The sequence below is a fragment of the Nicotiana tabacum genome, chromosome 19 (assembly GCF_000715075.1).
Source record: "Nicotiana tabacum cultivar K326 chromosome 19, ASM71507v2, whole genome shotgun sequence".
Lineage (NCBI taxonomy): Eukaryota > Viridiplantae > Streptophyta > Magnoliopsida > Solanales > Solanaceae > Nicotiana > Nicotiana tabacum.
The window spans coordinates 65,114,209-65,258,387 of record NC_134098.1 but is presented as its reverse complement, the minus strand read 5'-3'; the positions used below and the strand labels follow the sequence as shown (position 1 = coordinate 65,258,387).

Sequence of the window (144,179 nt, the reverse complement as noted above, 5' to 3'; positions counted from 1 at the left end):
TCGCCAGCACCATCTGTAAGTTAAATCTCTGTTTTGAAGTGAACTGGATACCTCAAAATCAAACATGTCGGGATCATCCGTCTTGTCTTACTATGTCGTTGTTTTTGGCATACCTGGCCTTTTTAAATTGGAATCTCTTTTCTTTGGCTACATTTCTTTGTTTTTTCTCAACTGGTTAATTGCAGCGCCCAAAACGTTTGAGTAAAAGTCCAAAAAGACGCAGTCCCAGCCAAAGCCAGAGCAGGAGCCGGAGTCGTAGTCGGAGCAGAGGTTTATCCAGGTCTTACTTCTGATCCTTGTGATATGTTATGTTTGATCATTTTAGTGATTGGATGGATATTTTATTGGAAGTTTTGCTATTTGACAGTTAAGATTGTTGGAGTCATCTCTTGACTTGGGTTGCTGTGATTGCGAGTTCCATCATGCCCGGAAGATTAGCTGCATAGTCGGGGAGTCCAAGTGCCCGAAAGAGTGTTGTTCTGCTTACATTAAAGGATTTCTGTATTATTGAACGCCAGACGATAATAATTGTTATACTGAACTTGGTATCTCTTAAGACTTGGTAAAGACTGCAATATTATAGTAGAACTTAATAGGCTTTCTAGCTGCGTGATGGTAAGAGATGGAACTAATTTCCTTTTTCACATTCACATTATGAATTTCCTTGATTTGCAGATTGTCCTTGTTCGTCAAATTGGGTCCGTGGTGTTCATTTTTAGAAGCACTTGTACTATTTATATGTGGCCAACAATTTTTTTTATCACAATTCTTCAAATATGCATTGGGATAACATTTGAGTTGGAAGTTTAAAAATGATTTGAAAATGAAGTTACAAAATACTATTTAAAGTAGCTTTGAGTAATTCTTCCTTATGATCAGGCTTGAATTTTGACAAAGAAAAACTTGATTTCATCTCGATACTTTTCTATTCAAGTGAAGTACTATTACTGGCCTGATCAGCCACGTTTGGTTAGAAAATTTTTCGACAGCAACGATGGATTGAAACACATATTTTGGTTTTCAAAATCAAATAAAAAATGTTACTCCATTTGAAAACAATAGGAAATCCTATTTCTTGGTTTATGAAAGAAAGTAAAGCTGATTTTCACACAACCTTTTCCCAAAACTAAGATTTCCAAGAACTGAAATTTCAAGAATTAAAAGAGCTTACTCAAATGATACAGGGGAGGCAAACTATATGATCTTGTGTTGGCAAATGGGAATATATAAAGATACGTTTGTCCCTAAAACAGTTGTTTCATCTAAAACAGCGAAGAGAATATAATATATGTGTGGCCATTTCTTGAGGGGCCTCATCTTTGTGTGGACGAGAATTAGTGAGATGTTGGCCCAATTGGGAACCATACAAGTGCAATGTTGAATACTGGAGAAAGTAGGTCCTCCCCATGTCAGTATGTGGCTTAGTTTTCTTTTCCTCTTTTTCTAATAGCAGTGTTATCTGCACTTTTTCGGCTAATCCACCATATAATTCTATCCACCATTATTTAGAACGATGGGAAATTTGAAAGATCTGCAGTTGTTTGTGTATGTCTGAAGCGATTTTTCATTTAATGTCAGTCTCATATGGATCCTGGCAAATAGTAGTAGTAGGCTAGTACTCCAGCATATATTGAAGGAAAGGGTAAAATTAGAAACAAGGTCCCCTTCAAATTGGTTAAATTTCCTTCTCCACTTTTAACTTACTATTAAGACTACTATTATGAGCAAAGTTGAAACATGGTTTATTTGATACTCCATTTGTTAGTAAAAAGCAACATACTTTTATTTTTATGTCGCCAAACCAATATAAAATAAATTTCTTTGAAAACCTATAAAATAATATTTAGTAGACTTGTAATTTGGATCAAAATAAAGTGAAAAAAGAATGGGATTCATACACGTAATTCAAAACCGACCAAGTATATAATATATATCTAAAATTTTCATATAAGGAATCTTGATAAACAACTAACAAACCAGGCACTGAAAGTCATCCTCCACTGCTCCACAAACTGCCAAAAAGCCTTCACCGCTGCACACCAAAACTACCCCTTTGCCTTTTTCTACAACCACCGCCACATATACAAAACCATTTCCTCTCAACTCTCTTCCCAATCACAATTACAATTCCTCCTTCTGGATAAAATTTCCCCTCTTAAATATATGAACAAGTGATAATAAATTCTATCTTTAATCATTATATACGACTCAGATCTTGGTTTAAACACCTTCAAATGTCTAACACGAGTATGTACTCTGATGGGTTTTTCTCAAAACTCTCAGATGATCTTGTTCTCAACATATTTTACAAGCTAGAAGATGACCCAAGAAACTGGGCTCGTTTATCTTGCGTTTCTACAAAATTTTCTTCTATGATTCACAATATCTGCTACAAATCCAAATGCTCTTTGACCATTTCTTCAGTTGTTTCCGATCTCCTTAGCACACCATCTTCTACTTCAACCACCCCACCTGTGGTCTGGGCTTCACTTTACAAGCTAGCCGTATGCTGCCCTGGTCTTCACCAAGCTGGTGTTCTTTTGGAGAATTCCGATTTTGGGCTCGAACGTGAGCTCGGCCCAGATGAGAGTTACCTAGATCGGGCCTTGGCCCAATCCGGTAGTAGTTTACAGTCTCAGCCAATGCCTTCGTCGAGTAATAACCAAATTGATTCTGGTGAAGTAGTAACTGATTGTGGTTGGTCTTTGTTTGACGATCTTATGTTTGATACTGTTTATGATGCTTCTGAATCAACCCCAAATCAGCCTGAGGTCGTGGAGCCGCCCCAAAACGTAGTTGTGACCCCCTCAAGGTAAAAATTTTACTCAGTCTTTACATCAAATTATTGGTTAGATATGCAATTTAGTTACTGGATGCAATTTGTTACTCCCTCAATATGTGACATAGTTTGATTTGCTTGTAGTTTAAGAAAAACAGTGAAGGCTTTTGAAATTTGCGATGTTAAACATTACATAATTGTGTGACAATAGATGTTTGAATATGATTTGGTTGAGATTCGGGAAAAAAAGTAGTATTTGAAGTTGAAGTAGAAAGATGCATTTGAAAGTTGAAGTTGTGTTTGCACATGAATATAAAGTTAAAGTTCCGTGACTAGGGACGAAGCTAGAGTATTAGGTACAGATTCAGACTAACTTAGTAGCTTTTGCTTAGATCATGTATTTATATTAGGAAATCCATTAAATGTGTATAAATATTTAATTGTGAATCCAATAACTAAGACGAGTTATGAGTTCGATGGTAAGTTCAGATTCTATAAATTTCAAATCTTGATTTCGCCTATATCATGATTCATGAGCGAAAAGTCGAAAACTTGAAAAGCTCCTAAAACTTGTTTTTTCAAACTTCAATCTATGTTTCAAGTTTGAAGTTGAAATAATGGGACAATTTGAATCTAGTTTTGAAGCCAAAATTTATGATTTGGTGTTAGCATTGCGTGCAGGTAAAGTTTTACCATAAAAAAATAGTATCATATAAACTAGAACAAATTGCGTATATACGTATTGATTCTATGTGTAAATAATTGTTAATTTCCTTTGGCTGAATTCAGGGTTTCTAAGAGGCGGAAAATATATAGATCGCTTTGTTCTCATTTGGCATCCGGGGTATGGAACTTGAGCCGTGAGCAGGGGAATAAGCTACTAGCAAGTAGATTTAAAGGGGATTGCTTGTACATATGTGATTGGCCTGGTTGTATTCACATTGAGGAGAAGAGGAATTACATGCTATTTCGGGGGATTTTCAAGAATTTCAAGCAGTCGAGGGTTTGGAGGACGATAAACGATGGTAACAGGAAGAAGATTGATCTGAATTGCGCGTTTTGCTCGTCGAACCAGACGTGGGATCTGCATTCGGCGTTCTGTTTGAGGAGGTATTTTGGGTTCCATGATGATGGGGAACCAGTTGTTCGAGCTTATGTCTGTGAGAATGGCCATGTTTCTGGAGCATGGACTGACTGGCCATTGTATACCTGACTCAATTACGGGCTAATCTGTGTTAACATGAATTTGATAGTTTCTTGTTTTTGTGAGTGGCATTTGATTATTCTTTTGCCATTTTAGGCTGGTTGATTTATTTGGATTTTATGTATGTTGTGATTGCTTTCAATAGTAATTTGCCATATTTTCAATAGAAAGTTTGTAGGTGGACCAGACCCCTGTCGTGGGAATTTAGTGGGTTTGTTGTTGTAGAGTTTGTAGGTGGAGTATTTATATTTGTATGAGTTTCTCTTCATTTGATTCTTCTACTTATAGTGAAGGCGTGAATCCTAGTATTGAATAGCTGTGGCCTGTGGTTCTGAGACATTCAGTAAACCTCTCTCAACTTGACCTGGTCGGTCGCGCTTTGGAATTATTTTCAGATTTGATTTAAAGATCACATTGCTATCGTCAGTTATTCTCATTACACAAAATGCTATTCTTAGGAAACTTAATAGGCAGAATGGCCTAAATGTCACTTACTTGTGCCGCTTACTTGCGCCGCTTTGCCATTCCTCAAACTTAACAATTTATCAATTGAACACTTACACTCCTTCAAACCGTGTATAATAAATGCTTATGACAGAAGGCTGCCAGTGCGTGTAATACAATCTCCATTGCGTGTAATACAATCTCCTCCACGTTGGTTGCCACGTAAAAAAATAACAATAAGTAGATATCATGTCACATGGTAGATTAAAAATAATTAAAATCAAAAATTAAAAATTAAAAATAAAAATAAAATTCAAACATTAATCTCCTAATCACCTCCCTCATTGATTTTTCTCTCTCCCCTCATGTTCTTACTCCTGCCCATCTCGCTTCTCTCTCTTCATGTTCTTCCTCCTCTCCCCTTCCAATTCTTCCCATTTTATATTATCGAAATAAAATTAAAATGAATAAAGAAAAGAAATCGAGTAAATTTTTTTTCCAGATCGAAAAGTGGGAGAAGAATTTCGGTGGTCCATTTCCATGGCTGAAGGCATTAGGTGGCGGAGAAGAAGTTCGGTGGTCCATTTTTTGTCCAGCTCGAAAATGGGGGAATAATTTGTTATTATTATTATTATTATTATTATTATTATTATTATTATTATTATTATTATTATTATTATTATTATTATTATTTTTATTATTATTATTATTATTATTATTATTATTATTATTATTATTATTATTATTATTAATAAAAAAATCTTGCCTTGTTTGATTTTTAAAATTGGGGGTTAAATTTTCTTAAAAAGCTCTAATCTTTTAAAGTATTAATTGGTAAAAGATGTATAATTTGTGCTTCAAAATCCTTTATGGGTTAATTTTGAGGTGTGGTGATTTTTGAGAATTTTTCGGTTGACCCTTTTTTTGGTTTGTTGGTATTTTTAATAGTTTGATGAGTTTTCCTTCTACAAAAAGGGCATATAATTGAATTTTAAAAGAGAACTGAATTATTGGCCAGAGGATTTTAAATTCATGATAAAGTTTCAGATTCGAGGGAAGAAACGAACAAAGAAGATATGGGAGGGGAGAAAGAATTGGACAGAAAATATTGAAGAGAGAGAAAAAAATTGGACAGAAAATGTTGGAGAGAGAGAGAGAGATAGAGAGAGAAGCAAAGAAGAAAAGCTCACCTCCTTTGTTCAACAATGGAGGTTGAACAATCGGGAAGAAGATGACAACCAAAAAATGGCTATTGGTACCTTTTTAATAGGCCTCACGCTCCTTAAACGAGTGTAGAATACGCACTTCAGTAAAAAATACCACATAGGATGAGCGAGAATTAAAATGCTCAGATTTTAAGGGTAGATGGGTTTGGTTGGCAAACTTGTAAGTACGAACATTGGCATGACAAAACTGGACAAATACAGGGGCCTCCCAGGCTATTCTGCCAACTTAATAAGGCCAAATCCATTTAAGATATTTTCGAAAAGCACACTTGCTTATAAATTGATCCTACTTGAGATTCTTTCATGTAGTGGCCTTGGGGTCGTTTGGTAGAGTGCATAAGAATAATGCGGAATAGGGTGACTTGCATTAGTTATACTGACATTAGTTATGCTGACATATTTCTTATCTATTGTTTGGTTTGATGTATTAAAACATTGCACAATTTCTTAAAGAATTATTTGTTTACAAATATACCCTCATAACCAGTCCATCACTTTATATTTTAAAAGAAACATATGTTGATGAATGTTTTTATATGAATTTTTTTTTTAAAAAATTAATTGTAATATAAAACTAAATATTTATTTATAAAAAAGAAAATATGCAAAGTATTTATTTATCTACTAGGGATATAATTTTATTTTCCACTTTCTTGGATTATTAGGCAAAGAAAGTTTGAATTAAAAAATAAAAGAAAAATGAGATGATTACAAGTGCATTCCAGTACATAGTAGTAGAGTACAGATTTATAAATTTACAATGAACAAATTGGCGAAGTATAAATATAAATAGCAGAAGCAATTTCATGTTTTGCCATTCTTGTGGTGCTTGTAAGAAACTCCATCTAATGCTGTTCAAGTTTTTTCTTTAGTCTTGGTAGTGTGTTCACACAAGTTTGTATACATCTTGACTATTCTGTTGGTTACCAGTTATTAGGGGTGTCAGTAGATATTTAAAAATCGACTAAACCGACCGAACTGTACCGTATCGAAACGATTTTTAGGTTTCTTTTAATAAAACCGTAGATTTTTATATAAATCTATAACCGTACCGATAATTAGGGTTGATTTTTTATTTTATAAAAATAAATCGAAAAATACTGAACCGTACCGAATAAATTTACATAAAAAATATAGATTTATATATTAAAGTTTAAAAATAATAAATCATTAAATTTTTTCTTGGGCCTTGAAATTATGAAAACGGTTACAAGCCAATAAGTAACTGATTCAAAATCCTAATTCTCAAACCTATTATACTACTTTTATTAAAATTAAACTATTTTCAGCATATTCACTAGCAATACACAACGTATTCTAGCGAGAGTAGCAAACTATAATATATTGAATATGTTTCCTTTCGTATGATTTAAATTTATATTTTTAAATATTTAATCTTCTATAGACTTTATTTTTGAGTCCCAACTTGCTTAATATTTTTTCAGTCGTGTGATTTATATTTTCTTTTCTTAGTTTCTTTTGCATTGCTGTAGAATAGTTGATGGATCTATACTCTGACCATCTTTCATGTTTTCTTAATTCATCACTCTTTAAATAGTAAAAATGTCTAGAGAGTTTAGCTAAGTCATATAAAAGTACGTATTTTATTTCATTATGCTTCTCTTAGTGACTTTTAAATGAAATTTAAAAAAATACCTGTCACGACCCAAAATTTGACCTGTCGTGATGGCGCCTATCTCAAAACTAGGCAAGCCGATAACATCAATAATCCCCGATTTTCTTTAAGTTTGAAAAACATAATATTTAAATACAATACAAAATCCCACAAATACTGATACGAATACTCCCCAAAACCTGGTGTCACTGAGTACATGAGCATCTAATATGAATACAAGTTTGAAAAATACGGTCTATGATAGTATGCGACCAAATACAGTAACAAGGAGATAGGGAAGGAGAGACAAGGTTTGCGAAACACGACATCTACCTCTAAATCTCCAAAAAATCAACCGTGTGAGAGAATCAACACCCGTTATATCCGGAAATACCTGGATCTGCACACGAAGTGCAGGATGTAGTATGAGTACAACCAACTCAGCAAGTAACAATAATAAATAAGGAACTAAAGATAATGACGAGCTACACAGTTATAGTTCATTTTCAGTAATTCCAGCAGAGAGTAGACATGCTTTCAATTCCAAAAGTTTAAGTCAAATCAGTTTTATACAGTTCAAGTTCATGTAATCCGGATATAAAATCTTTTAGATAATTTCACATCAATGACAGATAGCAACTAAGTGCAACAACAAATGAAAAACAAGTACAGCCTCTCAGGGCAACAGATACTCAACTCGTCACAACAGCTCAACCACTCGGCTCTCAGCCCTCAGCATTCACACTTACTGGGTACCCGCGCTCACTGGGGGTATACAGACTCCGGAGGGGCTCCTACAACCCAAGCACTATAATCTGCATGGATAACTCACGTGCTGCACGGACAACTCACGTGCCATAGTATAAATATCTGGATCCGCATAGACAACTCACATGCTGCACGGACAACTCACATGCCATAGTATAAATATCTGGATCCGCACAGACAACTCACGTGCTATAGTATAATACAAGGATCCACACGGACAACTCATGCGCTGTACGGACAACTCACGTGCTATAATATCCCGCACGGACAACTCACGTGCTATAATATCCCGCACGAATAACTCACTGCACGGACAACTCACGTGCTATAATATAATATCTCACAATCAGGCCCTCGGCCTCACTCAGTCACAAATCTCTCCAGTCTCTCGGGCTCTCAATAATCATGAAATCAGCCCAAACAACAATGATATGATACATCAATAATGAACAATAGAGACTGAGATAAAATAAACAAGTAAATTGTGACTGAGTACAAAATAACCATTACGCAGGTAGTTCAACATGTACACGACCAACATATAACTTAAACATGGTTTATAACATAATTTGCAGTCAAATATCTATAACACATGGAGATCATATAGCTAGCAACAAGTTATACAACTCTACAGTTTTGCGGAATGGACCAAGTCCCAATTCCTATGGTGCACGCCCTCACGCCCGTCACCTAGCATGTGCGTCACCTCCAGAATACTCACATAATACAATAATTCGGGGTTTCATACCCTTAGGATCAGATTTAAAACTGTTACTTACCTCAACCTGTGTAATTTCCTATTCTGCTATGCTTTTGCCTCGTAAATTGGCCTCCAAACGCCTCGAATCTAGCCACAAATAATTCGATTCAGTCAATAAAAATTGTAGGAATTAGTTCCATATGAAAATATAATTTTTTCATAAAAACCCAAAATTTCATCCAAAAATCGCCTGTGGGGAACACGTCTCGGAACTTGACAAAAGTTACAAAATATGAACGCCCATCCAACCACGAGTCCAACCATACAAATTTTACCAAATTCCGACATCAACTCGACCCTCAAATCTTCAATTAAAGTCTTCAACAAGCCCAATTCACCCATGCATATCCCTTTTATCCGTAATAGATTTCATCCTTAGCCTTTAAGCCCCAATCTAGGTTATATGATTCAATAGTTAATCATTATTAAGCCATTGAAGCACTAGAATCACCAACCATCCTAACAAGATTCAAAAATTCACTATTCATCTTCTTCTCCATTCAAGAACCCTAACTCACAATACCCATTTCAAGGATTATCATAATTCTTCAACCAATTGGTACTTTCTACTTCACAATACATCCCAAATACTTAATCCATAGTTGTATTTAAGTGTAGGGTGGAGAATTTGCCTCTTGTAGCTCAAACCCTAACTTGAACCCTTTTGACTTTTGAATGATTCTTGAAGATTAGAGAAATCCCTATGAATTTCAATCCATGTAGATGTTAATACTACCATTAACTAGTGTTAATCCATTATAAAAATATCATAAAACTTACCTTTGATGTGTATTCGGGTTGAGGATGCTCCACCTTTTCTCTAGAACCCAAAACTTAGCCAAAATTGTTATGTTTTTCTCTCTCCCCGAACCTCCCCTGTTTATAAGAAAATGAACTGCGTAGGCTGGCTGCGTAGCCTACGCAGATTGTCTTAGAATACTTAAAAATTTTTTCGGGGTGTTACAATTCAGAAAATTAACCGAATCGTACCGATATCGAAGAGAAACCGACATGATTGGTACTGTTTCTAAAAGTCTAATTTTGGTTATACATAAAAAAAATAACCGAAAAATTAACATAATACAAATTTTATAAAATAATCGGTCGGGCCGAATCATTGACACCCCTACCAGTTATCCTTCACCAGTATATGTATTTATCAAGGTTTAGACAAATGAGAAGAAAATACTCGAATAAAAAAAATAAAATATATATATATATATATATATATATATATATATATATATATATATAATTTTTTTTTGTTGTGACTGAACCCCAAAAAGAATTTTGGGAACGGATCAGAAGTGGAGCAAACTTCGTCCTTAATGGCCCAACTTTTGGCGATGGTACTGATGCGTTTCATTGATACCATCGCATCAACCTTGTGCTTTTCGACATTGATTTGTGTTAAATAGTTTATTGATTAAAGCAAGAACCGTGCAATTATGAAATATTACATGTTTTCTCTAGAAAATAAATAAAATAACAAATACTGGTTGCTTATACTGGTTGCTTTGGTTTATGTGCTCTCCGTTTTAAAAAGATTGTCTTAATTTGACTTAAAATAAACTTTAATAATAAAAGAGAGACTTTAGAGATATGTAGTATTAAATAAGCCATAACATTTGTGGAGCTGTAAAACGTTTGAAACTTATGATCTGAAACCTGCCATAATATTTGTGTGGATATAAATTCGTTATCAATCTTGATAATTTTTCGACTTTGCCTTGTAGTATTCTGGAAAAAGCAAATACGTAAATAAAAAATTAATTAACAGTGAAGTATTTAAAATCTTCGAATCGAATAAACTTTAACAGAAACAGATTAAATAATACGGTGAAGACGTTATATCTTCAAACCGAATACAAAACAAGTAGAAAATTACAAAGATTTTAATCTCGTAATTGAGTAGAAAGTCACAAAGACTTTAATCTCAACCAAAAAGTAGAAAATCCGAAGATTTTAGTTTCCAAAATGAGAGTAAAAATCACTAGGATTTAGTCTCCCACAAATAGAATATAAGATGAATACAGAAAAAAATTAAGTTCCTTAAGCTTGTTAATAATATGTACTCGAAAATATATTCAAAGAACCAGAAGCAAAGTAAAAGCAGAAATGTAGAAGAAACAGAAAATTAATCCGAGACCACTGAATTCACAGTGTTTTCTTAAAGAACTTAATCCCCTTCTAGTACCCGAGGTTTTGAATTATTTTCTCTCAGGATAGAACGGATTACCCTCACTGGTGTAGCGGTACTTCAAACTCCAGTGACCAACGAACTCAAAGATCGGTAGCAAATCTCACTTACTGCTTTCTTTCTGTTAAAAACAATGCAGCAAGAAGAAGGAGAAATCAGAATTTTAGTAAGAAAAATCTTTGGGAAAGATCATATATTTATAGCCAAAAAGCTGGGTAATACCGAAGAGTTGCAACTCTTCATTTAAAGGCTGCAACTCAAAATGGATATTTTATAAAACGACCATTTACGCAAACTGTCAAATTTAAATTCTATTACAAAAAAGGCTAATTTAGATTAAAATAATATTACGTTAATCTTAATATTAACAAATAAATTTGGTCCAAAAAAATAATCAATCAAATCATTTGACCGAAGCCGAAACTGAAGCCGAGCCGAGCGACGACGACGACGACAACGCGATGTTTGCCTTCTTCTCAATTCTTTAAGAGTTTAAAGAAGTACAATTATATATATACCCATCGAAACTCTTTTCCTCCTCCAATACAATGTCTCTTTGTTAAAGAGGAAAATTTAAATTTTTTATTTTTTCCTCCATTTTTCATTCACTCTATTTTAAGCTATAACAAGCTTAAACCCAACAATCCCCCACATGAATGGGGAATTTCTATCTCACGGAAATATGCATGAAACACTGTGTGATTTACAGGCAAGGATTAATCGCATCTGGATAAGTAGGTTTCCCTTTGAACTTTTCGTAGTTAATTTATGTCGGATATAATCGGTCAATTGGTAGATTTGATATCTTTGAACTGTCGAACTTTGGTATATACCTAGACAACTATAAGTCACACAATCAACTCTTAACCGTCGTTTCAGCCATGAACACCGTCTGGTTCCATAAGTGCATAGAGAACTGGCCTTGCAAAATTTTCCTTGAAGCGGCTAACACTTCACACTTACATAGGTGATTCCTAAACGTGTCATCCCGTAGATACACTATTTGTTATACCCCGTATCAAATTTAGAAACCATTAATAATCCTTAATACTTTATCTTTGGTACTGAATATTCTCTCATCACGAGAATATACCAAAATTTTAGTTGCCCATGTTGAACCGTCATTAATGACTTTGTTTGATCTCCTTGAACCTAGATCTTGGGATTTCCGGTATTCTAGGTAGAGTTACTGCCACAATGACTTGTCCTCGGCCATAGTCCAATTTCCCTCGATGATCTTTCAATTACCTCTCTAGTTAGGCCTTTTGTAAGTGGATCCGAAACATTATCACTTGACTTTAATAGTCAATTGTGATAATCCCGCTAGAGAGTAGCTGCCTAACGGTTTTATGCCTTCGTCGTATATGACGAGATTTACCGTTATACATAACGCTCCCAACCCTTCCAATTGCCGCTTAACTATCGCAGTGTATGTATATTGGTACCAACAGTTTGGGTCATAATGGAATATCTTCCAAGAAATTTCGGAGCCATTCATCTTCTTCACCAACTTTATCTAAGGCTATGAACTCAACCTCCATTGTAGAGCGGGCAATACAAGTTTGTTTGGACGACTTTCAAGATACCGTCCCTCCATCAATAATAAATACATATCTACTTGTGGACTTAGAATTAGTTGAATTGGTGATCCAATTTGCATTACAATATCCCTCAATCACCGCAAGATATTTACTGTATTGCAAAGCAAAGTCTTGAGTATGTTTTGAATATCCCAAAACTCGTTTCATCGCCATCTAATGAGATTGACCTGGATTACTCGCGTATAGACTTAATTTACTTATAGCACAAGCTATATTTGGTCGAGTACAATTCATGATATACATTAAACCTCCCAACACACGAGTATAATCCAATTATGATATGCAAGGCCTTTGTTCTTTGCAAGTGCAAGATTTACTTCAATTGGAGTCTTTGCAATTTTAACATCTAAGTGCTTGAATTTTTCAAGTACTGTTTTAATGTAATGAGATTGAGACAGTGCCAGACCTTGAGGACTCTTATGGATCTTAATATCCAGAATTAAATCGGCAACTCCCAAGTCTTTCATATCAAATTTGCTAGTTAGCATACACTTAGTCGCATTTATGTGGGCAATGTCATTACTCATTATCAGCATATCATCCACATATAAGCAAATAATGACTATGTGATTTGGAACATTTTTAATGTATACATATTTATCACATTCATTTATCGCAAAACCATTTGACAATATGGTCAAATTTTGTATGCCATTGTTTGGGTGTTTGTTTTAGTCCGTAAAGTGACTTAAGAAGTCTACATACCTTTTTTTCTTTACATGGAACCACAAACCCTTCAGTTTGTTCCATATAAATTTCTTTCTCCAAATCTCCATTTTAGAAGGTCGTTTTAACATCCATTTGATGAATTTCATGACCATATACCACCACTAATGGTACTAATGTCCGTATGGACGTAATTCTTGTAACTGGAGTGTGTGTATCAAAATAGTCAAGACCTTCTTGTTGTCTATACCCTTTGAGCACAAGTCTTGCCTTATATTTATCAATAGTGCCATCATCTTTTTTTTTCTCATACAAATCTATTTTGAACCCAACGGTTTATTGCCGGGAGGAAGTTCAACCAATTCCCATGTATAGTTATTCAGTATGGATTCTATTTTACTATTGACCGCCTCTTTCCAAAATAATAATTCGGAAGAAGACATAACTTCTTTAAAGGTTCAAGACTCATTTTTCAATAAGAAAGTCACAAAATCTGGTCCATATGAAGTTGACGTTCTTTAACGTTTACTACGTTTTGGATCCTCCTGATTAGACATACTTTCTTTTGTTTCTCCCCGAGGTCGTTTAGATATTTCACCAATCGACTTACATTCCTTTTTATACGGATATTTGTTTTTGAAGAATTCAATATTATCTGATTCTATAACCGTATTATTATGAATGTCGGAATTTTCTGATTTATGAACCAGAAATCGATATGCTTTACTATTGATTGTATATCCTATGAAAATTCAATCAATGGTTTTCGGTCCTATCTTTACCCTTTTGGATTTAGGAACTTGTACTTTTGTCAAACACTCCCACACTTTAAAATAATTCAAGTTGGGCTTCCTTCCTTTACATTTTTCATATGGAATGGATTACATTTTGTTATGGGGTACCCGGTTTAGTATCCGATTAGCCATAATAATGGCTTCCCCCCTCAAGTTCTATGACAAACCAGAACTTATCAACAAAATATTCATCATCTTCTTTAATGATTGATTCTTTCTTTCCATAATCCAATTGGATTGGGGCGTGTATGGGGCCGTTGTTTGATAAATAATTCTATATTCTAAATCTTCGAAAGGAGATTCGTATTCACCACCCCTATCACTTCTTATCATTTTGATTTTCTTGTTAAGTTGCTTTTCAACTTCATTTTTGTATTATTTGAATGCATCTATTGCTTCAACTTTACTATTAAGTAAGTAAATATAGCAATATCTAGTACTGTCGTCAATAAAAGTTATGAAATATTTCTTACCACCGCGAGATGGTATTGAATTCATGTCGTAAATATCTGTGTGAAATAAAGTCTAAAGGATTTGAATTCCTTTCAACTGACTTATAATGATGTTTAACATACTTATATTCCACACATATTTGACATTTTAATTTGTTGCACTCAAACTTAGGCAATACTTCCAAATTGATCATTTTTCGTAAGGTTTTATAATTGACATGTCCCAAACGTATATGCTATAAATCATTTGACTCAAGTAAGTAAGAAGAAGCTGAAATTTTATTATTGTCAACAACCATTACATTATGTTTGAAAAGGCCCTTAGTAAGGTGACCTTTTCCTAAGTATATCTTGTTCTTACTTAATACAACTTTGTCTGAAACAAAAACACACATAAACCGGTTCTTGACGTGAAGTGAAATAGAAACTACGTTCTTCCTTATTTCAGGAACATGAAAAACATTGTTCAGAGTCACCATCTTGCTAGATGTCATCTTCAGGAATATCTTTCCATAACCTTCAATTTTGGCCGTTGCAGAATTTCCCATAAAAATGGTCTCTCAGGTCCAACATGAGCATATGAAGCAAATGCTTCTCTAACAACACAAATATGGCGGGTGGCTCTAGAATCAATCCACCACTCATTAGGATTTCCCATTAAGTTGCGTTCAGACAACATAGCGCACAAGTCATCAATATCATCATTTGTTTCAACCATATTTGCTTGACCCTTTTTCTTCTCTTTCTTTGGAGTTCGACATTCTACAGCCTTGTGTACAGGCTTTCCACAGTTGTGGCAGTTTTTCTTGAATATCTTCTTGCTGCGATAGTTCTTTGGTCCAGAAGACTTCTTCCTCTTTTTCGGATTAGTTGGCGCAGTCTCAACAATATTTGCTCCCATAATTGTTGAGTTTCCACGTGTCTTCTTTTCTGCAGCTTTATTGTCCTCTTCGATCCTCAATTGATCGATGAGATCTTTGAGTTTCATCTCCTTTATCTTGTGTTTCAAGTAGTTCTTAAAGTCCCTCCATAAAGAAGGCAACTTCTCAATCATTGCTGCAACTTGAAATGCCTCATTGATGACCAAACTTTCAATGAAAAATTCATAATTAGTAACAAAATTAATACTTTCAACAAAAAACATTAATTCGGATTATACCTTCAGCAAGGAGATCATGAATTATAACTTGCAACTCTTGAACTTGGGTAATGACAGGCTTGCTGTCTACTATCTTATAATCTAAAAATTTGGCTGCAACAAACTTCTTCAATCCGGTATCCTCAGTTTTATACTTCTTTTCCAATGCATCCCATAGTTCTTTCAAAGTTTGTACATTACTATAGACGTTGTAAAGATCATCCTCCAGTCCGCTAAGAATATAATTCTTGCATAAGAAATCTGAGTGCTTCCATGCCTCAGTCACAATAAAACGTTCATTCTCAGGAGTTGATTCTGGCAGAACCGGAACGTCTTCCTTGATGAACTTCTGTAGATTCAAAGTAGTCAAATAAAATAACATCTTTTGTTGACAACGTTTGAAATCAATCCCGGAAAATTTTATAGGCTTTTTCGCCGGAGCCGGTGCTGGCACAGAACGACTGGAAGAAGCAACATTGCTCGTTGAGCCAACCACGGGGGTTACTATTTCTGTCATTTCTCTTAGTCACAAAACATAAACAAAAGATTAATTAACGGTGAAATATTTAAAATCTTCGAACCGAATAAACTTTAACAGAAACAGATTAAATACCATGGTGAAGATTTTATATCTTCTGTGATGACCCAAAATGTCATCTTATGTTTTGGAACTCGATTCTGCGCTCTTAAGCCTTAAAAATCTCATTTTTACCCTCCTAGATTTGCGTGCCCAGTCCGGGAGTGTTTTCGGAAAGCTTTTATGTTGAAAATTGATGAAAATAAGAATTTTTGCCTTAAAAGTTAATTTTAGTTGACTTCAGTCAACATTTTTGGTAAACGGACCCCTATCCGTGTTTTGACGGTCTCGGTGGGTCCGTATCAAAATATGAGACCTGAGCGTATGCCCGGAATCGAATTCGGAGGTCCCTAGCTCGAGTTATAAATTTTTAATTAAAATTAAAAGTCTGAAATTTAATGGTCTTTAAGAATTGATTGATGTTTGGCATTGTTAGTACCAGGACCGTATTTTGGTTTCGGAGCCCGTTACTGGTTCATTATAATATTTAAGATTTGTCTGTGAAATTTTGTGAGAAACAGAGTTGGTTTGACGTGATTCAGACGTCCAGTTGAGAAAATATAAATTTTAAAGTGTTCTTGAGAATTTCATTCGATTTGGTGCTAAATTCATAGTTCTAGGTGTTATTTTGGTGATTTGATCACGCAAGCAAGTTCGTATGATGTATTTGGACTTGTGTGCATGTTTGGTTTGGAGCCCCGTGGGCTCGGGTGAGTTTCGGATAGGCTACGGAGTGAAATTTGGACTTAGAAATGTTGCTAGTGTTCCAGCTCTAGTGTTGGCCTCGGATCTCGCAATTGCGAGACCAGAGTTCGCAATTGCGAAGCCTGACAGTGTTGCAATTGCGAGCTACTCATCACAATTGCGAAGAGTAGCTGGGCCATACAGTCTTCGCAATTGCGAAGACTCCTTCGTATTTGCGAAGTTGGTCTGGGGAAGGGGTTCTTCGCATTTGCGAAGAAAGGGGTCGCAATTGCGATCCCAGTTCTGCTTTTGCGAACAAGATATTTGCATTTGCTACAGAAGCAGAAATGTGACAGGTTCGCATTTGCGATACCTTTCTCGCATTTGCGAGCTTCGCAATTGCGAAGCTCAGGTCACAAATGCGACATCTACAACTGATCAAAATGACTTTTGGACGGGATTTTTGATTCATTTCCCAAATCTTCAAAACCTAAAACACAAGAGGCGATTTTTCAAAGACCATTTCTTCCCCAAATCATAGGTAAGTGATTCTAAACTAGTTTCTTTCAATCTTTCACTACATTTTTCAAGATTTCAACCTAAAATCTATGATTTTTGTGGTGGAATTAGGGGTTTTGGGTAGAAACTAGGGATTTTGGAAATTTGGGGATTTAGACCTCAAATTGAGGTCGGATTCCAAAACCAATTATATATTTGGGCTCGGGGGTGAATGGGTAAATAGATTTTGGTTTGAACCTCGGGTTTTGACCAAGCGGGCTCCGGGGTCAATTTTTGACTTTTTGGAGAAAAATTTGGAAAATTTAATTTATGCAATATAATTGATTCCTTTAGCAATATTTGATATTATTGAGTCATATTTGAATAGATGCGAGTGGTTTGGAGGTGAATTCTAGAGGAAAAGCTGTGATTGAGAATTAAGTGACCTTCGGAGCAAGGTAAGTGTTGTGTCAAACTTTGACTTGAGGGAATTAGGAACTTTAGACTATTTGTTATGTGAAATTCATGTGAGCAGCGTATATATGAGGTGACGAGTACTTATGCGTCGCCAATTTACATATTTTCCCAGTTTCTCCCATTTTTCTTATATTGTCTTTTTCCTATGCCTAATTACTATGTGTTTATACTAGTGTTATTTAATTGATCGTTCTTATCATGTTTACGGATTTTCTGGTGATAATCGAGTATTTATTTCAAAGTTGAGATTGATATTGTGGAACCAAATGTTGAAATAAGGCTTGTACTTGTTATTCTATCTCCCTGTTGTTATTTATGCATTGCATTATGGTAAGGGAGAGTGTTAATGCACGTAGGGTTATGCCGTGCCATATTGTGAGTGTTAATGTACGAAGGGTGATGCCGTGCCATATTGTGAGTGTTAATGCACAAAGGGTGATGCCGTGCCATATTATGAGTGTTAATGCACGAAGGGTGATACCGTGCCATATTGTGAGTGTTAATGCACGAAGGGTGATGCCGTGCCATGATATGAGAGTTAATGCACGAAGGGTGATGCCGTGCCGTTTCTATTGTTTTTATGGTGAGATTGAGAGTAAAAGCACGAAGGGTGATGTCGTGCATTTTTCCTTTACTGTACTCACTATTCTTGTTGATTCATAGTGTATTGACTGTTCCAGTTATCATTCTGCTATAGTTCTTTATCTCGTATTTTCCTTAGCATGTTTCCCCCTCCCGATGTGTCCTGTTTAACTCTTCATTACTGTTATTTGTATATACACTGTTAAATTGCACATGTTGATTTGTAGGTGCCTTGCTTTAGCCTCGTCACTACTTCTTCGAGGTTAGGCTCGACACTTACCAGTACATGGGGTCGGTTGTACTAATATTGCACTCTGCACTTTCTGTGCAGATTTTGGTACCGGCTCGGGTTAATCGAGACTTTAACTGTTGGACCCGCTATCCGAAGACTCAAGGTAGATCTGTCGGCGTTCATAGACCTTGAAGTCCCCATCCATCTTTTATGTTTTAGTATTTCTTTTATTCAAACAGATGTATTTCTTTCAGACTATTTCTTGTAGTAAATTCTAGAATGCTCGTGAATTGTGACTCCAGATCCGGGTGGTAGTAATTAATGCAGTTTCTTTATATTATTCCGCACTCACTATAATTTATCTTAGCTAATTGATGTTATTTACTGAATGGAATAAGGATTGGTTTAAATGATTCTCTAACGTTGGCTTGCTCCTCAAGTGAAATGTTAGGCGCCATCACGGTCCCGATGGTGAGAATTTCGGGTCGTGACATCTTCAAACCGAATACTAAACAAGTAGAAAATCACTAAGATTTTTATCTCGTAATTGAGTATAAAGTCACAAAGACTTTAATCTCAACCAAGGAGTGGAAATTCGAAGATTTTAGTCTCCAAAATGAGAGTAAATATCACTAGGATCCACTCGTGTATGACATTGCGCATTCGGTATCAGTTGTGCGTCAACGGTTCATGATGCCGCAGATAGACTATGAGAAAGCCATAGATGCTCAAATATTGCCTCAACGTGTGGTTCCCACTGAAGATGCGGGCGCATTGAGAGACCACCCAGTGAATCATGTGGGGGGGGGGGGTGCAACGGACCTTAGCATTTGGTTGATTTATACGAGCTGTGAAGGTTAATATTATGGATCATCGGGCATGGTGAACTATGACTTCGCGTCGAGTGGGGGAGTCCACTATCAATGGATGGATTGCGGGGTCATGTGTTATATCAGTTTTGGCCTGAAATCTATATATGTGGTACTGAAAGGTTCCCCAAAATTTACACATGTTTAAGGCCTGAGATTTTGTATAGGATAAGGTTGGTACTTGCGGTATGTCCGCTTACTTAATAATCCTATACTTCAGTACCAAAGTAGTTAGAGAAACAACTTTAAATTTACAGAAGGTCTACTCAGCGTGGACGTCATGGTTACGAATTTTGGGGTGCTTCGAAGAAAGTACAGTGGTTGACGAGATTCTGGACTATGTGGTTCGTGCCAAGATTTGTCTGTATGGAGCTCTACTTTTGTGATTGTTGTGTATAAATAGGGGTAAGGGTTACCTCTGAGAAAGATCGAAGAGTATGTTAAGAAATGGGTGAGCTCAATAGTGTTGAGTCAGCATAACAAAAGAAGAAATTGGCCTTGGGAGAGATAATTCTCCACAGGTGTCCGTCGCTAGCCTATGAAGAGGGAAGACCAGCCAATGCAACACCGCCCACTTGGCTCAGTTCTCAGAAACACTTTTGAAAGAGTTTGTTATCGGACTCTCCGTAATGCGTGGCACATAGTGTTTGAACGGTTGCGTCAGATCACCATGACGGTGGCATAATATGCCATCAGGTTGAATAAGTTAGCTCTTCATATTCCTACTTTGCTTCCTACAGCCAGAGAGCGAGTCCACAGACTCATTTTAGGACCCAATTATAATCGTAAACTTTTGTACGACTCGGGAGCTACATGCTAATACTTCATTTCTGCTAGTGGTAGAAATTGCCAAGATTTTAGAACGTGTTCGGTGTGAAAAAAAAGGAAACTAAGGAGACCAAGACGTCTCGAGGTTCTGGGGGATTCAATGGATTCTACTATGCAGGTATAAATTATTATGGTGGGGTGGTGGGGGGGGGGGGGGTGGGGGCTCGGGCAGTCGGCCAGCCCAGTCCGCACATCGAATTACCCGGGGTGCTCTAGTAAGTTCTTTTACTTGCACCACCGACATGAGTTCCTACAAATGGTTATTCCAGTTATCTGGCACATACTTAATATGAACAGCCAAACCTACAAAGGGGTTGTTTTGAATACGGCGATACCAGGCACATCATGAGAAAATTGTCCTAAACTTGGGAGAGATATATTTTATTAAAGCACTTAGGCTACGTGCCCTATTGAAGTTACTACACCACCCACACGATCAGTTAGGGGTGGAGGATAGGCGGGTAGAAGGCGTCTTAGAGGTGGAGACCCAACCATTGTTATATTTGTTTTATGGTATGGCGGAGGTTGCTACATCAGATGGTGTCATTACATGTACAATTTTGATTTAATATAACGGCATAATTTCCTTAACTTGAACCGGTTCTTAGTATAGAAACGAGTCCTTCTATTGTGCTCCACTTATGAGTGAGCTTCATGATTCTATAATCTACTTATGTGTTTACTCCTGTTGGGAGATTCTATGGAGATAACTACTCGTATCATTCCATGTTGGTCACTAATAAAAGCTGTGAGGCTAAAGGTGGCTTTCTGTTACCCATTTCGATAAGTTTTGATGTAATTTCCAGATAATTAATAACAAATTATGAATTATATGCCCTTCCGGTGTGTGGTTCATTATGTGTTGTGATTTTGTGTAACCGAGATTATTTAAAAGAAGAAAATGGAAATATCTGATTGGCATGATGTCTATATTACTTGTGATTCAGAACTGAGGACGAGATCATCGCAGTTTAATATAAATTGATATGTTTAAACCAGGCTGCGAGCTGCAAGCTGTGGTGGAAGTTATATAAGGACGAGATCCTTGTGAGGAAAATTCTTGTGTTTAAGTTCTCGCTTGTGAAATTAAAGTTGTACTATAGCAATAATGGGAAGTCATGCCTGTTAGGCCTAATTGAAAATTCTTGTATGAAATTCTCTGTGCATACTTGCCAAATTTGTGTTGTAATTATTGAGTTTTAACCTGCGAGATATGTGCCTGCCCAGATGGCGTTAAATGTGAATCGTTAATTCGGGTAAATAATTATGAGGTCTGGTTACCACCAGTTGAAGATTAGGGCATCTGATGTATATAAGACAGCTTTTCGGATTCAGTATGGGCATTTCGAATTCCTAGTAATATCATTTGGGCTTACCAACGCCCCAATGACACTTATGGATTTGATGAATCGGGAGTCCAAGCCCTATTTGGGTTCTTTTGTGGTTGTATTCATTGATGATATCTTGATTTACTCCAGCAGTCGAGAGGAGCATTGGCAGCATCTTTGGAGTGTGCTTCAGACTTTGAAGAATAATCAGTTATATGCCAAATTTTAAAAATGTGAGTTTTGATTAGACTCAGTTGCTTTTTTAGGGCATGTTGTATCGGTTTAAGGCATAAAGGTGGATCCTAAGAAGATTGAGGCAGTTCAGAACTTTCCTAAACCCACATCACCTACATAGATCCGTAGTTTCTTGGGTTTGGCGGGCTACTACCGTCGATTCGTGGAAGGGTTTTCATCCATAGTAGACTCGTTGACCAGGTTGACCCAGAAGGGTGTCCCGTCCAGGTGGTCAGACGAGTGTGAGGCGAGCTTCCAAAAGCTCAAGACAACTTTGACTATGACACCGGTATTGGTGTTACCCACAGGTTTAGGATCTTATACAGTATATTGTGACGCATCTCGTATTGGTCTAGGTGCGGTATTGAGGCAGGGTGGCAAGGTTATTGCATATGCTTCATGGAAGCTGAAGGTTCACGAGAAGAATTACCCTGTTCATGATCTAGAGCTGGCAGCCATTGTTCACGCGCTGCAGATTTGGAGGCACTATCTTTATGTTGTGCCATGTGAGGTATTCACGGATCATCGGGGCTTGTAGTATCTGTTCAAATAGAAGGAGCTCAATTTGAGGCAGAGAAGGTGGTTGGAGCTATTGAAAGACTATGATATCACCATATTGTATCACCCCGGGAAGGCCAATGTGGTGGACAATACTTTGAGTAGAAAGTCAGCTAGTATGGGTAGCCTTGCATATATTCCAATTGGTGAGAGGCCTCTTGCATTGGATGTTCAGGCCTTGGCCAATCAACTCGTGAGGTTGGATGTTTCTGAGCCCAGCCGTGTTCTAGCTTGTACAGTTGCTCGGTCTTCCTTGTTTGAGCGCATCAGAGATCGGCAGTATGATGATCCTCATTTACTTGTCCTTAAAGACACAATGCGGCACAGTGGTGCCAAGCAGGTTACTGTTAAAGATGACAGAGTTTTGAGGATGCAGGGTCATATTTGAGTGCCTAATGTGGATGGACTTTGTGAGTTGATTCTTGAGAAGGCCCACAGTTCCCGGTACTCTATTCATCCGGGCACCGCCAAGATGTATCAGGACTTGCGGCAGCATTATTGGTGGAGGTGAATGAAGAAAGACATAATTGCATTTGTAGCTCGGTGTCTAAATTGCCAGCAGGTAAAGTGTGAGCATCAGAGACCTGGAGGTTTGCTTCAGAAGATAGAGATTCCCGAGTGGAAGTGGGAGCGTATCACTATGGATTTTGTTGTTGGACTCCCACAGACTTAGAGGAAGTTCAATGCAGTTTGGGTCATTGTGGACAAGCCGACCAAGTCAGCGCACTTCATTCCTGTGGCAGTTACCTATTCTTCGGAGCGGTTGGCAGAGATTTACATTCGTGAGATCGTCCGTCTTTACGGTGTGCCCATGTCTATCATTTCTGATCAAGGTACGCAGTTCACTTCACACTTTTGGAGGGCTGTACAGTGTGAGTTAGACACACGGGTTGAGTTGAGTACAATATTTCATCCACAGACAGACGGACAGTTAGAACGCACTATTCAGATATTGGAAGATATGCTTCGCGCTTGTGTTATAGACTTTGGAGGTTCTTGGGATCAATTCTTGCCACTTGTGGAGTTTGCTTATAATAATAGCTATCAGTCAAGCATTCATATGGCTCCATATGAGGCATTATACGGGAGGCGATGCCGTTCGCCAGTTGGATGGTTTGAACCGGGAGAGGCTCGGTTGTTAGGTACCGATTTGGTATAGGATGCCTTGGATAAGGTCAAGGTTATTCAAGATCGACTTCGCACAACTCAGTGTAGGAAAAAGAGTTATGCCGACCGTAAAGTTCGTAATATTGCACTCATGGTTGGAGAAAGAGTATTGCTTCAGGTTTCACCTATGAAAGGTGTAATGAGGTTCGGAAAGAAGGGCAAGTTGAGCCCTAGGTATATAGGACCCTTCGAAATTCTTGAAAGGGTGGGGGAAGTAGCCTACAGGCTTGCATTACCACCTAGTTTATCAGCGGTTCATCCGGTGTTTCATGTATCCATGCTTCCAAAATATCATGGTGATCCGTCCCATGTGTTAGATTTCAGCTCAGTTCAATTGGACAAAGATTTGACTTATGAGGATGAGCCGATAGCTATTCTAGATCGGCAAGTTCGCCAGTTAAGATCAAAGAGTTACCCTTCAGTTCTAGTGCAGTGGATAGGTCAGCCTGTTGAGGCAGCCACTTGGGAGTCTGAGTCCGATATGCAGAGTAGATATCTCCACCTTTTCAGTAGCCTAGGTACTTTTCTATGTCCGTTCGAGGACGAACGAATATTTTAGAGGTGGAGAATGTAATGACCCAAAAGATCATCTTATGTTTTGGAACTAGATTATGCGCTCTTAAGCCTTAAAAATATCATTTTTACCTTCCTCGATTTGCATGCGCAGTCCGGGCGTGTTTCAGGAAAGCTTTTATGCTAAAAATTGATAAAAATAAGAATTTTTGCTTTAATAGTTAATTTTAGTTGACTTCAGTCAACATTTTTGGTAAATGGGCCCAGATACGTGTTTTGACAGTTCGATGGGTCCGTATCGAAATATGGGACCTAGGCGTATGCCCGGAATCGAATTCGGAGGTCCCTAACTCGAGTTATGAATTTTTGATGAAAATTATAGGTCTGAAATTTAATAGTTTTTAAGAATTGATTAATATTTGGAATTGTTAGTACCTGGTCCGTATTTTGGTTCCGGTGCCCGTTACAGGTTCATTATAATATTTAAGACTTGTCTGAGAAATTTGGTGAGAAACGGAGTTGGTTTGACGTGATTCAGACGTCTAGTTGAGAAACTAGAAATTTTAAAGTGTTCTTGAGAATTTCATTCGATTTGGTGCTAAATTCGTAGTTTATTTTAGCGATTTGATCACGCGAGAAAGTTCGTATGATGTATTTGGACTTGTGTGCATGTTTGGTTTGGAGCCCCGGGGCTTAGGTGGATTTCAGATAGGCTACATAGTGAAATTTGGACTTAGAAATGTTGCTGGTGTTCCAGCTCTAGTGTTGGCCTCGAATCTCGCAATTGCGAGACCAGAGTTCGCAATTGCAAAGTCTGACAGTGTTGCAATTGCGAGCTACTCATCGCAATTTCGAAGAGTAGCTGGGCCATACAGTCTTCGCAATTGCGAAGACTCCTTCGCATTTGCGAAGTTGGTCTGGGAAGGGTTTTTTTGCATTTGCGAAGAAAGGGGTCGCAATTGCGATCCCGGTTCCGCTTTTGTGAAAAAAATGTTTGCATTTGCGACAGAAGCAGAAATACGACAGGTTGATATTTGCGATACCTTTCTCGCATTTGCGAACTTCGCAATTGCGAAGCTCAGGTCGCAAATACGTCATCTGCAGCTGATCAAAATGACTTTTGGACGAGATTTTTGATTCATTTCCCAAATCTTCAAAACCTAAAACACAAGAGGCAATTTTCCAAAGACCATTTCTTCCCCTAATCATAGGTAAGTGATTCTAAACTAGTTTCTTTCAATCTTTCACTACATTTTTCAAGATTTCAACCTAAAATCTCTGGTTTTCGTGGTGGAATTAGGGGTTTTGGGTAGAAACTAGGGATTTCGAAAATTTGGAAATTTAGACCTCAAATTGAGGTCGGATTCCAAAACCAATTATATATCCAGGCTCGGGGGTGAATGGGTAAATGGATTTTGGTCCGAACCTCGGGTTTTGACCAAGTGGGCCCGGGGTCGATTTTCGACTTTTTAGAGGAAAATTTGGGAAATTTAATTTATGCAATATAATTGATTCCTTTAGCAATATTTGATATTATTGAGTCATATTTGAATAGATGCGAGTAGTTTGGAGGTGAATTCTAGAGGAAAAGCTTTGATTGAGAATTAAGTGGCCTTCGGAACAAGGTAAGTGCTGTGTCTAACTTTGACTGGAGGGAATTAGGAACCTTAGACTATTTGTTATGTGAAATTCATGTGAGCGGCGTATATGTGAGGTGACGAGTACTTATACGACGCCAATTTACATGTTTTCCTAGTTTCTCCCATTTTTCTTATATTGTCTCTTTCCTATGCCTAATTACTACGTGTTTATACTAGTGTTGTTAAATTGATCGTTCTTATCATGTTTACGGATTTTCTGGTGATAATCGAGTATTTATTTCAAAGTTGAGATTGATATTGTGGAACCAAATGTTGAAGTAAGGCTTGTACTTGTTATTCTATCTCCCTGTTGTTGTTTATGCATTGCATTATGGTAAGGGAGAGTGTTAATGCACGAAGGGTGATGCCGTGCCATATTTTGAGTGTTAATGCACGAAGGGTGATGCCGTGCCATATTGTGAGTGTTAATGCACGAAGGGTGATGCCATGCCATATTGTGAGTGTTAATGCACGAAGGGTGATGCCGTACCATATTGTGAGTGTTAATGCACGAAGGGTGATTCCGTGCCATGATATGAGAGTTAATGCACGAAGGGTGATGCCGTGCCGTTTCTATTATTTTTATGGTGAGATTGAGAGTAAAAGAATGAAGGGTGATGCCGTGCCTTTTTTGTTTACTGTACTCACTATTCCTGTTGATTCATAGTGTATTGACTGTTCCAGTTATCATTCTGTTGTAGTTCTTTATCTCGTATTTTCCCCAGCATGTTTCCCCCTCCCGATGTGTCCTGTTTAGCTCTTCATTACTTTTATTTGTATATACACTGTTAAATTGCACATGTTGATTTATAGGTGCCTTGCCTTAGCCTCGTCACTACTTCGTCGAGGTTAGGCTCGACACTTTCCAGTACATGGGGTCGGTTGTACTGATACTGCCCTCTGCACTTTCTGTGCAGATTTTGGTACCGGCTCAGGTTGATCGAGACTTTAGCTGTTGGACCCGCTATCCAGAGACTCAAGGTGGATCTATCGGCGTTCACTGACCTTGAAACCGAATACTAAACAAGTAGATAATCACTAAGATTTTGATCTCGTAATTGAGTATAAAGTCACAAAGATTTTAATCTCAACCAAGGAGTGGAAAATTCGAAGATTTTAGTCTCCAAAATGAGAGTAAAAATCACTAGGATCCACTAGTGTATGACATTGTGCATTCGATATCAGTTGTGCGTCAACGGTTCATGATGGCCCAGATGGACTACGAGAGAGCCAGAGATGCTCAAACATTGCCTCAAAGTGTGGTTCCCACTGAAGATGCGGGCGCATTGAGAGACCACCCAATGAATCATGTGGGGAGTGCAACGGACCTTGGCATCTGGTTGATTTATACGAGTTGTGAAGGCTTATATTATGGATCATCAGGCGTGGTGAACTATGACTTCGCGTCGAGTGGGGGAGTCCACTATCAATGGATGGATTGCGGGGTTATGTGTTATATTAGTTTTGGCCTGAAATGTATATATGTGGTACTGAAAGGTTCCCCAAAATTTATACATGTTTAAGGCTTGAGATTTTGTAGAGGATAAGGTTGGGACTTGCGGTATGTACGCCTACTTAGTAATCCTATACTTCAGTACCAAAGTAGTTAGAGAAACAACTTTAAATTTACAGAAGGTATACTCAGCGTGGACGTCATGGTTGCAGATTTTGGGGTGCTTCGGAGGAAGTACAGTGGTTGACGAGATTCTGGACTATGTGGTTCGTGCCAAGATTTATCTGTATGGAGCTCAACTTTTGTGATCGTTGTGTTTAAATAGGGGTAAGGGTTACCTCTGAGAAGAATCGAAGAGTATGTTAAGATATGGGTCAGCTCAACAGTGTTGAGTCAACATAACAAAATAAGAAATTGGTCTTGGGAGAGATAATTCTCCACAGGTGTCCGTGGCAAGCCTATGAAGAGGGCATACCAGCCAATACAACACTGCCCACTTGGCTCAGTTCTCAGAACACTTTTGAAAGAATTTATTCCCGGACTCTCCGTAATGCGTGGCGCATAGTGTTTGAACGGTTGCGTCAGGTCACCATGACAGTGTCATAATATGCCATCAGGTTCAATAAGTTAGCCCGTCATATTCCTACTTTGCTTCCTACAGCCAGAGAGCGAGTCCACAGACTCATTGAAGTACCCAATTATAGCCGTAAAATTTTGTACGACTCGGGAGCTACAGGCTAATACTTCATTTTCGCTAGTGGTAGAAATTGCCAAAATATTAGAACGTGTTTGGGGTGAAAAAAAAGGAAACTAAGGAGACCAAGATGTCTTTCTGGGGGATTCAGTGGATTCTACTCTGCAGGTATAAATCATTATGGCGGGGGATCGGAGGGGGGGAGGGTAGTCAGCCAGCCCAGTCTGCACATCGGATTACCCGGGGTGCTCCAGTAAGTTCTTTTACTGCACCACCGATATGAGTTCCTACAAATGGTTATTCTAGTTATCTGGCACAGACTCAATATGAGCAGTCAAACCTACAAAGGGGTTGTTATGAATACGGCGATACCAGGCACATAATGAGAAAATTAGTTCAAACTTGGGAGAGATATATTTCATCAAAGCACTCAGGCTACGTTCCCCATTGCAGTTACTACACCACCCACACGATCAGTTAGGGGTGGAGGACAGGCGGGTAGAAGGCGTCTTAGAGGTGGAGACCCAGCCGTTGTTATATTTGTTTTATGGTATGGCGGAGGTTGCTACATCAGATGGTGTCTACAGGTACGACTTCGATTTAATATATAGGAATAATTTCCTTAACTTGATTCGGTTCTGAGTATCGAAACAAGTCCTCCGATTGTGCTCCATTTATGAGTGAGTTTCGTGATTCTATAATCTACTTATGTGTTTACTTCTGTTGGGAGATTCTATGGAGATAACTACTCCTATCATTCCATGTTGGTCACTAATAAGAGTTGTGAGGCTAAAGGTGGCTTTCTGTTACCCATTTCGGTAAGTTTTGATGTAATTTCCAGATAATTAATAACAAATTGTGAATTATATGCCCTACTGGTGTGGGGTTCATTATGTGTTGTAATTTGGTGTAACCGAAATCTTCTTTTACCTCACATATTTTCTTTTTCCTTTGCAAATATTATTTTCAAGGATCATTATGGTTCAGGATGGACAAGTATACTTGCTCTGTTCATAAATTTTACCAAGTACACTAAATTTTCAGGTATTTATGGAGGAGCCACGGCAGATGTATCTTGTGATGCATACCACAAATACAAGGTCTGGTTTTCATGAGTGATTATTATTTTCATGAGTGGTTTTTGCTTACTTCGTAGATGGAAGAGGTCTTATTAATCTTAAGGGATTACATTATTAGGCCAAATCAGTTCGTTTGCCTATAAACCACGCAACAAATTCAACTCTACCATTTTACGGGTAAACAGTTTGGCGTCCACCGTGGGGGCTTAGACAACTGCGTAATTGAGTTAATCCTTGCATCTATTACTAACTTGTTTGATTCTTGTTTCATAGAAAAAATCGGAAAAAATGGCAACTAATGATGTCAACATCACAAAGAACCTTGAAGCACAAGAAAATCTTCCTTAACATGAGGATTCAATGAGAGACACTCGCAATGAGGGAGACTTAGCAACTCTGGTCCATGGCAAGCAATATCCCCGACGTGTGCGGGAGACAACTCCTGATGACGCAGAGGATGAGAACATTGCAAAAAGAAGTAAGGATTTTGAGAGAGCAGCAAAAGGCCATCATGGGCCATCTTTCAAGACAAGACCAGGTCATGACTAAACTAAAGCAGGCACTATCAGGCGCTTCCAACAACGCGAATGGAAAAGGCCTTGTTCCTCCCAACTCTCCTGCAAAATAAACATCTTAAAGAGTTGATAGGGCGAGGTCGGCTTCGACGGAGATGGGGGGATCAGCAACGAATCCGGTAATGACAACGATCTCTTCAAAACTAAACTCATGAGATTCATGAGGGAAATGAACGAGCAGATGGATCAGAACGTGAAAGAGTTTCACGCTCGATTGGACCAAATTCCAGGCGTACCACCAATGTTGAAAGGCCCGGACTCGAAGAAGTACACCCAATTACTGTTCAAATGAGCGTAACACCAGAATTGATTCAGAAACGTTTTAAAATGCCAGACATACCAAAGTATGATGGGACTTCAAACCCTCATGAGCATATTACAAATTCAACTACGACGGTGAAAGTAAAGGACTTGGCCCAACATGAGATTGAGTCAAACTGCTAAGGAAATTCGGAGAAACCCTCATGAAGGGGGCCTTAACATGGTATTCACTCCTACCCGAACACTCAATAGATTCCTTGAGATGCTCAAATTTTTTTTCATCAAGGCCCATGCTGAGACCAAGAAGGTCCATGCTCGAAAGGCAGACATATTCATAATTTCGTAAGGAGAGTCCGAGTTGCTGCGTGAGTTCGTGATCAGATTCTAGAAAGAAAGGATGTTGTTACCAACTGTGCCAGATGAATGGGCAACTAGGGAATTTACTAAGGGGTTGAACCCGAGGAGCTTTGACGCCTCCCGAAAGCTGAAAGAAAGTTTGCTCGATTTCCAAGCAACCACATGGGCGGATGTCCATAACCGTTATGAATCAAAGATAAGGAAAAAAGATGATCAGCTCGGTCCTGACATCAACCAAGGGTCGAGATCGAGAAAAGAACAGGGATAAATCTAAATATAATTTTTATGCAGATCGACGACCTTCTAAGGGCTGATTCTTGCCCTACGAGAGGGCCAAAGAACAAGGCAGCAAAGGGTTTCGGTTAACGGATAGGTTCGCCCCAATAGAAGAATTGACTGTGGTCGAAGTAATAGGTCGTTGCAGGACAAAGAGGTATCGGGTTCCAAGGATTCCACTTATCCTATGCTATTAGAGTATAATTTCAATGTTAGCGTAGTGGAGCTGGTATCGGCAATGAGAAACATCAAGGAAGCATGGTTCCCGAGGCCAATCAGATCCAATCCCAGCGAGATGGATCCTAATTTATGGTGTGGATATCATGGGACTGTTGACATCTGCGTGAGGAGGTGGTAACGTTGTTGAAGAACGACCATCTCAGGATCTTAAGCAACCGAGCTAAGAACAATTATGGCTATAACCGGGACAACGCAGATCCCTCAAAGATATGGGAAGACCCTCCTCGACTATCAACATAATTTTTGGGGGAAACTAGATCAACATTGTAAATTTCTCGGTAGCCAAGAAGACAAAGATATTAGTGACTCATAGCAAGAGACTCCGAGAAGTCGCCGAAGACGACATCACCTTCAGGTGAGAAGACGCGGATGGACTTCTTCTGCCGCACAATGATGCCCTGGTAATTTCTCTCAGCGTTCTAGATTTCAAGATTAAACATGTTTTGGTTGACCCAGGACGTTCAGCCAACATCATTCAATGGAGAGTGCTAGAATAAGCCAAACTAACCGAAAGCATCATTCCGGCAACAAAGCTCCTCGTCGGGTTAAACTTAGTGAGTATGACAACCCGGGGGTAGATCTTGCTACCCACGAATGCCGAAGGGGTCACGAATAACACCTTATTTGAAGTGGTGGACGGCGACATGAGCTACAACATAATTCTCTACAGACCATAGTTACATGAGATGAAGGCCGTACCATCAACATATCACCAACTGCTGAAATTCCCGACTCTAGAGGGAATCAAACAAATAAGAGGTGATCAACCAGAAGCAAGGGAAATTAATGCGGTATCAGTTTCTAATAGTAAAGGGAATGAACTCAACACCTAAAAATTATAGGAATCGACGCCTACTCCCAAACCAAGCGAAGATGACAAAGGGGAGGAGTCGTCGGAATACCACCAGGTAAAAAGATATTTTTAGGTACCGGAAGAAACAGATGCGACCAAGTCCATGACAGAAGAACTCTAACAAGTGGCTTTGATCGAAAAATTCCTGGAGCAAAATTTTTACTTGGGGTCAGGACTAAACCCCAAGCTTAGGTCAAGATTTATTAATTTCCTTAAAATTAATGTTAATCGTTTCGTATGGTAGCACACGGATATGACATGTATCCCGCTAGATGTGGACATGCACAAGCTAAGCTTGGACCCAAGCATCCCACCGGTAAGGCAGAAGAAGTGACCAATAGCCGAGGTCAGAAACATGTTTGTTAAAGAAGAGGTAACTCGGTTTCTTGACATCAGTTCAATTCGGAAGGTAAAGTATCCCGACTGGCTAGCTAATGTAATTGTAGTTCCGAAAAAGAATAATAAGTTTCGAATGTGCATATATAAGGACTTGAATAAGGCATGCCCGAAAGTCTCATTCCCACTACCGAACATCGATCAAATGATTGACGCCACGGCCAGACACAAATACTAATTGTTCATGTTTTCCTTTTAGCGATGACTTCACTGCCTATGCAGATGTGTGCTTCAAGGAATTTGCTGATAGGGTTTTGTATTGGACTACCTTAAATGAAGTCAATGTATTCACTATAGGTGGTTATGATAATGGGATATCACCGCCAAATCATTTTTCTCCACCTTTTTGAATTTTACCCTACTCCGTTGACAACTCTTCAACCGAGCCATACATAGTAGCTCATAATATACTACTCACCCATTCAACTGCCGTGAGACTTTACAGAAGAAAATACTGTTGAGGTTTTATTTTTAAGATGAAATAGTCTTAAAATGAGGGTGAATGGGAAATGGAGGGAAAATGAAATTTTTGAGTAAAATTTTAAGTTTTCCCCTCTTGACAATGAGACATTGTCCCATATTAGAAGAGGAAAAGATTTTTGGTGGGTATATATATAATTGCTCTTCTTGTAGCTCTTAAAGAGTTAAGAAGAAAGCAAGCCTCGCGCCGTCGTCGTCGTCGCTCACTCGGCTCGGCTTCGGCTACGGCTTCGGCTTCGGCTTCGGATTTGGATTTGGATTTGGTCAAATGATCGATTGATTGATTAATATTTTGGACCAAATTTATTTGTTAATAGTAAATATTAACGTAAGATTATCCGCATTTGTAACAGATATTTTTCAATCCATGTATTGACCACAAGGCAGCCGCCTAATGCTCTTCCCACCACGAATGTGCTTGCTCCACAAATAAGCTAATGCTTGCTCCACCATGGAGGGTGGACGATTGTTCTTCTTCAACACTGGCTGCTATATATATGTGCAGCAGCTGTTGAAGAAAGACACACAACACACAATACACAAGACACAAACTGAAATCGCTCAACAGATTTGGCTATACATTGCACTCCTTCCTCTAAGCATTTTCATACGATTTTCTGAGTTTCTACTCCTTCGTTCTGCATTGTTTTAACTTCAAACAAAGCAACTGTAAGTGTAATTTGCTACCAAACGTTGTGTTCGCTGAAATACTGGGGTTTGAAGTACCGCTACACCAGTGTGTGATTCGTTCTATCCTGGGAGGAAATAATCCATTACCTTGGGTACTAGGAGGGGATTAAATTTCTTAAGGAAACACTGTGAATTCAGTGGGCTCGAATTAATTACTGTTTCATTATGATAACTTATATTTTGCAGAATTATTATTTACAAATACAGCAATATTGGCGGGAATAACAATCTTAAGGAATTTAATATTTATTTCTATATTTGTGTTATTCTTATTATTCTGCAAACTAAAACCTTTATGGTTTTGTGTACTCCCGTTTTGGAGAGTAAAGCCTTCGTGGCATTTTGTTGGAGATTAAAATCTACGTGATTTTTACTCCAGTTTGAAAACGTGTATTAAACGTATGTTTGTGTCATTTCTTTTTTCAGAAAAAAAAATGACGATTGAAAGCGAAAACCAAGCTGTTCCGATGGTGACTGCCAACGCATCGACAAGCTGAACACCGGCATTGGCACTGGCAGAAAAACCCGAAAATTTTTCCGGGATTGATTTCAAGCGCTGGCAGCAGAAGATGTTCTTCTACTTAACTACGTTATGTCTACAAAAGTTCATCAAGGAAGATGTTCCTGATCTGCCAGATAAAACTCCAGAGAATGAACGCTTTCTCGTGATTGAAGCGTGAAAGTATTCTGATTTTTTATGCAAGAATTATATTCTTAGCGGACTGGATGATAATCTGTATAATGTATATAGTAGCGTGGAGACGTCAAAAGAATTGTGGAATGCGCTTGAAAAGAAATATAAAACTGAAGATGTCGGGATGAAGAAATTCGTTGCCGCAAAATATTTGGACTACAAAATGGTAGATAGCAAATCTGTTATTACCCAAGTCCAGGAATTGCAAGTGATTATTCATGATCTACTTGCTGAAGGTCTTGTCATCAACGAAGCATTCCAAGTAGCAGCAATGATTGAGAAGTTGCCTCCGTTGTGGAAGGACTTCAAAAATTATTTGAAACACAAACGAAAGGAAATGTCCCTTGAAGATCTCATTGTTCGGTTGAGAATCGAAGAGGACAATAAAGCTACTGAAAGGAGAGGCCGTGGAAATTCAACAATAATGGGAGAAAATATTGTTGAAGATAACAAAAAGAGGAAGAAGGCTTCTGGTCCGAAATACAACCCAAGCAAGAAGCGATTCAGTGGAAACTGCTACAACTATGGGAAAACCGAACACAAATCTACGGAGTGTCGTGCTCTGAAGAAAGACAAGAAAAGGGGTCAAGCAAACATGGTAGTAAAGCATGATGATGTTGATAACTTGTGTGCCATGCTTTCTGAATGTAACTTGGTGGGAAATCCTAAACTGTGGTGGTTTGATTCAGGAGCCACTCGCCATATTTGTGCAGTTAGAGAAGCTTTTGCTACTTATGCTCCTGCTGGACCCGGAGAGACAATTTATATGGGAAATACTTCAACAGCAAAAGTTGAAGGATATGGGAAGATATTTCTGAAAATGACTTCTGGCAAGGTCATGACTTTGAACAATGTCCTTCATGTTCCCGAAATGAGAAAGAATTTAGTCTCTACTGGACTTCTTGTTAAGCACGATTTTAAGTGTATTTTTGTGTCCAACAAGGTTGTCATTAGCAAGAATGAAATATTTGTAGGAAAAGGTTACCTCACCGAGGGCCTTTTCAATCTGAATGTAATGGTTGTGGAAAACAATAATAATATTTCAGCTTCTTCTTACTTACTTGAGTCAAATGATTTATGGCATGTACGTTTGGGTCATGTCAATTATAAAACCTTGCGAAAAATGATTAACTTGGAAGTACTGCCCAAGTTTGAATGCGAAAAATCAAAATGTCAAACATGTGTGGAATCTAAGTATGTTAAACATCCTTATAAGTCAGTTGAAAGGAATTCAAATCCTTTAGACTTAATTCACACAGATATTTGTGACATGAAGTCAATACCATCTCGCGGTGGAAAGAAGTATTTCATAACTTTTATTGACGATGGTACTCGATATTGCTATGTTTACTTACTGAATAGTAAAGATGAAGCAATAGACGCATTCAGGCAATACAAAAATGAAGTTGAAACGCAACTTAACAAGAAAGTAAAAATGATAAGAAGTGATAGGGGTGGTGAATATGAATCTCCTTTTGAAGAAATATGTTTAGAATATGGAATTATTCATCAAACAACAGCCCCTTACACGCCCCAATCTAATGGGATTGCGGAAAGAAAGAATCGCACATTAAAGGAGATGATGAATGCGTTGTTGATAAGTTCTGGTTTGCCACAGAACTTGTGGGGGAAGCCATTCTTACGGCTAATCGAATATTAAATCGAGTGCCCCATAGCAAAACACAATCCATTCCATATGAAAAATGGAAAGGAAGGAAGCCCAACTTGAATTATTTTAAAGTGTGGGGGTGTTTGGCAAAAGTGCAAGTTCCTAAACCCAAAAGGGTAAAGATAGGACCGAAAACCGTTGATTGTGTTTTCATAGGATATGCGACAAATAGTAAAGCATATCGATTTCTGGTTCATAAATCAGAAAATCCCGACATTCATAATAATACGGTTATAGAATCAGATAATGCTGAGTTTTTTGAAAATATATATCCGTATAAAAAGGAATGTGAGTCGTTTGGTGAAGGATCTAAATGACCTCGGGAAGAAACAAAAGAAAGTATATGTAATCAGGAGGATCCAAGACGTAGTAAACGTCAAAGAACGTCTACTTCATTTGGACCAGATTTTGTGACTTTCTTATTGGAAAATGAGCCTCAAACATTTAAAGAAGCTATGATTTCTTCGGAATCATTATTTTGGAAAGAGGCAGTCAATAGTGAAATAGAATCCATATTGAACAACCATACATAGGAATTGGTTGATCTTCCTCCTGGAAATAAACCTTTGGGTTCTAAATGGATTTTTAAGAGAAAAATCAAAGATGATGGCACTATTGATAAATTCAAGGCAAGACTCGTAGTCAAAGGGTATAGACAACGAGAAGGTCTAGACTATTTTGATACATACTCTCCAGTTACAAGAATTACGTCCATACGGATGTTAGTAGCATTAGCTGCAGTGTATGGTCTTGAAATTCATCAAATGGATGTTAAGACGGCCTTCTTAAATGGAGAGTTGGAGGAAGAATTTACATGGAACAACCTGAAGGGTTTGTGGTTCCAGGTAAAGAAAAGAAGGTATGTAGACTTGTTAAGTCTCTTTACGGACTAAAACAAGCACCCAAACAATGGCATGCGAAATTTGACCAAACAATGTTGTAAAATAGTTTTAAGATAAATGAATGTGATAAATGTGTGTACATTAAAAATGTTCCAATTCATATAGTCATTGTTTGCTTATATATGGATGATATGCTGATAATGAGTAATGACATTGCCAACATAAATGCTACTAAGCGTATGCTCAATACCAAGTTTGATATGAAAGACTTGGGAGTTGCTGATTTAATTCTGGGAATTAAGATCCATAAGACTCCTCAAGGTCTGGCATTGTCACAATCTCATTATATTAAGACAGTACTTGAAAAATTCAAGCACTTGGGCTTTAAAGTTGCAAAGACTCCAATTGACGTGAATCTTGCATTAGCAAAGAATAAAGGCCAAAGCATATCACAATTGGATTATGCTCGTGTGTTGGGATGCTTAATGTATATCATGAATTGTACACGACTAGATATAGCTTGTGCTATAAGTAAACTGAGTCGATATACGAGCAATCCAGGCCAGTCTCATTGGATGGCAATGAAACGAGTTTTGGGATATTTAGAACATACCCAGAACTTTGAATTGCACTACAGTAATTTCCCTGCGGTGATTGAGGGATACTGTGATGCAAATTGGATCACCGGTTCAACTGATTCTAAGTCCACGAGTGGATATGTATTCACTATTGGTGGAGGAGCGATATCTTGGAAGTCGTCCAAACAAACATGTATTGCCCGCTCTACAATGGAGGCTGAATTCATATCCTTAGATAAAGCCGGTGAAGAAGCTGAATGGCTCCGGAATTTCTTGGAAGACATTCCATTTTGGCCCAAACCGTTGGCACCAATATGCATACATTGTGATAGTCAAGCGGCAATTGGAAGGGCTGGGAGCGTTATGTATAACGGTAAATCTTGTCATATACGACGAAGACATAAAACCGTTAGGCAATTACTCTCTAGAGGAATTATCACGATTGACTATGTAAAGTCAAGTGATAATGTATCGGATCCACTTACAAAAGGCCTAACTAGAGAGGTAGTTGAGAAATCATCAAGGGGAATGGGGCTATGGTCGAGAACAAGTCATTGTGGCGGTAACTCTACCTAGAAGACTGGAGATCCCAAGATCTAGGTTCAAGGAGATCAAACAAAGTCATTAATGACGGTTCAACATTGTCAAATAAAATTTTAGTCCGTTCTCGTGATGAGACAATGTTCAGTACCAAGGATAAAGTATTAAGGCTTTTTAATGATTTCTAAATTTGATACGGGGTATATCAAATAGTGTATCTACAGGATGACACGTTTAGAAATCACCTATGTAAGTGTGAAGTGTTAGCCGCTTCAAGGAGAACTTTGTAAGGCCAGTTCTCTACGCACTTATGAAACCAGGCGGTGTTCATGGCTGAAACGAACACAACAATGAGAACCAAAGACGGTTAAGGGTTGATTGTGTGACTTATGATTGTCTAGGTATACACCAAAGATCGACGGTTCAAAGATATCAAATCTACCGATTGACCGAGTATATCCGACATAAGTTTACTACGGAAAGTTCAAAGGGAAACCTACTTATCCAGATGCGATTAATCCTTGCTTGTAAATCACACAGTTTTTCCATGCATACTTTCGTGATATAGCCATTCCCCATTCATGTGGGAGATTGTTGAGGTTTTGTTTTTAAGATGAAATAGTCTTAAAATGAGGGTGAATGGGAAATGGAGGGAAAATAAAATTTTTGAGTAAAATTTTAAGTTCCCCCCTCTTGACAATGAGACATTGTCCCATATTGGAAGAGGAAAAGATTTTTGGTGGGTATATATATAATTGCTCTTCTTGTAGCTCTTAAAGAGTTAAGAAGAAAGCAAGCCTCGCGCCGTCATCGTCGTCGCTCGCTCGGCTCGGCTTCGGCTACGGCTACGGCTTCGGCTTCGGATTTGGATTTGGTCAAATGATTGATTGATTAATTTTTTGGATCAAATTTATTTGTTAATAGTAAATATTAACGTAAGATTATCCGCATTTGTAACAGATATTTTTCAATCCGTGTATTGACCACAAGGCAGCCACCTAATGCTCTTCCCACCACGAATGTGCTTGCTCCACAAACAAGCTAATGCTTGCTCCACCATGGAGGGTGGACGATTGTTCTTCTTCAACACTGGCTGCTATATATATGTGCAGTAGCTGTTGAAGAAAGACACTCAACAACACAACACACAAGACACAAACTGAAATCGCTCAACAGATTTGGCTATACATTGCACTCCTTCCTCTCAGCATTTCCATACGATTTTCTGAGTTTCTACTCCTTCGTTCTGCATTGTTTTAACTTCAAACAAAGCAACTGTAAGTGTGATTTGCTACCGAACTTTGTGTTTGCTGAAACACTGGGGTTTGAAGTACCGCTACACCAGTGTGTGATTCGTTCTATCCTGGGAGGAAATAATCCATTACCTTGGATACTAGGAGGGGATTAAATTCCTTAAGGAAACACTGTGAATTCAGTGGGCTCGAATTAATTACTGTTTCATTACGATAACTTATATTTTGCAGAATTATTATTTACAAATACAGCAATATTGGCGGGAATAACAAAAAAACGCCTTTCACCTTTAAACATCGTATAAAATGTTGTATGAGACATTACTAGTGTTACAAGCCCCAAATGGTTTCTAATAATGTGCATATTCTAATGCAGTCAAAATCAACATGGTTTTGTGGGATTAAATCTCTTTGCATATAGGCCTCATCGTTAAACAAATAGCATGGCTAATATAGTTACAGTACAAAGTTTATGAATTCTACCTAGGCTGGTAAGATGTAGAAGTTTATCAGCCTATTAGCATCTCAACAATCTCATACTTTCAACACTAGTGAACTGAATACTCGCCGACCTTCTAAGGTCATGTAGAACATGGGTGAGCTTATCTGGTTCAGTATCATTCCTTTTTTCGCTGCAGGTTTGCCACTCCCTTAATGTTTGGAGACTATCCTGATATAATGAAGAGGAATAATAACTCTAGATTGCCCAAATTCATAAGACAAGAATCTGCGCAAGTTAAAGGCGCTATAGACTTCATAGCGTGGAACCATTATCAAACAGTTCATGTCAAAGACAACCCCAGTAGCTTATAAAGTAAAATCAGGGACTACACCGTTGATGGAGCATTTGAAATTATATGTAATAATAATGACTAATGCTTTTTAGGTAAAGATAATTTGACCTGTTTAATTGAAATTTGAAAGATAACAGTCATCTTAAGCTTGGTGATCAAGATAATCTTTTAAAATAGGTACAAAATCTTGTTAACTAAACTAACACAATTTTTTTACCAAGCTGATGCCAATCAGTTTCTTTCTCCATTATATATTAGAGTGATATAAAAAATGCACTACATCAATGTTTGTTTTGTTGTGTTTTTAATAACTTTATGAATTTATGCAGATACAGATGATGATTCTCCACCAAGTCAGGTGAGGCTTATGATATGCATCAAGCTACAATCACTTAGCCTTGTTTAGCTTAATTTAATTTTTCATTGGCAATTTTTGTTCAAACTGAGTATCCGAGTTGTTGCGTGAGTTCGTGATCAGATTTCAGAAAGAAAGGATATTGTTACCGACCGTTCCATATGAATAGGCAAATAGGGCATTTACTAAGAGGTTGAACCCTTGGAGCTTCGACGCCTCCCGAAAGTTGAAAGAAAGTCTGCTCGATTTTCAAGCAACCACATGGGCGGATGTCCATAGCCGTTATGAATCAAATATAAGGATAGAAGATGATCAGCTCGGTCCCGACATCAACCAAAAGAAAAGGGATAAATCTAAAGATGATTTTGATGCAAATTGGCGACCTTCTAAGGGCCGAAGTACAAGGCAACAAAGGGTTTCGGTTAGCGAATAGATTCACCCCCATAGAAGAATTGACCGCGGTCGAAACAGCAGGTTGTTGCAGGACAAAGAGGTATCGGGTTCCAAGAATTATACTTATACTATGCTATTAGAGTATAATTTCAACGTTAGCATAGTGGAGCTGGTATTGGCAATGAGAAACATCAAGGAAGCACAGTTTCCGAGGCCGATCAGATCCGATCCCAGTGAGAGGGATCCTAATTTATGATGCAAATATCATGGTACTGTTGACACCTGCGTGAGGAGGTGGTACCGTTGTTGAAGAACAACCATCTCAGGAAATTCTTAAGCGACCGAGCCAAGAACAATTACGGCTGCAACCGGGACAACACAGAACCCTGACCCTCCTCGACTATCAACATGATTTTCGGGGGAAACGAGATCAACGGTGTAACTTTCTCGGTAGCCAAGAAGACAAAGGTATTAGTGACTCATAGCAAGACACTCCGGGAAGTCGCCGAAGACGCCATCACCTTTAGGGGAGAAGACGCAGATGGACTTTTTCTGCCGTAGAATGATGCCCTGGTAATTTCTCTTAACGTTCTAGATTTCAAGATTAAACGTATTTTGGTTGACCCAGGATGTTCATTCAACATCATTCAATGGAGAGTGTTGGAACAAGCCAAACTAACCGAAAGCATCATTCTGGCAACAAAGCTCGTCGTCGGGTTCAACTTAATAAGTGTGACAACCCGGTGGGAGATCTTGCTGCCCATGAATGTCGAAGGGGTCATGAAGACCACCTTATTTGAAGTGGTGGACAACGACATGGGCTACAACATAATTCTCGGCAAACCATGGTTACATTAGATAAAGGCCGTACTATCAACATATCACCAACTGCTGAAATTCCCGACTCTTGAGGGAATCAAACAAATAAGAGGTGATCAACCATAAGCAAGGGAAATGAATGCGGTATCGGTTTCCAACATTAAAGGGAAGGAACTAAACAGATAGCAATTACAGGAATCGACGCCTACTCCCGAACCAAGCGAAGATGACAAAGGGGAGGAGTCGTCGGAATCCCACCAGGTACCAAGATATTTTTAGGTACTGGAAGAAACAGATGTGACCAAGTCCACAGTAGAAAAACTCGAATAATTGGCTTTATTCGAAAAATTCCTATAGAGAAAAGTTTACTAGGGGACATGACTCAACCCTGAGCTTAGGTCAAGATTTATTAATTTTCTTAAAATTAATGTTAATTGTTTCGTATGGTCGCACGCGGATATGATATGTATCCCGCTAGAGGTGGCCATACACAAGCTAAGCTTGGACCCAAGCATCCCACCGGTAAGGCAGAAGAAACGCCCAATAGCCGAGGTTAGAAACATGTTTGTTAAAGAAGAGGTAACTCGGTTACTTGACATCGGTTCAATCCGGAAGGTAAAATATCCCGACTGGCTAGCTAATGTAATTGTAGTTCCGAAAAAGAATAACAAGTTTCGAATGTGTATAGATTATAAGGACTGGAATAAGGCGTGTCCGAAAGTCTCCTTCCCACTGTCCAACATCGATCAAATGATTGACGCCACGACCGGGCACAAATACTAATTGTTCATGTTTTCCTTTTAGCAATGACTTTACTGTCTATGCGGATGTGTGCTTAAAGGAATTTGGTGATAGGGTTTTGTATTGGACTACCTTAAATGAAGTTAATGTATTCACTATAGGTGCTTATGATAATGGGATCTCACCGCCAAATCATTTTTCTCCACCTTTCTGAATTTTACTCTACTCCGTAGGCAACTCTTCAACCGTGCCATACATAGTAGCTCATAATATACTGCTCGCCCATTCAGCTGCCGTGAGACTTTACAGGAGAAAATACATGGTATCACCTTTAAACATCATATAGAATGTTGTATGAGACATTACTAGTGTTACAAGCCCCAAATGATTGCTAATAGTATGCATATTCTAATGCAGTCAACTCAACATGGTCTTGTGGGATTAAATCTCTTTACATATATGCCTCATCCTTATACAAATATCATGGCTAATATAGTTACAGTACAACAAGTTTATGAATTCTACCTAGGCTGGTAAGATGCAAAAGTTTATCGGCCTATTAACATCTCCACAATCTCATACTTTCAACACTAATGAACTGAATACTCGTCGGCCTTCTAAGGTCATGTAGAATATGGGTCAGCTTATCTGGTTCTGTATCATTCCTTTTGTCACTGCAGATTTGCCAATTCCTTAATGTTTGGAGACTATCCTGATATAATAAAGAGGAATGTTAACTCTAGATCGCCCAAATTCATAAGACAAGAATCTGCGCAAGTTAAAGGGGCTATAGACTTCATAGCATCGAATCATTATAAAAAAGTTCCTTTCAAATACAACCCCAACAGCTTGGAAAGTAAAATCAGGGACTACACCATTGATGGAGCATTTGAAATTATATGTAAGAATAATGACTAATGCTTTTTAGGTAAAGATAAATTTATCTGTTTAATTGACATTTGAAGGATAACAGTCATCTTAAGCTTGGTGATCAAGATAATCTTTTAAAATAGGTGCAAAATCTTGCTAACTAAACTAACACCAATGTTTTACCAAGCTGATGCCAATCAATTTTTTTCTCCTTTATATATTAGAGTGATATAAAATATACATTACTTCAATGTTTTTTTTGTGTTTTCATAATTTTATGAATTTATGCAGATACGGATGATGATTCTCCACCAAGTCAGGTGAGGCTTATGACATGCATCAAGCTACAATCACTTAACCTTATTTAGCTTAATTTAATTTTTTATTGGCAATTTTTGTTCAAACTGAGTATCCAGTGACACATCTGGGTCTGCAAGGAGTATTAGAATATCTCAAGCAAGCTTATGGCAATCCACCCATATATATTCATGAAAATGGTTTCCTCTATCTCATTTTCTCATTAAATACCTAAATGCATGCTCTGGATCACTTAATCCTAGAACATTGATTTAGAATAGCAGAAGAAAAGTATAATTTGGAGACCTTCTGCTAGCCTAAGATCGTTAATTAAAATAGGAAGATTCAACTAAGGAAGAGGAAGCTTTCAAAAGAGAAGGAACGTTTTGGAAAGGAGAACTTTGTTTAGGAAAGAAGACTTTCTTGATTTTTTTGGCTTAGTTATAAATGCCTAAGGCCTCCCCTATTATACTTATCTAAGAATGGTTCTAGATAATATTCTAGAACATGTACATGAAAAATCTAGTTAACCTTATCTTCCCACAATACTCTAGAATATCTAGATATGTCTAATAAATAACCTTATCTTCCCACAACATTCTAGAACATCTAGATGTGTTTACTAGATAAATATTAAGGATACTATACTAGGAAATTCTAGATAAATCTATGTTTTTACAAAAAAATCAGCTTTTCTTTATTTTCCTCACACTCCCCCCTTAAAGTGATTTTTTTGAAAACTTCTCCAAGCTTGTCACGAAAGAACTCGAACGAAGCTTTAGCAAGTGACTTGGTGAATATATCAACAATATTCTCCTGACTTCGCACTTCCAAAGTATTGATAGTTCCATCAAGAACCTTTTCCCGAATAAAGTGATGTTACACCTCAATGTGTTTAGTTCTTGCATGGAATACTAGATTATTTGCAAGCTTGATGGCACTTTGATTATCTCCAAAGATAACAATTAGCTTTGATATAGGTAGATGCAAGTCTTCAGCAAGTCTTTGTACCCATACACATTCTTGAGCAGTAAGAACGACTGCTTTATACTCCGCCTCCGTGGTTGACAAGGAAATTGAGTCTTGATTCTTGCTACAACAAGAAACACTTGTTCCACCATAGAAAAAAATATAGCCCGATGTAGATATTCGGTTATCCAAATCACCACCAAAATTAGCATCCGTATAACCAACTAATACCAAATTATTCTTTTTCTTGAAGAACAAGACCATGTCTGATGTTGAGTTGATATACTTTAGAACCCTCTTTGCAGCTTCTAAGTGAGGCTTTCTTGGCTTTTGCATAAATCTGCTGACATATCCCACCGAGAAGGCAATGTCCGACCTTGTAATAGTCAAATACATGAGACTTCCAACAAGAGCTTGAAAAGGCTTGGGATCTGCAAGAAGTGAGCCTTCGTCCCCCTTAACCTTGTACTTATCTCAAGAGGAGTAGAACATGTTTTGATTTGCTTCAATCCAAACCTGACAACAAGTTTCTTGGCATATCCTTTTTGAGTGACAAAGATCTGTTTGTTCATGTTTGTCACCTCTAAGCCAAGAAAATGGTATAGCTCTCCCAACTTCTTGATGTCAAATCTTATGCAAAGCTCATCTTGAAGCCTAACAACTTCATCTTTATTATTTCCTGTTATTATCATAACATCCACGTACAAAAGAACAACCATATGCAAGTCTCCTTATTTTTTAACAAATAAGCTAGGCAACGGCGCCAAAAATTGATCTCGTCCAAGTCACACCTCTATTCGGGGTTGTGAAACGGTCGATTGCAATAATAATATCCAACAAGGAGTCGAGATCGAATCCACAGGGAGCTTAGATGGGATTAGTGGTATATATTTGGATAAACCACGTGAAGTATCTTGGTTGCACTTTCACAAATATGGTTTTGTTTTTACTTCTAAAAGTACGTTAAGGATTACAATTCTAAAGATATAAAACTAGAGAATATTATTTTTGGATGGTTTTCAAATATATAAAAGGCTCAGAGCTATGACCTTCACCTAGGTGTTTGCCTATCAGGTTGTAAACTTTAAAGCTTATTTTGTTGGTCTGGGTGTATTATAATAATCAATACTCAAATACCCACTCAGTACCTCTCAGTAAGAGAGTGATTTTACTAATTTGGCATTCTCAAGTCTAAATGGGTATTGAACAAAATAATTGATAAAATACTCAAGTCGGATTTTACTATCTCTAGGTTGAACTCTTTAATTGGGACTATCTGTCACACCTCCTTTTTCCCTAGGGATAGGGAAGAAGAGAGTTTTTTCAATTTAAGTGACATTATTCGAAATGAGATTATTTATTTAATCAGAGTCGCCACTTGAAATAATTTATGGTGTCCCAAGCCACCAGTTTATTTTTAAATCCCAAATCGAGGAAGTTTTGACTCCGAATTATGGTCCGCGAATACAGAAGACCGGATAAGGAATTCTGTTAACCCGGGGGAAGGTGTGAGGCACTCTCGGATTCCGTAATTTTAGCACGGTCGCTTTTAATAATTATACTTGGCATAACCAATTCTGGATATTTTATGTTCTAGGGAACTTTGTGCACTTTCATCTTAAACCGCTTTTAATTTCTTGATTATTTGTAATTATGGAATTATCTTGAAACGAATCACGCGTATGTGTATTCATTTTGTTTGGTGTGTCATGAATCATGTTACGCGTACGTGTACACAATTAATAACACATTATTATTTTTAAGATTGTTCTGTCAAAGTTGCGCGAATGCATACTTTGCCTTTAATTTTGGGAATCATAATTATGTCACGCGAACATATACATAATTATGATGATTCAATTAATTAAGAGTGCACCTAAAGCATTCTAGCGCATTAAACGCGTGTAAAGTTCTTCTAGCTATTTTAAGAGTTATTTTTTTTTCTAAACTAATTTGAGATTTATTGTAAATCCAAAATTATGGAATGAATATTATTATGGAGGAAATGTGTGATTTAACTATAAGGATTTATAGGTTACCAACACTTATAAAACCAATTATATCATAATTTGTCCTAACAATTAAAACTTGCTGCCAGCCAAATGTCGTGGGTAACTTGAACTTTCGAGGCCTGAATTATCCAATTCAACTAAGTGATTAATGGCCTTATAATGATGAAAAATCCAATAAGTATCTACATCCCTGTCAAGTTCATACTTAACTATAAAGAAAATTCAGCAAGTAAAGATACAAATATAGCTCAAACATTCACATTTAAAGTAAATACATTTAACGCTACACAAACAGAATGTTAATGAAAGAAATATTCGCCCAAAATGCATGATATGGCCTCTTGTGATTATTACTAGGCTACCTTAGCAAGAACTAGAAGAGTAAAAAATAATTAAATTCAAAAAAAAACCTACTCAATATTAGAAAAAATCAGATTAACGGACCTTCATTTTAGGTCCAAGCTAAACCTCATATGGTCCTACTCTCTTCATATCTATCCATTATACATCAAAAGATTTATTTTACTAATAAAAGAGGAAAATTACGGATATGGTATTACACAAATTAATTTTATGACTTATATTCCTAGTTAAACTAAGTAAGACAGTGAATTCAAAAAATCTTTAAAGTTATACATATAGAGAAATGTTATCTACTCAAATTTCAAAGATCTAAACTAAAGAAATGACTAAACTTAATAGCTGATACTTTGTTTTAAATTAAGGATAAACATCAACGAGAAAGACATGAAAGAAACTTTAATCCTAACACAAAGAAGACAGAGAATCAATTAAACTAAAATAAACTAAAATTATACCTTCATTCACACATAGTTATGAAGAGTAAATAACCCAAGCATTCAAAAACTAAAACTAATTGAAGAAACAGACCTTTAGGCGAAAATTTGCTTGAAAATTAATCCAGCAAAATACAAAACTCAGCTACAGTAGAAACGATACTGGAACTTCAACAGAGAACCACAACCAGAACTTCAAAACTCAACCAAATTTTTCTTTTGAATCTTGCCTTGGTTACTACCCTTTTTTTTTCCCCAGATTTCTCCTCCTCCTTAAATAATGTGTGTAAGGGTTATTTTATAGAGTCTATGTAAGACAGTGTCTGTGAGAAAGTGATCGTGTCTGTTACTTGCAGGGACTATGTTTTTTAGGTTCTTCCAAATAAAGAGTGCAAGTGTGTGCTCTATCATGTGAGGAAGTTGGGGTGTGGGATGGATATGTGGGGGGAATACGTGAGAGAGTGGGTAATCGGGCTGGGAGGAGGGAATCGTGGGGGTTAGTTGTGGATAGGAGACGTGAGAGAGAGGGAAGTTTAAAAACGTGCAAATGAGCTTCTTTTTTTTTTTTTTTTTAATTTTTAAAGATAATAAATCAGAGATTTTTTTTTTGTTTTTTTAATTTTAAAATGATAAATTAAATTATAAAGATAAGAAGATTAACCAACATTTCTTATAATATAGGAAAACTAAATATTTACACGTACTTTAAATGATACTAAGAAAATTCTATAGCTTACTTATTACAATTCTAATTAAAAGAAAACGTATATATATATATATATATATATATATATATATATATATATATATATATATATATATATATATATATGAATATTTTTGTATTTTTTTTTAATTTTTTTTTCCAAATAAAACCTATTAAGAGTAAGATAAAAGTTTAAAATATCAAAATTAGACCTAAAAGAAATATTTATACTAAATAGTATAGAATTTGGGTGTGGTCAAAAATTAGGTGTTCACAGCATGCCCCTCTTTGCTTGAAAACATGAAGCGTTTTCAGGCAAAGAAAAATGAACAACGTGACTGATTTTTGACCTCACTATTATTTAAAATAAAAAATAAGATAAAAGAAAGTTATGTGACCGAGCCTTGGTTTTAGGCAGCCTACATATCCCGGGTTATAAGGGAATCAGGTCACGTGTAGTTCAAGTGAAAGAAGAGTGATGGAGTATGCTTAGAGGGAGAGTCGAGTGAAGTTCCATCGAGGTTCAGATCCGCGGTTCCTACTATTACATCAAAATAAAAAGAAAATTACATACTCTTGAAATCTAAGAGTTACAAAATTTCTATCTAAATGTCATCTGGAGTCTTGTCTTGATTCTTGACTTGCTTCCCTCATTGACTTTAGACTGAAACTTGATGCTCTCGATGTAACAAATTATGAAATATTCTCCGAGGCTTGATTCTTGATCAGATGATGAGAAGATGGATCTTGAGATCCTATGTCTCTGCATGCATTATGTCAAAGCTGGTTGCGGATGGTATTGAGATCAAACGTTCCACTTTCTCTGGCGAGAGATAGAGTCTTTTCTTGCACATCCAATCTGTACTTTGCATAAAAACCTGCAAGCCATCAGAAACAAACAAAACGAACAAAATTTTTCTGCCCCAGTTTGCTCTAGGAAATTTTTGTGAGTTATTGAAAATTCATTAAATTATATTTGCTATTGCAGAATAAAGAATTGAAAAAAAGATGTCGTACCCTATGTTAATAAGAAGGAAGGCTATGTTGACAATAAGATGAGGCTCGTGGCGCTCTAAGATGCTACTAGGGAATGTCGTACCCTATGTTGGCAGAAAGTAAGGTAGCCAGGGGATGTAGTACCCTGTATTGGCAATAAGGTGAGGCTCTTGGCACTCTGGGATGCTACTAGGGAATGTCATACCCTATGTTGGCAGAAAGTAATGCAGACAGGGGATGTAGTACCCTGTGTTGCAAATAAGATGAGGCTCGTGGCTCTCTGAGATGCTACTAGGGAATGTTGTACCCTATGTTGGCACAAAAATGTAACCAGGGGATATAGTACCCTGTGTTTGTGATAATATGAGGCTCGTGGCACTCTGGGATGCTACTGGGGAATGTCGTACCCTATGTTGGCAAAAAGATGAGGCTCGTGGCACTCTGGGATGCTACTAGGGAATGTCGTACCCTATGTTGGCAAAACGATGAGGCATGTGGCTCTCTGAGATGGTACTAGGGAATGTCTACCCTATGTTAGCAATAAAAAATGCAACCAGGGGATGTAGTACCCTGAGGTAAAGATAGGGTATTGATTCCCTATGATGAAACTAAAAATAACATGATTACATGTATATTGGAAGGAAATCAAGTATTTGAGAACTTCACTTGGTGGTGTTTGTCTTTTCACGAACTGTTTCCTAAAATTGTTATATTCCTGTTCTGAACAAAGAAAGATTCGTTAGTTTTAAAATGGTGGTCAGTTTATGGCCTTGATTTCTTGGGTGACTTGACCTCGAGTCCATTACACTTGTTAGAAAAGTTGACTCTATCGATGGTCGTACAAATCGCCGGGAGATTCTGTCTTTACTTTCTGGAGATCTTCTTTCTCAACATCAAAACCAGACTATTTTGCGCCTATCACCACTTGTGTTTATGATGCAAACAACCTTGCTCCCAAAATAACTTTTAACTGAGTAACTTTTGTTGAACCTTGAAGCATTGTTTCGTCCTTCAAGCCTTTTGTTCGTCAGGAAAAATCACAGATGGCTTTATGCCTTTGCCCATACGGTTTATGCCCAGCAATCTTTGCTTTATATAACGGGAAAACTGTAACCAGTTTTGCGGCCTTTTCTTTGCTTTGCTTTGACAAAATTAGACTGAAAGGGACTCAAAAAGGTAATGCGAACGAAAATAAGAAGGTGAACTAACAGGTATTATGATTTAATCAAGAAGTGTCCCTTTTAGGGAAAAAAAGAAAAAATAAAAAAATAAACAACAAAATAAAATAAAATAAAATAAAATAAAATAAAATAAAATAAGAAAGGACTTATCTGGAGGAATATGCTGACTTCAATGAACATGACATGCACTTTGGACTGGATGCCTGATCCGTTTGAACCGTCTAATTCTCAAAATCTATTGTAAACTTAACTTTGAAACTAAGTTCTTTGCCTTGACCATGCTTGTGTCGGGATATACGAAGCCTTAAATCGATCAATGATGCCCTTTGTGGGTTTTCACCAATTAACCTCTCTCATTTGCCTTTCTTTTAACTCACAATTGCCTTATAGTGCCCGTGAAGGTTTTCACTAATAAGACTCTCTCATTTATTTTTTCTCTCTTCAATGGCTGAAGCTTTACCCATAGTATACTGACTTAGCATTCTCGAAAGTTGATCAGAAGGTCTTAGCAGGGAAAGGTAAAAAGAACTATTCAACTGAATTACAACTTTTGGAACCATTTTGATGGAACAACCATCGAAAATAAAATAAAATCATGCCCCAGTTTCTTTGAATACTGGAAAAATGTGGATTTTTGTTTTGGTGTGACCGAACCCCAGAGTGAAGCTGCCTACGTATCCTTTCGGAATCAGGTCGAACGTAGTTCAAATAACATGTACTTAATTTGATGATTTTTTTTTTAGTACATTGGTTCCAAAAGAGGGGAAAACAAAGAAATATAAACAAGGCTTCAAAGGGATAACTAGGGTTGACCAGTGTTTGGGTAGCGAGAATGATAGCCTTTCGTCATCCCAACCTGAGAATGCTAAATATAAGAATGCCCCAACATAGCCATGTCATACATAATATCTCTTGACCGCATCTGCATTGACGGATATATCAGTCACCTTTCCTTCTATATCTACCAAGTGTAGAGCTCTTTTTGACAATACTTTCTTGACGAGGTAAGGACCTTGCCAATTTGGGGCGAACTTTCCTTTTGCTTCTTCCTGGTGTGGAAAGATAAGTTTCAAAACAAGTTGTCCTACCTCGAATTGTCTTGGGCGCACTTTCTTATTGTAAGCGCGTGCCATTCTTTGTTGGTATAACTGACCAAAATAAACTGCCGCCAAACGCTTTTCATCAATCAAATTCAACTGTTCCAATCGGGACTTCACCCATTCAGTGTCCTCAATCCCTGCTTCAACAATGATTCGGAGAGAGGGAATCTCAATTTCAGCAGGTATGACCGCTTCAATTCCATAAACCAATAAGTAGGGCGTTGCGCCAACTGATGTACGGACAGTTGTCCGGTATCCCAAAAGAGCAAAAGGCAGTTTCTCGTGCTATTGTCTAGACCCTTGGATCATCTTAGATTCAGATTTGCTTATTCGGCAGGCTTAAGGTGATTGGGAGACTCGAGAGATCAAGCTCATTCCATATAGACAATGTGTGGAGGATCTTAGCAAAAGGTTCAAGTCCATCGAATTCAGGTACATTCCCAGGTTTCACAATAAATTAGCTGATGCCTTGGCCACCCTGGCCTCAATGCTTCCATATCCGGGTAATACTCACATTGACCCATTAGAAATTCAAATTCGGGATCAACATGGTTATTGCAATACAATTGAAGCAGAACCAGATGGTGAGCCATGGTATCGTGATATTAAACAGTTTCTGAAAACAAGAGAATATCTGGAACATGCTAATAGGGATCAAAAGAGAACTGTTAGGCGACTCTCTAATGGTTTCTTTTTGAGTGGGGAAATCCTATACAAAAGAACTCCGGATTTGAATTTGTTGAGATGTGTGGATGCCAAAGAAGCTGAAATAATTATGAATGAGGTGCATTTGGGAGTTTGTGGCCCGCACATGAATGGATATGTTCTAGCAAAGAAAATCCTTCGGGCAGGATATTATTGGCTTACTATGGAACGAGATTGCTTTTGTTTTGTTCGCAAGTGCCACCAGTGTCAGATTCACAGTGATTTGATACACTCGCCTCCTTCAGAGTTGTATCCTATGTTGGTTCCTTGGCCTTTTGTTGCTTGGGGAATGGACGTCATTGGCCCAATCGAGCCAAAAGCTTCAAATGGGCACAGATTCATCTTGGTTACAATTAATTACTTCACCAAATGGGTGGAAGCTATTACATTGAAAGAAGTTACCAAGAAAGCAGTAGTAGACTTTGTTCACTCCAACATTATCTGTCGTTTCGGTATTCCAAAAACCATTATTACAGATAATGCTGCTAATTTGAATAGTTATCTGATGAAGGAGGTATGTGAACAATTTAAAATTGAGCATTGCAATTCTACTCCTTACAGTCCCAAAGCTAATGGAGCTGTTGAAGCTGCGAATAAGAACATCAAGAAGATTCTTAGGCCCATCACCAACAATTCATGCACATTTAGATTTATTGCCATGTTCAGACCCATGATGCAAGCTTCATATTCTGCTGTGTTATTTGTACAAAAAAAAGGAAGTCGCGTCGTAGCAGGGTAATGTTGCCCAGTAGGTGATACCAGAATTGTCCCAATCCCTACGCCTTTGATGTTGACAGTCCCATCAAAGTATAGTTTCCAAATTTGACTGTCATCTTGGACTACTTCTTCAACTAAATTAACCTCTTCATCTGGGAAATATGTGTTCAAAGACTCATACTTATCATCAATCGGGTTTTCTACCAGATGATCAGCCAAAGCTTGTGCCTTCATGGAAGTGCGAGTGACATAAACAATATCAAACTCTGTGAGCAAGATTTGCCATTTTGCTAATTTGCCAGTTGGCATCGGCTTCTGAAATATGTACTTCAAGGGATCCATTCGGGATATGAGGTAAGTTGTATAGGCCAAAAGATAATGCCTAAGCTTCTGGACGACCCAGGTTAAGGCGCAACATGTTCTTTCCAAAAGAGTGTATTTGGCCTCATAAGTGGTGAACTTTTTGCTCAAATAATATATTGCTTGTTATCTTTTTCCTGTGACATCATGTTGACCCAGAACACAACCAAAGGAACTATCCATTACTGACAGAAATAAAAACAGAGGCCTACAAGGTTCCGGCGGGACCAAAACAGGGGGATTTGACAAATATTCCTTGATCTTATCAAAAGCTTCTTGGCACTCATCTATCCACTTGATAGCGGCGTTCTTTTTCAACAACTTAAAAATAGGCTCACATGTGGTTGTAAGCTGCGCGATGAACCTGCTGATGTAATTCAACCTCCCGAGTAAACTCATGACTTCTGTTTTGTTCTTCGGGGGAGGCAGCTCTCGAATGGTCTTTATCTTGGAGGGATCTAACTCAATGCCTCTTCGACTAACTATAAAACCCAAAAGCTTCCCAGAAGGAACTCCAAATGCACATTTGGCTGGATTGAGTTTGAGATTGTACCTTCGTAGCCTTTCAAAGAACTTTTTCAAGTCTTGCACATGATCAGCTTGTGTTCTCGACTTAATGATCACATCATCAACATACACTTCAATCTTTTTGTGCATCATGTCATGGAACATGGTAGTCATGGCTCTCATGTAAGTTGCCCCTGCATTCTTCAAACCGAATAGCATGACCCTATAACAATAAGTTCCCCATGGAGTTGTGAAGGCGGTTTTTTTTGCATCTTCTTCATCCATCAGAATTTGGTGATATCCGGCATAACAATCCACAAAATATTGGATCTCATGTTTAGCACAATTATCAACAAGGATATGAATGTTGGGTAAGGGAAAGTTGTCCTTTGGACTTGCTTTGTTTAAATCCCTATAGTCAACACAAACTCTGATTTTCCTATCCTTCTTTGGCACTGGCACAACATTTGCTAACCATGTAGTATATCGGACGACCCTGATCACATTTGCACTTAGTTGCTTCGTGATTTCTTCTTTAATCTTATCACTCATATCTGTCTTAAACTTCCTTTGTTTTTGCTGGATTGGTGGAAAATTAGGATATGTGGGAAGCTTATGGACCACTAAATCGGCACTCAAACCCGGCATGTCATCATACGACCAAGCAAATACATCTTTGTACTCAAACAAAACTTGAATTATGGCATCTCTCGTCTTTTGTTCAGAATGAATGCTTATTTTTGTTTCTCTAGTTTCTTCAGGACTTCCCAGGTTAATTGCCTCAGTTTCATTTAAGTTAGGCTTAGGTTTATTCTCAAATTGATCCAATTCCCTTTTTATTTCTCTAAAAGCCTCATCTTCGTCATACTCAACTTCTTAATTCATTATTTCGAGATTAAACAGCTTTTTAAGATCTGGGCATGAATTCTGCGTGCATGTCATGTATTTAAAGCCAGCATTATCGAAACTGAAAATGATAAGAAATTAACAAAAATTAGGGGGGAAAAAAGATAGAATTTTACTACGAAAATGGAACTTCATTTCATTGAATTTGAAAGGATAGAAGGGTTAACATCACAGCAAAGCAATTTAACTAAAATATCTGGATTACAACCCTTAAAATAATCCAAATACCGAAAAAACAACAAAACAGGCTACCCAGACTCCTTCCTGATGGGAAGAGGAGTTGCTTCCCAGTTGCTGAGTGAAGTATCTGGACCAATCAGTTGAACACTTGCACGGCTAGGGCCCTCCCCAACTTGAACCATATTGATCTCATAGAACATCTCCTTGAGACCCTGGCAAACTCCGTCAATGTCATCCTGAGTAGAAGGATTTTGGACTTCTTCAAATTGTGGCTTGACAAAAGAGTAGGCAATGTGAGGGATTGGTTTGGACAGATTCCAACCATTCTTTTTGTGGGCCTTGGCTCTGTCTATGTCAGCTGATGTTGGTTTAAAGCCCAAGCCAAAGGTATTTTTCTTCAAAAATGGAGCAATGGGGTTCACAATTCCTTGTAGAGAGGATCCCAATCCTTTTCTTGGTTCATAGTCGTTCCTCAACATCAGCGAAGCTACCATCATAGATGTGGCTGAAAGACGAGGATGCAGAATTGGTTTTCCTTCTTCCACTTGGTCCACCTCAATCACCTCAAATGCTTGATATATGATAGATTCACATCCTTCCTTGGCCTCGATATATATGGAATGGATGGGTCTTTATAGACGGATGAGTCGTCCTCCCCATGAACAATAATTTCTTGCCCGTCACACTCGAATTTGACCATTTGATGTAGGGTGGATGGTACAGCTCTGGCCATATGGATCCACGGCCTTCCCAAAAGAAAATTATAAGAAGTTTCCATATCTAACAATTGAAAGACAATGTTAAAATCAACCGGGCCGATGTTCGATTTCCCCAATAGTGTCTCTTTTTGAACCATCAAAAGCTCTGATGCTAACATTACTGGTTCGAATTCTGTTATTGTCGATGTTCAGCTGTTGTAGAGTAGAAAGAGGACACACATCTACACTTGAGCCTCCGTCAATCATGACTCCTTTTACGTAGTGCCCTTCACATTTGACCATAAGATGCAAAGCTCTATTGTGGCCAGCCCCTTCCTCAGGCAAATCATCATCGCTGAAAGTAATTCTATTTACTTCAAAGAATCTTTCAGCCATTTTTTCTAGCTGATTCACCGTTGTCTTTTCTGAGACATATGCCTCGTTCAAAGTTTTGATCAACACACGACGATGCTCTTCTGAATGAAAAAGCAGAGATAACAAAGATATCTGAGCAGGAGTTTTCCTTAGTTGGCCAATGATTGAGTAGTCTTGCAATTTCATCTTCTTAAGGAATTCCTCCGCTTCTTTTTCTGCAACGGGTTCTTTCACTGGCAAGTGACTTTCCCTGGCTTGCTTAGCTTTTCTAAATTCCTCTGGTGAATAACACCTTCCAGAGCGGGTCAAGCCCCCTATTTCACATGTTTCTTCAACTATCTCTTTTTCTTTGTATGTCATGACAGTCTTGTTATAATTCCAGGGAATAGCTTTTGTGTTTGTCACTAGGAGTTGGGCAACAGGTCGGATCACGACTGGCTCTGTTATATTCCTCAAACTATTATTCGGAATGATCTTTTGAATGCCCCCGGGGATGTAAAGTTTTGGCCCACCAAATTGAACCTAAACCTTTTTTGTGCTTCCAGGAACATAGAGAATCATTTTTCAGAACATGCCAAGTTCAAACTAGAACTCGCGCCTTTCACCATCAACGGTGCCAATTGCGGCGGGCTCACTATCACTTTTGGTTCTGGCCCTATGGTTCTAACAACCATCTCTGTCTTGCCAGACTGCTTATAATCCCGATCATCAGAAATCATCCCAATAAAATGTGTATTATCATGAGTTGGGAGCGGATTGTTTGTGATATTAGGAGTATCCTCATTGTTTGTTACCACAATTGCCTTTGCTTCAATCAAATTTTCAATGGCTTTCTTTAATGTCCAACAGTTTTCAATATTATGCCCTTGGGTGTTAGAGTGATACTCACATCTTGAATTTGAGTCAAAACCTTTTGAATTTGGATTCACATAACGCGGCATAATAGGTTCAATCAACTTCAACTGCATCAACTTTAGAAATAGGCTTGTATACGATTCTCCAATTGGGGTGAACTCTTTCTTTGGCTCCTGTTCTCTCACATATTCTTGTCGGGGACGAGGATTATATGGTGCCTGAAAATTCGGCCAGAGTTGACGGGAACCTTGTGGAATCGGTGCCCGCCATTGTTGGTGATTGGGAGGCTTAGCATAAGCCTGAGCATTAAACACTGTGTATTGTTGCAGGGGAACTGAGTATCGGGGACCTTGATGCGGATAATAATATTGAGGAAAATTGGATTGTCCTTGTTGGAGTTGCACGTAAGAAGGAGCTATTCCTCTTTGAACTTCCCCGAACCCAGATGCCATCATGGATCCTTCCTCCTTCTTTTTCCGATTTCCGAAATTGCCTGACCCGCTTTGAATTGCTTGTGTGGTTGCCTTAAGGGCTGCCTGACTCACAATTTTGCCTAACTTCATGCCATTCTCAACTATTTCACCAATCTTAATCGCCTCAGCAAAAGGTTTACCGATGGCGGCCAACATATAATGGAGGTAATCAGGATCCTGAGCTTGGAGAAAATAGTCAATCATTTCTGCCTCTTTCATTGGTGGTTTGACCCTAGCAGCCTGCTCTCTCCACTTGATTGCATATTCTTCTCTGAAGCTTTCTGTTGGTTTCTTCTTTATGTTGACGAGAGAGGAGTGGTCTGGCACTATATCAATATTGTACTGAAACTGTTGGACAAAATCTTGAGCCATGTCATTCCAAGCGTGCCAGTGAGAGATGTCTTGATCTATGAACCACTCTGAAGCAATTCCTGTCAAACTTTCCCCAAAATAAGCCATGAGCAATTCTTCTTTGCCTCCCGCTCCCCTTAATTGGTTACAATACCTCTTCAAATGGGCAACGGGATCACCATGCCCATCATACTTGTCAAACTTGGGGGTCTTGAAGCCGGGTGGAAAATGAACATGGGGAAACATGCATAGATCGTTAAACGAAACACTCTTGTGGCCCCCCAAACCCTGTATGTTTCTCATGGTTTGTTCCAAGCTCTTCATTTTTCTGGTCATTTCCTCTTGTTCCATATTCTTTTCGGGCTTTTCGATCTCAATTGGGAACACGTTATGAGGAGTGTGCTTGTATGAATCTGGAACCTTTAAAGTCAGTTCTGGAGAGTAATGTTGGGCATCATGAGCATCCAGCTGTGGATCATTATTGGACTTTTGAGCAAGAGCCGGTTGAGGGACAGTGAAAGTATGGACAATGGGTATAGTAGGTGGGTCATTTCTGAGAGGTGCGATTGGAGGACGTGGAATGGAGGTACTGGGGATAGTGGGAAGGTTAATGCTCGGACTGAATCCAGGTTGGTACAATGGGTTACTTGTTATAGAGATAGGCACTTGAGTGGCAACTGACACATTATGAAGATTATCCGAAGCCCCTATGGGTAGTGAGGGCGGTGCTTGTCCATTCACCCAGGCTTGGTACATCTCTGCCAATTGTTGCTTCAACACTCTTACTTCTTCAACCAGTCCTGAACCTTGTTCAACCAATTGTCCATGGACATCATCATTATCTGACTCATTCTCACTGTTGTTTGCCATTCTAGTTTTTCCTTTTGATCTCGTGTTGTAAGGGTGAGTCGCCAGTTTAAACCACAAACCAACCACCTCTGTTTTACTTTATCTTTAAAATGACAAACAACAAACGTGTTAGAGTTAGGCATTTTGCAGATATTAATCACACATTATATGTCATGCACCTAATGCCATTTTCATTTCTACAATGATCTTGGAAGGCTTTATGTTTCATCCCGGCTTATTGATTTATTGGTTTATTTTTATCTTGAATTTAACATTTTTTTTTGATTAATTATGGTTATGATCACATCCGATGAGGATTGCCTACGTATCATGACGCCGCATGAATCAGACCATTACGTAGTTCAGGGGAAAACAATAATAGTAGTGTTTTTTTTTTTTTTTTACAAAACAAAATAATACAATAATAGAACGGACATTACATTGAAAATGACTTACCAAATTCTGACAAGACTAAAAGACATCAATTTTAAAGATTCAACAATGACTCAAACTAAAACATAACTACTACATGAAAAGTTCTAACAACTACGACTATAATTCAACTCCACAATCTTCTTACTTTCAAACACTGGAACATCTGCTCATGGTGGGGCTTGCCCTGGTTGACCCCCTAATGTACGGTACATGATGTTTGGCATATTTCGATATGTGTTGATGTTACTTTGCCCATGTTTTAACCACTTCTTGATGTTATTTAATCTTTAAAACACCCAACATGGTGTAATTATTGGTTTGATGACTAATTAAGTTATGTGTGACGATTTAAGGTGTTCGGAGTGCAAAATATGAAGAAAAGGTGGTGTAGCCAGAGGAAGAAGGGTTGGATGCGTTGCATCCAACCTAGGAAAACATAATCCTGCATGTAACCTTAGCAGTGAAGTTGGGCCATCGCGTCCGCCATCGCGTGCGAAACTGGGAAGTAGAAGAGAAGGCTGGATGCGTCGCGTCCACCATCGCGTGCAAAGCTGAGAAATAGAGGACAAGGTGGATGCGTCGCATCCACCTTCGCAGAAGAAAAATTGAAATGGAGGACAAGGTGGATGCGTCGCATCCACCTTAGCATCAATCCCTGAAGCCGAATTGGACTAGGAATAGGAGAGCTTTGGCCCACGACTTTTGTACGCAATATATAAGCTAAAAACGCCTCTTTTAGGTTATCTAACATATTGGGAAGAGGGAAAAAGCCAGGAAAAAGCTGTGGAGGCCGGAATTCATCAAGTTCCATCTTTCTCCCACCAAACTTAGTAATTTTTATGTTTCTTTATATGATTTGTTGTTTGGCTACCATGTCTATGTGGAGCTAAACTTCACGTTCTAGGGTTGTGGTTCTTTCATGACTATTGTTATTCGGATATTGATTTTGACTTCTTGATTTATCATATTAGTTTATTTATTCAATCTTGCACTTAATTATTTAATTGATTGATCACCAATTGAATATTATCTACGAATCTAGAATTGAACTCGAAAGTGGGAATTCTATATTGCATATAGGATTGAGTAGGGCAAGTTTTTGAACTCGGGCATCGGGGAACGGATTCGTAGTTAGGATAGACATATACCTAATTGCCTTGCTTGGTTGATTTACAGGAATTATAAATGCGTTCTTGTTGATTCTAACTCCATAGACATATAGGCGTTAGGTTAGCTTGAATAGGCGAGTAAGAACTCGACAGATTCTTATGAGCATTAACCCTGTCAACCAATAAGCTAGATAAATTAGTCGGTCAATTCAATTGAAGAATACAATAGGATTGTTAGATAGCCCATAACCCTAGATCGTTTTCATTACATTGAGATCCTTAAAATCTGCTCTTTCTCTGTTCAAAGTCTATTATTTATATTTTTCTTGTTTAATTAGTTAGAATAAAATATTTTTAGATTTAATTCTTGTTTAGATAATTAAGATAGGCTAATTTAGTTAATAGTTAATCATAAGTCCTCGTGGGTTCGACATCCGACTTTTAGTCACTTTATTACTTGACGACCGCGTATACTTGCGTGAGTGTGTTTGGTCGCAACAAGTTTTTGGCGCCGTTGCCGGGGACTTAGAAATTTGCTATTTTTCTAGATTAGACATTTTTTTATCTATTCATGTTTTTTTATTATTTTATTTTAGTTAGTATTTTTTATTTATTTTAGCATGGCATCTTGGAATAAAAATTGTTCGAATGATGGTTATTCTTATTTTGATGATCCTTGTCCATATTGTGGAGGACCCCACTGGTGGAAAAATTGTCAGAATGTTCCCAGGAGCGAGTTGTGCGCACAATCTCAATCCTTTGAGTGGAATATTTGTAATATGTGTGGTGGTCAAGATGGCCATTGGGATGGTTGTCCTAATTTTGTTCATCCTTCTCTGAGCCCTTATTATGATCTTTCTAATGATATTTCTGAGTTTGATAGGGGCAATGAAGTGCAGGATATGGAGCCTGATGCATATATTAGGGATATTCTGAGGCAAGTAGCAGAGCAACAGGATGAACTCAAAAAAGATATGAAAAGAATGAGGGCAGCAATCACAAGAATGAAGGCCAATATGAAAGAATTGAATGAAGAGAGCGAGTACCAGCAAGAGAAAATTTTTGAAAAAGAGGAGATTTTGAGCCAAACTTGGCTGGCAGAACAGGCTGAAAAGTTAGAAATATATGAAGCTCAACATGAGGAACTTACTGATGAGATGAGACACTTTATAGAGGGAAGATCTAAACTGGGACAAGGGATCTATAAATTTGTCACTACTATTCACGACTTGCAAGATAAATTAAATGCAAAGGTTGTTGCGTCTATCGCCCAACAAAATAGTAATGAGTTGTCAGAAGCTGAAAAGGAGCTTATACGCCAAATTGAGGAGCTAAAAGTGGAGAGCCAATCATTCGAGCATATTTCTGTTGATGATGCCCATGTTGAGAAAAGTACACTAGAGCCATGCGAGGTAGCAGATAATGTTATATTTGAAGACTCTAATGTGTGCACATATGAGGATATAAATAGTAATACAATTCTAAAGTTGGGGCGTGTTGGTCCTCATTCTAAACATTTTTCGACATTGTATTTGGATGATGACATGGAAATCGAGTCATCTAAGCCTTTGGAGGAGTCAATGGAAGAGGAACATGATGCCTATATTTTTGAATTTGTCATGCCAAAAAGCAAAAAATACATTCCTCATCTAAAGGCCGAGAAGTGTAGAGTGAAAAATTTATTACTTGGCCTGGTTATCTTTGTAGCCCCACCACTGGAGCATAGCCGCAAACTGGATGCCATGTTAGGGGCTCAATTCATAAGTTCGAGGTGGAGGCAAAAAGTGGTTCACGTCGTGCCGCTACGTTAAATCAGGCGCTTGTTGGGAGGCAACCCAGCGTTACTGCTTTCTTTTATTTTTGTTTACTTTTTATTTTATTTTATTTTTATTATTTTGTAGTATTTATTTTTGTTTTGTAGGATTATGAGCATAGGAAGCAAAGCCATTAGAAGAGTGCAAAAGCGAGCTAGATGGTGAGGACTAAGTGTGGGGTGCCCACACAAAGGACGATGCTTGGGGAAGTCTGAGTACCTCGTGAGCCGCTATTGCTTCGGCCTTTGGCCTACCAGGGAGTCTCGTTTACCCTCTTATTATTTATAATGTGCATTGAGGACATTGCAAAATTTTAAGTGTGGGGTGAGGAGATCATTTGGATAAGTTTCTGTGCTATTTTAGCTTAGTTGTAGTACTCATTCTTAAGTGTAGTAGCTTTTGTGAAGGAAAAAAAAATGAAAAATTGGACTTTTCCCGACGATTGATCTCCTAGACAGTTTTCTTGAGGGATTAAAGTCCAAAACAAAAATCCAAAATATATCTTTTAGCTTTCTTTAGGAAGTAATAATCCCCTGTGGTTTTTCTTTGTGCCTCGGTTCTTTTCCATGGGATGTAGTTTGAACCGGGTAGTTTTTTTCTTTCCGAGTAGATTAGGAATTTAGGGAATAAAAGGAGCAAGAATGATGAACCTAGGCGCCCTTGACTTGTTTGATAGTAACATATTTATACTTTCGCATGTGTAGTATCTTCTGTATGATTTGAAATTATTGATGATGCCTTGTTAAAATGGATAGCATGTTTTGTGGCGCCTATTTCTCATTTTCTTGACTTGTGTTCACTTTGCGCTTAATGCTTAATATCTCGTGGCTCCGTGAATACTTGCATTACTTGAGAGTTGGAATGTAACCATCCTTAATGAGCCATGTGCCAGGAGGGTGAGGTTTTTGTGTAGTCCATGTATTGTACTTGTGTCTAGAACTTGCCCGGTATGTGAGTTGAAGCGAAATTTTAGGTGATGCTCGGTTTGAAAAATGATTTTAGGCTTTCTTTGATCTTTTTGAGCTTATTGCTTATCACAAATAGAATCTATCCCTAGTTAACCCTTTTGAGCCTGTAGACCTTTTATTTGGTACCCACATTACAAGCCTATACCCTTTTTATTCTTAATTGAACATTGTTTTGATCCTTTTACCTCTTAAAGCACTTTAATTGTAGATGAGCGCTAAAAGAAGTAAGAAGGGACTAAGTGTGGGGTGACTTTTGAGTGGAACCAATGAAAGAAAAAAGGGTGCACTTATTTTGTAAAATAATACGCCACTAGAAAAAAAAAAGAAAAAAAAAAGAAAGAAAAATATAGAGGAATAAATTGTTGTCTTATTCTTGCTAGTGGGTATGAATTAAAGTAGTGCTTAAAGAAAAAGGGACTGTTTTGGGGGTGATATTGTTTGTGAAATTGAAGTGGGGTTGAAGAAAAAAAATGCTTAAAGTAATTTTGTGATGTATTAAAGTGCTTAGGAGGGTGAGTCACTATTCCTTAAATATATCCTACCCGTCCCTTAGCCCACATTACAACCATGAAAAAGTCCTAATTGATTTTAGATCGAGCGAGCTTACATTAGTAGAGATTTACATTAAGGGCAAGCCTATGGTACTAATTTCATGCATGTGACTTCTTTGTGAGAGTGAGCGATTTTCTTTGATATATGTGAGTCATTAAAATATATTTGATCATGAGATTCGAATGTGTGGATTGAACTCGCTCTCTTGTTCTTGTTGTGAGGGCACATGGTTTCACGAGGGATAGGTAACGTTATTAGACTTCTCTATGATGTTGGGTGTTCAAGCCATGAGTACATAGTGACATTGAGTCGGTTTTTGAGGTTAGGGTTGTTGTGAGCATGTTGTCTTTGTTCGAATATGTTTAAAGAAGGGCATAAGTAAAGGGAAGGGTATGTGATGCGTAGTCTAGAGCCTAATTGTTGCAAATAACCATGGTCATAGATGTAGTGTGCTTTGAATGATAAGAGCTTAATTTTGTTTCGTCTACTATATGATGGTTTGTTCGAGGACGAACAAAGGTTTAAGTGTGGGGTAGTGATGTTTGGCATATTTCGATATGTGTTGATGTTACTTTGCCCATGTTTTAACCACTTCTTGATGTTATTTAATCTTTAAAACACCCAACATGGTGTAATTATTGGTTTGATGACTAATTAAGTTATGTGTGACGATTTAAGGTGTTCGGAGTGCAAAATATGAAGAAAAGGTGGTGTAGCCAGAGGAAGAAGGGTTGGATGCGTCGCATCCAACCTAGGAAAACATCATCCTGCATGCAACCTTAGCAGTGAAGTTGGGCCATCGCGTCCGCCATCGCGTGCGAAACTGGGAAGTAGAAGAGAAGGCTGGATGCGTCGCGTCCACCATCGCGTGCAAAGCTGAGAAATAGAGGACAAGGTGGATGCGTCGCATCCACCTTCGCAGAAGAAAAATTGAAATGGAGGACAAGGTGGATGCGTCGCATCCACCTTAGCATCAATCCCTGAAGCCGAATTGGACTAGGAATAGGAGAGCTTTGGCCCACGACTTTTGTACGCAATATATAAGCTAAAAACGCCTCTTTTAGGTTATCTAACATATTGGGAAGAGGGAAAAAGCCAGGAAAAAGCTGTGGAGGCCGGAATTCATCAAGTTCCATCTTTCTCCCACCAAACTTAGTAATTTTTATGTTTCTTTATATGATTTGTTGTTTGGCTACCATGTCTATGTGGAGCTAAACTTCACGTTCTAGGGTTGTGGTTCTTTCATGACTATTGTTATTCGGATATTGATTTTGACTTCTTGATTTATCATATTAGTTTATTTATTCAATCTTGCACTTAATTATTTAATTGATTGATCACCAATTGAATATTATCTACGAATCTAGAATTGAACTCGAAAGTGGGAATTCTATATTGCATATAGGATTGAGTAGGGCAAGTTCTTGAACTCGGGCATCGGGGAACGGATTCGTAGTTAGGATAGACATATACCTAATTGCCTTGCTTGGTTGATTTACAGGAATTATAAATGCGTTCTTGTTGATTCTAACTCCATAGACATATAGGCGTTAGGTTAGCTTGAATAGGCGAGTAAGAACTCGACAGATTCTTATGAGCATTAACCCTGTCAACCAATAAGCTAGATAAATTAGTCGGTCAATTCAATTGAAGAATACAATAGGATTATTAGATAGCCCATAACCCTAGATCGTTTTCATTACATTGAGATCCTTAAAATCTGCTCTTTCTCTGTTCAAAGTCTATTATTTATATTTTTCTTGTTTAATTAGTTAGAATAAAATATTTTTAGATTTAATTCTTGTTTAGATAATTAAGATAGGCTAATTTAGTTAATAGTTAATCATAAGTCCTCGTGGGTTCGACATCCGACTTTTAGTCACTTTATTACTTGACGACCGCGTATACTTGCGTGAGTGTGTTTGGTCGCAACAAGTTTTTGGCGCCGTTGCCGGGGACTTAGAAATTAGCTACGTGACTAAGTTAAGCTTTTATTAGATACATCCCTTGGCAGTTCACATAACTTTGAGCGGTATAAACAGCCAAATTATGAACTTGCTCTTTGAAGTACTGGAAATTCTGGTCTCGATCTTGTAACTGCTGCTGGCGAGTGGTGGCTATCTCCCTTATGTGGCCCTCACGATCTAAGGCTGACTCCAACTGAGCCCGAAGTCTAGCCTGCTCGAGTCTCGCCTGAGCCATCTCCCTATCAAAATCTGCATGCTGGTATTCTCTATTGTACCTTCTCATTTCTTCCAACTGTGCATGGAGCTGAGCTTCTGAACGTACCCAATGGGCCTTCTCTCTCTCGAATTGAGCCCTCTCTTCTTCAAATTTTGTTACTTGGTGATCCTTACTTGATTCAGCCTTCTCATTTAGCTGTACGATCTTTTCCTTGGCTTTGTCCAATGCCTTTTCAGTCTTTGCCAAGAGGGAATCATAATCTTGCACCTTTTCCATCAGATTGGCAATGGTTCTCTGGTCTTTCCAACTTCTCACTGGCACTTCAGAGGCTTTCTTCATCTGTTGAAGTTGAGCACGAAGGTCTTCATTTTTGTGAATCAGACTATTCTTTTCCCCTTCGGCTTCTTGTTCTTGCAAGTCTTTCTCAAAATTGAGGTTTCTCAGCCTTTCTTCTAAGGCATGAATAGTTGTTTTGTATCCCTTTTCCCGTTCACCCCAGGCCAACCATTCTTGGAATTTATCATCAAATGCTTGAACATACGGCCTTTTTGTGGGCCTTTTAGGCTCTGGCACATCATCCACGTGAGACCTCTTCCCAAACCATATAGCATAACCCGGATCTACCTCACCTCTCGCGGGATCTGGCACCTGAGTATCATCTTTCAAGTAGTGACAAACATTCCAAATTTGCTGGATTAAAGCTTCGGGGAGTGGGGCTTCGGGGTGTAACTCAATCACTTGCACACTCAAATCTTCATCTTTAGGTACTACTTGGTACCTTCCTAGCTGTCTTAGAACTCTGTGTGGCACATACGGCTGGACACTTCTCAAACCCAACAACAGCAAATAACTTTTTAGGGCCGACATGTGTATCACCTCTCTTATCGGGAGCCATCCCAAAGTCCACTCAATTTGACTTGCATTTAAAGATCTTAGGTGGGATATCCAGGCTTCCACCCCTTCTGGAGAGTTGTAATCTTTTACTCTTTCTTCGTAACTCTCAATGAAATTGTCCTTGCTCGGACCATAGCTCATGAACTTGGGGTGATGTCGGAGATGCTCAATCAACCACATTTGTAACAAAATATTGCACCCTTCGAAGAATTTTGCCCCGGACTTGCACAAAGTCAACGCCCGATAAATGTCTGATAGAATGATCGGGGCAAGAGTGTGATGTTCTTTGGTAGTGAGGACCTGTACAACCCTGGCTATGCAGGTATCAATTGTCCGCTTCTCATTTGGGAAGACCATAATTCCCAAAAACGCCATTATGAAGGCGAAGCAACGATGAATCTGCCATGTGTCTTTGTTCTGCTTGTTGTTAAGGCCCTTTTCATGCATTTCAAACCCATTTGGCTGCCCGAACCTAGAGTACAAGAAGTAGAAAGAACAACACCCTTCGTCTACGTTGGTCTTTCTAATTTGCTTACTGATGTTCAGAAGATCGAAGAATCGGTGTACAGAAAGAGCCCTTGGGAATATGAGCTCCTGGTTTCTCAAATCCCTGCCAAACCCAGAATATCCAGCTATCTCTTCTAAAGTGGGAGTTAGCTTAAAATCGGATAAGCGAAAGACATTATGAACGGGGTCCCAAAAAGTCACTAGTGCCTCAATCAAATCGTCCCGTGGTTTAATTTTCATAATATCTGTAAGGGCTCCCAAGTGCTTGGTGACCCATTTCTGACCATCTTCTCCTAAATCATACCACCACATCTGAAGCTGAAGTGGAGCCTCGTCTACAACTGTGAATGGTGTGTTCTGGACAGTGCTCATTTTGTACCTGTGGGTGGTTAAGGTTAGGGTTGACACTAGTCTCAAGAGACAGAACCAATGCACTCCTTTTGCAAAACAATTTTTTTTTGTAAATAACTCAATTTTAAGAAAAATCAACGAGAAGGGGGGCTATTTTTGTAATTGTGACCAAAGAAAGGGTGGTTATTTTCGCAACTATGGCCGCTTCTTACTTTCAAGGATAGCTTTAGGGCCGGGGAAGGGCATTATGGTAAAAGTGATGCCTAATTGACAGACACGTCCGTTCTTGCGAGAACAGCCCTTCAACAATTTTGAAGATGTTCTAAGGCTATTCCGACAGGAACGATTTGGGATTAACCGAAGTTGGGTCTGCTTATTTGTTTTTTGATAAAAAAAACACTAGACACATTTCTTTCTCTTTTTTTAGTTATTTTATAAAAATGGGGCCGAACCCTATGAAGGTTGCCTACGTATCTCACATCCGGTGAGAATCAGACCCGCGTAGTTCATAGAAATTTCAGGAATAGGATGACACTTTATTTTTTTTCTTTTTTTTCTTTTTTTTTGGGGGTTAAATACTGAATTTTTCGAAAATCGGGTAAATTTTCTCCCTCATATTTTCTTCTTTCTGGTTTTCCCTCAATATTTTTATATTTTTATTTTATTTTAGAAACCGGTCAACATGCACAAGCCAAATCAAACATAATGCACAAGTAGCACATAAGATGCATCAGGATGGTCTTGTAATTTCGGGTACACCTGTCCTAGACGGACCCAACCCCTGTGTTGAGTCCCCAAAGTCAAATGCACATGATGCAAACAAACGTTCCTACTAGGGATCCGGCATGAGGCTATGTTATTCTAGGTTTAAATCATAAGGCTAGTGTTTTAGACCTGGCTTACCCAAGCAGACAGCTCGAGCCGAGGTGGGGGTAATGTACCGGGAGCACGAAAGTCTACCCGGCCTAGTTACTGACCCAGCCTCGTTCTAATTGGTATGACTTCTAACAGAAAAGTGGGCCACGCGCACGTGTACATCATAAATTCAGAAGACTCAGAAGGGAGGCGTAAGAAGACAATTTAATACAGTTCAAATAGTATCAAAGCGGTAAATAAGCAACAATTAGCACATTAGGCCCACAAATATCATATAATCAATAAAGGCAAGTATAAATCACATTACAAGCTCAAATTCTGAACCCTGAACCAAAAATTCTAGGTTCTTTTCCCCAGCAGAGTCGCTAGAGCTGTCACACCTCCTTTTCCCCTAGGGATAGGGAAGAAGAGAGTTTTTCTAATTTAAGTAACATTATTCGAAATAGGATTATTTATTTAATCAGAGTCGCCACTTGGAATAATTTATGGTGTCCCAAGCCACCAGTTTATTTTTAAATCCCAAATCAAGGAAGTTTTGACTCCGAATTATGGTCCGCGAATACAGAAGACCGGGTAAGGAATTCTGTTAACCCGGGGGAAGGTATGAGGCACTCCCGGATTTTGTAATTTTAGCACGGTCGCTTTTAATAATTATACTTGGCATAACCAATTCTGGATATTTTATGTTCTAGGGAACTTTGTGCACTTTCATCTTAAACCGCTTTTAATTTCTTGATTATTTGTAATTATGGAATTATCTTGAAACGAATCACGCGTACGTGTATTCATTTTGTTTGGTGTGTTATGAATCATGTCACGCGTACGTGTATACAATTAATAACACTTTATTATTTTTAAGATTGTTCTGTCAAAGTTGCGCGAATGCATACTTTGCCTTTAATTTTGGGAATCATAATTATGTCACGCGAACATATACATAATTATGATGATTCAATTAATTAAGAGTGCGCCTAAAGCATTCTAGCACATTAAACGCATGTAAAGCTCTTCTAGCTATTTTAAGAGTTATTTTTTTTTTCTAAACTAATTTGAGATTTATTGTAAATCCGAAATTATGGAATGAATATTATTATGGAGGAAATGTGTGATTTAACTATAAGGATTTACAGGTTATCAACACTTATAAAACCAATTATATCATAATTTGTCCTAACAATTAAAACTTGCTGCCAGCCAAATGTCGTGGGTAACTTGAACTTTCGAGGCCTGAATTATCCAATTCAACTAAGTGATTAATGGCCTTATAATGATGAAAAATCCAATAAGTATCTACATCCCCGTCAAGTTCATACTTAACTATAAAGAAAATTCAGCAAGTAAAGATACAAATATAGCTCAAACATTCACGTTTAAAGTAAATACATTTAACGCTACACAAACAGAATGTTAATGAAAGAAATATTTGCCCAAAATGCATGATATGTCCTCTTGTGATTATTACTAGGCTACCTTAGCAAGAACTAGAAGAGTAAAATATAATTAAATTCAAAAAAAAACCTACTCAATATTAGAAAAAATCAGATTAACGGACCTTCATTTTAGGTCCAAGCTAAACCTCATATGGTCCTACTCTCTTCATATCTATCCATTATACATCAAAAGATTTATTTTACTAATAAAAGAGTAAAATCACGGATACGGTATTACACAAATTAATTTTATGACTTATATTCCTAGTTAAACTAAGTAAGACAGTGAATTCAAAAGATCTTTAAAGTTATACATATAGAGAAATGTTATCTACTCAAATTTCAAAGATCTAAACTAAAGAAATGACTAAACTTAATAGCTGATACTTTGTTTTAAATTAAGGATAAACATCAACGAGAAAGACATGAAAGAAACTTTAATCCTAACACAAAGAAGACAGAGAATCAGTTAAACTAAAATAAACTAAAATTATACTTTCATTCACACATAGTTATGAAGAGTAAATAACCCAAGCATTCAAAAACTAAAACTAATTGAAGAAACAGACCTTTAGGCGAAAATTTGCTTGAAAATTAATCCAGCAAAACACAAAACTCAGCTACAGTAGAAACGATACTGGAACTTCAACAGAGAACCACAACCGGAACTTCAAAACTCAACCAAATTGTTCTTTTGAATCTTGCCTTGGTTACTACCCTTTTTTTTTCCAGATTTCTCCTCCTCATTAAATAATGTGTGTAAGGGTTATTTTATAGAGTCTATGTAAGACAGTGTCTGTGAGAAAGTGATCGTGTCCGTTACTTGCAGGGACTCTGTTTTTTGGGTTCTTCCAAATAAAGAGTGCAAGTGTGTGCTCTATCATGTGAGGAAGTTGGGGTGTGGGATGGATATGTGGGGGGAATACGTGAGAGAGTGGGTAATCGGGATGGGAGGAGGGAATCGTGGGGGTTAGTTGTGGATAGGAGACGTGAGAGAGAGGGAAGTTTAAAAACGTGCAAATGAGCTTCTTCTTTTTTTTTAATTTAAAAGATAATAAATCAGAGATTTTTTTTTGTTTTTTTTTTAATTTTAAAATGATAAATTAAATTATAAAGATAAGAAGATTAACCAACATTTTTTATAATATAGGAAAACTAAATATTTACACGTACTTTAAATGATACTAAGAAAATTCTATAGCTTACTTATTACAATTCTAATTAAAAGAAAACATATATATATATATATATATATATATATGAATATTTTTGTATTTTTTTTTAATTCTTTTTTCAAATAAAACCTATTAAGAGTAAAATAAAAGTTTAAAATATCAAAATTAGACCTAAAAGAAATATTTACACTAAATAGTATAGAATTTGGGTGTGGTCAAAAATTAGGTATTCACGCTATCAATCTCTTGATTTTATCCCAAATTCTTGTTAGCCAAGTTTTCCTAGACTAAGTCTCTCTTTCCGAAGAAGAGACCAAGTCAATTAGGCATGAGATAATGTTTGCAACCATTAAATCTTCAACTAAAAGTAAGAACTAGGCTAGATAATCAACACCCAACCATAAACAAGCAATAAATCAAACACCCATTATGTTTACACACTAGGGTTGGGTCATAACCCTAGTTAGAAACCTAGCTACTCATAATGGGTATAGAAGAAAATAAAGAAGAAAAGATGATAAAACTCATATTGCAAGATTAAATGATAAAAATCCAATGTTAAATCACCAAAGTAAACTAAAGTTTCTTAAAGAGGCAAGTAAAAACGGCTACAAGACTTTCAATCTTCCAAACTTAACCTAATTTCATGAAAGTAGTCTATTTATACAAAGCTGGAATTTTCGGATCAAATTGCCCTTCGGAGGTTCTGTGGCCGCACAATTATATGTGCGGTCTGCATTTCTCTTCAAATCTTGACAGGAGTTGACTATGCGGCTGAACAATTCTGTATTGTGGCCGCATCTCTCATGTTCTGCGGTCCGCACAATTCTGGGTGCGGCCGCACTGGGCTCTTCTGCGGACCGCACATTTCCTGAGTGCGGTCGCATAGCTGTTTCTGCGGCCGCACAATTATTGTGCGGTCCGCTTTTCTTCTTGAACTTGAAATGAAACTCTATGAACTTTGGATCTTACGTAGCTTCTGCGGCCGCACAATAATTGTGCGGTCCGCACTTTGCACTGTGGCTCTGTTGATTTTCCTTCACATTCTGCGGCCGCTGATTAAAATCTGCGGTCTGCACTTGAGCTTCTGTGCCTGATTTTTGTCCTTGTTCAGATCACTCCTTCTTGAGTTGGATTTCATCTTAGTAGCTCATTTTCTAATACTCCTGTAGGTAAGCATATTTCATCAGTTTTCGGGAATACAATTATACACCTTTGGACTAAAACGAAAGCTAAAAGGAGCTAATAAGTAGTCAAAATTCCCACTTATCAACTCCCCCAAACTTAAGTTTTTGCTTGTCCTCAAGCAAATAAGGTAATTCCCACCTCCACAAGATAAGAGTTATTCCAGCTAATCTAAGGTGAATCAAACACACATCAATTGGGACCAACAATTACCCACAACACTTATGAATTATCAACAAGGCAATGATTTGATGTTTTAAGCACAAATAGTTCTAATGTGATACTAGAGCATCAAGAGTTGACTTTACTCATCAAGGAAGTTCTCTCTTTCATGTAGGTCATTGTGAATCCCAAACTCCTCCTCCTGTATTCTCCGTTAGCATATCTCACTTAAGAATGTAGCACTCACTTTAAGGATTAGTGAAAAGTTCGCTCATCTCGCTCAAAAGAATGTCACAAGTACGGCTCTAAGTACCATATGCTTGCCCCTTATGTAAATCACCACTAATGTAAGTTCACTCGGCTTGAAATCACATAGGACATTTTCGGAATATAATGAAGGCTTTTGGACTAAGATAGGAAATGTTGGAATAGAATGTGTTCATCTTTCCTTAAGCACTCCATTTTCTCTTTTTGGCTCATGCTTTGCCGACTCTTTGAGTCATTTTCTTTTTCCTTAGGTGAACTAGAGAGACCTAACATCAGTATTTCTTGGTCATGATATTCGTTTTCTCCTTCTTTGTTTTCTCCATGCTTTGCATTTTTGCTTTTCTTTGAATCCCTTCAACTCTTCAACTTATTCCTTTGCCTTTTCTTTTCTTCATTTATTTTCTATTTTTGTACCTTGATACCACTTTCAAATTTCTTGTCTCTCCCCCAAAATTATATTTTAGCCAATTGTTTCTCAAGAGTGTTAAGGAAAGCTCGGGTGCCAAGAGAGGATCACTACGAAACGGGTAAAGGCTTGTAACATATTTATCAAATGAGAAAGGTTTTAGGTTCAAAAGGGTTAACTAGGGATAACAGCATTGGTTGGCCATGGAAAATTTCAAAACGGGTCAAAGAGAGCCTACAATCACTTCCCAAGCCAAGCAAAACGTAGAATTTCGCCTAGAAACACATTCGGGGCAAGTTCTAGACCATTCGCATGGGTACTTGGACTTGCAACAAAACATCTCACCTCTCACATAGCTGGATTGTTCAAGAGGATAGAGTCGAGGGACCACAACAACCATATTCGAGATTGAAAATCACTAATGGTTCAACTAAACCACTCTATGATTGCTTAAGTCAATACAAGAGTCAAAAAGCCACTAACTAGAGCTATTTCTTTCCAAGAGTTTGTTTTTAATCATAAGCATGTAGTTAAGTGTGTTGGTACCAAGTGAAGCATGCTTGACTCTTCTAGTTCGACCCAATTAGGTCCTCTTATTCATTATTACTACTGTTATTACCTAAATATCAAAAACGGACTCAATCCCTTACGAAGGTTGTCACGCCATCCATCGTTGGGAAGAGTCACCCGGTTCACACAAAAATCACCTTTGGAAAGAATCGTGGCATTAAGAAAACCAAAGGTTTATTGATCACTTAAAAATGAAAAGAAACTACTAAATTAAAAAGAAGCTATTAAAGTAAATAAGAAGCTATTAGACTAAACATTGACTACTGATAAACATTGACTACTGATAAAACAAAGTAAAGAAGCTATGAAGTAAATTGCTGAAAGCATAAATGAATATACAAACTGAGAAAGGTAAAGAGAATATATACATCAATAGAGAGAGAAGAATATGTACATAATGAAAGTAAAAATAAAAAGAGAATGTTATCAGTTATTACAGGCCAATGTCAAATGTCAAATCAAAATAGACTCCACCCCCTGAATAAAAATAAACATTGTCCTCAATGCTTAACAAAATAAAAACAAGGAAGGGAAAGAGTAGAGAGGACTCCCTATGTGGTCTCCGTGTCCATAGTAGCATCACCTATCTCAGGCTCCTCCAACTGAATCTCATCATCCTCTGCTCGGAGAGTAGCTGGGTTGGTGAACATCTGTAGCAGCGCCTCAGTAGTGTTGGCAGCGAGGTCTGGCTCCTCAGACTAGCCAACTGGTGCCGCTGGTGCTGATGGTGCTGATAGGTCTACTGGTATTGCTGGAGCTTTCTCCATCAGTAAGTCAAATGGAAGGTCTCCAACGGCTGCTATCTTGGTCACCTCTCGTCTTAACCTGTCAACTGATTTCCTCAAAGCCTGAGATTTCCTCATCTTCTTCACCTGCTTCCCAAGCTCCTCAATTGCTCCCCCATGTGCCACCAAGGTGTCCATGATGGTCTTCTGATTCTCCAATATTTTCTTCAAAGTTTCCTCCACTGATGGAGGAATCTGGGGTGCTGGGGTAGAAGTCTGAACTGCAACAACACTGGATAGGTCAAACAACTTTGCAGTAGCTGTCTGCATCCAGTTGTTGAGACTCGCCAGTGTCTGGGAGACTCGCAGCGCAAAGAGTGGATAAGTATAGGAGGAAGACACTGATACTGATGGCCCTGAAGATGGAGGTGGAGGTATGGAGGCTGTATCGGTGGAAGGCCCGGCTGCTGTGGAAGGCATGGCTACTATAGAAGGCATGGCAGCTGAATCTGCAACTACCACCGATGACTCATCAGATTAGTCTACGATAGTAGTCGACTTACCCTTGTTCTTCGGATTCCTTGGGTCCTTCAGAGAGTACCAGGAGAAGGGATGCTAAGCCCTAATCTTCGTATCAAAGCTCTTAGGCTCCACCCCCGCATCCGTGAGATACTCCGTGATAGTGTTGGGATATGGATAGGAGCTTTCACCCTGCCTGACAACCAGAGACATGTTGGCCGACACGATGGCACCCACATTGATTGGGTACCCGACCATGATGGAAGCAACTAGGACTGCCCGAGGGATTAGGAGATTGTTTTCATTCCGGCTTAGATCTATGCGACTGCACACAAATGTTTGCCACCCTTTTGCTTCAAAGTTGAGAGTGTTCCGCTGAATGGGAACCCCTGCTATGATCCATGGTGGTGGTGATCCCGGAGCTGCCAGAAGCTCAGCTAGCCACGGGCGAGCTGCATCGCCCATGGACAGCTTTTCCAAGTATTACACTGGCTCCACATCCTCCAACCTTAGGTATGCGTTCAGGGTGGTTTGGTCAAACCTCACTTTTAAGTTCCTCACTTTCGTCACTTTGGTCCCCTTCTTGATGTGTGCCACATTGACATAAAATTCCCGGACCAAGTGCTCTTTGGCATCTACTACACTTTGAGTAAACTGTGTCCACCCTTTTCTCTCCCGAAACTATTTTGCCACATTTGGATTGTACCTATCCAAGTCTTTCAACAGAAACTGATGCTCAAGTGTGAGCGATCTCTGAGGCCACCACTCTCGGAACCTGTTGAATGCAGTCAGGCTCACAAACCTATCTTCCCAAACTTCCTTCTTCTTCGACATCTCGAGGCCAGCAACTATGATATCACCCCCTCGACCGTCATCCGGAATATCATCATCATCATCAACTGTGACTGGTGCGGCGGGGGAATGAGTAGATAAAGGCTCCAAAACCTGACTGTTCCCTTCCGACCCCTCAGAAGTACTCTCAGAAGAGGTAGGCTCATCTCTCAGTTGGTATCTATCATGGGGAAGCTGTGGTTGTGATTGCACAGTAGTCTCCCTTTGCACTGAATCGCCCTCCGATGCTTCCCTAGACCTGGCATATAAACTTAATTCGGAGGGCTCCGGCTGTCTAACTCGGCCTATTGTTGCCTTCTTACTGATCACTTTTTGGAGGGCGAGGGGTAAGGTGCTTTTGCCTCTGCCTCTGGAAGGTTCACCCCTCCCCTTGGATGTATCACCTCGTCCCCGTGATCTAACCATTGTCTGCAATACATATCAACATATCTACTGATTTGCGGACCGCACAATTCCTTGTGCGACCGCATAATTCAAAAATTCATCAGGCAAATTCTTAGGATTTCTAATTCACGCACAATTTAGATATGGTAGTAGCAATTTAGACATGATACATAGTTTACCCATCCCCCAATTAGCAAATAGGAATTTACCCACACAAATTTAAGCTCACATGATGATGAATTTGACATTAGGCCTAAAAATAACTAAACTAATTATGAACAAAATTAAGAAAATTGAAAATTTTAAAGATGAATTGAACATCCCAGTAATGTAGTGATGCTAAGGAAGAATCAAAGATGATGAAATGAGTATTAGATGCGTGAATCAGTTGAGTGCACTGTGTTTGCCTTTGTGCTAATTGTTCAGAGTTCGTAAAGTCTCAACAGTATTTAGAAGGCTACTATTTATACTTGACCGGTTAGGGCAAGAGTTCAAGAGATGAGTGTGGCCGCACAATTTTGTGTGTGGTCCGCACTCCTTTACCTGTTACACATTACTCGTTTGATGATCTGCAGTCCGCACATTTTTGAGTGCGGCCGCAGAATTTTGTGCGGACCGCACATTTCCTTGTGCGGCCGTACTTTGGCCATTTCTCTGACAAGCACAACTTTAGAGAGTTTGCAATTTTTGATCTCTAGTTGTGCGTCCGCAACAAGAATTGTGCGCTGTAGATCCCTTTCTGCTGTGGCCTTCAAAATTGTGCGGTTCGCAGTTTTTTCACACTTGGCCACTTTTCCTGAGCACAGTTCCTGCAAAGCACACTCTTTCCTGCAACACACTTCAAAATCAGTTAGCACAAAACAAGACCTATATAAAGAAGAAGAAAAAGGAAAAGAAAAAGAAACATGGGTTGCCTCCCAAGAAGCGCCTGATTTAACGTCGCGGCATGATGCAAATTACCATCAATCACTTGAAATGAATCACTGCCTCTACGTGGCCATCACCAACGTTTCCCAGATAGTGCTTCACCCAGTGACCATTGACTCTAAACACTTCATCATTTTTATTCTTCAAGTCCAATGCACCAAAGGGTGTCACACTCATAACTTTAAACGGGCCCCTCCATTTCAACTTCAACTATCCCGTAAACATCTGTAACAGAGAATTGAACAATAACACAAGATCACCTTCTTTAAACTCCTTGTTCCGAATGTACTTGTCAGGGAGGTTCTTCATCTTCTCCTTGTATAAGGATGAACTTGTATATGCATGGTACCGAAATTCATCTAGCTCATTCAATTGTGCCATGCTTAAGTTGGAGGCGACATCCCACTCAAGATTTAGCTTCTTCAAAGCCCACATGGCCTTGTGCTCAAGTTCCACTAGAAGGCGACAAGCTTTCCCAAATACTAACCGGTATGGAGACATCTCAATCGGTGTTTTGTAAGCCGTCCTATAAGCCCTCAAAGTATCATCAAGTTTCTTTGACCAATCCGTCCGGTTGGCATTCACTGTTTTTGACAAAATACTCTTGATCTCCCGGTTGGAGACTTCCACTTGTCTGCTTGCTTGAGGGTGATAGGGGTCGTGACTTTATGAGTGACACCATACTTTCTAAGCAAGGTATCAAAAGCTTTGTTACAAAAATGCGACCCCCCCCCCCCATCGCTTATAATGGCCCGCAGAGTACCAAACCTTGTGAAGATGTTCTTTTTAAAAAATGCCACCACACTTCTAGCTTCGTTGTTGGGTAGAGCAACGGCCTCAACCCATTTTGACACATAATCCACAACTACCAAAATTTAGGTGTTCCCACAAGAGCTTACAAACGGTCCCATGAAATCAATACCCCACTCATCAAAAATATCAATTTCCAAGATGGTGGTGAGGGGCATCTCATTCTTCTTTGAAATCCCACCGGCCCTTTGGCATTCATCATAATGCTTGACTAGATCATCGGCGTCCGTGTAGAGAGTAGGCCAATAGAATTTACAACTCAACACTTTGGCTGACGTCTTTGCTCCCCCATGGTGACCACCGTAGGGTGAAGAATGATAAGCCCCAAGAATTTCAACTTGTTCCTCCTCCGGAACACATCTTCTAATCATGCCATCGGTATAAATCTGAAAGAGGTACGGTTCATCCCAATAATAGTTTAGGCAATATCGTTTGAGCTTCTTCCTTTGGTTTGGAGAGAACTCATCCATTACAATACCACTCACAAGATAATTTGCTAAATCAGCAAACCATGGCATCTCGGTCATTGAAATGGCTAGAAGTTGCTCGTCAGGGAATGAGTCATTGATTTCAAGGCCGCCATGTGGCCTCCCCTCATTCTCCAAGCGAGATACGTGGTCCGCCACTTAGTTTTCACTGCCTTTGCGGTCTTGGATATCTAGATCGAACTCTTGCAATAAAAGCACCCATCTTATTAACCGAGCCTTTGAATCTTTCTTGCTCATAAGGTACCGAAGTTCCGCATGATCCGTGTGGACAATCACCTTTGTACCCATCAAGTACGGGAAGAACTTCTCCATAGCAAAAACAATATCAAGGAGCTCTTTTTTGGTCACAGTGTAATTGACTTGGGCATAATTCATGGTCTTACTAGCATAGTAGATCGGATGAAATATCTTGTTGACACGTTGCCCCAAAACTGCTCCGACTGCCACATCACTAGCGTCACACATGAGCTCAAAAGGCAAGCTCCAATTCGGGGCGGTGATAATAGGAGTTGTTGTCAATTTGAACTTGAGCAATTCAAATGCCTTCATGCAATCCTCATTGAAATGGAATTTGGCATCTTTCTCCAAAAGTTTACACAAGGGGTTCACCACTTTGGAAAAATCCGTGATGAAACGCCGGTAGAACCCCTCATGGCCCAAGAAACTCCTCACTCCCTTCACATATGTTGGAGGTGGAAGTTTAGAAATCACCTCTATTTTCGCCTTGTCGACCTCAATGCCATTCTTTGAAATTTTGTGGCCAAGGACAATGCCTTCCTCAACCATGAAATGACATTTCTCCCAATTCAACACCATGTTCGTCTCTTCACATCTTGCCAAGACCTTATCCAAATTTTTCAAGCAATCATCAAAAGAATTCCCGACTACCAAAAAGTCATCCATGAAGACTTCAAGGAAATCCTCCACCATGTCCGTGAAGATAGCCATCATACACCTTTGAAAAGCCGCTGGTACATTGCATAACCCAAATGGCATCCGCGAGAATGCGAAAGTACCAGAAGGAAATGTGAAAGTAGTCTTCTCTTGATCCTCCAGAGCAATAAGAATTTGATTGTAGTCGGAATACCCGTCAAGGAAATAATAGAAAGCATGACCGACCAATCTATCAAGCATTTGATCTAGGAAGGGAAGTGGGAAATGATCCTTCCTTGAGACTTTGTTGAGCTTGCGATAGTCCATACACACTCTCCACCCGGTCACCATTCTTGTAGGAATCAACTTGTTCTTGTCATTGGTAATCACCGTCATTCCCCCTTTCTTTGGGACACATTGCACCGGAGAAACCCGTTCCCCAATTTACTACTCAATTTATGCCTTACAATTGATTTATGACTTATCGGGTTAGTTGGTTCGGGTCCGAAAGGAATTCAGAGTGAAATGAGATACTTAGTCTCATAATTTAAAAATTTAAGTTAGAAAAGTTGACCTAATGTGGACTTAGGTGTAAACGACCTCGGAACTAAATTTGTATGATTCCAATAGCTCTGTATGGTGATTTTGGACTTAGGAGCATGCCCGAAAAATTGTTTGGAGGTCCGTAGAGGAATTAGACTTGAAATGCCGAAAGTTAAATTTTTGAGAAGTTTGACCGGAGTTTGACTTTTTGATATCGGGGTCGAAATCCGATTCTGAAAATTTTAATAGGTCTGTTATGTCATTTATGACTTGTGTGCAAAATTTGATGTGTAAATAGGAGATTTGAATTTAGAAATTTGGAAATAAGATTTGTAGATTTGAGGGTCGAGTTGAGGTCGGATTTTGGTAAAATTGGTATGGGTAGACTCGTGGTTGAATGGGCTTTCAGATTTTATAACTTTTGTCAGGTTCCGAGACGTGGGCCCCACAGGCGATTTTTGAGCTAAATTTTGGATTTTTATGGAAAATTAGTATTTTCTTATGGAATTAATTCAAATAAATTTTATTGACTGAAATGAATTATTTGTGACTAGATTCGAGGCATTCAAAGGCATAGCATAGTAAAGCATTTCACGTTTTGAGGTAAATAATAGTTATAAATATGGTCATGAGGATATGAAACCCCAGATTTTTGTGTCATGTGATTATTTTGGAGGTGACGCACATGCTAGGTGACGGGGGTGTGGGCGTAAACCGAAGGAATTGTGACTTGGTCTGTCCCGTGAAACTGTAAAGTTGAATAACTTGTTGTTAGCTATAAGCTCTCTTTGTGTTGAAGAAATTTGAATGTTAATCATGCTAAAAATTATGCATAGGCTATGTGATAGTACTATTAGGACCCACAGAGGCCGCGTACTTGTTGAATTATTTGCTAATTGCTGTATTGTACTCAATCATGATTTTACTTGTACATCATACCTTAGTCTTTCTTGATATTTGTTGATTTACTGTGTTATATTTGTTTGGACTGATCTTTGTGATTTCCAAGAGCCCGAGAGACTAGAGAGGTTGAGGGTTAAGTAAGGCCGAGGGCCTATCGGTGAGGTAAGGATATATGGCACGTGAGTTGTCCGTGCAGGATATTATAGCACGTGAGTTGTCCACGCAGCACGTGAATTATCCGTGCGAATTATGGCGCTTGGGCTGTAGGAGCACCTCTGGAGTCTGTACACCCCCAGTGAGCGTGGGTACCCATTGAGTGTGAGGGCTGAGAGCCAAGTGGTTGAGTTATTGTGACGAGTTGAGTGACTGTTGCCTGAGAGGTTGTACTTACTTTTTATTTGTTGTTGTATTTAGTTGCTATCTGTCATTGTTGTGAAATTCTCTGAAAGATTCTATATCCGGATTACATGAACATGAACTGTATAAAATTGATTTGACTTAAACTGCTGGATTTGAAAGTATGTCTATTCTTTGCTGGAATTACTGTAAGTGAACTATAACTGTGTAGCTCGTCACTATCTTCAGTTCCTTAGTTATTATTGTTACTTGCTGAGTTGGTTGTACTCGTACTACACCCTGCACTTCGTGTGCAAATCCAGGTGCTTCTGGACATAGCGGGTGTTGATTCTCTCGTACAGTTGATCTTTCGGAGATTTAGAGGTAGCTGCCGTATTTCGTAGACCTTGTCTCTCCTTCCCTATTTCCTTGTTTACCGCATTTTGGTCTTAAACTATTATAGACCGTATTTTTCCAGACTTGTATTCATATTAGATTCTCATGTACTTAGTGACACCAGGTTTTGGGGAGCGTTCGTATCAGTATTTGTGGGATTTTGTGGTTTATTGATATTATCGGCTTGCCTAGTAACGAGATAGGCGCTATCACGACAGGTTGGAATTTTGGGTCATTATAAGTTGGTATTAGAGCCTAGGTTACATAGGTCTCACGAGTCATGAGCATGTTTAGTAGAGTCTTACGGATCGGTATGGAGACGTCTGTACTTATCTTCGAGAGGCTGCAGAACCCTTAGGAAAATATCACTTTCTTGTATTCTATCGTGCGAAATTGTTGATTCCGGAAACTAAATTTCTGTTATTCTATTCTCTCGCAGATGGTGAGAACACGTACTATCGGATCGGACGGTCAGCCACCAGTGCCACCAGTTAGGGCCGCGAGAGGCCGGGGCCGTGGTAGAGGCCGGGGCCGAGGTAGAGGTCGAGGTATAGCTCGTACCACAGTTGGACCCGCACCTGTAGTACCACCAGTTGCTCCAGGTTAGGAGCATATTCTAGATATAGTTGAGCTGATATAACCAGCTCAGGCACCAACTGTGCCTATTGAGATTCCAGGCCTTCAGGAGACTTTGGCCCATATATTGACAGTTTGCACTGGTCTTACTCAGGTGGTTTCGGCTCAGGCCGCACCTGCCACTTCTTAGGTTGGGGAAGGTACTCATACCCCTGTTGCCCATACTCCAGACCAGGTAGTACATGGACTTCATATACCGGGGGCACCACCATCCCAGCCGGTTGCAGCTGCTCAGGCCCCGGTAGTTCCTGTTATGGCAGACGATGAGCAGAGGAGACTTGAGAGATTTGAGAGGCTTAGACCTCCACCATTTAGTAGTGCTGAGTCAGAGGATGCTCAGGGTTTTCTGGATAAGTATCAACGGATGCTTCGGACAACGGGTATTCTAGAGACTAGTAGGGTCCCGTTCACTACTTTTTAGTTTTCTGGGGCTGCCTTCAGATGGTGGGAGGCTTACGAGAGGTTTAGGCCAGTCCGTGCAGCACCCCTTACCTGGCAGCAGTTCTCCGATCTATTCCTGGAGAAGTTCGTGCCTCTGTCCCGCAGAGAGGAGCTGCGCAGGCAGTTCGAGCAGCTTCGTCAGGGCGATATGCCCGTGATACAGTATATGATGAGATTTTCAGAATTGGCCCATTATGCTATCTGGTTGATTCCCATAGACAGGGAAAGGATCAGTAGGTTCATAGATGGCCTCACTTTTCAGCTGCGATTACTCATGACTAGAGAGAGAGTGTCTGGTGCTACTTTCGACGAGGTGGTCGACATTGTTCGTTAGATTGAGATGGTTCGCAGTCAGGAACGGGTTGAGAGGGAGGCTAAGAGGTCTCGTGGTTCGGGTGATTTTATCAGTGTTCCTTCAGGGGGTCAGTTTTACCATGGTAGGGGTCTTTTTTACAGACATGCTCAGACGAGACGTCCAGCTCATCGTGGTACATCAGCTAGCCACAGTTCTTACAGTTCTCACTCAGGCCAGTTTTCATTCAGTGCACTACCAGCACAGAGTTCTCATCATGCCTCGTCTGCTCATGCTTCTACAGGTAATTCTTTGGGTTATCAGGAGTAGGAGTTCCGTCAGAAGAGGGGTTGTTTCGAGTGCTGAGAATTGGGTCATTTCAAGAGAGATTGTCCTAGGTTGTTGAGTGGGGTTCCACAGTAGAGTTCTCGACCAATGGCACCAGCACCAGCAGTTACACCACCCGCCTAGCAAGCTCGGGGTGGGGGTCAGGCAGCTAGGGGTCACCCAAGAGGGGGAGACCGATCAGGTGGCAGTCATGCCCGATTCTATGCTTTTCCGGCCAGGCCAGATGCTGTTGCTTCATATGTAGTGTTTCAGTGTGCCATAGGGAAACTTCTACATTATTTGACCCTGAATCCACTTAATCATATATATCATCATATTTTGTTCATTATCTAGACATGACCTATGAGTCCTTAGTTTCACCTGTTTGTGTGTCTACACCGGTGGGCGATATTATTACTGTGGACCATGTGTATCGGTCGTGTGTGGTAACTATTGGGGAACTGGAGACTAGAGTTGATCTCTTATTACTTGGTATGGTTTATTTCGATGTAATCTTGGGTATGGATTGGTTGTCTCCATGTCATGCTATTTTGAACTGTCACGCAAAAATCGTGACGTTGACGATGCCGGGGTTGCCAAAGGTTGAATGGAGAGGTTCTCTAGATTTTGTTCCTAGCAGGGTAATTTCTTATTTGAAGGCCCAACGTATGGTTGGAAAGGGATGTTTGTCATATTTGGCCTTTGTGGGAGATGTTGATGCAAATACTCCTATTATTTATTTTGTACCGGTCATGCGAGACTTTCCGAATATATTTCCTGCAGACCTGCCGGGTATGCCATCCGACAGGGATATTGATTTCGATATTGACTTGTTGCAGGGCACTCAGCCCATTTCTATTCCTCCGTATCGTATAGCACCAGCTGAGATAAAAGAATTGAAAGAGCAACTTCAGGAACTCCTTGAAAAGGGGTTTATTAGGCCTAGTGTGTCACCTTGGGGTGCACCGGTTCTGTTTGTGAAGAATAAAGATGGTACTATACGGATGTGCATTGATTATCGGCAGTTGAACAAAGTTACAATCAAGAATAAATATCCTTTGCCGCGTATTGATGACTTATTTGACTAGCTTCAGGGAGCGAGGGTGTTCTACAAAATTGATTTGAGATCGAGGTATCACCGGTTGAAAATTCGGGATTCGGATATTCTAAAGACGATATTCAGAACTCGTTATGGCCACTACGAATTTCTTGTGATGTATTTTGGGCTAACCAATGCCCCAACATCATTTATGCATTTGATGAATAGTGTATTCCAGCCATATCTTGATTTATTTGTCATAGTATTTATTAATGATATTCTGGCATACTCACGTAGCCAGGAGGAGCATGCACAACACTTGGGTATTGTATTACAGAGGCTGAGAGAGGAGAGACTTTATGCCAAATTCTCTAAGTGTGAGTTCTGGCTTAGTTCGGTGGTATTCTTGGGACATATAGTGTCCAGTGAAGGAATTAAGGTGGATTTGAAGAAAATAGAGGCAGTTCAGAATTAGCCCAGGCCATCTTCAGTTATTGAGATTCGGAGTTTTCTCAGCTTGGCCGGCTATTATCGTCGCTTCGTGGAGGGTTTCTCGTCTATTGCATCGCCTATGACCGAATTAACCCAGAAAGGTGCTTCGTTCAGGTGGCCGAATGAGTGTGAAGAGAGCTTTTAGAAGCTCAAAACAGCTTTGACTACAGCTCCTATATTGGTGTTGCCTACAGGTTCAGAGTCTTATACTGTGTATTGTGACACGTCGCGTATTGGTCTTGGCGCAGTGTTGATGCAAAATGGTAGGGTGATTGCCTATGCATCTAGGCGGTTAAAGGTACATGAGAAGAATTATCCAGTCCACGATTTTGAGTTAGCAACTATTATTCATGCCTTAAAAATTTGGCGGCATTACTTGTACGGTGTCCAGTGTGAGGTATATACCGATCATCGGAGTCTACAATATTTTTTTAAACAGAAGGATCTTAATTTGTGGCAGCGAAGGTGGTTAGAGTTGCTTAAGGATTATGATATCACCATTCTCTGTCATCCCGGAAAGGCCAATGTAGTGGTCGATGCCTTGAGTCATAAGGCGGAGAGTCTGGGTAGCTTAGCATACTTACCGGTAGTAGAGAGGCCTTTAGCATTGGATGTTCAGGCCTTGGCCAACCAGTTTGCTAGATTGGATGTTTCCGAGCCGAATCAAATTTTGGCTTGTGTGGTTTCTCGGTCTTCTTTATATGATCGCATCAGAGAGCGCCAGTATGATGATCCACATCTTCTTCTCCTTAAGGACACAGTTCAGCACGGTGATGCCAAGGAAGTCACTATTGGAGATGACGGTGTATTACAGATACATGGCAGACTATGTGTGCCTAATGTAGATGGTTTGCGTGAGCTGATTCTCCAAGAAGCTCAAAGTTCGCGGTACTCTATTCATCCAGGTACCGCGAAGATGTATTAGGATTTGAGGCAGCACTATTGGTGGAGGCGAATGAAAAAAGACATAGTTGGATTTGTAGCTCGGTGTTTAAATTGTCAACAGGTAAAGTACGAGCATCAGAAACCGGGCTAATTACTATAGAGACTTGAAATTCCGGAGTGCAAATGGGAGCGTATTACCATGGACTTAGTAGTTGGGCTTCCACGGGCTTTGAAAAGGTTTGATGTTGTTTGGGTGATAGTAGATCGGTTGACCAAATCTACGCATTTTATTCCAGTTGGTACTAATTATTCTCCGGAGCGGTTGGCTGGGATTTATATTCGCGAGATTGTTCGCCTACATGGTGTTTCAGTGTCCATCATTTCAGAACGGGGCACGTAGTTTACATCACAGTTTTGGAAAGCAGTGCAGCGAGAATTGGGAACCCAGGTTCAGTTGAGTACAACATTTCACACTCAAATGGACGGACAGTCCAAGCGCACTATTTAGATATTAGAGGATATGCTACGCACTTGTGTCATTGATTTTGGGGGTTCTTGGGATCAATTTCTGCCACTCGCGGAGTTTACTTACAACAACAGCTACCAGTCGAGTATTCAGATGGCTCTGTATGAGGCTTTGTATGTGAGACGATGCCGTTCTCCGGTGGGTTGGTTTGACCCGGGTAAGGCTAGAATATTGGGTACTGACTTGTTTCAGGATGCTTTAGAGAAGGTCAAAGTGATTCAGGAATGGCTTCGCACGACGCAGTCTAGACAGAAGAGTTATGCCGACAGGAAGGTCCGTGATGTTACTTACATGGTTGGGGAGAAGGTTCTGCTCAAGATTTCACCCATGAAGGGTGTGTTGAGGTTCGGAAAGAAGGGCAAGTTGAGCCCTCGGTATATTGGGCATTTTGAGATACTTAAGAAAATTGGAGAGGTGACTTATGAACTTGCCTTGCCACCTAATATATCAGGTGTTCATCCAGTGTTCCATGTATCCATGCTCCGAAAGTATGTCGAGGATCCATCTCATATTCTGGATTTAAGTACAGTACAACCGGACGGTAATTTAACTTATGATGTGGAGCCGGTGGCTATTTTAGACCGGCAGGTTCGAAAGCTGAGGTCAAAGAACATAGCATCAGTGAAGGTACAATGGAGAGGCCAGCCAGTCGGAAAAGCTACTTGGGAGATTGAGCAGGAGATGCGGAGCAAATATCCACACCTATTTGAGACTCCAATATTATTCTAAACCCGTTCGAGGACGAACGTTTGTTTAAGAGGGGGAGAATGTAACGACCCGGCCTGTCGTTTTGAGTATTATAACCCCATTTCCCCATTACTTCTCAATTTATGCCTTACAATTTATTTATGACTTATCGGGTTAGTTGGTTCGGGTCCGGAAGGAATTCAGAGTGAAATGAGATACATAGTCTCATAATTTGAAAATTTAAGTTAGAAAAGTTGACGGGATGTGTACTTAGGTGTAAACGACCTCGGATTTAAAATTTTTAAGATTCCAATAGCTCCGTATGGTGATTTTAGACTTAGGAGCGTGTCCGAAATTTTTTTTTTGGAGGTCCGTAGAGGAATTAGGCTTGAAATGCTGAAAGTTGAATTTTTGGAAAGTTTGACCAGGGGGTTGACTTTTTGATATCGGGGTCAAAATCCAATTCTGAAAATTTTAATAGGTCTGTTATGTCATTTATGACTTGTGTGCAAAATTTGAGGTGTAAATCGGAGATTTGAACTTAGAAATTTGGAAATAAGATTTGTAGATTTGAGGGTCGAGTTGAGGTCGGATTTTGGTAAAATTGGTATGGGTAGACTCGTGGTTGAATGGGCTTTCGTATTTTATAACTTTTGTCGGGTTCCGAGATGTGGGCCCCACAGGCAAATTTTGAGCTAAATTTTGGATTTTTATGAAAAATTAGTATTTTCTTATGGAATTAATTTTAATAAATTTTATTAACTGAAACAAATTATTTGTGACTAGATTCGAGGCATTTAGAGGCCGATTTGCGAGGTAAAGGCATAGCAGAGTAAAGAATTTCACGTTTTGAGGTAAGTAACAGTTATAAATCTGGTCCTGAGTATATGAACCCCCAGATTTTTGTGTCATGTGATTATTTTGGAGGTGACGCACATGCTAGGTGACGGGCGTGTGGGCGTGCACCGAAGGGATTGTGACTTGGTCTGTCCCGTGAAATTATAAAGTTGAATAACTTGTTGTTAGCTATAAGCTCTCTTTGTGTTGAAGAAATTTGAATGTTAATCATGTTAAAAATCATGCTTAGGCTATGTGATAGTACTGTTGGGACCCACAGAGGTCACGTACTTGTTGAATTATTTGCTAATTGTTGTCTTGTACTCAGTCATAATTTTACTTGTGCATCATACCTTAGTCTTTCTTGATATTTGTTGATTTACTATGTTATCTTTGTTTGGGCTGATCTTTGTGATTTCCGAGAGCCCGAGAGACTAGAGAGGTTGAGGACTGAGTAAGGCCGAGGTCCTGTCGGTGAGGTAAGGATATATGGCACGTGAGTTGTTCGTGCAGGATATTATAGAATGTGAGTTGTCCGTGCATCACGTGAGTTGTCTGTGCAGATTATGGCGCTTGGGCTATAGGAGCACCTCCGGAGTCTGTACACCTCCAGTGAGCGCAGGTACCCATTGAGTGTGAGGGCTGAGAGCCAAGTGGTTGAGCTGTTGTGACGAGTTGAGTGACTGTTGCCTGAGAGGCTGTACTTGCTTTTCATTTGTTGTTGCATTTAGTTTCTATCTGTCATTGTTGTGAAATTCTCTGAAAAATTCTATATCCGGATTACATGAACATGAACTGTATAAAATTGATTTGACTTAAACTGCCGGACTTGAAAGCATGTTTATTCTTTGTTGGAATTACTGTAAGTGAACTATAACTGTGTAGCTCGTCACTATCTTCAGTTCCTTAGTTATTATTGTTACTTGCTGAGTTGGTTGTACTCGTACTACACCCTGCACTTCGTGTGCAGATCCAGGTGCTTCTGGACATAGCGGGTGTTGATTCTCTCGTACAGTTGATCTTTCAGAGATTTATAGGTAGCTGCCGTGTTTCGCAGAGCTTGTCTCTCCTTCCTTATCTCATTGTTTACCATATTTTGGTCTTAAACTATAATAGACTGTATTTTTCCAGACTTGTATTCATATTAGATGCTCATGTACTCAATGACACCAATTTTTGGGGAGCGTTCATATCAGTATTTGTGGGATTTTGTATTGTATTTAATTATTAAAATTCTCAAACTTAAAAGAAATTGTGGTTTATTGATATTATCGACTTGCCTAGTAACGAGATAGGCGCCATCACGACATGTTGGGATTTTGGGTCGTGACAAATGGAATGGTTTAGCAAACTTCCTAACCAATCCAAGGCTTTCCCCCGTAGAGAGAAAGGAAATAGCCTCAGCCTTAAAGCATCATCGGAGATATTTGTCTGTTTACTCCCTTAGCAAGTGTCCACAAACCCTTTCAAGTGTTTGTACGCATTTTGATTCGGAGCCCCGGTGAAGAATCCCCTTTTCTCTAGCAATGTGAGCATAACATTTGTGATTTGATAGTTGCCCGCCCTAATGCGGGGCAGGACTATAGCACTTGCATACCCTTCATTCGGCAACGCCCGGTGTGGAGCCGCTCTTGGTGGAGGTGGGAGTAGAATGGGAACGTTGTCTTGAGGTGGTCAACCTCGTCTATTCGCTTGAGGTTCAAGAGGAACCTCTTCAACTTGGTCATCTTCCACGTCCACATCCCCCAAAGGCATGTTTCCGAGAGGATCATTATTGTTGAGAGCCATTGTTTCACCCAAAAAGATTAGTAACACGGAAGGAAAAGAAGATAATTCACACACAAAATCAAATATATAGCTAAATTCGTTTTTAGCTCCACGGCAACGGCGCCAAAAATTGATCCCGTCTAAGTCACACCTCTATTCGGGGTTGTGAAACGGTCGATTGCAATAATAATACCCAACAAGGAGTCGGGATCGAATCCACAGGGAGCTGAGATGGGATTAGTGGTTTATATTTGGATAAAGAACGTGAATTATCTTGGTTGCACTTCCACAAATATGGTTTTGTTTTTACTTCTAAAAGTACATTAAGGATTACAATTCTAAAGATATAAAACTAGAGAATATTGTTTTTGGATGGTTTTCAAATATATAAAAGGCCTAGGGCTATGACCTTCACCTAGGTGTTTGCCTAACGGGTTGTAAACTTTAAAGCTTGTTTTGTTGGTCTGGGTGTATTATAACAATCAACACTCAAATACCTACTCAATACCTCTCGGTAAGAGTGATTTTGCCCAATTTGGCTTTCTCAAGTCCAAATGGGTATTGAACAAAACAGTTGATAAAATGCTCAAGTCGGGTTTTACTATCTCTAAGTTCAACCCTTTAATTGGGACTATCAATCTCTTGATTTTATCCCAAATTCTTATTAGCCAAGTTTTCCTAGACTAAGTCTCTCTTTCTGAAGAAGAGACCAAGTCATTTAGGCATGAGGTAATTTTTGCAACCATTAAATCTTTAAGTAAAAGCAAGAACAAGGCTAGATAATCAACACACAACCATAAACAAGCAATAAATCAAATACCCATTAGGTTTACACACTAGGGTTGGGTCATAACCCTAGTTAGAAATCTAGCTACTCATAATGGGTATAGAAGAAAATAAAGAAGAAAAGATGATAAAACTCATATTGCAAGATTAAAAGATAAAAATCCAATGTTAAATCACCAAAGTAAGCTAAAGTTGCTTAAACATGCAAATAAAAATGGTTACAGGACTTTCAATCTTCAAAACTTGACCTAATTTCGTGAAAGTAGTCTATTTATACAAAGCTAGAATTTTCGGACAAAATTGCCCTTTCGGAGGTTCTGCGGTTGCACAATTATATGTGCGGTCCGCACTTCTCTTCAGATCTTGACAGGAGTTGACTCTACGGCCGCACAATTCTGTATTGCGGCCGCATCTCTCATGTTCTGCGGTCCGCACAATTTTGGGTGCGGCCGCACTGGGATCTTCTACAGACCGCACATTTCTTGAGTGCAGTCGCATAGTTGTTTCTGCGGCTGCACAATTATTGTGCGGTCTGCATTTCTTCTTAAACTTGAAATGAAACTATCTGAACTTTGGCTCTTACGTAGCTTCTACGGCCGCACAATAATTATGTGGTCCGCACTTTGCGTTGGGGCTCTGTTGATTTTCCTTCATATTCTGCGACCGCAAATAAAAATCTGCGGTCCGCACTTGAGCTTCAGTGCCTGATTTTTGTCCTTGTTCAGATCACTCCTCCTTGAGTTGAGTTGGATTTCATCGTAGTGGCTTATTTTCCAATACTTCTGCAGGTAAGCATATTTCATCATTTTTCGGAAATATAATTATACACCTTTGGACTAAAACGAAAGCTAAAAGGCGCTAATAAGTAGTCTAAATTTCCATTTATCAATAGCCACTGAAATGTATATACTGAGCAATTTTACCATACCATGCTCGTGGAGCTTGCTTGAGGCCATATAAAGGGCATTCTTAAGTTTGCAGACATAATCAGGATGTAAGTTAGAGACATACCCGAGTGGTTGGTCCATATAGATATCTTTGTCAAGCTCTCCATATAATAAAGCATTCTTCACGTCAAGTTACCATAACTTCCAATTATGCGAGGCAGCCAAGGCTAGCATAGCTCGGACTGAGATCATCTTAGCCACCGGACTGAAGGTTTATTCATAATCTTCGCCGTACTTTTGAGAAAATCCTCGAGCAACCAACCTTGCTTTATATGTATCTATGCTTCCATCTGTTCTGCTTTTTATTTTGTAAACCCATTTACAAAAAATGGGTTATACATCCTTCGATTTTGGTACAAGGATCCAGGTTTGATTTTTCATCAGAGCCTCCATTTCATCATCCATAGCAAGCTCCCACTCTTTGATTCCTTTAGCTTCTTCGAAGGAAGAAGGTTTTTCATCATCAATTGGTCCTGCAAAGAAACATGAATACGTATTGACAAAATTTTTATCTCTGAAGCGAGCTGACTTGATAATAGTTCTTTTTGGCCTTCCCGAACCACTTGAATCATCTTCTTGCTGAGTTTCATGTTGTTGAGGTTCACCCCCCCCCCCTTCTCTTAACTCCTCGGCAACTGTATTATCTAGAGAAGCACCTCCATACGATGGAGCTCCATAATACAAAGACACTTCGTCGAATATGACATCCTTTGAGACAACAAAGAGATGATTTTTAGGATCCATGCACTTCCATCCCTTTTTTTTCTTTTATCATATCCTACAAAGATGCATTTTCTTGCCTTGGCATCCAACTTGCTCCGTTGAGAATCCGGAATGTGAACATAACAAATAGAGCCAAAAACCTGAGGTGTTTAATACTAAGCTTGTATCTAAACATTAATTCATAGGGAGACTTCATATTATTTGAAGAAAGTGGCATCTTGTTAATTACATACGCTGCACATTTCATACCTTCAGCCCTTAAGGCTCTAGGTAAATTCTTGGCATGAATCCAACTCTTACATGTATTAGTTAAGTGTTGGATCTTCCTTTCAGTCACTCCATTTTGTTATGGTGTATCAGCACATGTGAGTTCTCTTTTAATGCCATGCCGACGACAAAAGGAAAGAAATTTGTCTGAAGTGAACTCACCGCCATTATCAGTTCGCAACCGCCTTATTCTGGAATCGAGTTCGCCTTCAACTGTTTCTTTGAACTCTACAAACTTATTGAAAACTTCTAACTTCTGCTTTACAAAATAAACCCAAGTGAATCTAGTAAAATCATCAATAAAAAAAATTAGCATATACAAATAGTCTGAGAATGAAGGAGTTCTTGTTGGCCCCATCAAGTCAGTATGAACTAGTTTTAGTGGAGCATTGCACTTTGAGGAGGATCTATCAAATGGAAGACGATGTGCCTTTCTATATTGAGATCCTTCACAAACCTCCCCTCCACCAAAATTTCTTAAGTTGGGCAATCCTTTTACTAGATTACATTTTACCATGAATTTTAATTTATCCATGCTTAGATGTCCAAGTCTAGCAGGCCAAAGATGTGTGTTATCATTGCTACACATCCTCTCAATATATGAATTAGAGGCAGATAAAACATATAAATCGTTAACTCTTTTACCGGAGTGAATGATATCTGCCTTGAGCACGTTGATATTTCGGAGGAACTTCACAACACGTGGGCAAAGAACAAATAGTTTCCAGCATATACAACATTTGCAACTGAAAATAGATTTTTCTTCATACCTGGAACATGAAAGACACTGTTGAGGGTGATAGCGACTTTTTGCTTCTCGTTGATCAAACAGTGCCTTCCTTCTCCACATTATGGTATGTATTATCTGCTGTAACAATGACATCATGTCAATTGTATTCGCGAAAGGTGGAGAATTTGGATTGATCTCCAGTGAGATGGTGCTCACATCCTGAATCCACGATCCAGTCTCTTTCAAAATTTATGGAAGCCATGGTATTTATAGCTCGAGTCTCCGTTGCGAAGCACTTTCCCCAGTCTTCTTCTTTTTCTTCTTCTTCGGCAACTTTCTTGGTTTGAGCCATATTGCTCTCTTTGTCTCGATAATATCTTTTTATGTGTCCGACTTTGCCACTACGGTAACATTTAAATGCTTTTTACCGTTATTGGAAGACTCCCCCTTCTTTCCTGGCGAGCTTGAACCACTTGCGGATCAAAAGTGCATGCTATCTCTTTATTTCACTTTAAAGTTCCTCTTATAAGTGGCAAGATCATTTTCTTCCCCTTGTTTGATAGATACACCAGCCATCTGTTTGGCTAGTAGCTCCTGTGATGACAACGAATTCTCAAATTCTTCCAAGGATGGTTGTTGAACCCATCCTTGAATCGATATAACAAAGGGAATATATTCTATCTTTAAACCACGAATAATAATTTTTCTTATTCGTGCTTCCGAGATTGCCTCATCCGGATTCAATAAAGAAATTTCACAACATAAATTTTTAACCTTCAAAAAATACTCGGCGATAGAAAGATTACCTTGAGTAGTGTTAGCCAATTCATTCTCCAAAATCTGTAGCCGAGCTTCATCCTTCTTTTTGAACAACCGATCGATGGTCCTCCATATTTCATGAGCTCATTTACGTTTTATAATGTGATCAAATAAATTAGGGGAGATGGACTTCTTCAGGATACTTCGCCTTAGCATTAATATGCTTCCACTTCTTACACGTGTTGACAACCAATTTTGACCCTCCTTTTTAAAATTAATTTATTTATACTTAATAATTTACAATGAATGTTTTGAAAGCATTTTCTATCAAAAGTACCTATTTTACAAATTAACTGAGTATTATTTTCGAAATTAATAAATTCAGTATTGGTATTATGTAATTATAAATATATTTATTATTTCAAGATCACTAGAATTTTTTTTATATATACATAAAATAAGATTTATAGTTAATTTAATGAATTATTCCTTAATTCCTAATTAATTAGATTACTATATTAATAATTCAAAATTAGTGTTATAATTTAGAAAATAAATATTTTATAAATAATTAATTACAATAATTAGTAGTATATTTGATAGTTATAATTTTACTATATTTTATTGAATAATTAAGTTTATTTATATTAATTTTCAAAGAGGTTAAAGACTAAACGGCTAAAATTGCAATTGCACCCCTAAACATAAATTGGTTATTTTTTAAATCAAAATTGGCCCAAATGCACCAGCCCAATCCAATTTCCTCACTCTCCACTTTGGCAATCCATGTCACTCCCATTGAACCAATCCGCTCCTGCCACATCACCCGTCTCCCACCCTCACAAAACAAACACAACAAATCAACGGCCCAGATCAACTCCCTCATTCTTAATTCAGAGACAACATACCCCTTTCTCTCTAACCTTAAATCATTTCCACCCATATGAGGCTGCCCCTTCTTTCCTTTTCCTCTCAACTCTCTCAACTCCCATCACCTAATCAATCAAGAAAACCTTGCACGAATTCATGCAAGGTCTCATATCGCTCAAAGATTCATCCCTACTGTCTCATGCATCCGTGATTCCCCGCTGAACCCTTTCCTCTTTCATTGATCAAATTTGAAATTCTCAAATCAGAACCCTAACCCCAAAGATGAAACCTCAAATCGCATGTGATCTTTCAAATCCATGGCATACATGGTTATCCGTTTTGCCCCTGTACTTCAAATCTTGTTGTTCTTTCCATTTTCACCGTTTGATTTCAAAATCCCTAATCCTTGAGTCACAGACCAAAATGTAAAACTTGGATTCGTCTGATTTTCTCTCATGACCTTTCAAATCGAAACAAGCATGAGGACATTAACTGGCTTCATCATTGAAATTCAATATCCAGAGGTCAAATGCAATGACCTCTGGGTATTAGGATTCCGACCGATGGTCTCTCATGATTTAACGGTAGATCTCTCATTTCCCACGCCAAGGTAATATGAACTGCTTTAATAGTTTTGTTGAATGATGTTATTAACAATGTGTTTATGTCTCTTTAATTGTTTTATGTGTGTATTAATAACTGTTAAGTAGTTTTCTGCGATCATGAACTTATTTAAGTTATTAAAATTAGAATTACATGCTGATATTGATATGCATTTGATGATTTATGTTTACTGTTAACTCTGAAAGTGACTGAAGAACTTCTTAACACTCCTAATACCCGGTTTTAGACCTCTTTAATGATTCTATTAGCACTATTCTGACTGATATGCTGACTTGCTTTAAATGTTACTTTTGTAGTTCCCTTAATAGTCTAGATGTAAACAAAGTATGGATCATTTAGTGCTGAGAACTAGTTTGTTACCTTAGTTCAGAGATACTAACTCATGATATTTAAGCTTGTTTTATCTCTTTAATGCGCTTATGTGATTCTGTTAATTGGTTGATTAAACTCACGACTATTTATGTAAACTTGTCCTAAGCTATTTGGATCCTTGTATCACTTTTGTGTATGTTCTGGAGATTACCTTACGCAGTTTAAATCATGAAGTAAGGATGAGACATAATCAGGTCATGATAACACATTTCTTTAGCTAAAATACTGCTGCTAAGTTCCATTATACCTGAAACCCCATCCCAGATATGCTTAACATGTTTCCCCAATGTGATAATACTCTTATCATTTTCCTGAAGCTCATATGGTGACACTGTTAGTAATACTTTCATGATATGACCTCTGCTAGTTGTCTTTTGTGTGTGTTCTTGTGATCCAGCATTCATTTTTGTTCTTCAATGCCTCTGTTTGTCCTTCCTGACCCTACACCTGCCCAGACTGATTTGAAACTTTATTAAGCTCTCTTAAATGGATTAAACTTATCTTGTAAATTCTAGAGAGAGTCTCTTATTGCTACTGCTTAGATATAATAGCATGCTTTACCCTCAGTAAGATTAGTGTGAAGTTAATACTATCATAAAGTCCTAAATGAAGTTGTGAATGTGTGACTTTGCTAATATCTTTAGAAGTCCTAATTGCATCCTACTGATTTGTGATCCTGATTAACACCTCTAGGAGTACTAATTAAGATTGTGAACATTTGACCCTATTAGTATCTTTTTTAGAAGTTCTTCTTGTAGTTTGGGTACCTCTGATAGTACCAGTGGAAGCTCTAATCATGGCTACTGCTTTGAACCTCTGTTCATGCTCTCTGAATGTCCTAATTGAAGTCCTCAACATGTGCCTCTTAGTTAAGATTATTAATTTGTATTTGAAGTTGCTGGCCTGTATCTGTATTGGCATTCTTTAGAGAACACCGGTTGTAGTAATTAACATATAGTATTGTTAACACTCCCCAAGAACCTTAATTGTAATTGTTAATTTGTCTTCTCTTGATAATTGGAGATGTTAACCTATGTACATACTAGAGAACAATGCCTAAGTTAAAACCAATCCTTGATTAGTTTAACTGAAGGTTGTTAAAGCATATGTGTTTGTGTTCATTGTTGATACACAATTTTTTCCCTCATATTTTATGAAATATTTCATATACTTTCAAAATATCATTTTTGCATTATTACCCAATCTACAAGAGTCATATAAGTATTTTTTATAATTTTCTATGATTTTTAAAGCTTTAAAAGTGATTTTCTCGCATTTAATTTGTTTAAATATTTATTAATTATCTCTCTAAATCATTTTAGGGTGATTTAATCACCCAAATTTATCATTTTATACCCCCATGCATTTTTATAATGCTTCATGTCATTTTTATATAATTATATGTGTATTTTCTCTATTTTATCTATACTAGTTACAATAATAGCCTATATCCTAAAATAATTGCGCTTATTATATTATTTATGCCAAAATAACATTTTATATTTTTATAATGTTGAGTTATTATTTTCAAGAATTTTTAATAGAATAAATAATATTTTTACCATTTATTAGACATTTTAATAATCTATTTTAAATAAATTTTAGGGGTTTCAAGAGTTGGCCCCAAACAGGCCAATTTTTCGGACAATTTCAAAGCCCAAACACCTAGCTCATCTCATCTCACCTCTCAGCAGCACAAATCAAACGCCCCCTTAACTTAACCCGGTCGTAACCCGTCAAGAAAACTGTCTTGCTTCCCCTTCGATCATGGCCGTTGATCTTAAATGATCAACGGCCCACAACAACCCTTCTCCTCTCTTTATAATCCCTCGCCCAAACCCTAGAGACCTATTTCCCCGCCCAGCCGCCTCTGTATTCTCTTATTCTCTCTCTCTCTCTGAAGAACCCTAGCAGCCTCTCCCTTTCAATCCCTCTCCGAATCCTGTTGATAATGGGATTCACCCATTATTTGCTTACCATATCTATGTTCCTCCGCTACTGGTCACGCGTTTGTGGTTTTACCTAGGTACTTGCCCAATTTTGGCAACTACCATCTCCTAGATCGGACTGGAATCGACCTCAATATTTGAGATTTGAACAATATTTCATCCATATACATGAAGAAAGGCCTGATTCTTCACACCAATTGGCTGATTTTAAGCATTGAACTATAACTAGGGTTTGAAGTTCGATTTCTTTCCTTTCCGGTTACTTTACTGATTGCATGTGTATCTTTCTTTCCTTGTTTATGTTTGCTTAATTTCCTTTCCTTGTTTACACGTTTTATTTAACTACTATATAAACCCCTTCCCTGTTTTCCCTCGAGGACTGAACAACTATTGCTACCACTACTACTATTCTCTCAACTCTCACTCTTCTATACTTTTTGCACTTTTTGTTGGTGCCAGCTGAAAGCCAAGGCCACCGGAATCATCTCTAACTACCTCCATAGTGAGAGCACTGCTCGGGGCTCATTCGAAGCTCTTGTGAACTCTGATGCACTGGGGGTTTGGAATTCCTGTTGTTGTTCTTACTTTGCTACTGGAATTCAGTGATTCTTCTCTATTTGTTGTTAAAAGTTGCAAATTAGTAAGTGTCCAAACTCTCGCAATTATGTTTCCTCCTTGTTTGTATTCATGCTTCTGAATATCCCTGCTATGTGGGCTTTTCAAAGCCAATATGATGTTGTGCCGACCTTTTGCTTTGATTTTCTCTTTTAATTCTTCACCTGGACTTGTATAAGTTAGCATGTGTTCATGTAGTGTAGTCAACATAGAAGATTTCTGGGTTGTGATACCTGTTCGAAGTTGTTATGTCTATGTATGCTTGATCTCTTACATTGACTGTTTAATACGGTATCCCTTTCATGTCTCAATCTGAATACTTGCACTATAACTCTTGGGATATTTATTCATGCCCAGAATTTGCTCAACTGTACTTCTCTATGCTAAGCCATTCAAGCATAACTTGTTACTTAATCATGTCTATATGAATTCTGAACTCTTCAAACAAGCACGCTACTCTACCATTTGTGAAACCCCAATCCTCACTATAGTTGACTGCTTTACTACTATCCTGTTATGTAGACTCATGCCTGCTAATACTAGGTTTGCTCGGATTAAATGCCTAGGGAATCTTTGATGTGCATAACTGAACTTGCTATATGTGATCAATTTGTATTAAGTAGTTGTTTATTGATTAGTTGTGGTGTTGAGTTTGTTGACCCTAAGCTTCTCTAATAGGTTTCCTTAGTAACACTTCTACTTGCCATGAATTAGCCTACAATTCTTAGTTTATGTTCTGCCTTGCATTCTTATGTTCTTCTTGGGAAGGCTGTTGTGGTATCTACCCCAAAGGGGAGTCTCTTAAGCATGTCATTGTCACTTGTTAATCTCCTTAGAACCAATTCATGCCCTTAACTCGCATGCTTAGTTTCTTGCTTTGTGGATTCATGTTTCCTATAACTAATCTGGTGCATCTAATGAGTTTGTGCTTTGAACTTATTTACTAGTTTGAAAGCCCTACATATGTGCTCTTGTTGTGTGATTGTAAGGTCCTTGTACATGTGTGTCCTCCCACCTATTAGACATCACCCCTAAGGTGATACTTAGAAAATCTTTCTACTGATGATTGTAGTAGGAATCCATGTGCCTTTGCATGAACTCTGAGATATTTGAATGACATATTTTATGTCCCCATGTTCTTGTTGTTTGTTAATGGGTAAGCAAGACGATTGTATTCATGTTTGGGGCCTGGCTTATTGGGTTGTATGTGTTATTGGATCTGAGCATTGGTCAGACATGCTTGCGAACATGGGTATTGGGCATGTTGGATATGCAAGAGTAAGGCTGGTGAAGGCCCAGAAGGCACTGCTAGGTCACTTTGTACTTGTGTTGGACCTATAATTGTTGTATTTGGGCATGTAATTACCCTATTATGTTTGTATTTGTTTTATTATTCTAATTGGGCCTGTAATAATCTGTAATAACAAACGACGAGAGAGATTAGTGAAAAGGGGGATGAGGTATCCTAATTCTTGCATGAACGGGTAGAAAACCTGTCCATAAGATTTAATTGCCTTTCTTGCTATTTGTTTGACGTGCTACACATAGAAATCATGCCTATAGGAAATCACACACTTCGCTTAACCTGTCTAATACTCGTACATAATCCAAAATCATGTTTGTTTGAGTAAATGCTTTACTTGCTCTCATATCTACTTCTATGCGCAATTAGACAACATGTTTATAGGGATCAAACGCCAATAACTATTTGTGTAATTTCAATATGATTATTAGATAACATGCCTATAAGATCGCACTAATATATGCCTTTGCTAATACTCATCTAGATATCATGTCTATAGAGCTCTAATTAATTAACCAATCAACTACTTCTGTTGTTCTTATTACACTGCCCGCCTAGATAACGTGTCTATAGGAATATGCATGATGAATCTATTTTAAATACCAACTATTAGAGAACATGCCTATAGGATATTGTTACTCGCTTAGAAAGCATGCCTATAGGACCAAACACAAATAATTACGAACTCTCTAATAGCTTTCACTGCCCCATGGCACAAATAACTTAGAGATTATGTCTATAGGTTTTATAATACTTGTAATCTGCAAATTCGATAGTATGAAATAGCAGTACTGCCTGTAGGACGTCTTAAATTAGGATCACATAGAAGCCATGTCTATAGGACTTAACGACTCTAATATGCCTTAATTCTGAAACTGTCTACTGCCTAATGTGAAATCTGCTCGTGTGCTTTTGTTGCTTATGTGTGAAGGATAACTTGAGCCGTTTATTGATTTTATGTGTAGTCCTATATGTTTTGAATGTGCACCTAGTTTTATCTTTTGAGAACCCTAAGTAAAGTCTAGAACCACCCAAATAGAAGGTCCAAAGCCTCTTGGACCATATGCATTGGACGGGTAGTGCACGCATAGGACACAGTTTAGAATTGAATTAGAGTGCTTTAGGTAAATAACTTTAACATAATAATTAGGTAGCAGGGGATGATAGTCTATGCCCGCTGAATAATATGAGCAACTCATATCCCAAAGGAGTTGCGAAGTATTATTATATTGCACGGGGTGATCCTTTAGGCTAAAAAACTTGGGACCCCCCTCCTTTATATGTTTATTGGTCGCGCCTTGTCTCTTGAATTTGGAATAATTAAGTTGTATCCTGTAACCTCTAAAGACTTGTACTGATCATTTATATATAGTTTAATTTCTTCACATGTGCGATTTTCTTCACACTTGTTTACATTGTAGTTGAACTTTTAAATTCAATGTCTTCCTTCACTTACATGATCACATAAGACAATCCAATAATCCCACATAGCATGAATTTCAGCCAGGACCCACAGTTGTGGACGTCGAAGAGTGCCTAACACCTTCTCTTCGAGGTAATTTGAGCCCTTACCCAATCTTTGGTAACACAGACTAGTTCTAATCAGAGTTATTTGCAAAATGATGCCCTAATATACCTCAAAATTATTAGGTGGCGACTCTTCTCTTTTAATACCCATTTAAAAGAGTTGTCACATATCGAAACCCGCCTTCGCGAGAAAATGGGGCGTGGCATTCATAATTGTTGCTGACTTGGACTGTATGTTCTCTCTCTATCCTTAGGACATATGATCTCAAGTGTTTGATTCTTTAACAGTAATATGATAATGTTCGTGCCTCTGTGTGTGTTTGAAGCTGATTTCTTTTGGATTTGCTTAGCATGTTATTCATAGTGAATCATCCATTTAGTTTTGACATATGGTTATAACATTGTAGATAGGTTGTCTTGTAGTCTCATAATGTTCTACTTTAGCCATCATGGGAAAGGTATATACTTCTGTGGTATGGTACCACTGTGGTGTTGGGATGTACATTGAAAGTGCCTCATTGGCACTTAAACCTGTGGGGAAGAGTGAATGTGAGTGGTTAGGAGTATTTGAAAGTAGAGTTTAGCTCTTGGTTAGGCTACTCTCCCTGGCACAAGCACTGCCCTAGGTCTTGAGACCCTCGGGAACTTTGAAGTGTTAGGGATCCAAAGAGAGCCTTGACCTTGAATGGAACTCTACCCTTAGCCTCTAACCTATTGACATTTATTACTCCTTTTGAGGTTTAGTGTTTAATGACAACGAAAGGTTTTTAATATGGATTACTTTACCATATGTGACCCCACACTAGTATAACTTTCATAACTCAAATTACCATTTGTTATTATAATCTGTTCAATCCATTCACTTATATTCATGTATGAGTGTATGTATAGAGTATTATATCTAATGACCCTCTCTTTCTTTTTTGACATGTACAACCACTCGGCCTGTCAAGTTCCTAAAAGAACTCAAGCCCAAATCCGCCCCTGTGCATTCTAGGAAGTTTGAAGTCAGCTGTTATCCGTTCTTGCTGCTTGCTGGGCCTGCCTTTTTGAGGCTCAAAATCAGAGTCCATCCTCTCCCTTTACTCCTCTACTATTTACTGCTTTATTATTTTATAGCGTTACCGCTTCACTGCCTTTGCTGCGTTTTGTTGTTTTATCTCTCACATGTATACAAAGATTATCATATTAGATTGAATGCTTTACTTTACCTCTTAAATCATGTAAACAACTTTGGCAAATCCTAAAAGAACATAGGATTAAAAGAAACATTAGGTTTAGTAGTAATTAATTTTCATTCGTTAATCATATGCTACTCACGCTATTAATCTCTTATGTTTCACTGACATTTTATGAAGATTGTGAAGCCAAAAATAGCTTAGCAAGGACGACAATCCCTCTTTTTAAAAAAATCAGAAATGAAATCCAAAATTGGCCTTCTAAAAAAGAGTGAATCTTTTTAAAGGCAAGGTGCTGCCACCAGCAAAAGGTTCTTAAACGTTTTCTTCAAAAGTTGAAAGCTAAGGTATATCTTGGACTCATTTTCTTACAACACCCTTATTTCATTAGAGTTGCACAAATAACCACATCCTTTAAACACAAAGCATTTCACAACTTAGCCTTTTATGACATGTTTAAAACATCATGCACACATTTGTAAAACTCTTTCAAACATCATGCACACATTTACAGCAGCTGGAATAGCTCAGTTGGTTAGAGCGTGTGGCTGTTAACCACAAGGTCGGAGGTTCAAGCCCTCCTTCTAGTGCTTAAATTATTGTTCTTTGACAAGGTGGGTTGCTCTGATGGTAAGCGCCCTCCACTTCCAACCAAGAGGTTGTGAGTTCGAGTCACCCCAAGAGCAAGGTGGGAGTTCTTGGAGGGAAGGATGTCGATGGTCTATTGGAAATAACCTCTCTACCCCAGGGTAGGGGTAAGGTCTGCGTACACACTACCCTCCCCAGACCCCATTAGTAGGATTATATTGGGTTGTTATTGTTTGTTGTTGTTTCAATCATATATACCAATATTAGTTTCTAAAGACTCCTTTATAAACGTATATCCTCTTAAAATTACACATCCTCTTTGTAAATATCATGTAAGTCGTACTCATTTAGCACCAGTTAAGCAGAATATAAATAACTAATCATTTAACTTAGTCTAAATCCTATGGAGCTACCTCAGGTAGATTTTAAGGGATGCCTAATACCTTCCCCTTAGAAGAATAAGAACCCTTACCCATAATCTCACCGATTAGCAGAACAATAAAGAATATGACTTTAGTAATTAAATAGGTACCCTAGTATAACTTTAAATATTAGGCGGCGACTCTCTTTCATCAATAACGGAGAAACCATAAGTTGAATCTTGTTTTGACCAGTGCAAAATAGGGTGCAACAACGGGCATTGATATTTTCCGGTGCGTCAGCAGGAGGACTTGTGTTACTCCCATTGACAACTTCCCACAAATATTCACCAACAAGGTATGACTCCATACAAGTCTTCCATATCTTATAGTTGGACGGGTTCAATAACTCTATTCCCAGTCCATTAGCACAACCACCCAAATCCATTTAGAGAAACCAGTTGAACCAACCACTAACTCGACCTTTCAAATATATGTAGAAGCCAACTATGGCTCTGATACCATGTAAAGAATAGCAGTAGAAAAGTATTATTTGGAGACTTTCTGCTAGCCCAAGTTCGTTAACTAAAATAGGAAGATTCAACTAAGGAAGAGGAAGCTTTCAAAAGAGAAGAAAAGTTTTGTAGAGGAGAAGTTTGTTTAGGAAATAAGGCTTTTTTTATTTTTTTTCTTAGTTACAAATGTCTAAGGCCACCCCTATTTATACTCCTCTAAGGATGGTTCTAGATAATATTCTAGAACATGTACAAGAAAAGTCTAGTTAACCTTATCTTCCCACAATACTCTAGAATATCTAGATGTGTCTAATAGATAACCTTATCTTCTCATGATATTTTAGAACATCTAGATGTATTTAGTAGATAAATATCAAGGATACTACACTAGAATATTCTAGAGAAATCTATATTTTTCCAAAAAATCAACTTTACTTTATTTTTCTCACATTTTCACCCATCAAATATCAGCCTGATTTGTTTTGGCAGGTCAAATGACAGCACGAAATGCAACATTAAATGATACAAGCAGGGTAGAATATCTGCAAGCTTATATTGGGAATTTGCTTGATGCTATGAGGCAAGCCCCTATCTTCACATCACACATGTTATTTATGAGAGATTGTAGTCCTGTGGAATATTTGCATAAAATGGATTGAATTGTGTTATTTGATAGTTTAAATTAATAGAGATATAACATAGGAATATTAATTATTTATAACGGGCTTAACATTACCTAACTATACTAGTTGCTTTTAGGTAAAATGTGTACTCCCTCGTAGATCATGAATAACCTCTTCTTTAAACGCGTAGATCAAGCACTTGAGTAACTCGTCTTTTCACTTTAGTAATTGATAAGAAGTATCTATTCCGTCCAAGTCTTTTCTGAAAGACGTCTAACCACAAATTTGAGGAATTTTATCTTTAGGTATTTCTTTTGAGATTTACAAAGATATTCAAAGTTTTCTGCACATTGGCACTCTAGTTTCTTGAAGGGGAAAAGCTCTAAATATAGTTCAATTCTTGAGATTGAGGATAATGTACTTCATTCTTCCTGACAAGTATATTGTGGTTACATTGTATCTCACAACAGTGAATATCTCAGATGATTTTGTTTCCAATTCTTGCAAATAGTGATTCATCAGGTCTAAATTAGTCGTGTAACTTTGTTTGAGGATAGTCCTAATAGTGAAATTAATTGACATTTTGAGGCAGCATATGAGGAGTTTCTTAGTTCAAATCGAAAATATATTATCATGTAGTTCCTTCCTATGTGTTGCTTTGATCAATTACTCCAACTAATGACATGAAAGGGCATAAAAAATGCTTTTGGCTATAACCAAACTTTCCATTTACTTATTAAACAAAATATTCTACAATTAGCTACTCAACCGCTTCCCTAATTACAAAATTATCCATTAAATTGCAATTAATGAAAAGATTTTGACCTTTCATTGCAAAAATTCTCATAATATTTCAATATTGAAAATCTAAAGTTACTAATTAATGTATACTTTTACCATTAAACATTATTTGAAATTTGATAATAACCCAAACATATTTTTTAAAATGTTCCAAAAAGGCTAGAAAATACAAGTCACTCTAGTTTATCATATTTCAAGTGAGTCATGTTACATCTAAATAAATGAGTACTTTAGGTGAAATCTTACGGAGTCATAATTTATTATTGGGAAAAGGTTCAAATATGCCCCGAACTATTGAAAATGAAGCAATTATGTCCTCCATTTGTATTTGAGTACAAAATTGCCCTTGCCGTTAATAAAGTGGTCTACTTTTGTCCCTCCCCACTAACAGACTCCACATCAAGGACAATTTTGTACCCAAATACAAACGGAGGGGATAATTGCTCTTTTTTCAATAGTTCAAGGCATATTTGATCATTTTTCGTATAAAATAATACTTTTTATTTGATCAAAGCAACACATAGGAATGAAATACAAACGGATGGCATATTTGACGTTGTAGTTAATTCATAGTAACTTTAACAGTATTGCATTATTTATACTTGTAAAATATGCTAGATATTTTTATTTTATATGATTTTCTTTAATTCTTTTTTATTTTATTTTTTTGAATTTTTAATGTATCTTTTATATATTTTTGTGGTATAATGCTATATTATTAATTCATAAATTGAAATAAATTGAAGATCCATGGGGCTTACGGCCCATGTTTCGAGGCTTTCGCCTCGCTCAGTATTAAGTAAAACGCCCCGCCTTATGCCCTCGTATTTTAAACACTGGTTGATAGTTACAAAATTACATCCAACTCACATAACTTAGCAACAAAATTCATTTAAAAAAAACTTTCACATCTAGTGTCATTAGACATGCCGCATTTCACAATCATATCAGGAAAATTAACCACACTAATTCAAAACTAATTAATTTTATTACATTATTTATTTATCTTATCCTAATATTGCCAATTATCTTGAGCAATGCCAAGTAACTTATTATTAGGCTACCACTTGGCTTAATGTAGGTACTTAAAAGAAGAAATTGCATAGATAATTATTTGCACAAGAGAACGTGAATAACAATTAATTATGGATGTAGGTTTGAATCGTTGTTCCAAGCCCACATTTGGGAAGATATCAGTCGTGGAGTTGAATTTTCTGGCGATTTATTTTTTTCTTTCTTTTTCTTGTTTCTGTGAAAAAAATATTAAATATATAAATAAATTACAAACTCCACACACAAAAAAGTATGGGCGAAAATATTAATTTCTTTTTGCATGGAAGGTTTAATAAATAAATCAAAAAATGCCAAATGCCAAACAAACGTGGGGTGCGGGTATTAATTTTTCTTAAACGTGGGAGGAAGTATTTATTTTTTAAAATTGGCAGGTTTAAATTTTTTATTTTTATTTTCTATCTTAAAATAATTTTAAATTTTTTGTTGGAGTTTTATCCTAAAAATTTAAACTTGACATGTTATAATGATGAAACTTGGCATAGAATTCATCAAATAGTATCAAATCTTTGTCTATCGAAATTCTTCACTTGTCTAAATTTATCAATAAATTTTTAAGTGATATTAATTTAAATTATTTTTTTAATTAATTCAAATTATAAATATCCTAACATTATATTTATTTTATCTTTTAGTACATTTTTTTCTGCTGCTATATTTGATTAGTTTTCTTATTTAGTATTTTACTTATAAGTAAAATACCTTTTTTTAATTTAATTATAAATTTGAAATTCATTAAAATTTATCAAGTGGCTTTGTAGTATTTTGACACTTGGCTTAATCTTATGAATAACTATTGTCTATCCTAAAATTGTTAAATAACTTTTTATTATGTTGTCACTCGTCTTAATATAGTGTCTTTGACTCTCTTTCTATTATATAGAGATACTTTCTTTGTAATACGTTCTCCTAGTAAAAATTTGTACACAGATTTCCTATCACCGTTTGACCAACAATGATTTATTAAAGATAGAAAAAGCACCTAAAATTCTGTATACATCTTTGAAGCACTATTTTAACAATTAAAAATTTATTTATGTTTTAAGTATTTAAAACTAGGTATAAGCTGGAAGAGAGCAAATACATCGGATAACTGAGTCGGTACCGACGTGGCACATTAGCTTTAATCGTTTCTGATTCTTTGTTAATGGGGGTAGGCAGAGGATTATTTTGAAGAAAACTATGAGTGGTTTTATCAAGGCTCAACTCTTCCTAATGTAGATATTTCTGATGGTCTTTCAACTTTTCTCATTTTGGACTAGAAATTCAATCCAAATTCTGTCTTTTTTTTGTTTAACAATCTGGTATCCGAAATAAGTTGGCCTCACTATTTAAATTGTGTCGCGTAGGGCTCATTTGGGGACTCAGCCTTCTATCTTATACATTCCACCATATCCCTATTAAACTTAAATCTCAAGAACAAAAGAAAGAGAATAGACTTTCAATGAATGAGTTAGTTGATATTCTATGACATAGAATACGCAATTTCTAGTAAAACGTTATAAAGTGAGAAAATAAAGGGAAGTCCAAAAGTAAACAACTTTTAAACCATATGAATGAAGATTTGGCATTTTGTGTGCATGAGCATTTTTTGCTTTGGATACTTATTGCTGAATAGATTTTCTAATTGATTGATTTATTGCCGCAAAAATAAATTCGAACCATCAAGACCATCCCACCTATTTGAAGTTTTGAACCATGTCAAAATCAGTTCATTATATTTATATATATATATATATAATTTTTACCGTTCTAAAGTGTGTATTTTTCTGGCGAAGTGATTCTATGTAGCTCCGCCACTGACTCAAAAGTTGAGCACGATTTGTACGTAGTGATTGCAAAAAGTTAAAACGGACGGAGACTTGGCTTAGTTTTGTCATCTAATTCTTTTTCCAAATGCCTTTTTGTTCTCTGTAAACTATTCATTGGTAGTTTGATCTTTACATTTTCCTCCAGAGAGAAGCCGCCAGTTGTATAGGACAAAATTGAGAGAGCATAAAATAGAAGTTTTACGGAAGCTACGAGAGTACTTATAATTGGCGATCGAGCCGGCAGCACCAGAGGCAGAGAAGAAGGATGTCGCCGGCAAAGCAATTCCGATGTATATTCACGGTGATGATGCTTGTTTCGCCGGTTCTAGTTTTCGGCGGCGATGATTTCAGCAGAACGGACTTCCCTGATACTTTCGTTTTTGGTTCCGGTTCTTCTGCTTATCAGGTCAGTAATTTCTGCTGATCACTAGCATACATATATACATACATGCATGTGTGTGCACACACTCAGATACACAAAAACACACACGACGCGTCGCGCGGTCACACACACATTATATATGTATATGCAATATGTATGTGTATATGTATGTATATAATGCTGGTTAGCAAATACAGTAAACAGTAGATACTTGACTAGTGGTTTTTTTGGCGATAGGTGGAAGGGGCAGCATTTGAAGATGGACGGACTCCTACCATTTGGGACACCTTTGCTCATGCGGGTTTGTTCTCTTTAATCCTTGTGGTTACCTTGCTAATCTCTGAACTTAAAACATATGTTCCTTTTGACTTGCGGACATGTAAGATTAATAACATTGCACGGTTTGCATCTGTGAAGATTCCCAATGATCCGTAGAGGACAATCCAATTACTAGTATACGAGTTTCAATTGTCAATCAAACTACTGTAGTTCAGTTAGGCCTTCTCCAATCTCGATCTTTCCTCTTTCACCTCACAAATTATCTCTTTTCCTTCTTCCTTCGCAATAGTATTATTTTAAAGGATCATTATGGTTTGGATGGGCCAGTAAATTTGCCCTGTTCCTACAGCAGCAGCAACTGACACTAAATTGTAAAAGTCCCCTAAATTTTCAGGTGAATATGGAGGAGCCACAGCAGATGTATCTTGTGACGCGTACCATAAATACAAGGTCTGGCAGACGAAACAGGATAAGTATATCTCTGAGTTCACATAATTGATGATTAATTTGATTGCCCTTAACGTTGTGTATTGCAGGAGGATGTAAAACTCATGGCTGACACGGGTTTGGAAGGCTATCGATTTTCCATTTCGTGGTCGAGACTTATTCCCAGTAGGCTCCATTATTCAACTACTCCCTTAATACATATCATGCTGTTATAAGCTTTATCTTCCTTCTCATACTTGATTTTTGTCTTCTGTGTAGATGGAAGAGGTCCTGTTAATCCTAAGGGATTGCAGTATTACAACAATCTCATTGATGAACTTCTCAGTCATGGTTATATTTACATTTCCCTGAGCACTAGCTAGTTCTTATGTTTTTCAGTTAAAAGTTTGAATGTCGCTCTTGTTAGTAAGAGTATATAAATGATCAATAACTTACCTGATTGACTCCATTGTGTTTTCATTTTCCTAAATTTGTAGGAATTGAACCACATATTACTCTATGTCATAGTGATCTTCCACAAGCACTTGAAGATGAATATGGAGGATGGATGAGTAGAAAGATAATGTGTGATCGATGCAGAGTACTTTTAATCTAGTTCAAATTTTGGCTACATATTCTTTACACCTAACTGAATGCATAAGAGTTTCTCGTGTTTTTCTTGTAGTGATGACTTCACTGCCTACGCAGATGTGTGCTTCAAGGAATTTGGTGATAGGGTTTTGCATTGGACTACCTTGAACGAGGCCAATGTATTCGCTTTAGGTGGTTATGATAATGGATTCAGCCCTCCAAATCATTGTTCCCCACCTTTTGGATTTAGACCTTGCTCGATAGGTAACTCTTCAACCGAGCCATACATAGCAGCTCATAATTTACTACTCGCTCATTCAGCTGTAGTGAGACTTTACAGGAGGAAGTACAAGGTATCATCTTTAAACATCATATCAAGTGATTACTAGTGTTCTGAAGTCTTAAATGTTTACTAATAGTTTGTTATGTTCCAATGCAGACAACTCAACATGGTTTTGTAGGACTAAATCTCTTTGCATTTTGGTCCCTTCCTTATACAAATAAAACGACCGATATAATTGCAGCACAACGAGCTAATGATTTTTACCTGGGCTGGTAAGCGCTTATTAGCATCAAGACAATCTCAAACATCATTTGTACAATGATTCAGGAAGTAATGCAAGGCTGAGCTTATTTGGTTCACTAAAATTTCAATCCTCATTGCAGGTTTGCCAATCCCTTGATATTTGGAGACTATCCTGACGTAATGAAGAGGAATGCTGGCTCTAGATTGCCCAAATTCACAAGACAAGAATCTGCGCAAGTTAAAGGCGCTATAGACTTCATAGCCCTGAACCATTATATGACAGTACATGTCACAGATAGCTCTAGCAGCTTGGAAACTGATATCAGAGACTTCAGTGCTGATGCAGCTTTTCAATTTATATGTAAGATCAATGACTAATGCATCATAAAATAAAGATAATTATCATGTATTGGCATTTGAAGACAATATTCAGCTTAAATTTGGTCGAGTAGACAATATTCAGCTTAAACTTGGTTGAGTCAAGATTCAATGCTTCTATCTCTTTATTTATGCAGTGACAGATGGTGCTACTACACAACCAGGCATGGTGAGGATTGCGACATGCATCAATTCCACTGTGCACTTTGCCTTGTTTATGTTTATGTGTTTTTCCATTCTGACATTTTTCTTCTGAATCAGTATCCAGTGACGGAACCTGGTCTACAAGGAGTACTAGAATATTTCAAGCAAGCTTATGGCAATCCGCCTATGTATATTCATGAAAATGGTCCCTCTCTCTCTCTCTCTCATTCTCACACACACACACACAAAATTTTATACCTTTTGCTTTAAATTTCTGAGCCCAAGAAAGTTGTTTTATAGGCTTCAGCGTCCCAATCGAATATATATATCTTTCTTTGAATCCCTAAAATCAAGAAGCTCTAAAAAGCCGAGGGGTGTCAATTCGAGCCCAAACTCATCCAACCCCTGTTTTTTCATTTTTCTGAACCACCCCCCCACCCGCAAAATGTTTTTCAACTTACACATTTTAAATACTAATTTGTTATTTAAGAAAATATATTTTGATTCTCAAAATACTAATAGTATTTATTTACCTTTTATACACCTATGTATAAAAGGTAAAAGGCTTTGTTTATGCAAAATGAGCATGGTTCTAAAATATGGGTCAAGTTGGGTGGGTTGGGCTATGACCCATTGTTTAGCCCATCTTAACCCAAGTAAATTTTGGGTTGGGTTGGGCAATGACTCATTTATTGACCTAACCCATCTTGATCCGTCCAAATTCACCCGAACCCGCCCATTTGACAACCCTATTTAAAGCCTGGTGTTTTTTTTGTCTTGGTAGGTCAAATGACACCACGAACTGCGATACTGAATGACACAACCAGGGTAGACTATCTACAAGCTTATATTGGGAATTTGCTTGATGCTGTGAGGTAAGCCCCCTATTCTCACATAACACATTAGTTACTGATGAGAGACTATAGGCCTGTAGAATATTTACATGAAATAGATGAACCGTCTTTGCTTAAACGCGTAGATCAAGCACTTAAGTAACTCATCTTTGCACTCAGTTGTAATTGATAAGAAATATCTTTCCGTGCATCCTCTGCATGTCCTTGTAAAACCACAAAATTTGGAGAAATTTTATGTTTAGGCATTTCACCGTATGACATCCGTGTCCATCTCTTTGTTATTCTAGGAATGGATCAAACGTGAAAGGCTACTTCACATGGTCATTTTTAGACTGTTTTGAGTTACTGGACGCATATGGTTCGGCATTTGGCCTATATTATGTGGATTTAGATGACAAAAACTTGCAAAGATATCCAAAGTTTTCTGCACATTGGTACTCTAATTTCTTGAAGGGGAAAGGCTCCAAACATAGTGCACTTCTTGAGATTGAGGATAAAGTGCTTCATTCTTCCCAGTCTCGTTCTTCTTCATAAGTATTGAGTTGTATTGTGTTCTCAATCCAGTTATGGAGTTCACATTTATCTGTTGTAATTTTTGCAAATAAAGATCCATAGTCTAGACGATTGATCGTGTACCCTTGTATAAGGACGAACTTAATTTAATACATATTACACAGCATACAAAATTTAAAAAATTTGTTTATTTGCCATAATATAGTTAGTTTGTAATTCTCATTCTCGGCGTCATGTTTAACTACGCAAATAGTATCACACTGATATTTTAAGATTTGAAGCAAGCGGAGTCAAACGTGCAGTTTTAACTATAGAATTGAGGCTTTCAAAATGATGTACAAAAACACTCAAAAGTAAATTAATGATTTTCTGTCCAAGAGTTTTTAGGCCCTTCTTGTAAAAGCTCTGATACCATTAACATAACTTTCTTTTTTTGGCTTTCGAAGATTGCAATAACTTGCTTCCTCCGCCTCAAATTATTTATCGTGATTTCTAAAAATAGTTGTCAAATTATTTGTCATAAAAGTTCAAGATAAAATTGATTATTATTTTTTTTTATTTTACCCTTAATAGTAATTGTTCTTGAAAACTACAAACACCTCAATTATGAAAAATTCTTTTGGGCCACACCACTTTTGGCCACAATGACCCAATGGGGTTATGAAAGTAAAATCACACCCAAATTAGGGTTTCTGGACAAACTTTATACTGAAAATACCCTTACCGCTAGGTTTGAATTTCTCTTCATGATTCTCTCTCACCCATTTAATGTTTGTCTTCCTAATACATGGAAAATATCAAGCGTGCAAACCCTCTTTCCCATAAACTTTTTTTGTTTTATCTTTTTACGTATTTTTTCATCCTTTTTTATAGTATACACGTATATATTTCGAATTTATTCATCTATATAAATATATTTTTAGAGAAAATACTTCTTTTTAGAAAAGAGAGTTATAATACTTCTTAATTTTTAGTGTAAATAAAATATATTTTTATCTTTGATATAATAATAAAAAGATAGTTATTAAAAATTAAGATGAATAATAAGATATTGTTAGCTTAGATATTTCATTGCTAAATGTTAGCGCCACTATATTAGCGATGAATTTCACTTTTTTTTTGTAAAAAAATCCATATTTAAATTAATATATTTTCTTTTTATTTAGTGATGAAATCATAAATCTAACAGTATTTCATAGATAATTAGTTAGGACACGTCGTCAACCACTAAAATTAGTTTTTCTTACACTAAAGCTGTCATAAAATTCTTTAATATATGAGTACTTATTTAAAATAAGTGTTTAGATATATGAAATTATTTTAAGTACTTATTCCAAAATATTTAGGACCACATATACATAAATAAATATATAAAGTCTTTATATAAAGTCTTCACCATATGAGTACTTAAATTAAGAGTTTAGATATAAAAAAAGGTACTCCAAATACTTATTTAATAAAATAAGAGTTTAGATATAAGAAATTACTATAAAGACTTATTTAAGAATAATAAAGGACCAAACTTACATACAACACACACAAACACATATATATTGATAAGTCAAGGAGTCAGTTGATAAGCTTTGAGGCCTTAAGTCTACTGATCTATTGCTTAGGATTAATTTTTATATTTTAAATTTTGTTATTTGAGAATTAGTGAATTCTTTGATTAAATACAATTACTAAATAGTTTATATTTTAGAAAAATCTAACTTTTATATTAAAAATTCATTATTCCTAAAATATCTCTATTTTCTTTTTGGACTAGCTCTTGTAATGACTTTGGTAATCAAAGAATAATATTTATTTAACTATTTATTGTAGTTAAATAATACTATTTGATATGGTAAATGCATGACAAAAAGTTATAACTAGCTAGCAGAGTTTATTGTCTCTTCGAATTTTGTGGCTATATTATCTTATAATAACAAATAATTATAATTTTTAAGCAAACTATTGCCATGATTATTTATGACATGAATAAAAAAGAATTTTTTGCATTCAATGTTTCTTGCAAATTATGTTAATTACATCATTGCGATTCATAGTTATATTAACCGTTTATATAATAGCCAATATATAATTTCATTCATTAAGGTTATACGTATCGGTCACTAGTTATTCATAGCAACTATATAACTCCGTTGACTAAGGTTGTAGTCATATAACCTATGTTAATTACATCGTTATGATTCATAGTTATATTAGTCGTTTATATAATAGACAATATATAATTTTATTCATTAAGGTCATACATATCGGCCACTAGTTATTCATAGCAACCATATAAGTTTATTAACTTTTGTCATAGTCGTATAACCTATGTTAATTACATCGTTGCGTTGAATTGACCGTTTATATAATTTTATTCATTACGGTCATATGTATCGGCCACTAGTTATTCATAGCAACTATATAAGTCCATTAACTGAGGTTGTAGTCATATAGCCTATGTTAATTACATCATTGCGATTCATAGTTATATTGGTCGTTTATATAATAGCCAATATATAATTTCATTCACTAAGGTCATACGTATCGGCCACTAGTTATTCATAGCAACCATATAAGTCCATTGACTAATGTCTTAATCATATAACTTATGTTAATTACATCGTCGCGATTCATTGTTATATTGAATTGACCGTTTATATAATAGCCAATATATAATTTCATTCATTAAGGCCATACGTATCGGCCACTAGTTATTCATAGCAACCATATAAGTCCATTGACTAAGAAAAATTAGACAAATCTAATAAGAATTAAGAAAATAAGTTTTGATCAAATTTCATTTATGGTGAAAACTAATTATGATTGACTCCTATTTTTATAGTAATTAGATTTTGCAAGCTTTCAAAAATTAAGATTCTTATTTTAATAGCTATTCACTAACCATGTGATCCGTTTTCTTCCATTCCATTTTTTAAAAATAATTTAAAAAAATATTATATAGAGAAAAATAATAATTGTAGGAACGTTGTTACAATATTATATATAATGTGTTTAAAAAATAAGAAAATAGTTTTTTATGATTAATATCTTAATTGAGAGCGATTACTTTAAGTCTGAACGCATAAGATGATTTTTTAAAAATGGGGTCCAATTTAAAACATAAAACGATATGACTTATTTGAATTTGAGATGAGATTTTTTTTAAAAATAAAAATATAATAAGAAAAATCATATTTTGGATATGAGCAATAGAATCAAAGTTTCTTTTAAAATAATTTTTAGTTTTTATTTGTATTATATTAAAATGAGTGTGGTGCAATAAATATTATTTTAAACAAACTAATATTTCTTGTACTACCAAGTTTCTTGGTTTGAATTCATGTTTAGTTTAAGGATAAAAAAATGAAAGGTTTGTTTTGCTGATGTGTAGATCGTATATTTTATTAAATCAAGTATATAATTAATTTTTATTAAATATACAGTATAATTTGCTATACACATAAAATACACAAAGTATATAGAGACTTTTTATTTTCATATGTATGGAAACATGTATCAATTTTAGTTGCTCAATGTATTTTGGGAATAGAGATAAGTTACTGTATTTATTAGTGTGTTTTGGAGGGAAAAAATATTTGGGGGAAAGATTGCAAAACTGAATAAGGTTATGATAGTCTTTTTACGAGTGTGGTCACATTTGAGCCAAATTAATGTGGCCGTTTAGTAGCTCTCCTCGATTATATGTAACATGTTCAAATACCAATAAATCAACCTTGTTTTCTTAAATACTTTATCATGTTTTACACCCATGCAATCAATAAACGACAGAGTACTAATTGCTTCAAATCCTAATTCCTAACAACTTCTACCATTGTACTATAAAGTCTATTCTTAAATCAAAATTATGCTACTATGATAATGAAAACATATTTAAAGAAAATGGAGAAGGAAGTAAAAAGTCATTTGATTGTTGAACATTCAAACACATTCTTCAAGTTTGTTAATTTAGTTTACCCTAGGTGTCTTTTTAGATATCCTATAGAGTAAACCATTCGCACTCACATTTAATAGAAATTTAGATAATGTCATCGATGGAGACACAACAACAACAATAATAAACTCAGTTACAAGTAAGGTTTGAGAAGGTTAATGTGTACGAGACCTTACCCCTATCTTGTGAAGGTAGAGAATCTGTTTTCAGATAGACCTCCGGCTCAAGGAACAATGACAAGGAAGCAACCAACAATAACAATAACAAGCTAAAAAATAAAGACATAATGTGTAATAACAAAGATGTAGAGATAAGAAATACAAGAATACTACTGGTAAGAATGACACACGTGTAATAAAAAAGATCAAGGAGCAAAAATGTATATAAATATTACTAATACTACCAGTAAGACTAGGAGAAACCCTCTGCCACCTATCAACATTCGACCATAATTCTCGACCTCCACACCTTCCTATCGAGGGTCATATCCTCGGTAAGCTGAAGCAACGCCATATCCTGCCTAATCACCTCTCCCAAGTACTTCTTAGGCCTACCTCTACCCTTCCTCAGACTCGCCATGGTCAACCTCTCACACCTCTTAACCGGAGCATTTATGTCTCTCCTCTCCTCATCACGTGCCCGAACTATCTCAACCTCGATTTTCGTAGTTTGTCTTCCACATGGACCACTCCCACCTTGTCCCTAATAACTTCATTCTTAATCGTATCTTTCCCGTTATGTACACACTTTCATCTCAACATTCTCATTTCTATTACTTTCATCTTCTCGACATGAGATTTCTTGACTGGCCAGCACTCAATACTATATAATATTGATGGAGATGACACATAAATTGAAAAAATATTTAATGAAAATAAAGTATATATTAAGACATGAATGAGAGTAAAATAGTCAAAATTCTCTCTGAACTAATTTTTTTAAAAATGGTGTGTACAAGAGAATCATGAAAGATAATTTGAGACGGGTGTAGTATTAAATAAAGCAATGATTAAAAATCACATCCCTTGATTTTCGTGCACTTATCTCTCTTTTCCTTTTTCTTCTTTTACTTTTTTTTTTTTTGGGTTGCAAAAACCTCATCTCCATTAAAGATCTAGAGTCCAATTTGTCTAATCCGAATCGAGTCTACTCGTGAAGAATTTGAATTTCGTTGTCAAGCTGAAGCAAACTCATTTCTAGAACCTCATACTCCACGGAAAAATTCTTTTTGAAAATTAAATTTTCAAAAGTAAGTCACTTTTGATGTTCAATTACCAGAAAGTATATTTAAAAATAGTATATATTTTTCACCCAAAAATCGTCTCTTTTGCTTACCTCATATCAATTCTTAACTTCATATTAGTGTTCTAAATTTTCTTTACCTCATATCAATTCTTAACTTCATATCAATGTTCTAACATTACATTATAATCAATCTTTAATACTAAAAAGTGTCTAAAACACTATCCAATTTGCTAACTCTATGTCAACCTTCTATAATTTTTTAATAAACTTTTTCCATTTTCAACCAGCATTTAAAATACTTTTAAAAACAATAAGTCGATCTTTTCCTCTCATACCGTTTGAATCCAAGATTCATGGAAAATGAGGGTCGGCAGTTCCCTAAAAATCGAATTTAATGCACAGGCAGTAAAACAAGGATTTGCATATAGTGACATTTATTGGGACTTATCCCAATTACTTCTTATTTAACCCCTAGTCAATTATTTTAGTTATTTTCACACATATTAAAGAATTTATTTTTTAACATTAATTAATAATAAAATTGATCATATTAATTTTTACTATCTTTTAAATTTGTTCATTAAGAATATAATAAATACCCAAAACTCTTTTTTCTAAGGACAACTTTGGAAAAAAATTAATGCCTTCTGGATATCTAAAAAATTAAATATTATAGACCACAAAAAAGATAAAAAAAATCAATTAAATTCGGCGATACCAAATACAAAAAAATGCATTTTTTTCTGGGATGGGTGGATTGTAGAATTAGGAAGTAGTGACGTCAAAGCTGAGACTTTTGAAAGGAAAAACAGCGGACGAGAAAAGTTTTGTCAAAATTTGCTTGTGCGATGTCTAACACTTCAAAATTGTTAGGGGAGGGGAATTAAAAAAAAAAAAAAAAATCTCTTGCTGGAAAATGTCCCAATCATACACTTCTACATCAACGTTTTGTCCCTCTCTTTGCAAACTATGGAAAATGTCCCTATCATACACTTCCATTGTTGTCTTATTGTTGTCTTTCATAGTTTACTGGAACTTAACAAATATATGGGTCAAGAAATACAATAAGTTTTGAGGGTATATGTGGGTAAGAGGAGTTAATAATAGCCATCCATTAAGGATGATGCTTCAAAATCTGCAATCCAACTACTGTTTTCTGCTGCTGCTTGTTTCAATCCAATGTTTATTGGTGATAGTCTTTGGTACAGATCACTATAGCAGAGCTGACTTTCCCCCTGGTTTTGTTTTTGGTGCTGGAATTTCTGCCTATCAAGTCAGTTAAAAGATTTCTTCCTTCTTTTTTTTCAATAATCAGTTTGTAATTGATGAATAGTAATTGTTTACTCTTTGATTGGTTATATTTGAGAAAAGGTTGAAGGGGAAGCATTTGAAGATGGAAGGACACCTAGCATTTGGGACACTTTTGCTCATGCTGGTCTGTATGCGCTTCGCATCCTTGACCTCTTTATAGTCCCATTAATCTTGAAATTCAGTAATAGTTTGTCTTACAGCCCAAATCATGGTTCGTATTGTCTGTTTTGGCCTGACCGGTTCTTGGATTTGTCACTTGAGCTATGTCATATCGAGCCCAAAAGCATAAGATACTATGTGAACTTGTACTGTCTTATATAGCACTTCATTTTCTTCTTCGCTAGCGTTTGGATATAGATTTGGTTGAAACTTGAAAAACAAAAATTTGAAGTTGTGTTGAAAAATAATTTGTGGAAGTTGAAATTGTGTTTGTACATGCATTTTATTAGAAAAAAACTTGAAGTTTTGTGAGTGAAAGAAAAAACTTCACCCAAAAGTTGCCCTAAACCAGTTTTTGGGAACTTAGAATTTTTTTTTTTTCAAAAACTGATAATATTCTATGAACAAACAGTGTTTTAAAAAAAAATTCAAAAAAAGTAATCAAAATCTATGGCCAAACGGGAGCTTCATTTCCGATGTGGGATTTGCATTAAGTGTCATATACACCCTTTCTTCATAAGCTTGACACCCTAGAAGCATGTCAGTCATTATCCTAAATCCGCTTTCATCAGCCCCCTTCCATCGTGACTCGTGAGCGTTACATAGTTGTTATGCCGGAGACTTTGTTACATCCTTTTACAATTGCCTGACTGAAATGTCATTTTTTCCATCTACGGTAGTGGAGCAACCAGAAACACAAGTTAAAGGAAATTGAGATTTTAAGGCCATTTTACTCTTCAATAATTTAAAGCATAATCATAATATATGGCTTTGTGAGAAATTTCATCTTTTAACCTCAATAAGTCTTGTCTATTCCATGTATGAGAAGTTGAATGTGTGATAAAGCCAACACATCCTCTTTTTATTTTCTTTCCTAATTTAAGAATATCCCTCATTTATTATAATTCAGTTGCTTCTTGCCAAACTGAAGTTGTTCGGTGATGCACAATCAATCACTGATTATGGTGCAGAAAACTGGCATACTACTACGGAAAGTTGTACATTTATATGTCTGTTTTTGGACAATCATTTATATGTGGAGCACTTCTTTCTTTTAAATTTAGAGTCTATTTATTAGGAAACAAATGCTGTGAGTTAGATTAATGCAGATTGGCATATGATATTTCAAGTTATTGCTTCCAGGTTTTTCTGGTGGAGCCAATGGAGACATAGCATGTGATCTGTACCACAAATACAAGGTGTGTACAATCACTCTGTTTCAATCTGATTCTTTTGAAATCTCCCCCCTCCCCCCGACTGCTATGAAGTAACACGGTATAACAAATTTCAGTGCCATCAGCAGTTAAAGGAGAGAGTAGTTTGCATGTAAGTTTAATTGACATCAAAGCTAAAATGGACAAGTACAACAAGCAATTATAGATGAAGAATCAGTAGCACACTGATTTCCTTGAAAAGCAACTGAGAGAACTGTTCAGTTTCATTCTTAGGATTTAGAATCAATTGAACTTCTTACAAGTTCCTATCTTCCATTCTCTTAACAACATGCCAAAAAAAGCATTTAACTAAGCCTCTGCCTCTTTAAGCCTTACTCTTGAATCTTATTTGCTTAAGCTTCTTAAAATTGATCTTACATAGTTAAGTCCTTCGCACAATAGCATAATCTTAGGTTCGGGGTAGTGTCTTTGTTATTTTTAGTTTATGTGACCAGGAGGTCACGTGTTCGAGCCGTGGAAACAGCCTCTTGCAGAAATGCAGGGTAAGGCTGCGTACGATAGACCCTTGTGGTCCGGCCCTTCCCTGAACCTCGCGCTAGCGGGAGCTTAGTGCACCGGGCTGCCCATTTTGGTCTTCAAGAAATGGTTTGTTCTTTACGTCTTGTAAAAAGTTGGTAGCACTTAAGTTCAATCAGTTTTTTCCTAAAGAAAGGGATTTTGAGTTCATCAAATTTCCGTGGCAGGAAGATGTCCTATTTATGGTCGACACAGGCTTAGAAGCCTACAGGTTCTCTATTTCATGGTCTAGACTTATTCCTGGTAGGTTTAGCCCCTTGATACTACTTGAAAACACCTCACGTTATTCTCTTATTTCCATCCCCTTTGATGCCGTGTTTGTTCTCTTTCCAGGTGGAAGAGGACCTATAAATCCAAAGGGTTTACAGTTTTACAACAATTACATTGATGAACTTATCAGCCACGGTCATACCAAATTTCTTGGCAATTTCAGTACTTTTTGTCGATTACACATATAGAGAAAAAAGAAAAGCAAAAAACTGCACTTCGAGATTCCTCTGAAGAGTGTATTAAAAGTGTTTCATATCTTTTAATATTGCAGGTATTCAACCACATGTTACACTATTTCACAGTGATCTACCGCAGGTACTTGAAGATGAATACGGGGGATGGTTAAGCCGAAAGATTGTGTATGTCTATAGCTTATTTTTAACCTGTTTACTCATATATCAGTTTTAGTATCAGTCCATCAGATACGATTAACTTCAACAGTAGAATTTGATATCGACTTTAGGAAGGACTTCACTGCATATGCAGAGGTATGCTTCAAGGAATTTGGTGACCGGGTGATGTATTGGACCACCATTAACGAGGCCAATATATTTGCGATCGGAGGTTATGATATTGGCATCACTCCTCCGGGACGCTGTTCTCCACCTTTTGGAGTTAATTGCTCTAGAGGGAATTCGTCTACTGAGCCTTATATTGTTGTTCATAACATGTTACTTGCACATTCATCTGCAATGAAATTGTACAGGAGAAATTACAAGGTAAGATTCAAAGATTTCAATATAGAAGCAATCTGGTCACTTAAATAACTTTCATCCGTATAATTATTGAAGTTTCAATGATTTAATGTTTTGGTTTTTTATTGTTCTGAGGCTATAGTATGAACATTCCCTATTTTTCTTATAGTTTGATCAATTTTCACCAATTTAGAGGGGAATTTTATCACCTCATGTTCCTTCTATTTGGAGGATGTTGGTTATGCTATAAAGGGTGATTGGGTAATAAGTTTGATAAATAATAATTTATCTAACATTTGTATGTATTTATTTAAATTTAGCAAATAAGAAAATATTCATTTCGTTCCCGTTAGTACTATGTGCGACACACATGTGCAAACTAGTTTAGATAGCAAGTTAGTTTGTAATCTTGGATGTTTGGCATTGTATGGCTTAAGTGCTTTGAGGAAAACTTCTTTCCTTCTTCTCTACTCCTGTTTCTTTGATGAAAGTACTGGTCTTTGTGGTCATGTAAGTATATCCTTTCTCATTTCCAGTCCCTTCTACTACTTGTGAGTGAACAAATTTACTTTAAGACGTGCTTACTAATGACAGCAAAATTTTGCAATGCAGTCCACCCAACATGGTCTCGTGGGATTTAATATATATGGTTTATGGTGTGTACCTTACACAAATTCAAGGGCTGATGTAAATGCAGCAGAAAGAGCCAATGAATTTTATACTGGTTGGTGAGTTTTTGAATTTCATTGACTGATTAGAAGTATATCTTTCTGACAGGTAAACTCTTGCCTAGCAGGCATATCAATATTACACTTTTTTAAAGGACATAATTAAGTATATAAACACATGCCCCCAAGGCTTTCATCTAGTGGTAAGAGCTCAGCGGGTGATGTGTGGGTTAGGGGTACATCACGTATGTGAACCAACCAACTGACAAAAGCTTGATATTTAGGTGGAGAAGGGTAGAGGGACGTGCCCATTACCGAGTTTCAAACCATGCGTCAGTTATAAAAAAAAGTATATGAAAATGTGCTATCTAATAATTTAAACTTTTAGATAAGATGATTACGCAATTCAATATGGTACAAAGCAGACAGAAGTATTGAGCTCAAGTTCGTCCTCTCCTATTATAAATAAATAAAAATTCACAAAAAGAATCAGACCCTAACGTAAGGAGCATGTTGATGACCTAAGTATATAAAAATGTGCTCTCTCTAACAACTTATGCTTTTAGATGAGATGGGCTTACAACTCAATCTTTTTATCCTGTATTTGCAAGTAATATGTTTGTTTACCATATTCTCCTGTTCCAACTTTGGCTGCAGGATAATGAATCCTTTAATATTTGGAGACTATCCCTCTGTAATGAAGAAGGCTGCTGGGACAAGGATTCCAAGCTTCACCAAATATGAAGCTAAGCTAGTTATGGGCTCAGTTGATTTCATTGGCCTAAACCACTACACAACAGCATCTGTTAAGGACAGGTCTTCCAGCATTGAAAAGCATAGCAGGGACTTTAGTGCTGACATAGAAGCAGATATCTCACGTATGAAATCCTGTGCTAACTAAGATTGTATTTGGTATGACGTAGTGGTGGCAAAATGGATAAAAAAATCAGTTATCAACCCATATTATCCACTAAAAAATGGGTTGGATATGAACTTTTTAAAAACGGGTCAAATATGGATAAGAACCATATTATCTGCTTAGAAAATGGATAACTAATGAGTTTGGCTTTTACATTTGTAAAGACTCAAATTTTGGGTTCTTCAAGTTTGGGAGAATAAGAATTCTTTCCAAAGTGATCATATTCAACAAGCCATGGATAATATGGATATCCATATTATCCGTCAGTTAACCCGTTTTCTATCCGTATTAAATATGGTTCGGGTCGGATATTTTATCCGTTTTTGCATTACCCATTTTCGACCCGCCCATATCCGATCCGACCTGCCAGTTTGCCACCCCTAGTGGAAGCCACTGTTTCAGAAAGTATTTTTTGGAAAATGATTTATTTTTGGAAAAAGTTTTTCGGTGTTTGGTTGGTTGGAGAACAGAAGTATTTTTCTGGAAAAAAAGAACATTTATTAAAGATTGATAAAATTAATAGCAAATTTGAGTACTGTTTTTGATGAAACTTTTGAGTATTAAAGTTGGTAATAATGTTTAAATGTTGGTCAAAGCAGTAATATTAAGTTAGGAGTTAAGATAGTTGTGAAGGAGAACGACTTCCGCCCGAAGGTGAGGAAAGTCATTTCATTTTTCCCCCAGAAAATGTTTTCTCCAAAAAATATTTTTCTCAACCAAACACTAGAAAATAAGAATATTTTCCGTCATGCCAAACACACCCTAAATAAAGATCACTCTCTCATATTTTAACCGTTTGCTAACTCAGTTTCATCTGGATGTTTATCCGACTTCATTCAAATTATCTCTTGCATAGTTTATTATTTTATCTGCTTATGATGGATTAGGTGATATCAGTGAGCTCTCTAATTTTACCTTTTATGGGTTTCTGCAGTCGGGGCATTGGCAGCAGATCAGGTGAGGCCTCTAACATAAGTTCTTATGTGATGTTTTCAAGATTTACACATTCTGTCACTTAAACATTGTTTGACTTTAGTATCCAGTTATACCTTCTGGTCTTTATGAATTTCTGGAGTACTTAAAAGAAGCTTATGGCAACCCGCCGATTTACATTCAGGAAAATGGTGCGTCCTCTCCAATCACGTCCTCTCTTTTGATTTTATGCTTTTGCATGCAATTTGTGGGTTCTTACACCTGTGTGCTCTAGCAATGTTTTGCCTTATTCAGTAAATATATATAGAGGCTGATGCCTACTCAGTGGCGGAGCCACATTGAAGCAAGGGGTAAGTCCTTCGCCGGAAAATTACACTATTTTTCTAGATAATTTTTTATTTTATTTTATGTATATTTGCTATGCTTTGACTCCCCTTGACTTTTCGATATATTTAATTATTTATATTTTGACATCCCTTGATGAAAATTTTGGATCCGCCACTGTGCCTACTATAAGCCAAATTTGTCCCTACAACCTGGAAACTTCAACCACTACGGACAATCTACTCAAAGTAAAGCATGTATAACCTGGTTTCACTTCTAGCCTGTTTGGCCAGCATAGGAAAACTACTACTAGTGCTTATTTTGGAGAGTCAGGGTATTTGGACAAGCTTTTGTGAAAGATAAGTGTTTTTAAGTAGTAGAAGAGGCTATTTTCTGCTGTGTGGAAGAAGCTAAGAGCGTGTTTGGAAAGCCATCTACGAATTGGATTTGGGTAATTGGGTGTAATTACACAGTTTGGCATGTTTGTCTTACTTGGTAAGCATGGAATTGCGTGTAATTTGAGAGGCGTAATTACACTCTCCAATTCTCAAGGGGAGGTGAGAATTGGTGGTAATTACAAGGTTACTTTTTAATTTCTTTCCTTTTTGTTTTTATTTTAATTTATTTTCTTTATAACTTTTTATTTCCATTATTTTAATTTTTTGTTTAGTTTTACTTTTAAATTTCTTTTTTAATTTTAATATATTTGTCTTACTTCTTGTGATTCCATATAATTGCTCGTATATTTTATTTCTTATTTATTTTATTTTCTTCATTTAGCGTAACTGCATTATTATTCTACTTTTTGAAACTACATCTCCTAATATTAGAAATAATGAGTCATTAACAAACGTGCCATATAATGAGTGATGTCATTAAAGTAAAATTTCGTTGTTGAATGAGGTTATAAACTTATTATGTTTCCTAATCTTAAGTTGTATTGGAACTTATTTTTATTATGTTGGAATTTGACATATGTTAAACTATTTTTTTTTTTTTTTGGAGTTTGAAATTATGATATATTTATGGTTCTAATTTACTTGTTTTAATAGTATTGACTTGTTAATCATGTTGTTCATTTTTAGTTAGAATTGATAGATTAGTTTTGTCAAACATTTGAATGATGTTATGACATATATTTATAAATGTTAATTTATTTTATCAAACATGAAATCCATGATGTTCTTACAAAACGTATGTTTTTAGTTTTTATAATTAATTAAACTATATATTATTAATTTGGAAAATATATATCAATTATTTTTACAATATTAGTTATAAATATATGATTACTAATTAATTTATATTCAAGAAAAAATATGCATCTTAAATACCAATCTATTATCATTTATACTTATAAAAAATCATTTATAGGCATATATTTATTATATTAACTTTTAAGTTTTGATAATTACTTCATTTAAAATTTAATCTAACTGTGTAATTACACTTGTGCAAACAAACAGTACGCTTGTAATTACAATATAATTACGTTATGACAAACAAACAAGTCGTCGTAATTACTTTGTTGTGTAATTACTACCCTAGTAATTACACCAATTCCAATTACCAGGTGGCTTTCCAAACAGACCCTAAATAATGTAGCTTCTCTTTAGAAGTAGAAACAAAAGTTGTTTTTTACTTGTTATCATTACAAAAATACCTTTACGAAAATTTATATTACCAAACTATCCCAACCATACGGTCAAACACAAACCTCATGAATTATCGTCAACAAATCTGTGATCAAAGTCCCATAAATATGCTTTCTCTCTCTCTCTACTTTTTGATTTTATTTTTTACTTTTAATTAAAAGAAATTGAATATGTTAATTAAAACCTCTCATAAAAAAAATTCAAATCATTTATCTATTTAAATAAAACTAATTGTACAACAAATCTCTACATGTCTTTGTTTTAATTTGATACTCTAAAGCACTTTCGGAAAGATACCCAAACTACTTTTCTTAAACTCCTTTCGACAAAAGTACTTTTCAAAATAAGCAAATTTTTAAAGGATCTTCAAACAGTCATTTTCAAATAGCGATCTCTTCATCTATGTTTCCTAGGAACACAACTTCCATTATTTTTTACTAAGTCAGAACAGGAAACTGTATCCATATCTTTCTATTTTCAAGAACTTGGTGATTATATGATGATCTTGGAAGCTTGATCTCCCTTAAATAACAACCTCTCAACATTTCAGCACCCTGTACACTCCCCCCCACACTTCCTGTTGTGGGGTATTCTGGAAAAATATGATGAAGTTTGTAGTTGCAATATCTGCTATACTGTAGTTTCCTCTGAATTCCAAATGTAAGATTTCAGGATGTTAGCATAATCTTGCGACTTTCTTCAAATTCCTGAAGTGAAAAGTGTTTGAGATGGTTAATGATTTGTTTTAGCAGGTCAAAAGACTCGGCGTAATGGTACACTAAATGACACAGCAAGAATAGAATATTTGCATGCCTACATTGGGAGTGTTCTTGACGCTGTAAGGTAAATCTCTTATAACAAAGTTATTGACTGTAATGCAGGCAGAGAGAGAGAGCTCTGAATCGTATCTTTGATGTTATCTTTGGAAGAGATGAAAGGTCAAGCTTATTTGCCTCTTGTAAATTTGGCAAAACACTTTCCAAAAACTGAACAAATCAGAAAGTTATACATTCTTGCAAGTTAAAATGTTGAGACAACTATCTTAATCATGTTGGGTAGGATTTAAATTACATACATTGGCCTTGTAAAGATATTTTACGCGATCAGTGTAGTGTTGTCATTTTTATTAGTTTACAAATTAAGGCTCGTCATAAGAACTTACCTGTACCTTATAAGTGACCTGATTTGTGTAAATACTTTTTACACCATCAATGCATAGACTTAAAATCTTTATTTTATTTGTTTGCACTGTGGCAACAGGCAGGCGCCTTAATTGCTAATTCAGCAAGTTAATTGGTTAAGAGCATAACTTTTTCCTTTTCTTAATCATTTTTCAAGTTGATGTAGACTAAGCCTTTCTCATGTGCACTTGGCTAAAAAGCTTTTCTTTTGTTCACTCTACCTATATAATGCAGGAATGGATCGGATACAAGAGGGTATTTCGCCTGGTCCTTCTTAGATGGTTTGGAGTTACTTGGTGGCTATGGACCGAGCTATGGCCTCTACTATGTAGATTTGGATGACAAAGAATTAACAAGGTATCCAAAACTTTCCGCATACTGGTACGCCAACTTCTTAAAGGGAAAAAGCTCCATTACCAGTGCAGCTTCCAAGTAGGGGAAGCTTCCTATCTACAAATCCTAGTTTTGTTACTAAATATAATTGGTTCTTCTGTAATACGGTTTTATCTGCACAAGATGCTAGATATTTGTCAACCCTTCTCAAATAATATGATTATACCTGCACAAAATTCTCCATTCTGTATCTGTGAGTGATAAATGTGGAAAGAAAATCAATACTCCTTTTCATGAAACCCCACAGATTGTCAACTTCTGTCTTGATCATTTCATAGGCACAAGGAGCATATCTGTCTCAGGCTTAGCACTTAAGCTACTCTAGTAGTCTTGAGCCTTAAAGATCAATTATAAATCACAAGTGTCTCAGGCTTTAACCTTTGGCCACTTGACATCTTCACAATATGCATTGGGCACCAAAACAATCCTGCAGGATATTGGAGGACAAATTATTTTCAGGAGTTCTCCTAAGGATAAAAATGGGGGGAAGGGTGGGCGGACTTGGGGCTGGGAGCCTTCCCTCGATACAATTTTACTCTACCCACCCAGAAAATACATATCTGCACTCAGTGTTTGCATCAATTTTAATGCATATTAATTATGGTTAAGTTTTAAAGGTTAATGTGCAAACACATGATATACATATATTGTTCTGGTCAAAACACCAGCTGCTGATAATCTTCTTTTTTTAAAAGCCACCTTAGATATTATGATTTGGTAGGAAACGAGTCACGGACCATATCTTGGGAAGAACATATTGAGGTGACGAACAACCTCTTTCTATCTCTTAGAACTCTATGTCGAAGTTCATTAAAGCAATTTTTAGAAGAAAAAAAATTGTAAAATAAAACTTGCTTGGATGATATTAATTTTTTCAGAAGTTTTACAAATATTCCCCCCCCCCCCCCAAAAAAAAAAGTCTTGGAAAGAGTTCTAAGCTTTACGAAAAACCACCTTGTATTAGACACGCTATTACTAAAGAATTTTCAAATGGCCTTTCATATTCTCAAAAAAAAAAAAATGGTAAGGAAATATCTAACGTAGGTAGGAACTTTACAAATTAGCAAGTGTATTCATTCACCTAAAAAGATATTGAAGGGGCAGTGCTTAGCTTGCTTTTCTTTTGGCTAAAGTTTTGGTCATATTGTTAATTTAATGTGTGCTTAACTCATTTGGTCGGTGAAGGAGACTTTTTCTTGCAATTTGCAGTTACTGTGGATTGAATTAAAAAACAATTGCGCGGCGTGGCCTCGCATGGGGCTGGTTTTAGTGGGAATATCTCTAAATTGGTGGTATTTAAAAAATAGCTACGCATCCTCTCTGTTGTGTAGCTTCAACTAAGATCTACCAATGGTAAGATTCTTTACTAAATGCTATATAGTAATATAATATTTATTGCTAAAGTTCTATCATTTTGTCATACTGTTATGTATCAAATTATAATTTTGAAAAATAATTTGTTGAATAACACAAATAAATTATACCAATCACGTAGATTTTGATGAATAATTTAACAGATAGGCCGCTTGCAGATAACACAAAGTCGTACTAATCTGGTACAAGTAGACTTTGATGAATAATTTAAAAGATTGCTGCTGCATTTTCTTCTCCAATTTGCATCTCGTTCACTACATTACCGAAAGTTTTCACATATTCCGCTAAAATCAGCCTTTATGGGGGTTATTCCTGTCAATCTCCCTTGAATTAGTCAATGGCTTTTCGAGGTATCTTCCTCTTGTTTATCACCAAAAAAGGACATAAATTTGGAAAGAGAAATAATAAAATAAAAAAAGGAAAATAAGAGCAAAAAAAAAAAAAAAAAAAAAGAGAGAAGAAGAAGAAGATGAAACCAAATCAAACCCGAATCCTCAAGTGCAAACTTATTAAAAGATGGACAGAAACTGAAACTACAGAGTCAAATAAACTACTACTATAGTTTAACTTTTGACAAGAGTAATGACACAATTTAGGATAGTGTATTAGGTAAAGTTGTGGGTTCGAGTCTCATTTTCACCGATTAATAAAATATTATTATTTACACAATTTAACACCTACTATAAATAAGGGAAAAAAAGAGTTTGGAATATGTACTACCACATCAAGTAAAACTCATGAGTTTGAATTTTACTGTTACTCAGAAATAAAATATCATCGTTCAGACAATTCGATAAAGCTTATGCGTGACATTGGGACGTTAAAAAACTCATGAATCGGAGCTTACTAGTCATGTCTAATTGATTGTATAAATTGAAGAAGATGTGATTAAAAAGACTATTTTGGAAAAACAGAATTGGGATGCACTAAGTTTGGTAGACTTCCCACAAACAATGGTCTATTTAGTATGTAGTAGAATATAATGGTGTAGTGCAGGCCATTAACTATAGACCATGATGAAAATGTAGAAAGTGACAAAAAGAGCAATTTTCACCACTACAATATTGTAAAGTGTTGCCTTTCAACCACCCATATCAGGATCTCACCTGCCTTTCACCTTTCTTCTGCTCATGATATCTATAATTCGTATTCAAACTTTTGAACGTCTTTCACGACGGAAGAAATGTGTAGAAATTTATAACCAACTGTTGTGCCAATAAATTATTGAGTTTTCTCTTTCTGAAAAGAATCATTGCCTCATTATGGATCAAATAATGGTGTTTGCTCTTTATTATACTTCATATAATCAGATCGTACTGATCTCGGATCCAATAACCTCGTCTCACTTAGTATAAGCTGCTCAGGCAATAAGCCACCTCAGACATGACAAAAAGTCTCATATGACGCCACAATGATCTAATAAGCCACAGACTCAATTGCGATACATAAGAAAAATGAACCGTGGAAAGGATTACTCAACCCACGTGACTAATTAGACAACTGAAAAGGTGTCATGAACCTTCCTCAGAAAACGGGACACAAAACACACAAAATAGAATATAGGTGACTCCACAAAGCTTTTATCCCTTAAGCTTTTAAGACCATCAATTTCAAAAATCTTTTTTTTTTCTTTTTTCTTAAACTCCGTGTCGAATCAAACTATGATTGAAATTGGAAGAGTAGAAAGGTTAAAAGGCAGGCGAGATCCTGATATGGGTGGTTGAAAATAACACTTTTTCACTTTCTACATTTTCATCATGGTCTATATAGTTAATGGCCTACACTACACCATTATATTCTACGTACTAAACAGACCATTGTTTGTGGGAAGTCTACCAAACTTAGTGCATCCCAATTCTGTTTTTCCAAAATAGTCTTTTTAATCACATTTTCTTCAATTTATACAATCAATTAGACATGATTAATAAGCTCTGTCACACCCCTTTTATGCCCCCAAAGATAATGTGTGCGTTATTGTGGATGGTGGGTTAAAGAGTTTCTCCAATTAAAGTGACAAACTTGAATAGAGATTATTTTATTTACAGAGTCGCCACTTGGAATTAATATTTTTTTTTTGGGTGTTCCAAGTCACCTTTTGTTTGAATCCCTAGTCAAAGGAAGATTTGACTCTTTTATTATTGGTCTGCAAAACAAAGTCCGGGTTAGAAATTCTGTTGACCGGGAAGAAGGTGTAAGGCATTCCCCGAGTCCCGTGGTTCTAGCACGGTCGCTTTATTGACTAAAATTGGCTTGAATTAATTTTGGACAAACTGTGATTTATTGATTTTCATGTTTTATCTATGTCCGCTTTTATTATTAAAATATAAAATTATCTTTGAAACAAATCGTGTGTGTGAATTTATTTTATTTATTGTGCCAAAATCATATCACGAGTACGTGTACACAACTAATAACACTTTATTAATTATTAAGATTGTTTTGTCAAAATTGCGTGAATGCATACCTTAATTTATTTTGAGAATCATAATCATGTCACGCGAACGTGTACATAATCATGACAATAAATTATGAGCACGCCTAAAGCAACTATGCATGTTGAGTTATTCCCAAATTAAAAAATTTAAGCATTAAAAGTCTATCACTTTTCAATTCTACAGTCACTAATGTTCATTCAAAAAACCAATTCTAACTTTATTTTAAATCAAGCATAAAAATAATTCTTAAAGAGAGAAGTCTTTTGGCCCAAGAATCTAAAATCGCCTTTTTCTAAATATCTCTTCTTTTGTCATCAAAATTTTCTATCTTCCTTTCAAGTTATTAAACAAACAGAAGCAATTCGATTATTCGAATATCCCATGTCCAACTCCAAATAAATAACTGTGAGCTCATTTAGTAACTTAACTTATTTTATGAGACAAATCGTATTCAACAATCAGTAATCTTTAAGGCATGCTAACACACATTAATATATGGCAACATTCAAGGATTTTCAAACAGAACAAGAAAACACTTTTATAAAATATTTATCCACTAATAGAATAGTATAAAAATAAAAGTAATTAAGGAACTGGATCTTTTGTGAAGCCAAAATTGATTTTCCAATTGATTAATAACGAAAACTCCTTCAACAAAGTTGTACCACAGATACAAATGTCGGACAAGAGCTTCGAGCTAATGAATCCAATCGACCGGACAAGGCGGCGACCAAAATGAGCAACAAATAAGCTCAACCAACAGGAACCTTCAGCCGAAGAATTCCCACGTCGACCTCGATGGACTCGATCCCTTCACTGACCCGTAGAGAGACTGTTGTGAGGGCGGACACGTTGAGATTTCATGATATTTTGGACTGGTTTCGGAACTGGGGTTTTATGGCTGCATTTTCAGCTGTTTTTGGGCTGGAAAACAGAGTTGCTTCTTGCTGGGTTTTAGAGCTAATTTTGGGACTTTTTTTTTTTTTTGGTACTAAGTGCTTTTGGGTATGTGTATTTTCAGAGATGTGAATCTGTGTGTTTTCACCGTGAGAATGAAATTCGTCCGGGTAAAAATGAGATCGTCCGGTTCTTTTTCAAGGGGGAGGGATTCATTCCTTCTTCTTTTGGGAATAGGGAAGATGTGGGGGGTTGTGAGTGGGGAAGCATGTAGGGACAAAGCATGTGGGGGACAAAGCTAGCATGGGGGAGACAAAACATGGGGTGACAAAGCATAGAACATGTGTGGGGGACAAAGATTGGGGACACGCGTGGAAAGATGGGAGCGGGAAATATTCAAGCACGGTAAAAAATTAGGTGCTCACAGCATGCCCCTCTTTGCTTGGAAACATTAAAAGTTTTCAGGCAAAGATAAAGTGAGCTGTGTGACTAAGTTTTGACCATATCGTTACTCAAAAGAGGAAGAAAATAAAAGAAAAAGGTGCAACCGAGTCCTGATTTTGGACTGCCTACATATCCCGGGTTATAAGTAAATCAGGTCGCGTGTAGTTCAAGAAAAGTGATGGAATGATGAGTTGGAGAGTCGAGTGAGGTTCCGTCGAGGCTCCGGTCTGTGGTCTTGCTATTACATCAAAATTGAAAGAAACTAAACAAGCCTATCAACTATGAGTTACAAGATTCCTATCTATAAGTCTTTTGAAGCTTGATCTTGAATCTTGACTGGTTGTTCATGCAAACTCTGATCTGAACCTTGATGCTTGCTAGTTGTAAGTACTAGTTCATTCTTCTACGATTTCTTCTGAGCAAAACGGGAAATGTGAAGCTCGTAACTTCAGTCAGGTTTTGAGCAGTCCATATCCTTTCCATCTGCTTCTGCATTTGGATTCACTTTCTTTTCCTTTTCTTTTCTTTATTTTGGATTGAGACTTTTCTTTTGTTCATCTCAAACCATGTGCCTCGAGGTAAAACCTGCTCAGACATCACAACAAATAAACGAACAAAATTTTTCTGCCCCAGTTTTCACTAGGAAAATTTCGTGAGTTATTGTAACAAAAATTCTAAACTACTTCTTTATTGAAAAAAATAAAAGAACAGGAATGGTGTACCCTGAAAAGGTCATGATCCCAAAAGAATGTCTCAACTAAGTATTGGTGTACCTTATGTCGGGAAAATGTGAAAAGGGAATGGGATACCCTATATTGGCAATGATATCAGGGAGTAATGTACCATGCATTTAAGCTCAAATCAACTAGGGAATGAAGTATCCTATATTGGAGAACACAGCTAGGGATTGGTGTAACCTATACTGGTAAGGAGATCGGGGATTGGTGTACCCTATACTAAAAAGGAAATGTAACCAGGGGTTGGTGCCATGTATTACTGAAAAGGAAATGTAACCAGGGGTTGGTGCCCTATATTACTGGAAAAAAGAATGTTGAATCCCATTGGTGAAAAAGTTCTACCTAGGTTAAACTATGAAAAACAAAACTGGACAAAGAGTACTTCTACCCGGAAATATGAGCTGGATCCCCCAGGCGAAACGATTCTACCTGAGTTAAGCTACGTAAAACATTCTGAGCGAATAGTACTTTTACCCGAAACTATGATCTGGATCCCCCTAGGCGAAAAGGCTCTACCTAGGTTAAGCTACGAAAAACAACCTGGGCGAAGAGTACTTCTACCCGGAACTGTGAGCTGGATCCCCCTAGGCAAAAAGGTTCTACCTGGAACTACGAAAAACAACGTGGGCGAAGAGTACTTCTACCCGAAACTATGAGCTGGATCCCCCTAGGTGAAAAGGTTCTACCTGGGTTAAGCTACAAAAAATAACCTGAGCGAAGAGTACTTCTACCCGGAACTATGTGCTGGATCCCCCTAGGCGAAAAAGTTCTACCTGGGTTAAGCAACGAAAAAACAACCTGGGCGAAAAGTACTTCTACCCGGAACTGTGAGCTGGATCCCCCTAGGCAAAAAGGTTCTACCTGGGTTAAGCTATGTAAAACAACCTGAGCGAAGAGTACTTCTACCCGGAACTATGAGCTGGATCCCCCTAGGTAAAAAGGTTCTACCTGGGTTAAGCTATAAAAAACAACGTGGGCGAAGAGTACTTCTACCCGAAACTATGAGCTGGATCCCCCTAGGTGAAAAGGTTCTACCTGGGTTAAGCAACGAAAAACAACCTGGGCGAAAAGTACTTCTACCCGGAACTGTGAGCTGGATCCCCCTAGGCAAAAAGGTTCTACCTGGGTTAAGCTATGTAAAACAACCTGAGCGAAGAGTACTTCTACCCGGAACTATGAGCTGGATCCCCCTAGGTGAAAAGGTTCTACCTGGGTTAAGCTACAAAAACCAATCCTGAGCGAATAGTATTTCTACCCGGAAACTATGAGCTGCATCCCCATAGGCGAAAAGGTTCTACCTAGGTTAAGCTACAAAAACCAATCCTGGGCGAATAGTACTTCTACCCGGAAATATGAGCTGGATCCCCCTAGGAAAAAATATTCTACCTGGGTTAAGCTACCTAAAACAGCCTGGGCGAAAAGTGCTTCTACCCGGAACTATGAGCTGGATCCCCCTAGGCGAAAAGGCTCTACCTGGGTTAAGCTATGAAAAACAATCCTGGGCGAATAGTATTTCTACCCGGAAACTATAAGCTGCATCCCCATAGGCGAAAAGGTTCTACCTAGGTTAAGCTACAAAAACCAATCCTGGGCGAATAGTACTTCTACCCGAAAATATGAGCTGGATCCCCCTAGGAAAAAATATTCTACCTGGGTTAAGCTACCTAAAACAGCCTGGGCGAAAAGTGCTTCTACCCGGAACTATGAGCTGGATCCCCCTAGGCGAAAAGGCTCTACCTGGGTTAAGCTATGAAAAACAATCTGGGCGAAGAGTACTTCTACCCGGAATTGTTAGCTAGATCCCCCTAAGCGAAAATGTTCTACCTGGGTTAAGCTACCTAAAACAGCCTGGGCGAAAAGTGCTTCTACCCGGAACTATGAGCTGGATCCCCCTAGGCGAAAAGGCTCTACCTGGGTTAAGCTATGAAAAACAACCTGGGCGAAGAGTACTTCTACCCGGAATTGTTAGCTGGATCCCCCTAAGCGAAAATGTTCTACATGGGTTAAGCTACGAAAAACAAGCATGGACGAATAGTGCTTCTACCCGGAACTATGAGCTGAATCCCCCTAGGCGAAAAGGTTCTACCTGGGTTAAGCTATGAAAATGAGAGGTATGAACAATAGTTATGCATGCTAAAAATAAAGGAAAGTGGAGATTTTGAGGAAACTTACCTTTGGTGACATTCGTCCTTTAGAAATCACCATTCTTCACTATTTTGTTCATGCTGCAAACAAAGAAAAATTGTGAGTTTTGAAAGTGGTGGTCGATTTGTGGCCTTGATGCCCTTAGTAGTTTGAATTCACCCCTCCGCTGTCGAAGAACTGATTTTGTCAATGTGATACCGAGGTTCCCGAATACTCTGTATCGCTTTCTAGAGACATTGTCTTTCTGACGTTGCCCCTGGTTGTTTCATACCCGGATGTCCATGGTACCGCTAATCCTTGTCCCTAAGGCAAGGCAATTTTCCTTTAAAATCAAACTTAGTTGTCTTTCACCTAGAACCAATGTTTGTCTGTAGTGCTTATCAACTTTTCCCATGAAGCAAGTCTTGCTTAAGCGACCTTTTTAGTTTCTTTAAGACACTTTGTCCGCCTTATCAAAAGAGATCACATATGGATTCCTGCCTTCATCACTGCTGTATATGCACCAAATTATGCTTGGTATTACGGGGAAACTGTAGCCATTTTTGCAGCCATTTTTGCTTTGGTTTTGATGCAAGATTAGACCAAAAGGGAATCTAAGAAAAATTATGGAAAAGAATAGAAAAGCAATTGGAAATGAAAAGGGGAATTGTGTCTAAATAAAAGGTGTCCCTTTCGGGGAGAGAAATAAGAAGACTTATCTGGAGATATGTGCCGACTTTAATGAATTATGACATGCATTTTGGACTGGGCGCCTGATCTGTCTGAGCTGTCTAATTCTCAAAATACGTCGCAAATGTTCATCTTGAAACTGTCTTAGTTGTGCTCATGTCGGAGCATGGAAGACCCTCATCCGGCTAGTAGCGCCCTTTGCGGGTTTTCGCTAACTGACCTCTCTCATTTCTCTAATCACCGTCGCCTTACAGTGCCCATACGAGTTTTCACCGATAAGACTCTCTCATTTCTTTTTCTTTCTTTCTTTTTTTTTTTCACTAAGATACGACACGCGAAAGGTTGGCTGATGCCCCTGGTATGTGGACTTCAAGTATTCTCAAAGATCGATCAGAAGTTCTTAACAGGAAAAGTCGAAAGGAACCTTGAACTGAATTACAACCTTTGGAACTGTTTCTACCGGAAAAATCGTAAGATAAAAACAAACTTGTGCCCTAGTTTTGGAGTATTGGGAATATGGATTTTTGTTGCAATGGGACCGAACCCAGGGTAAGGCTGCCTACGTATCCTTTCGGAATCAGGTCGGACATAGTTCAATGACTCAGAAAATTTGCTCTTTTTATTTTTATTTTTTAAGTACACATGTTCCAAAAAGTGGAAAACAAAGGAAGAAGAGAAATACAACTTAAAAAGGGGTAACAAAAGGGGGACACTTTCTTGGAATAGCGAGCAATGGTAGCCTTCGTCATCTCGATCTAAGAAAATCATGCGCGAAAGTTCCACAGTGGGTATATATCACACATAATATCTTTTGACTGCATCTGCATTAATAGTCATATCTGGTACCCGTCCTTCTTCATCTACCAAGTGCAAGGCCCCTTTTGGTAACACTTTCTTGATGATGTAGGGTCCTTTCCAGTTTGGGGCGAACTTTCCTTTAGCTTCTACTTGGTGTGGAAGAACGCATTTCAGGACGAGTTGGCCTACCTCGAAGTACCTTGGACGCACTTTCTTGTTGTAAGCGCGTGCCATTCTTTGCTGGTATAACTGGCCAAAGCACACTGCTGCTAGCTGTTTCTCATCAATCAACATTAGTTGTTCTAATCGGGTCTTTACCCATTCTGCATCTTCAATCTCCGACTCCACAATGATCCGAAGAGAGGGAATTTCGACTTCAGCCGGTATTACAGCTTCTATCCCATATACCAACAGATAAGGAGTTGCACCAACCGATGTGCGAGCAATCGTGCGGTATCCCAAAAGAGCAAAAGGCAACTTTTCATGCCATTGTCTCGAGCCTTGGACCATTTTCCTAAGAATCTTCTTGATGTTCTTGTTCGCCGCTTCAACGGCTCCATTGGCTTTTGGCCGGTAAGGGGTAGAATGGCGATGCATAATTTTAAATTACTCGCATACTTCCTTTATCAAATGACTATTGAGATTGGCTGCATTGTCAGTGATAATGGTATTTGGGATACCAAAGCGGCAGATGATGTTGGAATGAACAAAATCTAACACTGCTTTCTTGGTGACTACTTTGAAAGTGACGGCTTCTACCCACTTGGTAAAGTAATCAATTGCAACCAAAATGAATCTATGCCCATTTGAAGCCTTTGGCTCAATTGGCCCAATAACATCCATTCCCCAAGCAACGAAAGGCCAAGGAGAGGACATGGGATGCAACTCTGAAGGTGGCAAGTGAATCAGGTCACCATGAATCTGGCATTGGTGACACTTGCGAACAAAACTGAAGCAATCTCGCTCCATTGTAAGCCAATAATACCCTGCCCGCAGAATCTTCTTCGCCAAAACATATCCATTCATGTGAGGTCTGCATACCCCCGAATGTACTTCACTCATGATCCGCTCAGCTTCTGTTGTATCTACGCATCTCAACAAGTTCAAATTTGGGGTCCTTTTGTACAAAATTTCCCCACTCAGGAAGAAATAGCTGGCGAGCCTCCTTATAGTTCTTTTTTGATCTCCCTTAGCGTGCTCTGGGTATTCTCTCATTTTTAGGAATCGTTTTATGTCATGATACCATGGTTCACCATCTGGTTCTGTCTCAATTGTATTGCAGTAACCGTGTTGATTCCGAACTTGAATTTCTAGTGGATCGATATGGGTGTTTCCCGGATAAGGGAGCATCGAGGCTAAAGTAGCCAAAGCATCTGCTAGCTCGTTGTGAAACCTGGGAATGTACCTGAACTCGATGGATTTGAATCTTTTGCTCAAATCTTGTACACATTGTCTGTATGGAATAAGCTTGATGTCTCGAGTCTCCCATTCACCTTGGGCTTGCCGGATAAGCAAGTCAGAATCTCCCATAACCAATAGTTCATGCACATCCAGATCGAGGGCCATTTTCAAACCCATGATACATGCTTCGTATTCTGCCGTATTATTGGTACAGAAGAACCGAAGTCGGGCTGTTGCAGGGTAATACTGTCCAATAGGTGAGATGAGGATTGCCCCGATCCCAACTCCTTTGATATTGACAGCTCCATCAAAATACATTTTCCATAGAGGGTTGTCATCTGGAACTACTTCCTCTATTGAGTTGACCTCTTCGTCTGGGAAGTATGTGGTAAGTGACTTGTACTCATCATTAACTGGATTCTCTGCCAAATGATCGGCCAAAGCCTGTGCTTTCATTGCAGTGCGAGTGACATAGACGATGTCGAACTCTGTAAGCAGGATTTGCCATTTTGCGAGCCTGCCGGTGGGCATTGGCTTTTGGAAAATATACTTCAGAGGATCCATTCTGGATATGAGGTAAGTAGTATAGGCCAAAAGATAATGTCTCAACTTCTGAGCGACCCAAGTCAAAGCACAACATGTCCTTTCTAAAAGGGTGTACTTAACCTCATAATTTGTGAACTTCTTGCTCAAATAATATATTGCTTATTCCTTTTTGCATGTCGCATCATGTTGCCCCAGAACACATCCAAAAGAATTATCCATCACCGATAGATATAAAAACAAAGGCCTACCAGGTTCAGGTGGGACCAGTACAAGGGGTTTTGATAGATAATCTTTGATCCTGTCAAAAGCATTTTGGCAATCATCTGTCCACTTGATTGCAGCATCCTTTTTCAGCAACTTAAAGATGGGCTCGCACGTGGTTGTGAGCTGAGCAATGAACCTACTGATGTAGTTCAACCTTCCGAGCAAACTCATGACCTCCTTTTTGTTCTTCGGGGGTGGCAGATCTCGAATGGACTTTATCTTAGATGGATACAATTCGATGCCTCTCCGACATTTCCCAGATGGAACCCCAAACACACATTTGGCTGGATTGAGCTTAAGGTCATACCCTCGAAGCCGTTTGAAGAACTTTTTCAAATCATTCACGTGGTCAGCCTGTGTCTTTGATTTTATGATGACATCATCGACATATACTTCAATCTCTTTGTGCATCATGTCGTGAAAAATGGTGGTCATGGCCCTCATGTAAGTTGCCCCTGTATTCTTTAAACCGAATGGCATGACCCTGTAACAATAGGTACCCCATGGAGTGGTGAAAGCGGTCTTTTCTGCATCACCCTCATCCATTAGAATCTGGTGGTACCCAGCATAGCAATCCACGAACGACTGTATCTCATGCTTTGCGCAATTATCTACAAGAATATGGATGTTCGGCAAAGGAAAATTATCCTTCGGACTTGCTTTGTTCAGGTCTCTGTAGTCAACACAGACTCTAGTTTTTCCATCTTTCTTTGGCACGGGCACAACATTTGCCACCCAGGTGGTGTATCGTACAGCTCTGACAACATTGGCGCTCAATTGCTTCATTATTTCCTCTTTGATTTTATCACTCATGTCTGTTTTAAATTTTCGCTGCTTCTGTTGGACTGGTGGAAAATCAGGATACGTGGGAAGTTTATGAACCACTAAATCGACGCTTAAACCAGGCATATCATCATAAGACCAGGCAAACACATCTCTATACTCAAATAAAAGTTGAATCAAGGCATCTCTGGTTTTTTGTTCAGTGTGAATGCTTATCTTTGTTTCTCTGACTTCTTCATGACCTCCGATATTAATTGGCTCAGTTTCATTGAGGTTGGGCCTAGGCTTGTTTTCAAATTGTTCCAACTCTCTTTTTATTTCATCAAAAACCTTATCTTCATCATATTCGACCTCTTGATGCATTATTTCGAAATTAGACAGCCTTTTGAGATCTGGGCATGAATTCCGCATGCATGTCATGTTATTAAAGCCGGCATTAACAAAACTGAAATGGAAATAAAATGGCAGGAATTAGGAAAAGGAAAATATACAAAATTTAACACAAAACTGAACTGCATTTCATTGAATTTGAAAGGATAGGAGGGTTAACGTCAAAATAAAACAATCATACTAAGATATTCGGATTACAACCCTGAAAGTAACCCAAAGTACAAAAGAAAGAAGCTGCAAAAGTCAACTACCAAAACTCCTTCCTTGTGGGGAGAGGAGTTGCTTCCCAGTTATTGAGCATGGTTTCTGGGCCAATTAGTTGCATATCGGCATGACTAGTGCCTTCACTCGCCTGGATCATGTTCACTTTAGAAAACATCTGCCTGAGGTCATGGAAAATTTCATCAATGTTTGCATGCGCCTCGGAATTTTGACCATATTTGAATCGTGGCTTGACAAAAGTGTAGAAAATGTGAGGGATAGGTTGCTGCAAGACCCACCCGTGCTTCTTGCAGTGCTTGGCTTTGTCTTTGTCTGCTTGTGTTGGCCTGAAGCCTAAACCAAAAGTACCCCTGTTACTGAACGGAGAAATGGGTTCTGAAATTCCTTGCAATGATGCCCCCAAACCTTTTCCTGGCTCATAACCTTGTCTCATCATAAGTGCAGCCACCATTACAGATGTGGCAGAGAGACGCGGATGTAGAATGGGTTTTCCTTCCTCAACATGGTCCACAACAACCACTTCGAAAGCCTGATAGACAATGGACTCACATCCTTCCTTGGCCTCAATACATGGGATTAACGGGTCTTTATAAATGGATGACTCGTCTTCTCCGTGAACAATAATTTCTTGCCTGTTGTGCTCGAATTTGAGCATCTGATGCAAGGTGGATGGCACAGCTCGGGCCGTATGGATCCATGGCCTTCCAAGAAGAAAGTTATAAGAAGTTTTCATGTCCAATACTTGGAAGACAATTTCAAAATCAACAGGCCCAATCGTCATGGTCAGGTCGATCTCCCCAATGGTATCCCTCGCTGAGCCATCAAAAGCCCGGATGAGAACATTGCTGGGTCGGATCCTGTCTGTATTGATCTTCATGCTTTGCAAGGTAGAAAGAGGGCATACATCTACACTCAAGCCTCCATCAACCATGACTCGCTTCACATAATGCCCCTCGCATTTGACAGTCAAGTGCAAAGCCCTATTGTGACCGGCTCCCTCCTCAGGAAGTTCATCATCAGTAAAGGAAATTCTGTTCACCTCAAAAAATCTATTGGCCATCTTCTCTAATTGATTCACAGTGGTATTCTCTGAGACATGTGCCTCGTTCAGGATTTTGATTAGTACATGGGCATGCTCTCCTGAGTGTATAAGCAGAGATAACAGAGAGATTTGGGCAGGACTCTTTCTCAGTTGGTCAATAATTGAGTAATCCTGAACTTTCATCTTTTTCAAAAACTCCTCCGCCTCTTCTTCAGTGACCGATTTCTTTATTGGTATTTGGCCTTCTCTGATTTGCTTAGCCTTCCTCAACTCTTCTGGAGAGTAACACCTTCCTGATCGAGTCAAACCTCCAATTTCCCCCACTTCTTCTATGATTTCCTTACCTTTGTAGGTTACTACATTTTTGTTGTAGTTCCAAGGGATGGTTTTCGTATCTGTTATACGGGGTTGTGTGGCAGGCTTGATTATGATCGGCTCTATTATACCCGTCGTACCGCCCTGATTCTCCTTTGTGATGGGGTGACCTCCAAGGATGTATAACTTTGGGCTTGGAGCATTGGATCGAACCTCCAACCTCGAGATTTTCGGAACATATAAAATTGCCCCTTCTGAGCTCTGGGCACCTTTCACAATCAACGGTGCATCTAGGCTTGGATTTACTTCCAGTTTGGTTCCCTCTTGAATCGTTACCACTGTCATTTCTGCTCGACCAACCGGCTTGTATTCATGATCTCGGCCAATCATTCCCACAAAATGAACATCATTGTGTACTGGTAACGGGTTATTGGTCACATTAGGAGGGTCCTCACCATTCGTGACTACAATCAATTTTTCAACAATGAGTCTTTCTACGGCTCTTTTTAGGGTCCAACAATCATCACTGCTATGCCCCGGAGCACCTGAATGAATTTCACATCTAGCATTTGCTTGAAATCTATGTGAATCGGGATGCATATGGTGGGGAGCGATGGGTCCAATCACGCCTATCTGCTTCAACTTCTGGAACAGACTAGAGTATGATTCCGCCAATGGAGTAAATTTTTCCACTGGCCTCTGCTCTCGACCATAATCCTGCCTAGGACGAGCGTTGTAGGGTGCCCAAAAATTTTGCTGCTGAGGTCGGGGTAATCTTGGAGCTGGTGCCCGTACCTGTTGATTAGGAGGATGAGCATATGATTGAGCATTAAACACTGTATATTGTGGCGGTCCCAAAGAGTACTGAGGAATTGGCGGGGGATAGTAATGTTGAGGGTAGCTGGAGTGCCCCTGCTGAGCTTGCACATAAGGGTGCGATCCCCCTCTTTGAAATTCCCTGGATTCCGAAGTCATCATGGACCCTTCATCTCTCTTGTTTCTATTTGCCAAACTTCCCGACCCATTTTGGATAGCCTGGGTGGTGGCTTTGAGAGCAGCTTGACTTACAATTCTGCCAGTCTTGAGGCCATTTTCGACCATTTCTCCTATTTTGATTGCTTTAGCAAAAGGCCTACCCATTGCGGACATCATGTTCTGAAAGTAATCAGGCTCTTGGGCCTCCAGAAAAACAGTGATCAACTCGTGGTTATCCATGGGTGGCTTAACTCTAGCTGCTTGCTCCCTCCACTTGATCGCATACTCCCTAAAGCTTTCAGTCAGCTTTTTCTTCATATTGGACAGAGAATTGCGATCCGGCGCAATATCTATGTTGTATTGAAATTATTTGACGAAGGCTTGGGCCATGTCGTCCCAGACATGCCAGTGAGAGATATCTTGGTCAATGAACCATTCGGAGGCTACCCCCACCAGACTTTCTCCAAAATAAGCCATCAACAATTCTTCTTTTCCACCTGCACCCCTCAGCTGGTTGCAGTACCTTTTCAAATGGGCGATAGGGTCGCCGTGTCCATCATATTTCTCGAATTTTGGGGTCTTGAACCCTGGTGGCAAATGGATGTGAGGGAACATGCATAAATCACTGAACGAAACACTTTTGTGACCCCCTAATCCTTGTATGTTCTTTATGTTCTATTCAAGACTTTTCATTTTCCTGGCCATCTCATCCGATTCAACCGTCTTGGTAGGCCTTTCATTTTCCACTGGTGACTCGTACTGAGGAGTCTGATTATATGGAGCCGAGACCCCGAAAGCCATATTTGGAGAGTAGTATTGGCCATCATAAGCATGAGATGGTGGCTCATTGATTGGCCTCGTCACAGGAGGTAGAGGCGGGATTGTGTATGCCGGTGCGCCAGATACGACTAGAGGAGTGTTCCTGACCGGTGCGGCTGGAGGTCGCACATTGGAGGTACCAGGAGCAACGTGGAGGCTGTAGTTTGGCACATACCCTGGTGGTAGGATGTGATCGCTCGTTGCATGGAGCGGCGGTTGAGTAGCCAGGGGTACAGTGGAAGTTCCCTCTGAGGGACCACGGGGTGGAGGCTGACCAGACACCCAAGCTTGATATACATCAGACAATTGCTGTCTCAATTTTCTTATTTCCTCTGACTCTTGTTCAACTGATTGACCCTGGGGGTCATCACTGATCAGCTCGATCTCATCATCGTTGGTCATTACTACTGCTCCCTTAGATCTAGTGAAGTAATGGTGTGTTGCCAGTTTCACCACAAACCAACCACCTTAAGCTAAACTTGTAAGAGACAACAAACGTGTTAGGGTTAAGCATTTTATAGATATGAAATCACACATAATGTGCCATGCTCCTATCATTGTCACTATTTCTAACATGCTTTTGGAGGCTTCATGTTTCATTCCGACTTATGGGGTAGCTTCTTATTGACGCTCTTATTATTTATTTATTTTTATTTTATTTTATTTTTATTTTTTATTTATATATATATATATATATATTCACTCATTTTCACATGCCTCATTTTGATCCCTCATATTAGAATCATTGAAAAATATTTTGATCGAACCTTTTGTGGGTTGCCTACGTATCATGTCGCCGCATGAATCAGATCATTACGTAGTTCAGGAGAGACAAAATAACAATTTTTTTTATTTTTAAAATGACTCTAAAGACATAAATATGACTGAAAATGCGACAAATATAAAATTAAAAATACGACAAATGCAAAATGAAACTAAAAACTAATTGACTGCACTAAAACTTTAATATTTAATGGCATTCTTTCTTAAACTGATATCATCAATGGTCTGCATCCCTTGGCCTCCACTCTCCCCGTAACATCTCGTACAAATTCTGAAACACTCCCGGCAATTGTGGAACGAGGGCACGTGCCTGTTGACCAACTTTCTCATTGTTTAGATGACGATGATCGTCATGAATATATGCTGCTTTCTCTGCCAATTGAAGTACTTGCTCTCTAGCAAGCCCCATATTTACGTGACAATTCTGCAACCATATCTGGGTAGTGTTGAGGGTGTTACCCATCTCGGTCTCGCGTCCCTCGTATTCTTCAATACGGCGGTTTAGCACAACTCTCTCAATCATCCACTGACGCCGCTCTACCTCAAAATTTGCATGTTGATGACCTCCCTTAAGCCTTTTTATTTCTTCCAATTGTGAAAGGAACTGACCCTTTGAGCGTATCCAATGTGCCCTTTCTCTATCAAACTGCTCTCTCTGCTGATCAAACTCCAATTGTTGCTGGTGCGTATCCTCTTCAATGATACTCAGGTCTTCTTGCAACTTGTGCATTTCAATATTGTTATTTGCCTCAACTCTTCTAACTAAACCAATAGTGCTTGCCAATTCTTCTTCTAAGCGGGCCGCCTCATTTTAGCATGCTTTAGATCTTTATCCATGC

At 37.8% G+C, this 144,179-nt stretch overlaps 6 protein-coding genes, 1 non-coding gene and 1 pseudogene across 16 annotated transcripts in view; 6 read left to right on the top strand and 2 right to left on the bottom strand.

The window, feature by feature from the left end:
• Window positions 1–674, top strand: part of LOC107790816 (serine/arginine-rich-splicing factor SR34) — a 5,819-nt gene extending 5,145 nt beyond the window's left edge. For 6 of the 7 annotated variants that reach the window (XR_001649107.2, XR_001649106.2, XR_001649103.2 and 3 more), the window contains 3 exons: window positions 1–15; window positions 186–280; window positions 368–674. The exon at window positions 1–15 is cut by the window's left edge. Coding sequence is in view for 2 of the 7 variants with exons in the window: in XM_016612782.2 (XP_016468268.2) it covers window positions 1–15; window positions 186–280; window positions 368–371 (114 nt within the window). In the remaining 5 variants the exon portion in view is untranslated. Of the gene's footprint in view, window positions 16–185; window positions 281–367 lie in introns of those variants that run through there. The other variant, XR_012702728.1, reaches the window with a different exon arrangement.
• Window positions 675–1,656: 982 nt separating this feature from the next.
• Window positions 1,657–4,289, top strand: LOC107790817 (phytochrome A-associated F-box protein). The gene is made up of 2 exons (XM_016612784.2): window positions 1,657–2,812; window positions 3,569–4,289. The coding sequence occupies exons 1-2, from the start codon at window positions 2,235–2,237 to the stop codon at window positions 3,990–3,992; spliced, it is 1,002 nt and encodes a 333-aa protein (XP_016468270.1). The 5' UTR covers window positions 1,657–2,234; the 3' UTR covers window positions 3,993–4,289.
• Window positions 4,290–15,005: 10,716 nt separating this feature from the next.
• On the bottom strand, window positions 15,006–16,164 carry LOC142173528 (uncharacterized). The gene is made up of 2 exons (XM_075239131.1): window positions 15,669–16,164; window positions 15,006–15,565 (listed from the first exon to the last, which is right to left on the bottom strand). The coding sequence occupies exons 1-2, from the start codon at window positions 16,162–16,164 to the stop codon at window positions 15,006–15,008; spliced, it is 1,056 nt and encodes a 351-aa protein (XP_075095232.1).
• Window positions 16,165–38,210: 22,046 nt separating this feature from the next.
• Window positions 38,211–103,111, top strand: LOC142173527 (hydroxyisourate hydrolase-like; annotated as a pseudogene).
• LOC107778885 (uncharacterized) lies at window positions 57,865–66,652 on the bottom strand. Its single transcript, XM_075238551.1, has 3 exons — window positions 65,154–66,652; window positions 64,704–65,099; window positions 57,865–57,873 (listed from the first exon to the last, which is right to left on the bottom strand). Exons 1-3 carry the CDS (start codon window positions 66,603–66,605, stop codon window positions 57,865–57,867), a joined length of 1,857 nt encoding a protein of 618 aa, XP_075094652.1. The 5' UTR covers window positions 66,606–66,652.
• Window positions 101,507–101,580, top strand: TRNAN-GUU (transfer RNA asparagine (anticodon GUU)). The gene has a single exon. It is a non-coding gene; the product is annotated as a tRNA-Asn (tRNA).
• Window positions 103,112–106,728: 3,617 nt separating the features above from the next.
• Window positions 106,729–111,046, top strand: LOC107778887 (beta-glucosidase 11). The gene is made up of 13 exons (XM_016599212.2): window positions 106,729–107,164; window positions 107,378–107,441; window positions 107,814–107,869; window positions 107,956–108,031; window positions 108,125–108,196; window positions 108,343–108,430; window positions 108,531–108,789; window positions 108,876–108,991; window positions 109,103–109,323; window positions 109,478–109,509; window positions 109,602–109,689; window positions 110,269–110,359; window positions 110,626–111,046. Exons 1-13 carry the CDS (start codon window positions 107,024–107,026, stop codon window positions 110,870–110,872), a joined length of 1,551 nt encoding a protein of 516 aa, XP_016454698.2. The 5' UTR covers window positions 106,729–107,023; the 3' UTR covers window positions 110,873–111,046.
• A 5,795-nt stretch (window positions 111,047–116,841) lies between these two features.
• LOC107778884 (beta-glucosidase 11) lies at window positions 116,842–126,477 on the top strand. 4 transcript variants are annotated; one of them, XR_012702727.1, is made up of 14 exons: window positions 116,843–117,315; window positions 117,414–117,477; window positions 118,656–118,711; window positions 119,431–119,506; window positions 119,597–119,668; window positions 119,805–119,892; window positions 119,997–120,252; window positions 120,841–120,956; window positions 121,554–121,774; window positions 122,750–122,772; window positions 122,852–122,939; window positions 123,043–123,098; window positions 125,480–125,570; window positions 126,143–126,165. XR_012702727.1 is itself a non-coding variant. In XM_016599209.2 (13 exons), the coding sequence occupies exons 1-13, from the start codon at window positions 117,124–117,126 to the stop codon at window positions 126,342–126,344; spliced, it is 1,548 nt and encodes a 515-aa protein (XP_016454695.1). In that variant the 5' UTR covers window positions 116,843–117,123; the 3' UTR covers window positions 126,345–126,477. The 4 variants fall into 4 exon arrangements, 3 of the variants coding, with proteins under 3 accessions (XP_075093966.1, XP_016454695.1, XP_016454696.1); XM_016599209.2 differs by lacking the exon at window positions 123,043–123,098 and having other exon boundaries at window positions 125,477–125,570; window positions 126,143–126,477; XM_016599210.2 differs by lacking the exon at window positions 123,043–123,098 and having other exon boundaries at window positions 116,845–117,315; window positions 126,143–126,477.
• The last annotated feature ends 17,702 nt before the right edge of the window (window positions 126,478–144,179 follow it).

Coding starts and splice junctions, on each gene's coding strand:
- LOC107790817 (XM_016612784.2), top strand. CDS start 2,235: ATGTCTAACACGAGTATGTACTCTGATGGGTTTTTCTCAAAACTCTCA. Junction 2,813..3,568: donor GTAGTTGTGACCCCCTCAAG/GTAAAAATTTTA, acceptor GGCTGAATTCAG/GGTTTCTAAGAGGCGGAAAA.
- LOC142173528 (XM_075239131.1), bottom strand. CDS start 16,164: ATGACAGAAATAGTAACCCCCGTGGTTGGCTCAACGAGCAATGTTGCT. Junction 15,566..15,668: donor TCATGATCTCCTTGCTGAAG/GTATAATCCGAA, acceptor TTCAAGTTGCAG/CAATGATTGAGAAGTTGCCT.
- LOC107778885 (XM_075238551.1), bottom strand. CDS start 66,605: ATGAGCACTGTCCAGAACACACCATTCACAGTTGTAGACGAGGCTCCA. Junction 65,100..65,153: donor AGATGAAGAAAGCCTCTGAA/GTGCCAGTGAGA, acceptor CTGATGGAAAAG/GTGCAAGATTATGATTCCCT.
- LOC107778887 (XM_016599212.2), top strand. CDS start 107,024: ATGTCGCCGGCAAAGCAATTCCGATGTATATTCACGGTGATGATGCTT. Junction 107,442..107,813: donor GGACACCTTTGCTCATGCGG/GTTTGTTCTCTT, acceptor CTAAATTTTCAG/GTGAATATGGAGGAGCCACA. Junction 108,032..108,124: donor GTGGTCGAGACTTATTCCCA/GTAGGCTCCATT, acceptor TCTTCTGTGTAG/ATGGAAGAGGTCCTGTTAAT.
- LOC107778884 (XM_016599209.2), top strand. CDS start 117,124: ATGTGGGTAAGAGGAGTTAATAATAGCCATCCATTAAGGATGATGCTT. Junction 120,957..121,553: donor AATGAATTTTATACTGGTTG/GTGAGTTTTTGA, acceptor CTTTGGCTGCAG/GATAATGAATCCTTTAATAT. Junction 122,773..122,851: donor GGGCATTGGCAGCAGATCAG/GTGAGGCCTCTA, acceptor GTTTGACTTTAG/TATCCAGTTATACCTTCTGG.